The 144179-nt window shown below is 38.5% G+C and overlaps 3 protein-coding genes and 1 pseudogene across 11 annotated transcripts; 1 reads left to right on the forward strand and 3 right to left on the reverse strand.

The window, feature by feature from the left end:
* Nucleotides 1-43112: 43112 nt before the first annotated feature.
* On the reverse strand, nt 43113-97709 carry TNFSF13B (TNF superfamily member 13b). Its single transcript, XM_053564115.1, has 7 exons — nt 97664-97709; nt 88685-89229; nt 88503-88590; nt 66358-66414; nt 48720-48832; nt 48481-48631; nt 43113-44767 (listed from the first exon to the last, which is right to left on the reverse strand). Exons 1-7 carry the CDS (start codon nt 97707-97709, stop codon nt 44655-44657), a joined length of 1113 nt encoding a protein of 370 aa, XP_053420090.1. The 3' UTR covers nt 43113-44654.
* Nucleotides 70344-74007, reverse strand: LOC128566577 (serine-rich coiled-coil domain-containing protein 2-like; annotated as a pseudogene).
* A 7401-nt stretch (nt 97710-105110) lies between the features above and the next one.
* On the reverse strand, nt 105111-120448 carry ABHD13 (abhydrolase domain containing 13). The gene is made up of 2 exons (XM_053563466.1): nt 120187-120448; nt 105111-106823 (listed from the first exon to the last, which is right to left on the reverse strand). The coding sequence occupies exon 2, from the start codon at nt 106801-106803 to the stop codon at nt 105790-105792; it is 1014 nt and encodes a 337-aa protein (XP_053419441.1). The 5' UTR covers nt 106804-106823; nt 120187-120448; the 3' UTR covers nt 105111-105789.
* Nucleotides 120449-120497: 49 nt separating this feature from the next.
* On the forward strand, nt 120498-131030 carry LIG4 (DNA ligase 4). Of its 9 annotated transcripts, XM_053563456.1 has the most exons (4): nt 120498-120632; nt 121378-121547; nt 123010-123825; nt 127158-131030. In XM_053563456.1, exons 3-4 carry the CDS (start codon nt 123437-123439, stop codon nt 129925-129927), a joined length of 3159 nt encoding a protein of 1052 aa, XP_053419431.1. In that variant the 5' UTR covers nt 120498-120632; nt 121378-121547; nt 123010-123436; the 3' UTR covers nt 129928-131030. The 9 variants fall into 9 exon arrangements, with proteins under 9 accessions (XP_053419431.1, XP_053419435.1, XP_053419432.1 ...); XM_053563460.1 differs by lacking the exons at nt 120498-120632; nt 121378-121547 and adding an exon at nt 125270-125341 and having other exon boundaries at nt 123640-123761; XM_053563457.1 differs by lacking the exons at nt 120498-120632; nt 121378-121547 and adding an exon at nt 125270-125341 and having other exon boundaries at nt 123712-124246.
* Nucleotides 131031-144179: the final 13149 nt, after the last annotated feature.

The following is a 144179-nucleotide window of genomic DNA, read 5'->3' on the forward strand; positions in this document are numbered from 1 at the left end:
ACCTTCCTAATTTTGTCTATTTTTAGTAAAGACAGGCAGTGTCTTGCTCTTGCTCAGGCTGATTGTGAACTCCTGACCTGAAGCAATCCTCCTGCCTCAGCCTCCCAGAAAGTTGGGATTACAGGCATGAGCCACCCACTGCACTGAGCTGCACAAGTATTAATTCTTAAAAATTGAAATGTCTTTATTTTGAACTTTTGATGTTAAACCACAGAAATAATAATTTCTCTGCCCTCTTAGCTGCTTGGTCACTCCAGCAATCAGTGTACCACATTTTTGTAATACTTTCTTTTTAGTCAACTGAGTTTTACCTGCATGGAGTTCCTCATTTTTCCTACAGCTTTTTATTACTCTTTACCTATATATTCCTTATTGTGCTTAAATAACATAATATGCATCACTGATTTTTTACATGATACTAGACATTTTACTTATTTTGAAATTTTAAAGGTACTACATGGGTTTTCTGCTTTTATGTCACATTCACAAGAAACACAAAAATGCCCAAATGGGATTTTTGTTTAGAAAACCCAAAGGCCAAAACAGCATTTAAGAACTAAAAAACATAGTATTGCGTGGTATACATATACCACAATGTATTAATTCATTCATGGGTTGATGGGCACTTGAGCTTCTTCCATGACTTGCCAATTATGAATTGAGCTGCAATGAACAATCTGGTACAAATATCTTTTTGCAAAGTGATTTTTGTTCTTTTGGATATATACCTAGTAGAGGAATTGCAGCCTTAAAAAAAGATGGAGACTTTACCTCTTTTATGTTTACATGGATGGAGCTGGAAAATATTCTTCTTAGTAAAGCATCTCAAGAATGGAAGAAAAAGTATTCAATGTACTCAGTACTTTTATGAAACCAATCTATAATTACTCACACTTTCCTATGAAAGACAGATTACAACATAGCCCAGGATGAAGGAGAGAAGGAGAGGGGGATGGGAGAGGAGGAGGGAGGTTTGATAGAGGGAGGGTAAACGATGGGACCACACCTATGAAGCATATTATAAGGGTACAAGTCAAATCTACCAAGTATAAAACATAAATGTCTTAACACAATAATTAAGTAAATGAGGTGAAAGCTATATTAATTACTTTGATGTAAGCATTCCAAATTGTATAAAAAAATCAACACACTGTACCCCACAAATGCATAAATGTATTCATGATCTATGTGTATATGACTTAATAAAAGGAAAAAAAGAACTAAAAAAAATACAGCTTTAAAAATTCACGTTGTTTTATATCATTAAAACAACATGCAAATCCTCACAGTTTAAATTTGTGATACTGTCCAATCTTTATTATCTCACCTTGAACTATCATTTAAATTTATATGCATCTATATGTATATATATTCACTTAAAGTTGTCCAGTGATCATTGTAGCAATATCCAGCAAATTCACTTGCCTTTGCTTTTGCTATTACTTTTCAATTTTATGCCTATATATTATTTGAAAGTTCTTATCTCATCTGTAAATTGCATTCATCACAACTAACTGCATTTTCTTTTAGCAATAATAAATATATGATTATATTTTAACAAAGAAATCTCAGTATATAAAATACATAAGGAGACATTCATCAATTTACATACAAAATACTTTATTTGAGATGAATATTGACAATAAATCTTAGGACATTAACAATATATCTTAGGATATTAATAATTAAGACATTATATATTATTAATTTCCTAAGATATGTGATGTTTAAAAATCTTAAGATACAAGATATTAGCAATAATTCCAAATGGCATGCTATTATGATAATTGTAAGACCCAACTACAACTTCTCACAATCATTGATTACTGATAATTTCAGGGATGTCAGATATACCAATGATGAATAGCAGATGTTAGTTAAATATGCATGTGTGTAAAAAATATATGTATATAGAGGTCTTCAAAAAGTTCAGAGAGAATACATATTATGAAAAAACTGTGCATGTATTTGAAAAAATTCTTGCCCCAAATCAACTCATACTTACTTGTTATAACATGTCTGAAAAAGATCTAGTTTGAGACACTGAGAAGAACAAGGCACAGTCTGAAAAGAGCCCCTGTCAGCAATAAGAATTTTGCTAAAATTGAAGCAAGAACAAATGTCAAATTTCTGAAGCTAAGAGAGAAGACTGGTGAAATCATTAGTGCTTTCTGAAAAGTTTACAGAGAACATGCCCCCCAAATCAGCAGTTTGCAAGTGGATGATTCATTTTAAGAAAGGACAAGGTGATGAAGATGAAGCCCACAGCAGCAGACTGTCCATATCAATTTGCAAGGGAAAAAATTCATCATGTTCATGCCCTAATTTAAAAGGACTGAGAATTAACAGTCTACACCATAGACATCTCAACTGGTCCAGCTTACACAATTCTGACTGAACAATTAAAGTTGAGAAAACTTTCCACTTGGTAGTGCCAGCATTATTGTGCCAGGATCTAGGGCAGAAAAGAGCAGAGTCTTTGATGAAAATTTTAAACAGGTAGGATCAATATCCTGAAACATTTCTTTGAAGTATTGTAACAGGAAATGGAATATGGTGCTACCAGTGTGATAAAGCTGCACCCTCTTGGGCAGCGCCTGTGGCTCAAAGGACTAGGGCACCAGCCCCATATGCCAGAGGTGTTGGGTTTAAACCCAGCCCCGGCCAAAAAATGCAAAAAAAAAAAGCCACACCCTCTCAAAACCTACACTGAAAACAAGGCACACTCAAAGTGATGACCTAAGAGGTGGACGTGTCCAGTCAAAGCCAAAGTGAACCAGTGAAGAGAAAAGATTGTAGCAACATTTTGGGGAGATGCTTATGACATTTTGCTTGTTGACTTTTTAGAAGGGTGAAAAAGTAACAAGATCTGCTTTTGATGAAAGGGTTTTGAGAAAATTAGTCAATGCTATGTCTATATATGATGTTATATGTGCATCTGTCATACATTCAATATGTTAATTTTATGTTTTAATATACATAAGTATTTAATTTTAAAACTGAACATTTTCATTGACAGAATTACTACTGACTGACCACTTCATTCCTGCCTACCTCAACCATTCACCCCTCTACACAGTGAAAACTTGGATTCTACAGCTCTTTAATGCATGTATTCAGATCCTAGGTCACACTCCCACTGAGCCAGGTGATCTATGATGGATATTGAGTGGCAGCTGCTCCCAGGGGTGGGACCTGGAATTTCTCCAGCTTCTCAGTTACTACCACATACCTATTAGAATCCCAAAGCTCTTCTGGGTTGGCCAAGCCTCTGTACCAATCCCTGCCCCTTTACCTATTCTGATGAGGCTTTATAAAAAATCTTACGAATTCTCATAAAGGCGGGAAGCAAGATGGCAGACTAGAAGGATCTTTTGGCTGACCTCTCTTAATATGATTGGGAAAAAAGGAGAAGGCAGCCATACATTCAGTGGGGACCTTATCTGGAGTCATGACTCTGGGAGGACAGTGAGGTGGTAGTCTACAAGAGATAGCAGATGATCTGAAGCTGTGGTCTGACTCAATAGGCAAGTGACTTGGTGGTGGGGGGGGGATGCTGGCCCCCCACACAGAGGTATGGGGATGGAAGGAAGCCCCACAGTTTCCATCAGTTTTTGGTTCCACAGTTTTTGGTTCTTGGGGAAAGCTGCACATTGAATGGAAAGCTTAGAAGAGTGCCCAAACTTAAATATACAGCAACTGGATTTTATACCAGGTAGAGTGGATTTATTGTTAGTTTAGTGGCTGGTGAGATAGCCATACAGGGGAGGTCCTCTGCCAGGGCACCACGATTGTGAGAAGGTCATGAGGGTGGGCCTCTCAGAAAGGTCTTAAAGCATAGCCATCTCTGTTCTGCCTGCCTTGACTGAAACTCCAGAGGTCAGCTGGCTCTCCTAGTATGGAGTGCAGCTGAGTGGCTCCTGCATCCCACAGAAACTGTTGTCAGGATGTATGAGAACTGCCTCCAAAGGATTCAGGAGAGCTTTGGGATCCCAAAACAGTGGGAACTGAATGCTGAGAAAATAATCACAATCACTGAGGACAACTAAGGTAGGAATCAGGACCATACAGGTTGCTGGCTATGTTCTCCATCTCATAAAGAAACCACAGCACCACCTGGTGTCCCAGCAATATGTTGCGACATATATATTCCTATATTCTTATTAAAGTTGATCCCTTTCTCTCTCTCTTTTTCACAATATATATATATATTTTTTTTCCTCTGTGTGTGTGTGTGTGTGTGTGTATATATATATATAATTTTTTAAGTGTTTTTTTTCTTTTCTATGTTGGTGAGGTTGCAGCTGTGTTTGGCTATTTGAACTTTAATTGTTTTGTTTTGTTGTGTTTTGCTTTTGCTAATTTGAATTCTTCCATTTTTACTTACATCAAGAGCAAAGGCTCCCGTATTTTTGATTATGGTATTTCAGCCTCATTTATTCTCTTTCTCTATTTTATTCTTCTTTTTCTTTCTCATTTTCGATATATACTTTTCCACTTCTTATCTTTCCTGCAGAAATTGCTCATACAACAGCTAAGATATCCCCTCCTTTATTTGGTCTTTCTTCTTTCTTTCTTTTTTTCTCTTCACTGTCTCTCCTTTACTTGATACAACTATATTTTTAATCTTTATTCTTATTTTATTATTATTATTATTTATTCTTTTTTCTCTGAGTGATAGGGTGGCACAGCATTGGTCTGGCTGGGAGGTCACAGCAGTACACTGCCTCAAGAAGGCCAAGAGATCATTGTCCAGGGAGTTCTTCTACCTTGGGCCTTGGAAAGACAGTATTGGCAAGTCCACACTGCAGAATTTTTCTTTTTATCTTTCCTTTTTATTTATTATTTATTTTTCTTTCTGTGTTTTTTTTTTTCTCTTTTATTTCTCTTCCTGTATTTGCCAGAGGTAGAGTCTGGCTTTGCTCAGGATGATAAGGAGCTCCTGATTTTGAGAAACCAACCAGCCCAGCCCCCTAAAACCCTTGAGTTGCAAACATGGAATTAGCACTGTTACAATCAATACTATTTTCTATCACTTGCACTCTCTCTTCCTATCCTCCTTCTATCCTGTTCTTAAATTCATTTCTTTTATCCTCTTCTTTTTTTTTATTTACTTTTTCTCTTTTCCTATTTTTTCTTCTTCCTTTCTCTTCCTTGTTTCTTCCTGCTCACACCCTACCCTTCTCTTCCTTTTGGCCTTCTAACAAGAGGTCACTTCTACACCTAAGCTCTGAGACAAGGTAACTTAAAACAAAGGAGGAAGTGAGGGGAAAAAAGGAAGACAAAGAGTTAAAGAAGAAGAAAGCATACTTGAGGAGAAAGAACTAAAAGAAAAGTTCAGGCAACATGGAAAACCAAAACAAAACAACTCCTCCAAGGTACCATAAGGCAGCTACTACAGAGGACTCCATCTATAAAAAATTAATTGATTTGACCAAAAGGGAATTTAAAATATGGATGATAAAGACAAGAAAGGGAATGGATGAGAAAATGGAAAGACAAAACCAAAAGATGGATGAAAGATAGGTAGGTAGAATATAGAAAGAATATGGAAGAGCTTAAAAAAATCAGGGAGACAATCAGGGAATATAAGGAGACAATCAGGAAATGTAAAGATGCAGTAGAAAGTATCAGAAATAGATAAGACCATGGAGAAGAAAGAACCTCAGAGCTAGAGGATAAAGTTCTTGAGTCAAACCAGGTAGTTAGAGACACAGAAAAGAAGAGAGAGAAAGCAGAACAGTCGCCTAAAGAACTACAAGACTTCATGAAGCATTCAAACATAAGAATAATAGGGATTCCTGAGGGAAAGAAGATTGTACCAAAGAAATGGAAGCCCTGCTGGAGACTATCATATATGAAAACTTCCCAAGTTTTACTGAAAATTCTGACACAATACTTTTAGGAGGATATTGAACCCTGGGTCATCTCATCCCAAACAGATCTTCTCCAAGCCACACTGTAATGAACCTGTCAAAAGCTGAACCAAAAGAGAAAATTCTGCAAGCAGTCAGGAGTAAGTGCCAACTGACTTGCAGAGCCAGAGTTATTAGAGTGACAGCAGACTTTTCAACTTAAACTTTCAAAGCAAAAAGGGAATGATCATCCACCTTCAATATTCTAAAGCAAAATAATTTTTGGCCCAGAATTCAGTATCCTGATAAACTATGCTTCAAAATTGGTAGAAAAATCAAATATTTTACTAATATGAAAACACTGAGGAAGTTCACCACAAGTCCAGCTTTACAGGAAATACTCAGATCTATTCTCAACTCTGACCATCACAATGGACCACAAGCAAAGTAAACAACCAGAAGCTAAAGGTCAAAACAGCTTTCACAATGGCACAACAGGTAAAACTAGACAATGGACTTTCACAAAATAAGATGAATAGAATTCCATCACACTACCAATTCTCTAAATAAATGTTAATGGTTTAAATTCCCCACTGAAGAGGTAAGCAAATGGAAATCAGAAGAAAGGAAGGGCTACAATCTTGTTTTCACACACAAATAGATTTAAAGCAACTAAAGTAAAGAAAGACAAAGATGGACACTTCCTATTGGTCAAGGGAATAATGCAACAAGAACACATTTCAATTTTAAATATTTATCACCCAACTTCAATGCTTCTAGATTTATGAAACAGACACTGATGGGTCTGAGCAGTATAATGTTCCATAACACCATAATTGCCAGAAACTTTAACACCCCTCTGATAGAACTGGACAGATCCTCTAAACAGAAATTAAACAAAGATGAAAGGACTTAAATGTGACCCTAGAACAAATGACATTAATAGACATATACAGAACACACCATCCCAAAGCCAATGAATATACATTTTTCTTGTCAGCTCATGGAACATACTCCAGAACAGATCATATCCTAAGATACATATCAAACTTCGACAAAATTAAAAGAATAGAAATTACACCTAATATCTTCTCAGAAAACAAGACAATAAAGGTAGAACTCAACTCCAGCAAAAACATTCATCCCCATCCCCACAAAAAAGGCATAAACATTTAACAACCTGAACCTAGTTGGGTCCAGGAAGAGATAAAAAAAGGAAATTGTTAAATTCCTCAAACATAATATCAATGAAGACACAAATTACCAAAACCTGTGGGACACTACAAAAGGAGTCTTCAGAGGGAAATTTATTGCATTAGATGCCTGCATCAAAAAACAGAGAGAGAGCATATCAACAAACTTATGAACCATCTTATGGAATTCGAAAAAGAACAATCTAATCCCACACCCAGGAGAAGAGAAGAAATAGTCAAAATTAAATCAGAGATTAATGAAATTGAAAACAAAAAAATAATTCAGAAAATTAACAAAGCAAAAAGTTTGTTCCTTGAAAAAAATAAATAAAATCTATAAACCTTTGGCCAGATTAACTAGAAACACAAAAGTCAAATCTCTAATAACCTCAATCAGAAATGATAAAGGGGAGATAATAAGTGATGCCACAGAGGTAAAAGAGATCATCTTTGAGTACTACAAGAAACTCTATGCCCAGAAATTTGACAACATGGAGAAAATGAATCAATACCTAGAATCACAGCCTCTCCCTAGATTTAACCAAGAAGAAATAGATCTCTTGAACACACAAATGTCAAGAACTGAGATCAAGGAAACAATAAAAAATCTCCCAACAAAAAATGCCCTGGTCCAGATGGCTTCACACCAGAATTCTGTCAGACTTTCAAAGAAGAGCTTATACCCATATTGCAGAAATTATTGCAAACAATTGAGAAGGAAGAAACCCTCCCCAACATGTTCTGCAAAAGGAAAACTAAAAAGGAGAATTTCAGACCAATTTCACTAATGAGTATAGATACACAAATTCTTGACAAAATCCTAGCCAATAGATTATAGCTACACATTAAAAAAATTATATATCATGATCAAGTAGGTTTCATCCCAGGGATGCAAGTCTGGTTTAATATACGCAAGTCCATAAATGTAATGTACATGTATATTAACAAATGGAAGATCATATCTTGCTCATGGTTGGGAAGAATCAACATTGTTAAAATGTCTATACTTCCCAAAGCAATCTACAGATTCAATGTAATCTCCATTAAAATACCAACATCATACTTTGAAGATTTGAAAAAAATTATTCTTCATTTTGTATGGAACCAGAAAAATATCTGTATAACTAAGGCAAATCTTAGTAATAAAAACAAAGCCAGGGGTATCACCCGACAAGATTTTAGGCTATATTACAAGTCCACAGTGATCAAAATAGCATGGTATTGGCACAAAAATAGACACATAAACATTTGGAACTCAATAGAAAACCATGATATGAAACTAACATCTTCCAGCCACCTGATCTTTGAAAAACCAAACAGGAACATATACTGGGGAAAAGAATTTCTATTCAATAAATGGTGTTGGGAGAACTGGATAACTACGTATAGAAAACTGAAACTGGACCCATATCTTTCACCACTTACAAAAATTGATTGAAGATGGATGAAAGATTTTAATCTAAGGCATGAAACAATAAAAATCCTTTAAGAAAATGTGGGGAAAACACTTGAAGACATCAGCCTGGGGAAAGATTTTATGAAGAGGACTTTCATTGCAATTGCAACAACAACAAAAATAAATAAATGGAACTTAATTAAACTGAAAAGCTTCTGTATAGGAAGGAGACAACAACCAAAGCAAACAGACAACCTTCTGAATGGGAAATGATATTTGCATGTTATGAATCGGAGAAAGGCTTGATAACTAGGGGATCTCTAGAGAACTCAATTTGTTTTTTTTTTTTTTTTTTTTGAGGCAGAGTCTCACTTTTTTGCCCTTAGTAGAGTGCTATGGCGTCACAGCTCACAGCAACCTCAAACTCTTGAACTCATGCTATCCTCTTGCCTCAGTTATTTTTAATTTTTTCACTCTTGCTCAGGCTGGTCTTGAACTCCTGAGCACAAGCAGTCCACCTGCCTCAACCTCCCAGAATGCTAGAATTACAGGCGTGAACCACTGTGCCCAGCCTAGAGAGCTCAAATTAATCAACACAAAAAGAGACAATAATCCCATAGATTACTGGGCAAGAGACATGAATAGAACCTTCTCTAAGGAAGACAGAAAAATGGCTAACAAACATGAAAAAATGTTCATCATCCCTAATCATCAGAGAAATGCCAATCAAAACCACCCTGAGATATCACCTAACCCCAGTAAGATTAGCCAATATCACAAAGTCCCAACACTGCAGATGCTGGCATGGATTTGGAGAGAGGGGAATAATTTTGCTCTGTTGGTGGGACTGCAAACTCATACAGCCTCTTTGGAAAGAAACATGGAGAATCCTCAAAGATCTCAAATTAGATCTCCCAATTGACCCCACAGTCCCACTACTAGGCATCTACCAAGAAGAAAAAAAAATCATTTTATCATAAGGACATTTGCACTAGATTGTTTATTACAGTTCAATTTACAATCGCCAGGACATGGAAACAACCTGAATACCTATCAATTTAGGAATGTATGAACATATTTTGGTACGTACACAGCATGGAATACTATTCAGCCATAAAAGATGTTGACTTCACATCTTTTGCAATATCCTGGATGGAGTTGAAATACATTCTTCTTAGTAAAGTATCACAAGAATGAAAAAGCAATTATCCAATGTACTCAGTACTAATATGAAGCCAGTAGATGATCCAATGCATGCCCAAATAGGAGAAAAACTCATTTCAAGTTTAGGAAGGGGCATTGCAGGAAGGGGTGGGGGATGGGAATAGGCACATGGTGGGAAGGGGGTTGGCACACCTTTTGTGTGTGGGACATAACCACAAGACAAACTCTACCTAACACAATCAATATTTTGACCTGGTTGCTTGTACCCTCACATCAACCTGAAATAAATTTACTTAAAATTTAAAAAAAAGGTAAGGATGACAGAAGGGCATACTTCGTAAGGCTCTTGTGAGTACAAATGAGTTGGCACATATAACAGGTGTATAATACAGACAAGCAGGTGGCAGATAAAACCTAAACACTGACCTTTCTCCATATTTAGTACCACATTTATATAAAAATAAACAGTAGGATAGTGGGTGAAAAAAAATCTTACTAATTCTCTGGTTGATGTTACTGAGTTTCATAGCTTTACTGCCTGTTTGTCCATTATCCCAGACTTATATCTGTCGCTGAGACTTTCCCCCAAATTCCAGAAATCATATGTCCCACATTTGGAATCATACTGGCACCAAAAACTTAGAGCCAAAAGTTAATTTCTCTATCCTCACCCACACGACCACATCCCACGTGGTCTAACCCATCTCAGGTAACAGCATCTCTGTTCTCTTGAGTCTTTTCTCTCTCCTACACCCTCCCTCCTTATGGCATCATGTCATCTCGTCTTCATGGACAACTGTCTGGTCAGCCAAGGCCACCTTTAACCCTTAAGCAATGTTCTGATGTTCTCTGTCCCCGCTTCTGCCACAGCCGCTCTGTAGCATGTTGTCAATACAGCAGTTAGTACAAACCTGTTACAACATTAAGTCTTATCTCGTCCCTCCTCTTTGTGACACTGAAGAAGAGAGTCCACCTAAGATGAAGGGCCAGAACCCTCACTATGTCCTACATGCTCCCAGGGCCTGACCTCATCTCCTCCTACCGTCCCTGTCACCCTCTCCACTGCAGGTACCCTGGCCTCTTCCCAGCTCCCCAGACGTGCCAGCCACCCTGCACTCCTGCACTTCCTGTGTACAGCTCCCTTCTGCTCTCCCTCCCGTTGGCCACAGGAACAGTTCCCTCATTTTCTTCTGTTTTAACACAAAAGTCACCCCTCTGGGAAGTTTTCTCTGGCCATGCTACCTCTCTCCTGCTCTGAGATTTCATCCGCCCACTCCTTCCCTTGCTCATATTTTCTCCCAAGCACTTACCATTGTTATGTGAACTGTGTTCTGTTTACTCAGGTTATTTACTGTCTGTCTCCTTCACTGAGTAATAAGCTCCCGATTTTTGTTTGTTCATTTCTTACTGCATCTCCCAAAACTAGAACAAGACTTCACGCATAAGAGCCTGTCAATGAAAATCTGTTTCACAATCCCACACAGCCTTTAAGGATGAGGCTTTGAGGGTTGTGGTCTGGGCAGCAAGTCATAGGGTTGGGGTTTTGTACACACAACAGCCAAACGCCATGTTAAGGGATAAATTCCATTAAATAAATGGATCAAGACATAAAGTGCACCCTTATATTTGACTCGCTTCACGTGACCCTAATTCAACAGCCTCTGGAGACATGTCTTCGTTGTGATCTGTTTATACATTAAACGCATCTGCAGCAAAACATTGTATGGGTTTGTCTCGTGTGAATTTAGAGTCATCTTCTTATCAACAACAGTTGATATTATTTTCTAGTCACAGAAGCAGAAACACTACCTTCTCTCACGTAGAGGCTGGATATACAAAGGGTGCCAATAAAAAATACACCCATTTTAAGAAAGGAAGAAACTGTATTAAATTTGTAATACTCAAGTCACATGCGGCTTCTGCATTACAAGAGGTGCTCAAACACGACTTGTATTAATCTTTTGTTATTGGTATATGTTAAGACTTACAATTTTAATACAGTTCTTTTCTTTCTTAAAATGTGTATACCTTTTTGTGGCACCCTCTGTATACACATACATCGAAAGTTCTGATGACTAACATGGCATCATTTTAAAATAAAAAGTACCATGAAGTTCCTTACTATGGAAAACCCTAAGCCATACCTGCTCCTCAGATGGCTCCTATGAGCACTGTACTTCCTGTTGCTCAGGACCCGACTAATCACCCTCTCTGGAAGGATATTATCATCCATCTGATCCTTGCTCTGATTTTATCTGAAACAAAGGAACAGAATATAAATGTATGGGGAAGCAAAATAGCACTACAGAAATTTCTCCTTAGCTGCTGATTGCACAAAAGTGAACAGCCAGATTAATATTTAAGGACTACTAACCCAGTTCCATTCTGCAGAGGCAGACTCTACCTCCTTGAATTTGATGAAGAGAGGGTCCATGTCTTCCTGGTCTTTGAATGCCGTAAGTCTGACATGTGTCCTGCAGGTGCTCAGGAATGGTCACTGATGGACTGAGACACGGGCAGCTTTTAGAATAAACTATTGCATCTCATTTCCTACTTGATATTTTAAACAAAAGCTGATGTATGCCCAAGTAAACCCATGAGAACAAAGCAAGGGAGAAGCCCTCACCAGTATATCTGTCGGCTCACTTACAATTTTTCATCCCAGAGCCACGTTGTTAGTTGATCTGTCAATGTGACCAGACTGAGGAGGAGGAACGCTGAATCCACCTTCCTGTCATTCCTTCTGCTCAGGCTTCAACTCAGGGATCCTTTAATCAGCTAGGCCCCGACAGGACATTTTTTACTACCCTATTTTCTATATACTGAATTTAAAAATGTGTCAGATACTTCCAACAATTTGTCTTCTTTGACATTATGTAGTTTTGAACATTTGCATACATCACTTTGAACATAAGTGCCTCACTCAGCTGAGAGGCCTCTCAGAGTCACCAGTGAGAGGTTAAAGGCTGTGCTTCCACCTGAAATATACTGGCTGTCAGAGGATTAATTGAGGAAAATGTGCACTTGGCAAGGACTTTGAGTTATCTTCGCAGTCTAACGAATTCCAGAAAGAAAATGATGTTCTTTCTTCTATGGTAGCCATAGAATTTCAGATTCTTTGAAACACAAGAAGGAAACTTGGCCTATTTAAATAAAGAATTCTATTCCCACAGGGCCAGAGGAAAAACTGCGATAGGAGGCTAAAGATCTTCTTTTGGCAACACTGTGCCAAAATCTCCAGAGAAAAAAATCGCAGTTTCCCTCAGCAAGCAGTCACAGTGCACAACTGTTACCTCATGAAAAATAGAACCTAGACTCTACACTCTGTGGGAAGCGCTTCTCGTCCCATGGTCTCTCACAGTGGAAGCTGCTGGTGTTGATGGTTGTTCTTTATTTTCCTTCCAGCCTTTTCTTCTCTGGCTTAGATATTCACAGTGACGTCTGGATTTATGTCCAATCCAACAAAGTAAAAAATTACACCTTCTGGGGGCAAGACATGATTGCAAGAGGGACTTTACCTAACAAATGCAATCAGTGTAACCTGGCTTATTGTACCCTCAATGAATCCCCAACAATAAAAAAAAACTATTAATACCATGAGAATAAAATGACAATATTAAACACTAATAATATGCAAAGCTTTCTGTAAAATGGTTTATTTAATTATATAGTTTCAATATTGCCTCGCAAGGTTTGTACATTTTCACGTTAAAATCTTTAATCACCTCAGCCTCTCTGCGTGCTGATCTAGTTCTTTCCCTTCCAAACACATCTCTCCTTTTCCGTACAGCGTCTAACTCTGTTGATGACGGCCAGCCAAGGCTTAGATCATCACAGAACGTTTTAAAGAAACAGCTACCAATTTTGTGAGATTATTCCAAGAACAATCCCAAAAGAAACCAAGAATTCTTTTCTCTTTTGTTTAACATAACACTAACATTTCACAATGAGATTTGTATCCTTTGGGTTAAATGCCATCCTTACCACAAGAACTTTATTTATGATGTAAAACATAAACTTTGAGAGATCTAAGAACACTGTATGTCGGGGGGGGGGAGTATGATGGAGGAGACTACTGCTTATTTAGTGATTTTATTATTTTCTAGGTAACATTTCCATCAATTCTTATTCAATGTCTGGGACAGCCCATTTTATAGGTAAGTGCACCAACGTTTAGAAAATTTAAGTAACTTGTCCTAAATAACCATCTAGTGACTATCTGGTCAGTAAGGGTACAAGAAAAAATATCATAATGCATCTTCACCCTCTTCACATCAAAATGACAGGTCAAGTCATTCTAATTGAATGGATCATATTGAATTAATTAAGATTATAGGCACAAAGGCAATTTGTAGTAAAGAAAAAATGCATTACCAAAATGGCTCTTGCTTTTCATTTAAACTAGATGCTGGGTCCTCCTCAGGGGAAAAAACATGCTCTGTGGGAAGAGCGTATATTTTGGAGTTGCATATACTTGAGTTAAATTACACATTTTTCACTTCCTAGGTACATGACTTTGAGAAAATTAATCTTCCTGAAATCTCAGGGTCCTACTTGTAAGGATGGTTGTGAAAATAAGGTAATTCAAGAATGAAGACTAAAATGAGGATAAATATTTCTTTTATATTTAAATACTGACTTAATAAACCCATGTAAAAATAATATATACAATCAGAGTAGAAACTGTAGTAATAGAAAATCTAAGAGTCGGGACAGGCACCACTTCCCAGGTCTTCCAAGTAAAGGTAGAGGTTGCAAAACAGAAAATAGTAATCCTCCTGTAACATAAGGACATCTCTTTCCACTTTCTCTCAGGTTTGTCTATTTTGTATTTTTATAGAGACATCTTGCATTAAACAGTTTGAATGGACTTTAAACCTACTCTAGTCTTTGTTTTTGAAAAGATTTACACCTCAGCCACCCTGTCAGACAAGGATCAGTCTGTGTGCCCCAGAGGGGCCGCTGCTTTAAACAAACAGCAGCTGGAACAATGCCATTTGGTGCCACCACCTGCTGACACAAGCCCCCTCTTATGGTTGGGGACACTCTGGGTTGAGTTTTCAGCCACAGATCTTTGGTTTCCTTATGTGAGTCCTCAGCTGAGAGTGGAGGGCCCACATCAGCTTCCCATACAGACACACCAAACTAATGACCTCTGGTGCCAGAAACTGAGAAAGGGCAAGGCCACATGTACAAGGGACCCCAGGGCAGAGCACAGACTGCGTGCATCTCATCACTGTCACTGCAGAGCAGAGAGACAGGAACGTGAGGCCAGTGATGTCCTGGTGGTGGCCGTGGCCGTGGCTGAGCGTGGCTCCGGGCAGAGTGAAGGAAGACGCAGGCCCAGCCGGACTCCAGACTGCACCGCCTCCTTGATTGCCGCTCCTCCCCATTCTCAGGGGCTCTGGCCTTGCCCTTCTGGCCTCTCCAGACTGCTGTCCTACCTACCTGCATTACGTAACCATTTTATTACCTACAGCAAATCCCTCAGATTTCTGTCAACTTTTTCCATAAAATATGTGTATCTTTGTCTTTCTTCTGCTTAATAGGAGAAACTGACTCCCGATTTTTCCTACAGGATTTAATTTACACTCCTTAGGTGACGTGTAAAGACTTTCCCAGTCTAAAAGCCATTTCATCAGCCACTGCCACACCCCCTCTGCCACAGGCGCACAGACACATGGGGCTGCTGACAGGGCACTCAGCTCCCGCCTGAGGCCTTAGACATTCTCTTTCATGCAAGACCTTTGTTTGGTAAGCCAACCTTTTGCTATGAATTAAAATACCATTTTGTCCAGTATCTTACCTCAGATACATGGGGCTCTGTTTCTGGGTTCTGTTTGGTTGAAACTATTTGCTTTACTAGTTGGTCAAAGTAATCGATTTATGGATCCCAATGCTATATTTAGTTGCCTCCAGTGGCTTTGTGGTATTTGCTGATATCTGCTGTCTTTTAGAAAGGCTGTGTTTAATATGAATTATCAGATTATTCCATCTGATTCTAAATTGAATACATTCTGTTGGAATTGTAAATGTAATTTGGTTAAATTTGCATATTAAAACTGAGAGAATTGACTACCGAGGTATGGGTAATGCCTTTCATTTTGACTAGCTCTCTGAAAATGTCAGGTACTTTTGCTTTGTACATTTGCCTTATTAATTCTTTTCCAAAAGGGGGCATGACAAATCATAGTAGCCATTTTGTATACCTAAAGCTATTTTTATAACTTTTGAGAGCCATGAAAAAAAAAATGTTTAAAAAGAAATCATGGTGAGGAATTTCTTGGTAGCTAAGGTCATGGCAGTGACTTGAATTATTATACATACTCCAGACCACTGTGTAGACCACCACCAAGAATAGATATAACCACACAAAGACACATCTTCAGCAAAACCACATAATGAAAAAGACAACTCATTCCACAAGAGTAACATGACAGAGCTGAAACCAATCACAACTGTCACATCAATTTTTTCAATTTGGCTCAGAATGAAAGAGCCATCCAGGCGCCACTCACAAGACACACAGAAAACAAAGTGAGTCAGAAAGGCGGGGTCAAGGGGCACGCAAAACACACAGGGCAGATGAGATCAGTGGGAAGGTTGGGTGGTGACCCTGAGAGCAGACATCATGGAATCTGAGTCAGAAACATTCAGGGAAACAAATTAACACTAAATCATTTTACACATTTCATATTAATATTTAAGATGTATTATTCTTCTCAGTAAAGTATCACAAGAATGGAAAAGCAAATATCCGATGTACTCTATACTAATATGAAGCCAGTAGATCATCTAATTCACACAGAAGAGAAAACTCATTTCAACTCAAGTTAGGGGGAGGGATAGTGAGGGAGGGGGAAGAAGGGGGGCTGGAGGGCTCCCACTGAATGGGCACAAGGTAAGCGTACATGGCACACCTTTTGGGTATGGGACATAACTACAAGAGGGACTCTACCTGACAAATTCAAATATTGTGACTTGGTTGTTTGTACCCTCACATTAACCTAAAGTTAAAAGAAAAGAAAGATATAAAGTGTATGAAGATTTTTGCACCGAGGAACACATCAACTCATTCATGAGGCAGACAGGATGAGATGAGTGACAGATATAAGCACACTCTCTGTGCAAGAGATATCAGGGAGACAAAAAATAATGAAGAGTATTATAGACTTCAAGTGCAATTTTAGACAAGTCTTCCCTTAACTGTACAAACTCATGTTCATGTATATATGGATAGTGTGTGTGTGTAATATATATACGTGTATGTATAAAATGACTAGGAATGAGGGACTGTTCTAAAAGGAAAGGGAAGCACTCCACAGTAGTAGGACCAGGTCAGAAGAGGACAGAGCCAACTGAAAGAGCCACCAATGGCCAAAGGTGGAAAACTTTGAGCCATAAGAGTATTGGTTTATGACTCTAAATATAAATATCCATGGATCTATATGATATAAATAAATGTTTGCATAAAATTACAAATATGGGAGAAGAGACAAAACTCGCAAGCAGAAGAATTTAAAATAATTTATTTAAATATTCCACCCTCAAGGAGGTGAAGCCTAACTCCCACTGCTTAGGTGCTGGCTGCTCTTGGTGCCATCTTTCCTGAAGATCAAGGTCAACATCAACAGTCATAAGTCATGTTCGTGATACACGCACTCAATAGGATGCGATAAACATTCTACCTTGCCTGTGGAGTCTTCCTCCCTTTAGCCCATAGCCCCACTCTTATCAGACAAGTCCCAACAGAGGCCATCTCACAAAACACCTGAGCAGCGCTCCTCAAAATGTCAAAGCCACGACATCCAAGCAAACTCTCAGGAACAGCCAAGAGGAACCTAAGAAGACAGACCACCTGATGCAATGTGGTGCCATGGATGGGTCCTGAGAACAGGAAAAGGACCACAGGTACAAACCCAGGGAATCTGAGTAAAGTATGAGCTATTGTTCATATCAATGTATTTATACAGTTTTGTTTATTGTAACATGCTAGGAAGCCTCTGAAAACTCTGCAGTCTCCTCTCGTTGTTTTTCTTGTAAATCTAAAACTTCTGAAAAACCAATTTGACTAAAAAGGAAAACAGCACAGTGAGTTTGAGCTCAAGGGTAATTGAAACTTTTGTGAACAGTTCAGATTCCAAAGTGGTGATTCCCATTTCCCACTAAGGTATTTCACAAGATTTGTTGCTGGCAAAGTATGCACAGGTTTTGTTTCCTTTTGATTCATAAGAAATGAGTTTGGAGGAATAGTTTGAAACACTTCCCTAAGAGCAAAGCAGGTAATTCTTCACTTACTTAGAAAGGCTGGCCTCATGTGAGGTTGTGTCCTAAATAAACATTTTGTTATTGTTGGTGTGTGCAGATTTATGATCACTGAGAGCTGGGGAGTAATTTGGTGATTTAAAAGACAGCAAGATGGTAAGTCATTTTTATTGGCATTTAATACTTAATTGTGCAATGAATGGATTTTATAGCAAAGCATTAAAATAAAGTGCCATCCATCTAACTGCATAGAGGGAACACTTCAATTGACAGAATGAAAAGACATTTTCATGCTGCAGCTGCCTTTTCTCTCTTCTCTTCAGAGCCAAGCTATTGAAGGAAGTGAGACCCACTCAGTGTCCACATTCCCTTACCTTCTTCAGGATCCTTGATGCACAGCAATCAGCCTTATGCTCCTGCAGGATTAAGCCTGCTCTCAGCAAAGCAGCCATGACCATCTAATTGCTGAAATGTGTTGAGAAATGTTTATTCTCATCTTATTCAATCTTGTTGTAGCATGGTACACATGTGACCAAACCCAAAGATGGAAGTGATGATCAGGACATGCAGTAAGGCTGTTTCCACTCTAGTTTACCATGGAACTAGTAAATAAGCTATGCAGAAGATGTCAATGAGGCCAAGAATTTGGGTGGGCAGGACGCCTTCAGGGAGGCATGCAGGGATGTCCACTGTCAGTGCAGCCTGTGTGATCCAGGACAGCTGAAACTGCAGCTATGGGTTTTCCATTATAGGTTGGGAGAAGGAATACCATGGCCCCCTCACCCTGTGAGTTACACACCTCCCCTCATTACTTCCCTCGGAGACACCACACCAAGGGCTCTCATTCCTATCAGCCCAGCCTTCCCACACACTCTTCCCCTTCCTCTCCACCAATGCCAGAGTCCAGCCCTCCTCACTAACTTTCTTGTCTCATCTCTTATCCTGACAAACCATCTAGTGCTGTGATTCCAATGTAATCTTCCAAGTAATAATATCACTTTCTCATTCCAAAGCAATCACCTGTTTAAGTCTCACTGCCTCCATAATGTATGTTAAACTCCTTAATGTATCATAGGAGGGTATGATGTATAAAATAGGCCTTATCTTCTGCAGGCAGATTTAAGACCACCTGTTACCCCACACCCTCCCTTCCTCATCCCAACATGTAATTCCTTTCATAGAGTCTCACAGCATTCTACTGGAAATTACTTTGCATAGTGAAATGTAAAAATAGAAAACTGTAGGTGTTCGACATTCATTAGAGATTTTAACTTAAAAACGATTGAAAGAATCATTGGTTGAATTAATTTAATATCTCTTGTAAACTTATAGAATTTTAGATATTATTTGATAAGCACAACCTCAGTGATAGTATTTCTCAAGGCCAACAATATGTTGCATATTGTACCATTCATTAGGATAAGACCAAAAAAAGTAAGACTCCTGACCTTAAAAGAGCTGAAAACAGTCTTACTGGACAGACTGACACATAAATAACTAATTTCAGAACAAAATCATGAAATAACAGTCATCATACAAATATATAACACTCACTGAACACTTATGGTGAACTACACTGGAAGTTATTATACATAGAGGGTGCCAAAAATGTATACACATTAAGAAAGGAGAAAACTATATTAAAATTATGATAATCAGTATATACTGATAGAAAAAAATGAATGCAAGTCATATCGAGCATCTGCTATAATTGCAGAAGTCAAATATGACTTAGGTAGTACACATTTAACACAGTTTGTTTTTCCTTTCTTAAAATGTGTACACCTCTTTTTGGCATTTTTTGTATTTTACAACATTTTATCTTCATAATGATTTTGTATATGTATACACATACACAAGGGCTGTCTGTAAAGTACACAGTCATGTAATATAAAAAATAGGCATGTCCATGGCTGAATACTTTCCAGACTGCATATATAGATATATTTATTAGCTCCATTTTATTGATATGGTAACTAGACTTAGCCCACGTAAATTTCCCAAGTCGTGCAGCCAGAAAATGGAGGGTCTGTGTTTAATCTCAAGTTTGGCTGACTCCACAGCTTGCATTTGGAACAGAAGAATTTGCAGCATACAGCAGAAACTGACTTCATAGTTATACTTTGTAAATACTGCCAAAGGGATACACGCTGAAAAAGGGAACAACACTTTTTTTCTTTTTAATGGATATAAAATTTGTGCTAAGTCTGATTAGTTGAAGTTGTAATAGACAGTGCTGTACATAGTATTTCCTTCATAAACAGGAATATTGTTGGCTGTTTCCATATTCTCCCTTGTATTTACAGGGGCTGGAAGTTGGAAAACTACATTTCCCAGCTTGCCAGCAGGGTCATTAACATGAGGCAGTCACTTGAGTGTGGGAAGCAAGAAGACAAGTACCCTCAGCAGCCGGCAGAGGCTGAGCTCCAGCAGCAGGGCTGTGGGCTCCCGCTGATGCTTCCAAGGATGTTTCTGCAGCTGACCTCACATGTTCCTGCAATTCCTGCATTCTTGACCTCCTGAAGTAGCAGACGTTTCCTTTCATATTCGCTCTCTCAGGCATTCTAACGGTTTTTTGTAATCCCAATTTGCTATAATGTAGTGAATCCTCTCAACCTGTAGCACTTTGAGTGATTTCTGTTTTCCTGGGGAAACTCTCCCTGAACTCAGTATTAGTTTGCTAGATCTGCCCTGACAAAGTACGGGCAGCCTAACAACAGAATCTTAGTTATTTCAAACTTTCAGAGCCCAGAAATCCAAGATGCGTGTGTCAAGGACCCTTCCCAGGACTCTGAGGAGAGGCGTCTCGTGCCTTCCTTCTGCTTTGCAGGCAGCTGTCCCCTCGTGAACACGGCAGTGCCCACGTGAACACGGCAGTCCCCACATGCACACAGCTGTCCACTGTGCATCGCGGCTCAGTCCTCCTGTTTTATGAGGACATCAGTCATAGTGGATTAGGATCCGTGCTAATGGTCTCCCGTGAGCCTGATTACTTCTGAAATGACCCCATCCTCAGATAACATCACATTCTGAGCTACTGGAGTAAGGACTTGACCATATCTTCTTGGGAGAGACAAAATTCAACCCATAAAAAGACTTAAAGCAACAGTGACTCATGCAAGACACTAATTAATTCTTTCTCCTGTAATCCATAGATAATATTTCCACAGCTGGCTTTCTGCTCAGCAATACTCTGAGGGAGGCAACCTCTTGTTTTTTCTGCTGAACATGGTTGTTGTTCCAAATTCACCCCCTAGATCGAAACAATTACCCCAGCACCTGCCATGAATATATTCCAGCTACTAGGAAGGGGTAAGAGAAACAAACAAACAAAAAAAATAGCAAAGAACATAAGCACGCTGTCTCTTACAGAAATTCCCCCAAATCTGCTTGCAGCATTTTTGATTATATTCTATTACCCAATTACTCATAGCTATACCAAATAGCCATATCCAGCTTTGGGGTGAGATGCTGAGCGTCGTAATCTCCTGAGACTCAACCTGGAAAACACTTCCGATGCTATGAAAGAGGAAAATGGAGGTGGACTAGCAAAATACACCATCCTGAAAATACTACAAAATTATTGGCTGTAGTTCCTGCTTCTAGATCGGAAGTAATAACAAAAAGACTTGAGATGCTACTTAGAGGTCGATGGAAAAACTGCCTATTTTGTGCCTGACATCGAAACCCGATTGTTATTTCTGAAAGCGAAATTTCTTATCAAACATCTGCACATACAGCGTCGGGATTGAAAATGTTGTCAAAAGGAGGCTCAGAGGCTTTTATAAGAATCAATAGAAAAGGAAAGAAAAGGTTTTATTCACAAAGAGCTTGGGGGAGTCAGACGTCACACAGACGGGCTCAGCAAACCTGATAACAACCGGTACCTTCAGTGGTTACAGATCACCATGTTCTCTGTGGAAAAAGCAATTTCTCAAGCAGTTTCCATACCAGTGACGTTCCTGAGTGAACTCAGACATCAATACATAAAAAATAAAGAACAGCATTTTTTGTGATGAAGTCCATTTGTATGTGAAATAGTCAAGGTTATGTTATTTCAGAACCAATGAAGGGCCATATGGTATTTTTGTAAGTCACTTATCTCAAGGTTCAAAGTATTTCCCCTGAATATCATGTTACTTAAAGTTCTTAGTCATCTCCAAAGCCAGACAAAGTCGGGTTTTGTTTCTATAGCATTGAGGAAAAACACAAGTCCCTTTCTATATGCTTCCCTTGTCCCTTTTCTCTCCTTGGCAACAGGACAAGATATAAACAAACAAACAACAAACAACCTGATCTTTGCTTTAGAGATTTGGAAGCTCACGTGTTCCTTCTTCGGCCTTTAACATAACATATTAACACATCAGTATCATACACCCCCCTCCTCTTCTTGGTTTCCAAAATTGTCAGCGCCCACATGTTATCCCCAGTTCTGCCACAATCCATCACCTCACACCCTTCCCTGCTGCTCCTTGGAAGGAACAGATGCCTCAGGAGAGAGAAGAATCTGGGCCCCAGCCGAGGACTGTCCACAAACACAGGACACATAAGCATGAGGTTAGACTCAGTCATAACGAGATTCTCAACATCTAATTTTAAAGAGAGAATTTATAAATTATATGAGTGCTTGGGATGACAGTGTTTGCAGTTCCTGAGAAAACCGTTATGTTCTGAGTCATGTAGGACGCTGTGCCCCATCTAGTGGAGACTGTAAGGAAGGAAGAAAACAGCCTTTTGTGTTTGAGTTTTCCCATCAGAATGGGATTGAAGCCAAATTTCCCCATGCGTTCAACTGCTCTCTGTTATAAATTAAGCCATACAGGAAAGTGCATTAATTTTTTAAACAATGAAAATATGAGCCAGTGAAGCTTAAGGCTTATGCTTGACAAAACTATTTCTTCTATAATTTTTAAAGGTCATTGTAACTCACAATTAGTTTAAATTAATAGCCACACCCCTTTTGTTGTGCCCCTTCCCTATACTCGGAAGAGAGTAACTTTGGTAAAATTTTCTAATGCTGGCGGTGAGGTGTGGGGTCAGTAACCTTTCACTATCACAGCTGTTCCGGTTAAGCAGCCCGTTGCTTGTTTAGGTGTGACCAATGGCTTGTGCTTTTCAACCGGCCACAAGATGGGGGAAAGCCTTGCACTTTGTAAATTGTTTTTCAATCCTGTTTCTTAAAATCTGTAAGCAAATGACTAATAAATCCCCCAAAGAAAATGAAAAAGAAATAATGAAAAAGAGCCCTTTAAGATTACTTCAATTAATTGGTCGTAGTTACATAAAGACCCAGGTTAAGAAATGGAATATAATTAGGCTGCAAGCAATTTAGCCAAAGTAATTTGGCTTTACAGCAGTTGAACCTGGACTAGGTGTAGTATAAAAACCTAATTGAAAATAAACATTCTTCAAATGGCATTTTTTTAATAGTATGGTGCTTGTTAAAATGATTTCTTAAAATATTTACGTGCTGGTAAAAATTTGGAGAAAGAGATTTCTAATTTATTCTTTATTATTTTTTAAATATATATTCATTTATTACTGCTTTTTTTCCCCTTTGCAATGACAAAAATGTGGAAATGCTCAGATGCCCAAACACTTGGAATGATTAATCTCTGGGTGTTTTTCTGATGGGAGGAGGAGATTTTATTTTTCTACTTCAATCTATTAAGAATATAGTAAAATAAATTTTGTAAAGCATGGAAAAGAAATTGAAGATATTGGAAAAGACGTGAAAATTTCATGAAATTATTCAAAGACAGAAAAAGTTAACTAACGCCAGTGAAGTGCCACAAGAGTCTTTATGCAAAGAATAATGTGTGTTATTATTTTGACTAAAATATCCTGGGACCCAGGTTACACTTGGCTAAACAGTATTGATCATATCACCTGTGGGCCCCTGGGGGTGCAACTGAGAGCCCTCAGGCCTCGGCTGCCCAGCACAGCCTGATTGGCAGGGCAGGTTAGCAGTTGCTAGGAGGAGCTACTGGGTTGATACTCAGCCAGAGATGAGAGGGTTCATTTCCTCACCCACCAAAAAATAAATTGTGTTTCTATAAACAAACAAATAAAAAATTCTCAGAGTGAATCTTGTGAACTGCATGATAGAAAAAATAACACAGAAGTTCGCCAAGCTTTAGCCGAGGAAATAAAATTTAAAACAAAAATTGCAAAAAAAAAAATCTCTTCCAACCCCAAGTCTTCTCCACATAGTACAGAAAAACAAACCAGTTTTATCTTATCTTCAAATAAGCGTTGAACAAACAAGAATGTGATGAAGATTACAGTAATCCACCAGGCACACAGCCACGGGGTGCCCAGCCTCCGAGAAACAGTAACCGGTCCTCAAGTGAGAGGCTTGACAGCAGCATTTATTACGCATGACTCATCCTAACTAAACCTGGTAATCGGGGAGACCATGGTGTTAGTTAATTGGCTTTACAAGGAGGAACAGTGAGCTTTTGCTGTCTTTCTGGCAGGAAGCGGTTTACAGCCCCAGAGCAAAGTGCCTGCCCCAGTTAGGCCCTGCGGCTCCCAGGGGGCTGAGGGAGGGCGTCCCTATTTCCCTGATGTTTACATTTCAAAGAGATGGCTCCTGGGTCCTGACTGTGCAACTAGAAAGGTTAGCTTTTGAAAACAAATTAATATATGATTCTAAAAGAGAAAGTACTTACAAATTTTTTAAGGAAAGTGCTCTAAGAAAAAGTGAGGAAGGAAAAGGGCTGTCTTTTCTCTCATGTGACAGAGACAAGGAAGGCTCTTGTTTTCACTCTATCTGCTTTACACCTTCCTTTATGGCTGGTCCTCAGGCAGGGCCTCCGCTTCCCTCAGCTTTGGGCTGTTTTCCCGAGGTGGACCAGGGTCCTCCCCTGAAAGCTGGCCTCTGTTATCCTACCCTTCACTGGGTATTTTCGGCTGTCTCCTCCCTCCCCTTCCTCAGTAACTCTGGAAACAAGCTGTCAGCAGGCTACAAAATCTGAAGGGCTTTAAAATCATTGTTCTTGCACGATTTCCCGTGATTATGTCCTTACGTTGTCTGTGACTTCTCTGTGTACTTCAGTGAGGACAGAACGGTGGGTGCGTCAGTTCACAACTGAGGGGTTCCCGGCAAAACCAGAACTGCTCCCGGCTCAAAGCTGAGATGGAGCTGAGAGACCAAGCATGACTCGGCCAAGGGCGGCTTGGCGAGGTAGATGAAGTTCTTAGCGGCCATCTGCACGGGCGCCCCCCTCACTCCTGGGAGGACCAGGAGACCCTGGGTGTCAGGACACCTTCATGTCTTCCCCAGAGTGACTCAGAGCTCTCACTTTGTGTCATCCGGTGTTCAGATGGGAACAAACCAAGCTCTGCAATACAGCCCTCGTGGGTGTTCACACACCCATGTCGCATTAGTGATGTCACCATTGTCCCCCAGGCAGAGGGTGGGGGTCACAGTCAGCTAAGGGAAGGTGGGTCAGCCAAAACAGGTCTAAAGCAGTCTCTGGAGACATCTCTTGTGCCCAGTAGCTATTGTTTGACACCTGCTGCTTAACAATTCTATTGAGCCCTCCACCCTCGCATGGCACAGTGCTCCTCTGTGTGGGGGAAACCTGCATTTTTCCCTCACAAGTGATAGTAATCTGCAGATGGAAAAAACCCGGAACAAACCCCAGGGTGGGCAACTGAAAGACCTTCTCAGGATTTCTTACTCCAAAGGGTTATGGCAACTCCTTTGAATGACTTGACCTATTTCTGGACTGGAAGATTATCAATGAGCAGAAGAGATGTTGCAAATAGTACTGCATGGAAAAAATGGCCAGTGTTCCTACAAATAGTCACACACTTCACGTGCCAGCTCTGCTCCACTAACTGCATGAACCTAGCTAAGTGAGTGGGTTAACCTCCTACCATGGTGTCAGAGGTCTAAACCTCTGGTTGACCCTGTGGCCAAAAAGGTCAAAAAATTGGTATATCCTACCTTCAGAACATTTTGAATTTGCACCTGAGTAAACATTTCACAAACTGTTTATTGACATACCTAAAAGGACAGAGAACTGGCTGTAGGTCTGTTGGTAAAATGCAATACTGTCCTTACAGCACACCTTCTGGAGACAGCTGGGATGCTGGTGAACAGCAACTTCTGATACAGACACCAAAAAGGACCTAACAGTAATTGTGATTCATCAATTTATCTCAGTTTCCAGAGGATGTGTGTCTGTCTCAGAAAAAGTTTAATTAATTAGGCAATGAGATAATTGATCACATTTGCTAATCCAAGATACTGAAGGTATCTTCAAAATCTAAGAGCAAAGCGTTAATGTTTTCCTGAAGAAGGATGCTGCTTATAAATAAATAGAAAAAAAAACCTATGTAAAGAAACATAGTTTCACAAATTTTGAATTCACCAAAAACCTATGATGAAAATCTAAAAACTAAATAAATAAGCAAAATAAAAAGACAAATTGGTAGGCTTTTTTCCCCTTTTAAGCTGCTTGTTTAAAGAAGGATAAATGATTAAATCTGTTTATAATGGCTGAACCTGCAAAATGGACGAGATAATCAATTGTATTTAAGTCAGACACTTCTGATGCTCACTTGTTCTCTGATTCTTTTCTATTTAGGACATATTTACATGCGGTCACATTTGTTTTAGATGTGTGGAGTGGTGACTGTCAGTATTTACATTAAATTGTGTTATTGGGTTTGACCAGCAAGCTCGATTTCCTGGGCAGCAGTTCTGATCTTTGTCCAGACATTGTCCTAAGCTTGTGTGTTCGGGGTCAGTCAGAGCTGTGGGATGTAGACTTTGAACATCCATTCTTAGGCTGTTTCCATGGAGGATTTTCTCCTCTTTTCAATAGCCCTGTTTTATCGGCTCTTTTCTGTTTTCTCAGATCAGAATGACTCTAGAGTTCTCCACGTGAGCCCTACAGCCTCACATCTCCCCTTCCCCAGCAAGTCTGCTCTTCCTGGGGAGCTGCCTGCCCTCTTCACCTTCCACGACCCCCTGGAGTTGCTTTTGCAAATATCCAGAATTTATAGTTATTTTCTTCTGGAGTTTCATCTGGTAGAGACTTAGGCCATTTTTATAGAATCTTAGTAGGGATTGTAAGAGAAATTTCTCAACTTTCATTCTAACAGGCGCAAATCTCCTTACTACAAATTTCCCAAGAAGATGACACATGCTCTGTAGATGTGGCAGAGTGCATACATATGCCCTGATCTTCTTAATTAAAACTTGTGGACAGTTATATTACTGTGTTGGTTAGCATTTTTCTGTGACATTGAAATCCAAGAAGAAGGATGGCAGATAGAATTGTTATTATTAAATTTTTACGGGCATGATATTAGAAAATAAATAATATATTTTAGACTGAGATCACAATCTCCCACAAAGACTATCCATAAAGAATGAAAATAAAATCACCTTTGCATCAAATTCTTAGTATATGAATCATAACTTATCTGGAGCTGTTTTTAGTGACTAAGCTCACTGACAATGAGCACTATTAAACCGCTGTGCTGACACCATCAAGGCTGTTCGCAGGAACAATATGGAGTACTGAACAAACACTTTGTGGCCATTTCAATTCTCTCTATTTACCTGAGTTATAAAAAACAGTTTACCCCTGTAGATCAGCCCTTAGTGCATGATGAGAAAGCCCCCATCTGTTTACAAACTGACCTCGTCTACAGAGAAAAATTGATATAGGGCAAGAGAGTGGAACTTCCACAGCTTTGCAGAGTTTCTCAAGTTAAGAGTTTCTGAGGACCTTCATTCCTTTAATAAGGAATTTCTCAATCAAGAAACAAAAACTGATACTTTTTATGAGCAAAATACTATACTAAACAATGGGGATTTTAACAATAAAAGAAGGAATAAAATAGAAATAGCCTTTTCTCTGGTCAGCACCCAGCTGGTGACAGAGGCAGACGTTGTGATATAGACGCTTGCAAACCACCTGAGTGCCTTGTCTTGGGAGCTCACGTCAGTCCTGTCCTGTGCTAATATCCCTGTTTCACAGATCAGGAAACTGAGACCCAGGGAGGCTAAGAACACACCCATGATGCTCACGGCAAATGAATGCAGCTGGGACTCAAGCCCGTTCCTTGGACTCTAGGGCCCTGCTGCTGTCAGGATACCATTCTGCTTCTCAGAACCTGTCATAAATATGTCTAATATGTAAAAGTGAAGCTCTGGGCCATTTTGGATGAAGGCTTAAGCAATTCCAAATGAGATCTGCAAAACCTTCATGGCAAAGAAAGTGATGCCCTAGGCAAGCAGAAATACTTGTATCCAGTTGTAATTAACCAAAACAAGATACAGGTGATTCTACCCCAGCTGCCATTTTTCAACACATATACCCGCTTCTGCACAACTACAGGTGCATAGCTTGTAAGTTCAGAGAAAAGTGTCTGTGGGTGAAGATTCATAGAAGGATTCTTGTATTTGAAGAGTAAACTGTGTCTGGTCCTTAAAATACTAAATGTAACCTAGATTGTCACATTGTTTGGTCAGGTGTATTAATCCAAAAGAAAACTAATGACTCCAAAACACAAAATAAATAGGAATAGCACAATCACTAAAATTACACTATTTCTAGATGTTAGGACTATAATTATTAAAATACTCCCTTTTCATAGTATGTTATAAATACAGTTCACAGTTTGGATAAATCCATTTACTACCATTCCAGTCCAAACAAAAGAAAGTGACATTCACTGAGGTCATCTCTCGGGCTCAGGGCCTATTAATCTTAATCCATCATTAAACCCAGAAGCTAATTAGAAAGAAAAAGAAAAGGTGATGGAGGGGCATTCTCTCCCATGAATTAAAGCAGTTAGTTTAGGAAACAATGTGGAGGTTATGACAATTTAGGCTTGAATGGAACTTTGTATCCAAAAAATTCAAAGAGACTTAAAAGTATTCAACTAAAAAAAAAATATTTTGTCACCAAAGGGCAGAAAATGAGGCTCTGGAAGCTGACTGCTTTCCAACGTGGCCTGCTGGCGCACAGCAGGAGAGGAAGGGAGTTTAGGAGGAGGGGCAGAGGGGCTTGGAGAAGAAGTGGGGAGGCCCAACCCACCATTCCACTATTTCTATAGCTCATCTGAATGGTACTGCAAATAGCTCATTAAATCCTTTATTAAAGGTGATCTCATTTCTTGTCTTTATTAAACTGTTTAAAAAATAGAATCTCTATGGCCTTTATCAAAGATGGCCCCTGGGACTCCAGGTCTCCACGCTGACCCGGAGGGAGAAGGTGATTGAAGACAGGCAGAGGAAAGGGAGGCCTCTCTCCCTCATGGCACCAGGCTTCACATTCTAAGGACCAGGAGGGGAGGAATTACATCATCTCTTACCAGTCTAAACCTGGGGACCTGACACACAGCAGGCATTCAGTAGTGGACACATGAACTCCAGCCGGATGTCATGTCATGCTGTAATTTGCTGGTGTTTTCTGGAGGCCAAGAGCCACTCGGTTGTGACATGTGGCTTGAGGACAGAGGGATGGCTCAGGTGGGAGGTCCTGGCACCTGGAGGAAAGGTGGAGCGTGAGAGAGGAGAAGGGACCCGCTGCCAGCAATAGGAGCTGGGGGAGCACAGCAGCCTGCTCCTGGACAGAGCTCCGAGTGCAGATTTCTGTGGGGAAGAAGGAGCCGCAGAAGCACGAGTTAGCCCTGAGTCCAGCATGTTCTGTGTAATCGGTAAACTCATCTCTCACCTTACAAAGAAAATAAAGTCTCTCCATCATAATATTCCTTTTTCTTCTCTGCCCTTGCTTAGTGAGTCATCTCTCTTTAGATCAGCTGTTCCCAACTTGCACACACAGAGAAAAGGCCTTGTGCAGACCCGGAGAAGGCGGCCATCTTCAAGCCGAGGAAAGAAGCCTCGGGAAAAACAGACCTGGCCAATTCCCTGGACTCAGGTCTCTCCAGGGCCGGAAGGAAGTAGATCTCTTAGATCGTAAGCCAGTGGATCTGTGGCAGCCTTCTCAGACTGGTCTGTGATCACACAGCACGGCATGAACAGAACACACAAAACAGCTCATGTCAACAGAGGCGATCACAGAAACCAGGTCTGACAGCTGGAAAAGCTTTTATTCCTTCCTTTTGAAATTATTATGAGTGTGGTCATTAATTTTAAGAATTGCTGATTCCCCTGAGAGAGGGTTCACAAAGCCAGTTTGTCTGCATATCACAGATCAAACTTTTTGCAGTCAGAGTAGCGTCAGGTTTTCCCACATTTCTCCTGATGCGTATAAATAACAGTAAGCGGGGAAAGACAGCTGGAAATCACCTGTCTTTCCAAAGAGGGGAGAAGGGAGGCCATGATGATCATGTGAGGAAGACGTGATTCAGACCACCAGGAATTGGGGACCTTCTTCGTCTCTCCATCCCCAGCTCAGCCTGGCTGTTCTAATAATAATCTAATGAGTAGTTAAAGAATTAGATTAACTGGTCCTAGGGGTTAAATGTCAGAGCAGACTGTGAAACTTGGGGGACCAACATCGAGATGCCCTGAGCAGATGCATCCAAGCTGACCACAGACACTTCTGCCCCGTTTGCTCATCTTGTGTCCAGTCATATGTTCATTAGATAAACATCTCTTTGCCTCCCGACCCACCACCCTTTCCTGTAGTCTGTCAATCCGGAAATACACTTTCCATTTTAAATAAATCACAGCTGCAGCACAACAAAAATTAATAGACTCCAATATGGGTGCCCAAAAGTGTTTAGTATACTACAATGGATGAAAATGGGAAGTGGGAAAGCACATTTAGAATTAGGAGCTGTCTGCTTCATTTGAACAGGTTACATATTTATCTCATAACTCTCATTTATTTTGAAGACAAATATAATAAGAATTTACATTTGCCTAGCATTTAACAGTTTTTAAACACTCCACAGACAGCATTTTTTGATCTCTAGTTCTGTTAGGAAAGAACAAGATTTGTGGGTGAGAAAACTCAAGGGGAGAACTAAAATGTGACAACTATCCCAAGGCCACCCAGTAAGCTCTGAACCCAGGGGCTGGACACAGATTCCTGGACAAGACCAGGTAATCGAATGAAGGAAAGTGCAACTTATTTAGACCTTCCTTTACCTGTTTGCTGTTTTTCCTCCTATAAGAGCAAGAGTTCTCAGGATGCCTAGGTACAAGCTCAAGGCGAAATAGGGTAACCAAGGCATTAAGCTCTCTAATATACCAAATTCATTGTATAAGTGGCAGCCCTCCACATATAAAGTGTCATTAATTATCTTTTTTTTTTTTTTTAACTGGAGAATATGTGTGTGGGTGCACATAAGTATGAGTACTTTTTTTTCTGCCAGAATTAGTGCTAGGAAGGCACAAATTTTGGCAGGAAAAACAAAAAAAAAAAGAAAGTTATTAAGTATGTGATAGTGAGACTCAGAGGGCCAAACGCGGAGAAACTGCTCTGCCAAGCAGAAGGGCAGCAATTTCCCCCGATCCCTGCAGACGAGGGGAGTGAGAAGAGAAGAGAGAGAAAGTGAGGAGAGAAGGCAGGGACGGGCAGGCCGCATGCCTGTAGACGTGGCTGTCATCTGTGATGCCGAGAATCCTCACGCTCCTCCAAATGCTCAGGAAAAAACTACAAAAAGTCACCAAATGCTTAGGAAGAGTGGATTCAAAATCAAACTTGTGAATGGGACCTGGACCTGTATCCAGGGTGCTACAGGAGGAGACGGAGCCTTACGACAAGAACAGGATCAAAAGGAAGCACGGCAGACACAGGAGTCGGGGAAAGCGAGGCAGCCTCTGAGAGGCAGGGAGGCAACAGATGGCGGGCAGATGATGGATTGGTTGGTGGACAGATGGAAGGTAAGATGAATAGATGGTAGGCAGACAGACAGATAGATTAATGGTTACCACTACATGAGTGATAGATGTAAGTGAAATTAATACGTATCTAAAAATAGTTAAGAAGAAAATGCTGAACATTATTAAAGGCTTCAGAATTCAAAGTAGGGAGGCCTGAAAGAAGCCAACTGAATTTGATAGTTTGATAGTTATAGTGTGTTGGGACTCTCAGGGAGAGCATTTTGTGGGAGGTTGGCACAGTTGGGAATACACACGATGTTTCCTATGTACCTTTTCTTCTGTAAATGTCTTTCATTCAGTCATTATAAAATAGTACAGCTCTCCCTGGAACATTTCCAGGCCAATAGCTGATCCTACGATCTTGCTCCTGAAGGGTCATTTTCTTTTTTACAAAGTAAAAGGCTAAAATTTCTTTTATTTGAAAGTGAAAACAGATTTTTTTATATGATCTTTTAGGAAACCATCCTATTATTCAGTGACATGGAAAAATCACCAGCTGTTGGTCTGAATCTAACCTTTCAAAGGCGGAATTTGACTTGACAGTGTTTAAAATCTACTCTCAAGCATTAGCATTGCTAGATCATAACCTTTCTTTTCTTTATTTCTAAGCAACCATTAGTGTCCAGAGTCACACAAGTGGAAAGTGGAGAATCATCACTGGTCTCAAATGAGCTCAAGTAGTGGGTGACGCAAAGTCATTCAGGGCCTATTACCAGGGTGGCAGAGCAGAAAGCTTAACAAACTCAGCACACAGATGTTCAGGTTTTGCATCCGAGACACACTGCATGTTAGTTTTAGGGACCTTCAGGAAGACATATAACTTCTCCAGGGCACGACTTCCTTATCTATAAAGTAGAGTTAACGCAACCTACTAGCACCTGCAGCCCAGAGTTGTTGCAAACATCAAATTAGATTTAACAGAGTAAAAAGACAAGTCACGGACAAAAAGAAAATACATACAAAACTCACATCTTATAAAACATGTGTATCCAAAATATACAAAGAACTCTTAAAGTTCAATAATAATAAAACAAATAACCCAATTAAAAAGTGGGTGAAAGATCTAAGTAGACACCTCACCAAAGAAGATACATAAATGGCAAAAAAAAAAAAGCATATGTAAGATGCTCAACGTTATATGTCTTAGGGAATTGGAAATTAAAACAACAAGAAAATATCTCTCTCCACTCACTGAATGACCAAAATCTGAAATAGTGACAGCAGAAAATGCCGGCGTGGTTGTGGAGCAATAGGAACCTCGCTTCATTGCTTCTGGGAATGCACATGGATACAGCTGTTTTAGAAGACAGGTCGGTGGGTTTTTACAGAGCTACGTGTAGTCTGACCATATGATCTGGCAATTGTGATACTCTATGAAATACCAGTCCAAATAAATCAAAAACTCACATCCACACACAAAAAATACATCTGAGTGTTTACAGCAGCTTTATCACTGCTAAAAGTTACAAGCAACCAAGACGTCCTTCGGTAGGTAAGCAGATAAACTGTGGTCCATCCACACAATGAAATGTGATTCAGCCATGAGAGGAAATGAGGCACCAAACTGTGAAAAAACCCGGAGAACATCAAATGCACATGGTCAGCAGAAGATCCACTCTGAAAAGGCCACATGTTGTATAATTCCAACCACAGTTCTTCCAAAAGCAAAACCACAGGGCTGGTGAAATACCCATGGCAGCCATGGGTTCAGGTAGGGAGGGGTAGGGAATGAATTGACGGGGCTTGGGGGATATTTAGACAAGTGAAAATATTCCATATTGTACTGTAATGGTGGACAGGTGACTTTATCCATTTGTCAAAACTCAGAATTGTACAACACAGAATAAACCCTAATGTAAACCATGGTTTAATAATAACATTAACATTCATCAGTGAACATCAGAAATTTTTATTAATTTTAACCAATGTACCACACTAAAACGTGATGGTTTTAAAAGGAGAACTCTGGGGTAAAAAAACAAGAGTTTTTCTGCTCAATTTTTCTATACACCAAAACTTCTCTAACATGTAAACCCTATTAATTCTCAAAAATTAAAATAGACAATAGGCGCAATTGTTTTAGAGCAGTGACTGTTAAGCACATAGTTTAAAAACTTAAACAGGAGTAGGCTCACATGTGCTGCTAGAGGGATGTGTCGGGATCTGTCACTGAAATGAAAGGGATGGGGCAGTTGTGCGTTTTATGCATTTGTCAACAATATGGGATGTTTGGGGTTGAAGTTAAGAAAGAATTCATAATTTGGAAATGGATTAGGAAGTCATGATACTGAAGAACCAGAAAAACCTGCTGTGTCGGGCGTGTCTTCACTGCTCCTTCTTTTTTGCTCTGGAAGGCACAGGTGTCCCGTCTGCAACTTGTCACTTTTGACCTCTGGGTGTAGAAATATCTGTAAGGAGGAGGCAGGGGCGTTGCCAAAGCTTTAAAACGTGGTACTCCTTAAAGGGAGCAGCTACCAGCTATGCGCAAGCCTGAGAGACTAGATTTGGGGTTTAGGATTGGACTAAGTGTTCAGTCAAATACTTCTGAAGACCAGAGATTAAAAAATGAGAAGAATCTTTCTGAATGTGATCTGTCATTCACTAAAAGCTTATGGGAAGAGATTCTTGAAAAGACTAAACCAGTTTGGGGGGGGGGGCCGTCCTTCCCTCCCCCTCCCCCTCCCCCTCGACAGCAGCTTCCTCATTTCTGTCCTTTGTCTTCAGTTGGGGGATTATGAGCACATCCCAGCTCTCAGGTGTGTAACGGATTCGGTCCAGCTGAACCGGAGCCCAGTATCCCATCAGACGCGAACCAAGCAGAAACTTTCATTAGGTGTGAATGTGGTTTGGGGAAACCCTGAAAGTGCCTGCTTTGTGTTTTAGTATTGATCTATCAGTGGTTCTCAACCTTCCTAATGCCACATTACTAAAAAGGGGTCGCGACCCACAGGTTGAGAACCGCATTCTAGCTCATGGTTTGTGTAATGTTTGGTGTTTTCTCTGGGAATAACCCAGACTGTACACATGAGCCGTTCACGTGCTGCCCTCTAGTGGCGCTGCGCTGTACAACCAGCTAAAGGAGGGAACAGGTACTTTGCTTAACTAGGACATTTTGTGGGTTTTACTTCCAAATTAATGCAGCATTAATTAATGCTAGAGACTAGAGAAAACAGACTAGAGAAAAAAAATCTGAAATTAAAAGTGATCTCTTGGGAATATGGCAAGAAGTACTGGATTTTCCAAACAGCACCTGGCCAAGTGATCACGTACCCTGATTGGAGGTGATGAGCCGGACACTTCACCTCCAAGAGGCTTAAAGCACCAGACAGGCCCAGACCCAGGGCGCGCCACACAGCTCCTGGACAACGCTCCTTCAAACTGTCACCGCCATGAAAAACAGCGGGAAAAGGTCACAAAGGACGTTGAGGTGCCACGTGGACTAAACTCGATGGAACAGGCCGGATTGGATTCTGGAACAGGCAACGTGAGTTAGTGGAAAAACTAATAAAATAAAAATAAAGCAGAGATTTTGGTTAATTGCAATGCACCATTGTTAGCTGCTTCGTTGTAACAAATATAATGTAAGTTGTGTGTTAACGACAGAGGAATTGGGTAGGGAGTTTAGAAACTCTACATGCAGGGGTCCTGGCAGTGTGATTGTATTTGTTCCTGTTTTGTTTTTTTACTTCAAAATACGATATGGGCAGTGTGCATAGGAATTTGTTCATAGTTTTTTTTTTTTTTAAACTATAGTCTGGCCCTCTAACGGTCTGAGAGACAGTGAATTGGCCCCCTGTTTAAAAAGTTTAAGGATGCCTGCTTCCCGTAGTTTTCTGTAAGTCTAAATCTATCCTAAAGTGAAAAAAGATGTTTAAAAATTCTCTCAAAATGTGTTTCACAATTTTTCACACACAAGTCTCTTATTTTCTTTAATTTTTTTTTACATTTTCCTCTAAATACTCCCTTCCCAGGAAGGATTCTAATTTCAGGTTCCTTGTGTTTTTAAAGTAAAATTTTAACTTCCTGCACAACTTTATAAATGTACTAACATCACTGAATTGTACATTTTACATATAGGTAAATTTTATAGTAAGCATATTGTACCCTAGGAAAATTTTTGAAAAAAGAAAAAAAATCTATGAGTTCTGCCCATTGATTCTAATTTTACACCCAGTCATATTATAACACTTTAAATATTGAAAATATTTCCTTCCTTCTTCCTTCTTTCTTCCTTCCTTTCTTCTCTCCCTCCCTTACTACCTTCTTCCTCTTTTTTTTTTTTTGACTTCTTTGAGGGGAAGTTGTAAAGAAATTGTCACATTCTTTACATTTTATTATTCCACAGTTTCCATATTTTTCACTATGAGGAAATTATCTCTGTGACATGTCCCCAAAGCTGGAAACATTTCTACACATGTAACCTATTGTGCATGCAACATATCAATTGGCCCTAAATCCAAAACCTTATTTCAGTTCCCACTATGGTTTGCAAGAAAAAAAATATCATTCCTCCTTGACAACACAATGCTAGAAATTGGAGTGGAACGTGTAGGGTCAAAGTCAGAACGTGTACTTGCTACGTTATTTTTTAAGTAAGAATCTGGATCAAATTTACATTGAAAAATAAATGGAAAGGAGGAAACCTAGTTCCCATGTTTTAAAATCATCTCTTTAAGTGTTTATCCATCGTCTGTATTCTATCCATCTATTGTCAAAGACTATTTGACAGAAAGCCTGTGGCTCTAATCTCAAACATGCACCTGCTTTTCTTCCATATAATCAATAAGACACTCTGTTCATTGTCATCTTATAACTAAAACTTTCTTCCCATCTTAAATCATTAAGATTATTTAATCTTAATTACGGCGTCATTGCCATGATCTGTAGTTTCGATATGTGGACAAAACTATCATAAATTGTTTAAAGTTTTTGGGTCTGGACTACTTTCACAATTCCTTAAATTGTAAAAATAATGGCAACAGTCTACTGAAAGCACAGGTGAGGTGTGTGTGGAGAGGCGTTGGTGAGGGCTGTGCGAGTTCCCAGGACAGCTCGGAGACACGGCTCAGCACAGGTGTGGTGCAGGGACGGGATGCTGAGCGGGCAGACCCCGTGGAGGCAGCAGCAGCCTTCCCTCATTTACCGCCGCATCATCTGCGTTTGCTGAGGCAGAGTGGGAGGGAAACACAGCAGGTGCTCCACGTTTGCTGACTGCCCTTCTGCAGATGAATCCTCCACTGTGACATGCTGAGAAACCACACATTTGCAAAGGGTAAACCATCAGGCGTTTTCCCGGACCTACCACTGCAGGACAGCTGCAACTCGACTTAGGTCCATAAATCAACATCCTCGAACCTTCTCGAACTCAGGGCTCACCTCTCACCTCCTCCTCACGCATCCATGCGGTGACCAGGGGTTACACAGAACTTCCTTTACGGGAGATTTCCTGGAGTGTGGTGAGAAGGCTCTGAGCGCACAGACTGCGTCCTAGTTCTCTACGGAACACAGATTTCAGACCCTGGCACAGGGGGGCTGCTCTGAAGGCGTCCACTTCGAAACTAGATCACCACTCCCAGGTGACAGGGGACTCCTCATTCAGTGGGTTTTTGTTTTAGAAACGTCAAACTTACTTTGTGGTTTTTAGACAGAGTTGTGGCATGTAGACAGAGCTGTTTGTTTTCCTTCTCATTTGTGCTGCTGGGCAGAGGGAGAGTCATTCTGGGACCTGATGGACGGACCAGAGTGGTGTCCTGAATTCCGGGCAGGATTCTAGTTTCTACTTTTCTTTTTCTCTCTCTCTTCTTCTTTCCTTCCTTCTGTCTCTCAATATATCTTAAAACAAACAAACAAGCAAAGCAGATATTCCTTGTTTTCCTGCCAACGTAGCTTGTAGATATCTTGCTAAACTGAAACCAGACAGGGTACTTCTGTTTCCTCCCTTTGAATTCCAACTCTGATTCCTCTTGTTATGTCTGTGTGTGTGGGGACAGGCATGTGTATCTTTTAAGCACAAGTATTTGTCGCTGTAATATGCACAGCACTATTCTAAGTGTTTTTACATGTGTAGTTACTTTTCATTAACTCCACAAATTTAGTGTTGTCATGTCCCCGTAGCTCCAATTATAAAACTAATAAATGAACGAGGACTCATATGCGATGGCTTCAGCTCAAGTCTTCACTTTCTTAACTATCATTTTCTCCTTCTTTCCAATGTTTTCAGAACGAACCACTTTCAAATTTTCAGGTCTCAGCACAAAGTGAAGATCCAGAGACCTTTGTTCAAGACGATCAAGAATTTCAAGGGGGCAAGAGGCATGCATTAAACTGAGCACAGAGCCTTTCTGAGTGGGGACCTGGGTGCAGGTGGCATGCTGAGAGGACAGTCTACCTTCAACTTTCCTTCTTAATTGTACATCGTGTGTGCATGTGCGTGCGCGTGTGTGTGTGTGTACGTGTGCACCTGGCTCCAGTGGAGTTAAGACAGTATCAGACCTAAGACAGGGTGAATTCCATCCTGCAGGGTCTGAACCTGCAGAGTGTCTTGTTCATCCATCTGGGCAGGGGCAGATCCAGCGGTCTCAGGAGAGAAGGTATGTAATCTGGCCAGTCCCCAAGGGTAGTGAGACCAGAGTTCAGATAAGCAGCAGCTGATATGCAAGACAAAGTCGAGGTTACTTGACAGGGAAGAAGAACACAGCAATCCCACCATGTTCCTGGAAGGGAGGAGAACTGGGAATAATAACAATCACATTTTCGCCCCGAGGCACCATCAGAGGGCTGGCGGGTGTCTCCAGGTGAAGCTGCTGATCCCCAGAGGACTTGCTCTCCGGTGCCGTCTCCCTGCCCCTCTATCAAGCCTCTCTGCTTGCTGACCCCCAAATCTCCCCAGTGAGGCTGGGCTCTTGCCTTTCTCGCACACCTTCTGAAAGAAGATAGCTTGTTTTACACTCAAAATGCATCCAGAACCCCACCACGTCTGGCTGCAAACCCCTGTGGCCCCGGCTGAAGGCTGCTCTCTGATGAGGCTGTGGGTCAGCGACACACAGTTACTTTCCCATCTGGGCTCTTGCTGACCCACACAAAGCTACTTCCCACCCCTTTCCCTGCCCCCTCCCCACCTTCTTTCACATGATCTAAAAGCTCAGCACAACCTCCCTTACACTTTTTCTTTTAACTTGCTTGGGTTTTTACTCTTTGTGGTGGTTTCCTTCTGATCACTCTCACTGTCCCCTCATCTCATAGACTCCTGAGCACTGATGTCCCCAGCATTTCCTTCCTTCGCTCCTGCACTGGACCTGACCCCATCACCTCACACAGGTTTATGTTCTTCCCACCCGTTTAGAGGACATCTCCACTTTGACATCTACCATGCAACAAAATTTTACTATGTTCAAAATGGGACTCCTGTGTCCCTCCTCCCCTCTCCTGGTCCTCCTCGCCTCGGGACGGGTGCGTTGGCCAACCTTGGAGTCACCTCCACGCCTGGCTTTGCCTCTCCCTGCCCTCACGCTGAGAGCAGCAATGACTGGGCCTACCCTTTTATGCCCCCATACTATGACCATTTTCAACACGCTCATTGTCCCCACCTGTGTTAGATTTGGGGGGGCTGCCATAACAGAGTATCAGGAACTGAGTGGTTTAAACAGCCAGCATTCATCACTATTTTGGAGTGTGGGCGTCTGAGATCGTGGCAGGGAAGGGTCTGTGTTCTCTGGGGTCTCTGGGACAATCTTTCCTCACTTGGCGGTTTGCTGCTATTGCCGATTCTTCCCCTGGAGTGCTTCTCTCGGATCTCTGCCTGCAGGTCCCCAGGGCCACCTTCCTGCCCGCATGAGTCCCTGTCTCTCCTCTTCCAATGAAGCAGTCATGAGATTAGGGGCCCAACCAACGTCACTCAACTCACATCTTAACTGAATCTGCAAAGATCTTACTTCCAAACAAGGTCAACTTACCGGCAGCAGGGGTTTGGGACTAGAGCATGTTATTTTGGGGAGATACAGTTCAACACCCTGCACACAATTCAGCCACGCCAGCCCAGGCCCCACGGTTTCCCCCTGCATTGACCAGATGAGGCTACCTCTCTGCTCAGAATCTTCCTGTGGCTCCTGAGACTACAAGCCGTCCCCTCAGAGGGCCCTCCCCAGCCCCCTTTTCTAACCTCGCCCCTGCCACCTTCCCCAGGAGCACTGAGCTACAGGCAGCCGGGGCCCACCTCGCGCCAAGCACACCTGAAAGATCTTATTTTCCACTCTCGCTCAGTCTTCCCAGGGAATCCTGCCTTGCTGTCCCTTCTTCAGTGAAGCCTGCAGGCACCTGTAGCCTTGAGGTTGACGGACTTTCTGTTATAAGAGTTGGGTTCTGATCTTGGCTTCGCATTTAAGGCAAAAGGTTGGGTAAATTAAGCAACCTCTCAGCTTCCTCATTTACGAAGTAAGGATTTTAACAGTGACTTAATGTTAAGGAATTATTTAAAGTTAAAGTAAGTTAACACCTAAAGAGTCTCTCACACAACCTAAGTACTTAATAAACATCAGTGATGACTATTACAGCATTCAGCCCACCTCCCTCCAGTACGGCCTCCTGGGCCTTTACTGCCCGGGCTGCACACGCTGGACAGTGTCTGTCACCATATCACAGACCCAAGCAATTATCAGAAAAATGGCCTAGTATATAGAAGATATTCAGTAAATAATATTTGGATAAATACTAAGATATTTAAGCCCTTCAGTAGAACGTAGAAATGGTAATGGTTGTCCAGGGATAATTGTCTTGGTTGTTATAGTTTTTTGGATTAAAGAAGTTTTTTTTTTTTTTATTCCCAGTTCTCTGAAAATGTTTAACATAAAGAAATATTAAATAGTACATGTTTTCCATGTCTACTAAGGTGAGCATATGATTTTTCCCTTTATTATTTCACTACAGTCAATTTCATCTTTTACTAATGTATGTATAATTTTGTATATTTGGATAAAAGTGAACTCTGTTATTATGCATTAACTTTTTATATATCTCTGGATTCAATTTGCTATCATATTCTAATTAAAATGTTTATATATACATAAGCTTGTGAGACTGGCTTATAATTTTTATTTCTAGTTATGCCTTCAGGATATTTTGGTCTCAGTAGTACAGAAGAAAATGTAAGTTGAACTTTGGAATAGTTTCTCTTTTTTGTTCTTTAAAAAAGGGAATAGTCTATCCTTTGTATTTGGCTATGTAGGCCCAACTCTTTCTTCCTGTGTAGATAGCAAATTACTAGTAGTTCAGTATCTCTAATGGATATTTTAAAACATTTATTATCGTCTATTTCATGCTGATCAGTGTTAGCAATGTATATTTTTCTAGGAATTTGTCTCTTGCCAAATTTTTGAAAGTTCACTGGAACTTTAAACGCTATTCATTTTATCCTGTGCCGTTTATCTCCGTAGCGTCTGTGACTTTGTCACCATTTTCAATCCTAATATTTGTATCTTGCTCTTCAGTATTGCATTTTGTCAAAACTTTCTCATATTTATTTGTCTGTAAGAAATGATTTGGGGGCCTTTTTGATCTTCTTGTTTTTTATCTTCCTTTTTCTAATTTCTCCATTTTTGTTCTTAACCTTAATTGTTTTCTTAAACCTTTGGCTTAGGTTGTTTTATTTATTTTTATCTTGATTTTGCTTTTGTCTTTTTTTTTTCTTGCTATTGGTGCTTAGCTCCTAATTTTCAGCCATTCTTCTTCTCAAATATAAGCATTTTATGAATGCATGAATGAATTATGGTGTATGTCTACTGTGGAATAGTATGCAGCCATAAAAAAGGACACTTTACATCTCTTATGTTTACCTGGATGGAGCTGGAACATATTATTTTTAGTAAAGTATCTCAAGAATGAAAAAAAATGTATCCAATGTACTCAATATTATTATGAAACAAACATATAAACACTTACACATTCATACGCATGATAAAACACAAAGAAAGAAAGAGGGGAGGGGTTGGGGAGGGGAAGCAAGGGTGGAGGGCAAAGGGAGGAAGGGTATTTGGTGGGATCTCACCTAATGTGCACCGATGCAAGGGTACAATTCAAAACAACTAAGAATATATTATACAGGTCTTACCACAAGAAAGTAAGTAAGTGCGGTGACCTTATGTTAATCAGTTTGGTTTAAACATTTCACATTGTATATTAAATCATCACATTCTACCCCATAAATGTATACAGTTAGGATTTAATAGAAATTAAGTAAAATAAATAAATAAACATAAGCATTTAAGTTCACAAATTCCATGTAAGAACTGATTTTTCTACACCCCAAGATTAGTTATGCAATATTATCTAGTTTTTAACATTTTCTAATTTCTGTGGGCTTTTTTTTTTTTTATTGTTGGGGATTCATTGAGGGTACAATAAGCCAGGTTACACTGATTGCATTTGTTAGGTAAAGTCCCTCTTACAATCATGTCTTGCCCCCAGAAGGTGTGGCACGCACCAATCTTTTTCCATTTTAATTTCCAAGTATATATTTTTATTACTTTTTAAATACTGATTTCAATTACGAAAGAGTGTTATAGAGACACTATAATTGATATGAACCCAACTACTTAAAATTTTGTGAATCTTATGATTTAACACGTGGTCAATGTTCATAAAATTTGTACACTAGTTCTTTTATTGATGTTACTGTCCTGATTTTGATCTCTGTATTGTACGATGCTAATGTTTAGAGAATATAAGGAATTTCTTTGTACATTTATTTTCCTATATTTTTTAAAAGTCTGAAATTATTTCAAAATGGAAAGTCAAAAAGTTTTAAAAACATGTAATGCCATTAACTCAAAGGTGGAGAATTTCCTCCCTTCTCCCAGATCTATACTTCTGTTGTTTTTTCTTTCTTCACTATCACATAATCTCAGATGATGGGGATTAATAATAGGCAAAATTCTCCTTTGCACCTACAAATCACATAAGAGTGGGAGGCCAGGTGCTAGATATGATAAGAGATTGTTGACAACAAGATTGCGCTCAGCGATCCGTTCATGGTCATCACCAGACGCTTGTCCTAATGGTATTTTACCACCTCAGAATCAGCTTTTAAGGAGAAGAACATTTGGTTTGCTAAGCTTTTCTTGATGATTGGTGTACACACACACAATATTATACCAAAAACTTCATTAATTATAATCTATTACTATAAATACAACTTTAAAGTTAATATAACCAATGTCTTCTAAATCATTCAAAATTAGATAAGAATGTGAACAGATCCTTTTTCAAACATGGAGAACACATTTCCAAATACTCTATTGTAATAACCTAACATGTATTAATTTATAATGTTTCATTTCATTTTTAAAGTGACAATCATATACAGAGAAATAATGGTGGGTGGGAGTTCTCAGAGAAACTCAGACAACGAGGCAAAAGGCACTGAATCGTTTATTTGGCAATCCAAGTCAGCAGCAATTTTTCTCTAGAAAAATTACTAACCGCCCATCTTAGTATCAAAACTTATACCCCACCTACAGCATCTTCTTTTTTATACCATTGTAGAACAAAATAAATCACAAAATATATTTTACGTTTAACCAATTAGTAAAAATTATGGATGCTGGATATTTGAATAAAGTTTTGTTTTTTCACACATACATTTTTAAATGATTTTTTCTTGAAAAAAATGTATCTTAAAAACATTTTAATGCAGATGGGAAAATTAATATAGGCTATTGTGTATATTTTTCCATCTGCTATTTAATGAAGTAAACGAAAGATGTAAACTGCTTAATGAAGTAAACTGTTTAAACAAATGACGTAACAAGACAAGCAAAACCAAGGACACAGGTGTTCCAAAGGAAACCTATTACAGCATTCTCAAGTACAAGTCACTGCACAGGAAAACTAGGATGGTGTCTTCTGAGATATCATAATCTTTATCAGAACCACCTGGCAAGTGACATACTTCAGCATGCCAAGGATTTTAATTAAACCTTAATTTCTACAAAGCTAATAACAGGAATATTTTTTAAAGGCCTGGATATGTGAACTATAATAGCAGCAGTTTGAAATAGAAGAACAAGAAATAAGGGGAAATTACATTAAATTATCATAAATGTATTCACTAACTCATGAACTTCTTTTGGAGATTTTATTTCTATATAAGAACAATTATAGTTATTTTTCAATTAATGCTTTCAGTGCATAAATTAGAATTGCCCTACGTTAAAACTTTCTGAATTGAAATTAACTATAAAAAATGCATGTAAGCATAGACAAATGAGGAAATTCCTTCCTATGAAAACTATCTGGGTGATGCATTATATTAGATATAAAAATTGCAAACTTGAAATAACCAAAAAAGACTTAGGCAGTTCCATGTCTGCTATTTTCAGTCTAATTGTTTAATATTTAAATGTTTACTTTTTTATGTATCTAATTCAAAATTTCTAGAGTTTTGATTTTTTGCTTTTGGTAACATTAACTGATAAGGGGGGTGTTGTAGTTAACGTCAAAACAGAAGATACATCTAGAGATTTCCAATAATTATCTTAAGGTCCTTACAGATGTGGGCACTTGTTTCATAGTAAATAATGGAATACCACTTTTGTTGTTTATTTATTTATTTATTCATTTTTTTTTGGAATACCACTTTTGAAGAAGTCTGTACCGCTTCCTCCGAGACAAGAAGTGTGACTAACTAGTTCAAATGGAATTATAGTGAAAAGTCTTCCTAATTCTATCTTTCCTGAAGTGGACTCTATTTCTTGTAATTCACATGACACTCTTTGGCTGTGGTTGTCTGTTAAATTTCCTGTTTTGGACTACTTTCAGCAAACCAAAACAAACAGCTCACAGAAAAGGCTATGGTAACTACTTTTTTTTGTCTTGTTTTTTGGTATTTCCACTTAAATGCTTTCTGCTTAGAGGTACAGAGGGAGGGAGGAAATTAACTACAGACATGGTGTTTGTTAAGTAGGTCACAGCAGTTTCAATGCACCAAAAAACGTGCCATCTCCATCCCGGGATATCTGTGCATTCTCCCGTGGTATTGCAAGTTGAAGTTCATCTCCTTCTTCCAGCTTTGCAATGCCTGGGAAAAAATAATTTATAAGAATTTTAAGTGGTTGTACTATGGAAAAAGGAAAAAAAAGAACCTTAAATAAAGCTATTTTATTTCAGAAAAAAATGCGGACATAAGCATTCACACTTCAGAATACACCAATGGACTTCTAAACCAGTGACAATTTTATTAGCCTAAAAAAAAAAAAAGAAGAGATAAGTATATTTATTGCTTACTGTATATAAAATAGAGCTTCAAAAAACCCCTCAAATATCTAACTTGAAAGAAAAGGTAAAATGCAATCAGTGTAACCTAATTCTTGGTTTCCTCAATGAATCCCAAACAATTAAAAAAAAAAAAAGTTAGGTAAATCACAGCACATCCCTGTGATGAAATATTACATAGTTCAAGGTATGTTTCTCCTAATTTTCTTAACAAGGGAAAGTTTTTGTAATAATGTTAAATTAAAATGTAAAAAATTACACACATACATATATACTGAATAGTCCTACTTATATTTTTAAATTTGTATATAAAAAGTTTAAATATTAAAAAGTACCTCACCTACTGTGCATATCGCAAGGGTACATGTCAAATATATTAAGAGTAGAGTATAAATGTCTTAACACAACGATTAACTAAGTGAGGTGAAGGCTATGTCAACCAGTTTGATGTAAGCATTCCAAATTGAATATAAAATCAGCACATTGTACCCCATAAATGCAATAATGTACACAGTTATGATCTAATCAAAAAAATTAAAAAATAAAAAAAGCAAGACATCATTTAATAACATAGTACATTCATTACCAGTGTTTTCCTCTGGAGTCCAGACCGCAGTTTGATTCATCATTTACTTTACTTTGTAGATTACCATCTATATTTTGTGTCCTGGGATGGTCATATTTGACTTTATAATCAAAAGCAGCAATGTAATTATAACTTTAAAAATGACCACTAAATCTGTGTGTGCTTGATTTACAGTGATGAATGTATCTGTGAGTCAGGATTACAAACTACAGTTCAGGCCTATCCCCGTCATGCTGGGTCATTCTTGACCCTACTTCAAAGAAAAATATAAAGAAGAATAAAGGGGAGGAGTAAGGGAAGGAGAAGAAATAAAGAAATTAATGAACAAAATAGCCAGGTCTGAATTGTCAATGTTTAGTCAATGACTAACAATTTAAAAAGTATTTGCCTTATTTCACTAACCCACAGGGAAAGTGTCCTTACATCGACACATCTATGTTAATGTCTGTTCTATCCTAAAGCCCACAGTACCCAGATGTACTCGAGCAGCAGCCAGAGTTTATGTACTCAATACATACCGTGTCCCAGACACCCTCTAGACAATCATAGAGCTTTGACAAGGATGACGAAAGCTCCCATGCCCAGTAGGGTGTTCTATTGGAATGGACCGAAACAGACCATAAAAAAAGAGACGTCTTTTTAGGTGTCGTTAAGGGTAATGTGTGCACTCCCTAGAACTGGCAAAGCATTTGAGGACCACCTTAAGCAATTAAAATAAAAAAATATTTGGTATATTAGCTGGGTGAGGTGTCAGGCACCTGTAGTCCCAGCTACTCAGGAGGCTGAGGCATGAGGATTACTTGTGTCCAAGAGTTGGATTGAGGTTGCCATGAGCTATGACACCACCGCACTCTAGCCTGGGGCAACAGAGTGAGGCTCTGTCTCAAAAAAAAAAAAAAAGATTGTATTTATTTATTGAATAGATTTATCATTATCATAGAGAGCAAAAATGACCTAATATTTTGACAAAGGCTATAGATCACAGAGCAAAAAGTAATACTAACTCCAAAAATTAAGTGAGTCTGAACAACTATAGATTTCATTTAAAATGCTGACACTAAATGATTGGCTAGTTCAACTCTTCCAGATTATAGCCATCAGCTATAACTTTTTCTAGAATATGATGAACATACTTTGTTAATAAAATAATGAATAAGATTCCTCTTTGTGTATAAAAGTGGTTCATTTATATTATGTTGGACTTAAGTTGGCCTTTTAAATTTTTCTCAGTTAATATGGAAACAGGTTATACACTTATACACTAACATGTAGTTTTTAACAGCTCTGAAAAATTTGCTTCAGATTTAAATTTCAAAGGTTAAACTCCCAATGAACAGCTATCATACACAACACTAAGCTATTAGTAATGAGAAATAAGTCAAGTTTATTATTCTTTAAAAAGGTGCCCAAGAAATCTGGCAGGGTAATAGGAAGTAAAAGTGAGAACAACAGATGATTAACCAGTATTTAAGAAGACTTTTTGGTGAAATTCTAAGTATCAATGAATATAAATAAATAACAGATTGAATAGCCTTTTTAAATATTTTGCAACACCAAATTACTAGTCAGCAGTGAGTGCAGGGAAACATTTCTTTATGAAAATTAGGAAATTTCGCCTTCACAAACTTCCTCATTGCCCCATTAAGATGTTTGTGGCTGCAGACCCAGAGTGACATCATCTCTATTATTTCAATCTCCTTTCGTTTCTAAGTGATTTATTGGACATTTGTGTAAACACTTTTGAAATGTGTAACAGTCCTTCAAATTGTACAGCTGGTGCTCAGTCCTGCCTTCCACACTGTCATGGTGGTAAGTGCCCTGAAGACATTCCCCAGGGCTCGGAACAGATTTTACAAAATCAGCAGAGAAATGTTTTTTTTGTAGAGACAGAGTCTCCCTTTATCGCCCTCGGTAGAGTGCCGTGGCGTCACACAGCTCACAGCAACCTCCAACTCCTGGGCTTAAGCGATTCTCTTGCCTCAGCCTCCCGAGTAGCTGGGACTACAGGCGCCCGCCACAACGCCCGGCTATTTTTTTGTTGCAGTTTGGCCGGGGCCGGGCTTGAACCCACCACCCTCGGTATATGAGGCCGGCGCCTTACCGACTGAGCCACAGGCGCCGCCCATCAGCAGAGAAATGTTAAGTATGTTTAAGGTGCATATAATTTTTTTAATTAGCCTAAACTAGCTTGAAATCAGCCCTAAAAATAAAACAAAGGAAACGCTGGCAATTCAGCTGAAGCAGCCCCCAAATTCCCAAGGCCTGCCCTGTTTTTTCATCTGCGCCTCTCAAAGTTGGTGTCTGGTGTCCATTCCCACCATCTGTCCCCTGTGTTAACCTGAGGGAGCAGCTGGGGTACCTTTCCCTGCGAGCCTGGCCACGGGCATGTCCTCCACAGCATGTAAAGAAGAGTTTTGGTGCCTCACACTGTGGAACAAAATCATCTGGTTTAAACCAAGTTCTGAAACTTAACTGCTGTGCAGCCTGCAGCCACTTATGCTGCCTCTCTGTTTCAGATTCCAGTTCTCTCAAACGGGAAAGGAGCGAACATACACAAAATGCAGGAAGGAGAACCCGGCAAGTGGGAGCACTCAGTGCTTGTGAGATGTTGATATTAAGGGTCCAAGAAAATACGTTAGAATCGCTGTCAATGTAGAATGCTACAAAGTCACTGGCCTGTCTAAAGATATGCAAAAATGGTAGCACAAAATACTATGTCTCAATTAAAATGGACTAGTTTATTATTCAAGACAAAAATCATGCAGTATCTTGAGATCTTGAGAAATATCTTTCTATCTGCACTTTGGGGAGCTGTCCTTTTCTCTTTCTTTCTTTCTTTTCTTTCTTTTTTTTTTTTTTTGGCATTGTGCTGCTCAGATTTCTTATCAAACTATCTTCATTCCACAGTAAGCAGGTCTGAGTATCTTATTTACCAGCTGAGTAACAGGAATTATTGGGTAGATTTTCAGGCATATTTTGAATACATCGGAATAAAGTCACCAGACTCAATTCATCCCCAAAGACATGGACTTTTTTCCTCTGTATTAGATGTCCCATGGCAAAGGTGTTATCGGTGTATAAAACCTGAGAAACAAACCAAAAATCTTTATCAGACATGAGCACAAAATGGGAGGCTTTGGACAGAGAAAGCAGAATCACGGTTTGAACCTACCTGGCCATATATAAAGAAGTAGCCAGTTTCTTTGACCAATATTTTATTCTCTCTTTCTTCCAGGGCACTTCCTCTTTTAAAGCTGAGAAGCCAAGGAACAAATGTGTAAGCTCCTGCAGGGAAGAGAAGCGCTGATGAGAGAAAAACCCACGGAAAACAGTTTTCACATCCACTGAGCTGCTAAAATACTGTATACGTGAAACTTAGAAGGGAGTTTCACCTTTAAAAAAATAATTAAAAAATGAGACAAATTCTGTAGTCCCAGCTACTTGGGAGGATGAGGCAAGAAAATCACTTAAGCCCAAGAGTTTGAAGTTGCAGTGACCTATGATGCCACGGCACTCTACCCAGGGCGACACATCGAAATTCTGTATCAAAAAAAAAAAGACAAATTACAATACTACATTGGCTTCTTAGACGCCACTCAAATATTAACCTGAGCGACTAGCAGAGACAGGGGCTTGAGAGCAAACACTTTATAGGAAGGTCTGGGCTTCTCTTTACAGTTCTGTTTCAGCTATTTCGTAAGAAAGGCTGGTCTGGATGGGAGAGTAATGGAGCAAAGAGAAGATAAAATTCTCTGAATGGTGCACTCCTGGTTGCAGAGAGGACAGAGGAAGTATGAAAATACCTTAGCCAAGGGCACTTGAGGTGGCAAGTCTCCCAGCCCCAACGCAGACTGATGTGGGAGCAGAGCCTGAGGAAGGCAGCAGAAGGTGACTAATAACATCCCAAGGTCTCTGTAATAACAGTCTGTGATTCCCGGTTACACGTTTTCTGTTCAGTTCATGGATAATTCTCCTGCATTATTTCTCAACTATCTCTTGGGGAGTAACAGGTGAGTTCCTGTGCTGAAGGGTAGGATGAAAGGGGCAGAGAAAACAACAACCACAGAGCGACTAGGCAAGAGGGACCTGGTCACTGAGCCAGGATTACGTGCGGGTGCTTGTGGGTGTCGATACCCAGGGAGTAGAAATAGCCTCTCCTGTGAACTCCTGCTGGAGTCCCCTGTGTGTGCGATGTAAATATCAGAGTCCAGGGTGAGCCCTAAGACTAGGGGCTGGGAAACTTGGGGAGTAGGAATAAAATGATAAGTGACTAGAAGATGAGGGAAATGGTCATATAGAATAGAATAATAAACTAAAGCTATGGTGTTTGTCTAAAATTATATTAAAGACAATTGGTAATGGTGGGCCACACATATCTCCAAATTTCATCCTCGTTATAACAAAAAGGGAAACAAAATCAATTAAGAGTCCAAAAGAGACAATGTGCCAGAAACTCAAGGAAAGAATAACTTTTCCTAGAACTGAGATTAAGCAAAACTTTCTCCTGTGGATTTCCGCAGGGAGCACGCTGTGATATGGGAGCTGACGGTGTTCTCACATCCCAGAAGTTTGACTGTCCAGTGTATGGGTCTCCTGCAGAGTGTGTCCAAGAAATTGGATCATATTTGAACTTTTTCGATATAAAATTCTTTTTAAATTTTCTTTTTTAATCTGACAGATAAACTTGTATGTACATATAGCATGATATTTTGAAATATATATGCATTGTGGAATGGCTAACTCAGGCTAATTATCATATATATACCCCCACATAGCTGTCATTTTGGGGTGAAGATACTTAATACCTACTTTCTTAGCATTTTCAAGAATATAAGACATTATTATTAACTGTAGTCACCATATTGTATAACAGATCTGTTAAACTCAGTTCTTCTGTCTAACTGAAATCCTGTCGTCTTTGACCAACATCTCCCCAGCTCTCTCCATCACCACCTCCCTAGCCCCTGGTAACCACCAGTCTCTTGCTCTCTTTTCTTTTCAAGACAGAGTCTCAAACTGTCACCCTGGATAGTGCCATGGCGTCATAGCTCACAGCAACCTCCAACTCTTGAGCTCAAGTGATCCTCTTGCTTCAGTTTTTCTGTTTTTAGTAGAGACGGGGTCTCACCTTTTGTTCAGGCTGGTCTCAAACTCATGAGCTCAAGCAATCCACCCGTCAGCTTCCCAGAGTACTAGGATTACAGGCATGAGCCACCGTGCCTGGCCACCACCATTCTCTTTACTTCTACAAGTTAACCTGCAGCTTTTTTTTCAGATTTCACTCATGAGTGAAATCATGCAGTATCTGTTTTTCTGTGCCTGGCTTATTCCACTTGACATAATGCCCTTCAAGTTCATCCATGTTGTTGTAAATGATAGCATTTCTTTTTTTATAGCTGAATCATATCCCACTGTGTATAATACACATTTTCCTTCTCTATTCATCTGTCAATGGACTTTTAGACTGATTCACTATCTTGGCTACTTTGAATAGTGCTGCCGTAAGCATTGAAGTACAGATACCTTATCTGGGGCCAGACCACCCTGGATGCGTCTGATGTTGGCTGATCTCAGAAGCTCATAGGGTTGCCCTGGCTAGCTCTTGGGTGAGAAGATCTTCAGTTCCTTTTGTACATACTGAATAGTGGGATTGCTGGGTCATATTGTATTTTATTTTTACTTTTTCCTCTTTTTTTATTTTGGCAGCTACAGGTGTACACCTTGAGTTCCATTGTGTGTGTTTTTTAAGTCTGGGCTTTCAGTGCACCCACCACCTGAATAGTGGGCATTGTACCCCACAGGGAATCTTTTCATCCCTTACCCCCTTACTTTAATTTTTTTGAGGAAATTCCATGCTATTTTCTCTAAAAGCTGTACTAATTTCAATTACAACTCCAAATAAGATCTGGAGAGGAGAAGACAAGATATGAACCTCAATTTCTGTGTATTTCTAAGGATTTAAATGCCCTAATTGATAAGACAAATTATACTGGAAATTCAAGTTAAAATGAACAGTTCCCTTTGACAGCCCTTTAAGTTCACATCACCACAGACAGAGGTAGGAAAATTGCCATGGAGAGAGGGAGAAAGGAAAGGGGGCGGAGTGACGTGTAAAGAGATCTCAGGGTCTTGTCGGCAAACACTCCTGTGTGGCCCTGCTCAATCCCAGGAGCCACCTTCTTCCCTGGCTCTCCTGGAGAGTGAATGTGCCCCTGACATGGGGCCAGTCTGGTCACTAACCTGCTTTCCCCAAAGAAGGGCTCTAAGGAACATTTTCCTTAAATAAAAACCCAAGTACCATACTGGATAATAATACCACATGAACAACAACAACAACAAAGACCTCATTACAAGTAACAAAGGCAAAATCATCCTCACCTATCTTCATGTGATATAATTTCAGTAAAAAGATTATACACAGTAATAAAACAGTGGAATAAAATAAAATAAAATAGTTTTTAATTTTGTTTAAATGGTATCATGGACTCAAACTACATTTTTAGAGTGCTGAGAAAATGAGGGAGAATTGATATAATGATTGTCATTATTGTAAAATACTAACTGTTGACTTTGGAGGTAAGTGCTTCCATGGCTTAGTGATAATCATTTACTACTTAGAACAGAGTTGTATAAAATAATAATAATAATAATAATACACATTTTAGATTCTGACCTCTGGGAGCTGAAAGGCTGTTGTGTTTGGTTCCTTGCTACTTTTCAGGGCTTGGCATGATGACTGGCCCAGAGCAGACATGTGACAAATACTTTTAAAATTAACTAACTCAAGCATAGACATAAAATAATTTGACATAACCATGTACTATGACAATTAATCACAAGTATTTAGTAGGTTTTTAAAAAATAATTTTACTACGGTTACTGAAATTCTGGGAAAGGAAATCCCGTGTATACTCTTCAAGTAAAACACAATCAAGCCTGCTTATTTATATTCTAGCAAGACAGTTTAATTCACTAAAATTTTTGCAACAATTCAAATTGATTTCTTTCTTTCTTTTTTTTCTTTTCTTTTCTTATTTTATTTTCATTTTTTTTTTTTTTTTTTGCAGTTTCTGGCTAGGGCTGGGTTTGAACCCACCACCTCTGGCATATGGGTCAGCACCCTACTCCTTTGAGCTACGGTGCCACCCTCAAATTGATTTCTTACTTCTTTCCATTGTATTTATGTCTATAAAATTAATGACTCAGTTCTTACTAAATTCCACTGTTGTATTTTAGCAAAGACAGAAAACCAAGTAGCTCTTAGGTCTGTATCATAGAACGTGTTGGGTAGTCTTCCTACTTTTTCTACATGTTGGAACAGGTTGAGTAATATAGGTACTAGTTCCTCTTTAAAGGTTTGTTAGAATTCTGATGTGAAGCCATCTGGTCCGGGTTTTTCTTTTTAGGAAGATTTAGTATGGTTGATGCTATTTCAGAACTTGATAAGGGCCTGTTAACATTTCCAGTTGATTCTGGCTAAGTCTTGGAAGGTGACCTGCTTCCAAGTATTGGACAATTTCCTTTTCATATTTCTGAGAATAAATTTTCTTGTAATATTCATTAAGGATTTTTTGAATTCCTGAGGAGTCTGTTGTTATTTCGTCTTCGTTGTTTCTGATTGATGAGATTAGAGATTTTACTCTTTTTTTTCCTGGTTAGGTTAGCCAAAGGTTTATCTATTTTATTGACCTTTTCAAAAAACCAACTTTTTGATTTATTTATCTGTTGTATAATTCTTTTGTTTTCAATTTCATTTAATTCTGCTCTAATTTTTGTTATTTCTTTTCTTTTACTGGGTTTGGGGTTGGAATGTTCTTCCTTTTCCAGTTGCTAGAGATGTCCCATTAAGTTGTTAACTTCCTCTCTTTCTGTTCTCTTGAGGAAGGCTTGCAGTGCTATAAATTTCCTTCTTAGGACTGCCTTTGCGGTATCCCAGAGGTTCTGATAATTCATGTCTTCATTGTCGTTTTGTTACAAAAATTTGGCAATTTCCTTCTTGATCTCATCTTTGACCCAGCTATCATTCAGCATAAGGTTATTTAACTTCCATGTTTTTGTATGAGTATGCAGATTCCTGTTGTTACTCAGCTCAAGTTTTATTCCATGGTGGTCCGAGAAGATGCAAGGAATAATTTCTATTCCTTTAAATTTACTGAGGTTAGACTTGTGACCTAAGATGTGATCAATTTTGGAGTACGTTTCCGTGGGCTGATGAGAAGTATGTGTATTCAGTTTTGATGGGATGAAATGTTCTGTAGACGTCTGCTAAATCCAAATGTTGGATGGTTAGATTTAAATCCAAAATTTCTTTGTTCAGCTTCTTATTGGAGGATCTATCCAACACTGCCAAAGGAGTGTTGAAATCTCCAACTATCATGGAGCTGGAGGAAATCAAGTTGCTCATGTCTGTTAGAGTTTCTCTTATAAATTGAGGTGCATTCTGGTTGGGTGCATAGATATTAATAATTGAAATCTCATCATATTGAATATTACACTTAACAAACATGAAGTGACCATTCTTATCCTTCCTTACTTTTGTTGGTTTAAAGCCTATTGTGTCTACAAATAGAATTGCAACACCTGCTTTTTTTCTGATTATCATTTGCCTGAAATATGGATAACCATCCTTTCACCCTGAGTCTACATTTATCTTTTAAGGTAAGATATGACTCTTGTATGCAGCAAATATCTGGCCTGAGTTTTTGTATCCAGTCAGCTAACCTGTGCCTCTTTAGAGGACAGTTGAAGCTGTTCACATTAATGGAGAATATTGATAAGTCTGGTAAAATTTTGGGTATCTAGTTTTTCAAAAGTCCAGTGGACATTTTTCATCCTTTCACCACTGTGGAAGTTGGAGTTTGATCAAAAGTTTCTGAGTGAGTTTACTTTTGTAGTAGAGGATTGGGCTGGTCATTACAGAGGATAGGTCTAAGAATACCCTGAAGAACTGGTATGGTTATGGCAAATTTCTTCAACATATGAATGTCATTAAAGTATTTAATTTCTCCACCATAAATGAAACTCAGTTTAGCTGAATACAGGATCCGGAGTTGAAAGTTATTTTGCTTTAGGAGATTAAAAGTCAATGATCACCCTCTTCTGTCTTGAAAAGTTTCAGCAGAGAAATCTGCAGTCATTCTAATATTCTTCCCTTTGTAGGTAATGGATTTCTTCCGTCTGGCTGCTTTGAGAATTTTCTGCTTCATATTAACTTTAGTGAAGTTAATTATAATATGCCTGGGGAATGTCTTATTCAGATTGAATCGTGCTGGGGTTCTGAAACTGTCTGCTATCTGAATTTCATAACCTCTTGGCATGTCTGGAAAATTCTCTTTCATAATTTCACGTAGAAGGGCCTCTGTGCCTTGTGAGGCCACTTCATCACTTTCGGGGATTCCAATGAGGCGTATATTAGCCTTCTTCAAATTATCCCAGAGCTCTCTGAGAGAATGATCTGTTTTTGCTCTCCATTTCTCTTCCTCTTAAATTTCTAATTCCGACTTTTGAATTGCTCCTTGAATTTCTAATTCCAAATTTTCCTCCATTCTATTAATCTTATTTGTAATCCAAATTCTGAATTCGATTTCTGACATCTCGGCCAGCTGTTTATGAATGGGATATTCAGTTACATCTGCCATATCTCTCCTTGGTGGGGTTGATCTATTCTGGTTATTCATGTTAGCAGAGTTTTTCCACTGTTCCTGTTTCTTCCTGATTGAGTCTTAGAAGGTTGTGAGTTTTGCAGGAATTCATTGTCACAGAATGTAGTATTCACTTTGAAACTGTTACATGTAATCATCAGGGAAATACAGATCAAAACCACAAGAGTTATCACTTAACTCCTGTATTAATGGCTTTAATCAAAAATATCCCCAAACAACAAATGCTGGGTAGATGTGAAGGGGAAAGAAAGACTTATACAGTGTTGGCAGGACTGAAAATTTGTACAACCTCTATGGAAAGTCATCTTGAGATGCCTCAAAGAACTGAAAGTAGACCTACCATTTGATCCAGAAAAAAAAATTTTTTTTTTTTTTTTGCAGTTTTTGTCTGGGGCTGGGTTTGAACCCACCACCTCCAGTATATGGAGCCAGTGCCCTACTCCTTTGAGCCACAGGTGCCGCCCTGACCCAGAAATTCTATGAGTGGGTATTTACCCAAAGGAAAAGAGTCATTTTATCAAGAAGACATGTACACTTGAATATCTATTGCAGCACAAATCATGACTGCAAAGATGTGGAACCAAGCCAAATGCCCATCAATACATGAATGGATTAATAAAATGTGGTATATGTATATCACAGAGTATGTCTCAGTCATTAAACAAACAAACAAAAAACAGTGAACTAATACCTTTTGCAACAACCTTGATGGAAATGGATACCATACTTCTTAATGATATTTCACAAGAATGGAAAAGCAAACACAACGTATACTCACTATTAGAATAAATTGGAAGTAATCAATCAACACCTATGTGTACATTTGGTAGTAAAACTTAATGGAAAGCAAGCAGGTAGGAGAGGGCAAGAGGTGAGGTATAAATCAGGTACAATACACACTACATGGGGGAAGGGCACACTTATAACTTTGACTAAAATTGTACAAAAGCAATTCATGTGACCAAAACATTTGAACTCCCATAATATTCTGAAATTTTGAATAAATAAATGAAAAAATAAAGTCCTTGGGGAAAAAATGACCAATATCCCAATAGAAAGATGGAAAGAATAAGAACAGATTGCTCATAGAATATTTGATACATTTTCATCTCATTAGTTGACATAGCCCTTCTGGCATTTTCTTAGTTACTTTGCCAAGACATTTGCATTCTACATTTGTCAACTAATGAGATGAAAATGTGTCAAGTATTCTATGAACCAAGTGTATGGTGCCCCATGATCATATTGATGTACACAGCTATGATTTAATAAATAAATAAATAAAATAAAAAGTTTGAGGACCCCTGGAAAAAAAAATAAATACTTCCAGATGTTCGTGTATAAATCTAGCCTCAATAAAGCTATTCAATATATATATATATATATATAAAAGAACAGATTGCTCACAGATTCCTTATTTTTGTATAAGAGAAAATGGAAAGAATATAAAGACAAGATTACTAATATTTCTTAAAAAATAAAAAAAGATGGCCCAGGCTCAGCTCTTGTAGCTCAGTGGCTAGGGCGCAAGCCATGTACACCAGAGCTGGTGAGTTTGAATCCAGCCCAGGCCTGCCAAGCAACAATGACAACTACAACCAAAAAATAGCTGGGCATTGTGGCAGGTGAGAGAATTGCTTATGCCCAAGAGTTTGAGATTGCTGGGAGCTATGACATCACAGCACTCTACCCAGAGTGACAGCTTGAGACTCTGTCTTAAAAAAAAAAAAAAAGATGGCCCAATCATTTTATATTAAAAGATAAAAAGCTAGGCTGGGGAGTCACAGCATTTGTCTGGTTCAAGGAGGCCATGAGCTCATGCATTAGGGTATCCTTCTAGCTTTGGCCTTTGGAAAGACAGGTCACCACTGACACATACTGCTGATTTTTTTTTTTTTCTATGTTTGGTAGAAGTGGAGCCTTGCTTTTTACCAGGCTGGTAAGGAGCTCCTGACCTCAAGGGACCTACCCAGCCTGGTCCTCCCAAAGATATAGAGTTGCAGGTGTGGATCAAACTACACTGCCAAACACCATCATGTCTCTAGTCACTCTTTCGCTCTTTCTTTCCTTCTTCTCTCCTTTTCTTCAATTCTTTCCTTTCACACCCCCTTCTTTATTTCTCTCATTTTTTCTTTGCTTTCTCTCTTCTTGCTCTTTACCCTAATCTTCCTTATGGCATTATACCAAAAGGCTACTTCAATATCTAAGCTCAGAGACAAAATAATTTAAAGAAAAGAAGATAGAAAGAGGGAAAACTAGAGGAAGGAAGTGAACAAGAAAACACAAATGAGGAAGAAGCAACAGAAAAATTCTGGCAACATGGAAAACGAGAACAGCAAATGCCTCTCCCCCAAAGGATCATGAGGTAGCTACCACAGAGGATTCCACCTGTAACAAATTAATGAAAATGACAGAAAGGGAATTTAAAATGTGGATGGCAAAAACAATAAAGGGAATTGACAAGAAAATGAAAAATAATCAAAAGGAAATCCAAAAACAGACCTCCAAAATTGATGAAAGGTATGAAGAACATACAAAGGAGATAGCAGAACATAAGGAGTTGAAGAAGTCAATCAGGGAACTTAAAGATGCAGTAGAAATCATCAATAACAGATTAGACCATGGAGAAGACAGAATCTCAGAGATAGAGGACAAAGCTCTTGAGCTAACCCAGGAAGTTACAGAGGCAGAAAAGAAGAGAGAGAAAGGAGAACATTTGCTCAGAGAATTATAAACTTCACAAAGCATTCAAACATTTGAATTACAGACATCCCTGAAGGAGAAAAGGAATGTCCCAAAGGAATGGAAGCTTTATGGAAGATATCATAAATTAAAATTTCTCAGGTATCATTAAAGATTCGAAAACTCCTTTTAGAGGGATATCAAATCCCGGACTATCTCTACACAAACAGAGCATCCCCAAGAATGTTCATTACATGGTAATGAACCTGTCCACAGTGAAGATGAAAGAGAAAATTCTGCAAGCAGCCAGGAATAAGTGCTAATTGACCTACTGGGGCAGTTCTATCTGGGTGCTAGTGGATTTTTCAGCTAAAACTTTCCAACCCAGAAGAGCATGATCATCTATCTATAACCTTCTTAAATAAACCAATTTTCAGTGCAGAATTGTATATCCTGCTAAACTAAGCTTCAAAATCAATGGAGAAATATTTTACTGATATGCAAACAGTGAGGAAATTTGCCACAAGACAAGCTTTACATAAAACACTTAGATCTATTCTCCACATTGACCATCATAATGGACCACCAGCTAACTAAACACCCAGAAACTAAAGGACAAAACCTAGTTTCCACAATGACTCAAAATATAAAACTAAGCATTGAACTTTCACAAAAATAAGATGAATAGAACTCTACTAACTTATCAATTCTCTCAATAAATGTTAACAGCTTTAATTCCCCACTCAAGAGACACAGACTAACCAATTGGATAAAAAAAGCACAAGCCATCTATACGATCTCCAGGAACCACATCTAACCTTGAAAGACAAAACAAGACTCATGGTGAAGGGCTGGAAAACAATATTTCATGCTAATGGTAATCAGAAGAAAGGAGGGGTTGCAATCTTATTTTCAGATACAAGTGGATTTGAAGAAACTAAAGTTAAGAAAGACAAAGATGGTCACTTCAGACTGGTCAAAGGAACAATACAACAAGAGAACATTTAATTATAAATATTTATGCATCCAACTTAAATGCCCCCAGATTTATAAAACCGACCTTGATTGGTCAGATCAATATCCTCTAATACCATAGGTGTGATATCCTACAGCACCATAATAGCTGAGGATTTTAACATCTCTTCAACAGAACTGGACAGATACTCTAAAGAGAAACTAAACAAAGATACTAGAGACTTAAATGTGACCTTAGAACACTTATGCTTAATAGACATATACAGAGCACACTATCCCAAAGCTAAGGAATATACATTCTTCTCATAAGCCCATGGACCATTCTCCAAAATAGATCATATCCTAGGACACAAACAAACTCAACAAAATTAAAAGAATAAAAATTATACCTTGTATCTTCTCAGACCACAAGGCAATAAAGGTGGAACTCAACTCCAACAAAAATTTTCATCTCCACAGATAGGCATGGAAATTAAACAATCTTATGCTGAATGGTAGAGGGTCAAGGAAGAGATATAGGAGGAAATGATTAAATTCCTTGAACATAACAACAATGAAGCTACAAGTTACCAAAGCCTGTAGGATATTGCAACAGCAGTACTAAGAGGGAAATTTATCACATTAAATGTCTATATCCAAAAAGCAGAAAGAGAGCATATGAACAACCTAATGAATCATTTCAAGGAAATAGAAAAAGAAAAAAAATCCAATCCCAAACATGGCAGAAGAAAAACAATGACGAAAAATTAAATCAGAAGTAAATGAAATTGAGAACAAAAGAATCATTCAGAAAATTAATGAAACAAAAAGTTGGTTCTTTGAAAAGATAAATAAAATCAGTAAAGCTTACATATTAACTAGAAACAGAAAAGTAAAATCTCTAATAATCACAATCAGAAATGGAAAAGGGGAAATAACAAATGTCACAGAGGTACAACAGATTATCTCTGACTACTACAAGAAACTCTACACCCCAAAATTTGACAACATGCAGAAAATAGATCAATACCTGGGATCATACCATCTCCCTAGACTTAACCAGGAAGAAATAGATCTTTTGAACAGACCAATATCAAGCACTGAGATCATGGAAATAATTTATATTCCAACAACAACAAAAAAAGCACTGGACCAGATGGCTTCACACCAGAATTCCATCAAAACTTCAAAGAAGAGTTATATGCATATTGCAAAAATTATTCCAAAACATTGAGAAAGAAGGAACCTTCCCCAACATGCTCTATGAAGCAAACATCACCCTGATCCCAAACCAGGAAAGGACCCAACTAAACAGGAAGACTATAGACTAATTTCACTAATGAATATTTATGTGAAAGTACTCAATAAAACATTAGCCAATAGATTACAGCCACACATTAAACAAATTATACAACATGATCAAGTAGGCTTCATCCCAGTAATTCAAGGCCAGTTTAACATAAGCAAATCCATAAATGTAATTCAGCATATCAATAGAAGAAAACATTAATACATTCCTTTTGGAAAGATGTTTGGAGAACACTTAGAGATCTAAAAATAGATCTGCCATTCAATCCTATAATTCTGCTACTAGGTATATACCCAGAAGACCAAAAATCACATTATAACCAAGATATTTGTACCAGAATGTTATTGCAGCCCAATTCATAATTGCTAAGTCATGGGAAAAGCCCAAGTGCCCTTTGATCCATGAATGGATTAATAAATTGTGGTATATGTACACCATGGAATATTATGCAGCCTTAAAGAAAGATGGAGACTTTACCTCTTTCATGTTTACATGGATGGAGCTGGAACATATTCTTCTTAGTAAAGTATCTCAAGAATGGAAGAAAAAGTATCCAATGTATTCAGCCCTACTATGAAACTAATTTATGGCTTTCATATGAAAGCTATAACCCAGTTATAACCTAAGAATGGGGAAAGGGGGAGAGGGAATGAGGATGGGTGGAGGGAGGGTGATTGGTGGAATTATACCTGAAGTGCATCTTACAAGGGTACATGTGAAACTTAGTAAATGTAGAATATAAATGTCTTAACACAATAACTAAGAAAATGCCAGGAAGGCTATGTTAACCAGTGTGATGAAAATGTGTCAAATGGTCTATAAAACCAGTGTATGGTGCCCCATGATCGCATTAATGTACAGAGCTATGATTTAATAAAAAAAAAAATCAAGAAAACAAAAGCCATATGATCCTCTCAATAGATGCATAAACAGCATTTGATAAAATTCAGTATCCTTTTTTAACAAGAACACTGAAGAAAATAGACATAGGCATCCCATTTCTTAAACTGATTGAAGCCTCTACCACCGACCCATAGCTAATATCTTACTGAATGGAGTAAAACCATTCCTTTTTCCACTTAAAACTGGAATCAGACAAGGATGTCCTCTATCATCACTAGTATTCAACATAGTTTTGGAAGTTCTAGCCAATGCAATCAGGCAAGAGAAAGACATAAAGAGAATCCAAATGGGGGAAGAGGAGGTCAAACTCTCACTCTTTCCTGATGATATGATCTTATATGTAGAGAAACCCAGAGATTCAACCATAAGACTCCTGGAAGTGATCAAGAAATACAGTAATGCCCCAGGGTATAAAATCAATTTCCACAAACCGTAGCCTTTGTATACACTAATAACAGCCAAGTTGAGAAGAAAATCAAGGACACAATTCCCTTAAAAGTAGCTCCAAAGAAAATGAAATACCTATGAATATACCCCAAAAGAAGTGAACAATCTTGTCAAAGAGAATTATGAAAACCCAAGGAGAAAAAAATAGCAGAAGACATTAACGAATGGAAGAACAAGCCATGCTCTTGGCTGAGAAGAATCAACCTTGTTAAAATATCTGTACTTCCCAAAGCAACTTAAATATTCAGTGCAATCCCCATTAAAATGCCAACATTATACTTTGAACAACTAGAAAAAATAGTTCTTCATTTCATATAGAACCAGAAAAAACCTGTATGGCCATGGCAAATTTTAGTAATAAAAACAAAGCCAGACACATCACCCTACCGGACTTCAGGCTATATTACAAGTCCATAGTGATCAAGAGAGCATGGTATTGGCACAAAAACAGAGGCAGAGACATATGGGAACAAATAGAAAACCAAGAGATGAAACAAGTCTCTTATAACCATCTGATCTTTGACAAACCAAATAAAACCATACAGTGGGGGAAATATTCCCCATTCAGTAAATGGTGCAGGGGAAACTGGATAACCACATGTCAAAGACTGAAATTGGACCAGCACCTTTCGCCACTTACAAAAATTGACTGAAGATAGATAGAAGATTTAAATCTAAAACATGAAACAATAAAAAGAAAGAAAGTGAAAGTGTGGATAAAACTCTTGAGGATGTCAGCATGGAGAAAGATTTTATGAAAAAGACTTCAGGGACAATTGAAACAACAACAAATATAAACAAATGAGACTTAAACTGAAAAGGTTTTGTACAGGTAAGGACACAACTATTAAAGCAAATAGCCAACCTTCAGAACGGGAAAAGATATTTGCATGTTATGAATCGGACAAAGGCTTGACAACTAGGATTTCTGGAGAAGTCAAATTAATCAACAAAAGAAGAGCTAGCAATCCCATACGTCATACTGGTCAAGAGGCATGGATAGAACCTTCTCTGAGGAAAACAAACGAATGGCTGACAAATACTTGAAAAAATGCTCAGCATCCCTAATCATCAGAGAAATGCACATCAAAACCACCCTGAGATATCACCAAACCCCAGGAAGATCACACAGTTCCAAAGTTGTAGATGTCGGTGCGGATGTGGAGAGAGGGGAACACCTTTACACTGTTGGTGGGACTGCAAACTCATACAGCTTGGGAGAAGTTGAAAGAAATATGGGGAATCCTCAAAGAACTTACATTAGACCTCCCATTTGATCCCACAATCCCATTACTAGGTGTCTACCCAGAAGGAAAAAACATCATTTTATCATAAAGATATTTGCACCAGAATTGTTTAGCATGACTCAATTTACAATTGCCAAGATGTGGAAACAACCCAAACGCCCCATCAACCCAGGAATTGGTCAACAAACTGTGGCATATGTGTATCATGGAATACTATATGATTTAAGAAAAGATGATGACTTTACATCTTTTGTATTAACCTGGATGGGGTTGAAACACATTCTTAGTAAAGCATCATAAGAATGGGAAAGCAATATCTAATGAACACAATACCAATATAAAGTCAGGAGATGAACTAATACATACCCACATAGGAGAAAAACTCAATTCAATTCAAGTTTTGGGGAGGAAGTCTGAGAGAGGGGGGTGAGGGGATGAGGGGAGGGGATTGGTTTGCTTCTACTTAATAGGCACAATGCAAGGGTATATGGCACACTTTTGGGGTATAGAACACAACTACAAGAGAGACCCTACCTACCAAATGCAAATATTGTAACCTAGTTGTTTGTACCCTCACATTAAACTGTAATAATAAATGAATAAGTAAATAAATAAATAAAATTACATAACTAAAAAAAAAAGAAAGCTAATTAAGAGGTACTGCTTTTCATGTAATATTCTTTTATTGCTGGTGACAGTTTGATGTTTTATAATCTCTATATAACCACTTGGCAATAATTGTAAAAATTCAAACTCTACCCCCCACACATGCTGACATATGAGGAATTATGAATGTATGCCTTTATTTTTTGAAACACTGTCATTGCAAAAGATTGTCACCACGAAGTTTCTTGGTAGGTGACTGATTAAATAAACTATATTCACACAGTGCAATACTATACAACTTTTTAAAATAATGAGGAACTCCTGTGCAGACATCAAAATACAACATACACTGTTAAAGAAAGCAGGTCATAATCTTGTTTTCAAATCTTATGTATTTCAAGTATGGTATGTTAGCTTTAGTTTAAGAAAGGGGGAAATGAGAACTACATTGTAATATGTTTGTGTTTACATAGAATCCTGAATTCTACATAAGAAACTTGAATGTGGTAGGAGTGATTGGGGTGGGAAGGGGGCAGGAGTTTTCAATCCGCACTTTTTGTGCTTTTTTAATTTGTTTGCAACATGTAAATGTACTACATATACAAAAGTTAAAATTAAAAAAAAAAACAAACCAACAGGAAAGACCTGAGTCCATACCCTAACAGGTTCCTGTTGCCTTTTACTATTGATATTTTGTATAGCTCACGGTTGCCCTCACTGCCTGGTCAAAAACACAGGGCAGAGCAATGATGGAAATTCCAAATATCAGATGAACATAGCCCCTCTCCCATGAACCTCCATCCTCTGAAACATGTATCATGATTCAGTTCAGGACCTAGCACTACATATCATGCAACAAGATGATAATTTATTTTATAGTATAATGTGCCAATATATTATCATCTTCCACAAAAGGCTCCTTATAGACTTGTGTACGTAAAAGTGTTTTATTCAGTACAACCTTTCTTATCAAAATGAAATCTACCACTTCCTCCCTGCTAAAATGTCTGTGCACATTAATATTTCTGTACTACTCAAGAGGTTCTCCTGCATTGCAAGGCCAACTCGTATCTCCCAACCGTGCCAGCAGTGCAGGTCAGCCCCTGTGCCTCAGTGGGAAGCAGTGACCACTCCTGGGAGAGCCCAACACACTGTACAGCTGGGCACTCATAGCAGCTGAGAATAGCAGCTGCATCATTTTGTGTGATTTTACAGCATTTTACTTTTTGCCAGATGCATAAAATAAATCTTATATTTAGTCCTTAAGAGCTTCTTCTGGATTTATTTTATTTCTGAGGAAATAGTTTGCTTCCTATTAAATGTTGCAATCATGATTTTTGGAAGATGCAGAGCAATAAATAACAATTGATTTTTGAATAGTTCGGTATGTGTTCATTTAGGGTAGTCACAGAGAAAAATACAGATGCAAATAGCACTCCAGGGAAACATTACCGAGGCATTTGCCTCATCATCTGTGATTTGCTTGACTCATTCCTGATAGCCTAACTTAACCTCTTGACACCCTTGAACTCCTTTGTGTGGGTCATGACCCCAAATTCCCCCATCCCTGCCTGCTCTGCTGTTCCCCTCCACAGCATTTCATTGCACTTTCTACACTTTGCTCGTTCATTTGAAGGTGTTTTTTTTGTTTTCTCCTCATGAAAAGGTAAGTTTCATCAAAATAGGAAAAGGTGCAGATGATCCCAGACTTGTGATGGTTTGATTGCCAAATTTTTGACTTTATGGTGGTGTGAAAGCCACACACACTCAGGAGAAGCTGTACTATAGCACAATGTTTGAAACATTGCATGAGACCATCAATGCTGTATTATAAAGTAGGCCTTGTGTCAGATGATTTGGGCCAGCTAATAAAGTGTGCTGTGCACATTGAGGCTATGCCGGGATTGGCTGTGATGCTCAGAAGGTTAGGCCTATCAATGCATGTTCAACCTAGGTGATGTTTTCAGTGTAGGATGAGGAGCACCTGGACATGTTTTATTTTCTGCTATCCAGTGCTCACGCAGCATTTGAGATATTGCATGTTAATTAATACATGTAAAATAAATAAATGAATGTCTGAGTGAAAGAATGAATGGTTCTTTTCTAGTACATTTTGTTCACCAGTTATCTTCAATAAACAGCTATAGAGAAACATTTCCCAAAATAGTATTTTGCTATCAGGAATATGTTGAGACATGCTGGAGTGGCATAGTCACATGAACTTGTGAAAACTTGGTGAAATGAAGTTTTTAACAGTGTCTTTTAGAGGTGGACGTCTCAGATTAACACTTGGTTAATGGGCCTCGTGACTGTGATTTTGTGTTTCCAAATTTATTTGACAGGCAAAGTCATATTTCACGGGCCATTTCTCTGGATGAGTAGTCTGGGTGATATATTTGGGAAATGGCCTTAAAAGTTTATTCTCCATGAGCCTGGTTTCAGGTCATTATTACAGAAAATGCTGTTTGTCTATAATTAAAGCTATGAAGAAAGCATCAAATAACTGAAAACTTTAAAACATTCTACCTCTGTAAGTAAATGGTAAATTATGAATCATTAATTTGACATTGGCTAGTTAGCAAAATAATCATTTTTTATGATCTGTTCACAGTTTCCTCTTCACCCTGTTATGATTTTTACAACTGAAAAATAACAGGAGAATTAATATTTGTGAAGATGGTCTTCAATTATTCTAGAAAATAAAATGATTTCTAAAGAAAAAAATTAAGTTTGATTTAGAATTGATTTTATTTTGTTGCATGCCAATTATTCAAAATGTCTAAATATTAGTGCTTATACGGTCATTCTGATTATTAAATTATTACTTTACTCTGAATATTTATTCCTTTGTTATTTTGAATAAATTTGTTGTGTTACACTAATGTTTTGTGAGGCAGTTGACTGGAGATGCAGTTCAAACGCCATCTTTAGAAATGAAGCTTCAGACATTTGAAGCTGAAAAAGTTCTAACTAGACAAAGTGTTGGGGCTGTTTCAATACCTTTCTGTATAGTGGGTGTGTCACCATCTGCAATCAGTTGCAAGCAGTCTTGAGTGGCTGAAAAACAAAAATATATCATTTTATGTACTTAAGTAAAAATAGGAAAGGAACTAGATGACAGAAAACACAAAACTACCAACCCATTCATCCAGAAACACTAAATCAATCTGACTTTTACCATTGCTTGTGTGGTATTATTCTGAAGTTGATTTGCCCATTGATTTTATATATATGCTTAAAATTCATGCATGTTAGAAAACATGTGCTGTTGAATATAGTAAGCATATCATCTGTACCTTTCTTTTTTATTTAGTAATTCCCACATGGAAGGGATTTGAGGAAATCATCTTTTTCCTACCAATGACGTGTGCTAGTGTTATGAACTGCTTTGCCTGCCTGCTACAAGGTTTCCATTTTGGTGACATGATTGCTACTCAGAAATCTTATTTATTTTTTTTTTTAGTGGAATAACGTTTATTTGATGTGTGATATGTCATCTTATTTAAAACTAGTTTGATTTCTTAAGTTAGGTCTTACACTATGAGGAAAGTTATTAATTTGTCAAATCATGAGATTGCTATATTAAGAATGTTCTCGACATTTGTTTTTAGATAATATATTAGTATACTTTTTTTATTGTTGGGGATTCATTGGGGGTATGAGATGTGTCTCAGTGTGTGACTCCTCTGTACATTTTAACCTAATTTGTTTTGCAACAAATCAGAGCATTAAAAGCTCTATGTGGCAGTATAGAAAACAAGTTTTACCATTTGATATTCAAGTCTACCAAATGCATGAAACAGTTAAACTTACAGATCATTTTAAAACAATTTATTATTTTAAAAAATCTAACTTTTTAGCTGAGTGTTGTGGTGGGCGCCTGTAGTCCCAGCTACTCAGGAGGCTGAGGCAAGAGAATCGCCTAAGCCCAGGAGTTGGAAGTTGCTGTGAGCTGTGTGAGGCCACGGCACTCTACCTAGGGCGATAAGGTGAGACTCTGTCTCTACCAAAAAAAAAAAAATCTAACTTTAAATAATGACTTAATGCTACTGAAAATATTACCCTTAACACTACCAAAAGTGAAAATAATTGCTGACATTTCTTGAGCAGATGTCAATACAGGCAGTGTACTGAGGCTGAACACACACACTGCCCCCTTGTCCCCACAAGAATCCTAAATATTGGGTGTTGGAAACTAAGGCTTAGCAAATGTAGTTTGTCCAGGACCTCAGGGACAGGATGTGACAAGACCGGATTTTAAACCCTGCTTACTTCACTCTGGAGCCAAAGTCAGGCTTTCTGTTAAAATATTTTGGACCAGTGAGGGAAAGAGAGATAGAATATCTCTTTAAAATAAAATGGGAGACACCCATGAAACAGTTTAATTCATAAAGCTATTCAATTCACATGACCTACTACATATTACATGTGGAATATGCCAGGGAGTATTCAAGGGGAATCAATAGCAATTGTATTAAACAGAAATGCTTTAAGATAAAAGCAAATTAAATACACTTTCTGTTGAATCCATTGTGGGGGGTGGGAGGGAGGTTGTAAATATCTGTGAAAAACATGGAACACCAATCTAAACTTGCATGTTTTAAAAGTTTACGTACAAATCCTTTATAGGCATAAAGCTTTCCTGGCAGAATTTTTAATGTTCATCTGGTCATTTTGATCGGAGCAGAGCATTTTGGTCTACTCTGCATATTTTTTTTTACTGATCTTCTAAAACAAATTCAGCCCTGCTTATGCCCCGGGGGAGATAATGACCATGGGCGCAGCTACTATGGGATACCCTCTCCCACTAGGAGAAAGGAAAAAACATCATAACAGGAAGAGTCACTGTGGGTGAGGACAGCCTGAAAACAAGGAATTGCAAAGCAGCCAAAGCACAAATGGCACAGTACCTACAGCAGCCATGTTAAACCTATTTTAAAAGTGTTCCTATTTCCCTCACAAATCCTTCTTAATTAATTACTATTCACAAGACACCATGTTATGTGAGAAATACAAGGGTCAATCTGAGCATTAAAAGCTCTAATCCAAGGAGGTAATGGTTATGTGAACCAGTTTGATTTAAGCCTTCCACATTGTATACCAAATGATCACATTGTACCCCATAAAGGTATACAGTTATGATCTAATAAAAATTAAATTTAAAAAATAATCTTTTCTCCATGTCAAGAGAGGGAAGGAGGTTGATGAGTCAAATTACTTCCAAACTTTACATCTTTCCTTTTTTGCTTATATGTATATTATAAAGATTAAATGAGGTAATGCATGAGAAATACTTAGCACTATCTATGGTATATATGTAGTATAGACATGGTAAGTCTTGGCTATTATTAGTAGTTGTAGTAGTGTTAACCTAATGAAAGGCTGCTGTGAGAGCATGTGGCCCAAGTAAAGCTGGTAATGGCCAAAGAAATACTAGAATACACGACTTCCTATTTCAAATAACCCTTTCCCTGACTGTTCTTCCCAATAGTTCAGTAGGAGAATATTATGGTTTGAATGTTTGTATCTCCCCAAATTCATATGCTCAGACCTAATCCCCAAGGTTAACAGTATTAGGAGGTAGGGCTTTGGGTTATGAGAGCAGAGCCCTCAGCATGGGATCTGTATGGCCCCCAGAGAGCCAGTGTGCCCTTTCTGCCACGTGAGAACATAGCAAGAAGTTACCACCTATGAACCAGGAAGCAGGTCCTTACCAGACACATCTTGGTCTTGGACTTTACAGCCCCCTGAACTATGAGAAACAAATTTTTATTTATAAGCCACCCAGTCTATGGTGTTTTGTTATAACAGCCTGAATGGACTAAACCAGAGACTTAAATATTCCATTTAGTCAGAAAAAGGTTTACCTAATGAGTGATGACTTGACACTACCCAACTGATAGGAAAATTCTGCAGCCCAATTAAACCCTAGTCACAACCTACACATTGAAAAGCAATGGCCTGTTCTACCTTGTAGTAGCAGAAATCCAACCTTCAGAAGAAAATGAGCTTTGGAGAGAAAAGTTTATTTCAAAAACTGCTCTTGAGAGGAGAAAATGGAATATCAAATTCACAGTTCAGTAACAGTGTTTAGATTACACTCACTGAAGCTCATACTAGTCATCCATTGGTCTATTCCATAATTTCTGAATATATATACATATATATATTTCTGATGATGATATACTATGTGTAAAACACTGATAATCTTACTAAAATACCTCATTGCATCATAAGAAAATTTACTCATAAGAATAAGCTTTATGTAAAATATTTCTAAAAACAAAATATTATACTGATGTTAAAAATAGTTTTCAAAAATAAAAATTCCTAAAATAAGAATAAGGGCAAAAATAATTTTCTATTGGTCAATATTTGATATGCTAAAATTCAACAATTCACAACTAGACTAGCATTTAAGTATTTTCTTTTCTTTTCTTTTTTTTTTCCATTAAAAGCCTAATCTCCTTTATTCATCACAAAGCTTTTGCATAGACCTTTTAAATACACAAACACTGGCCAGAACTCTGCTTACCAGACCATCATCTTCCATTATCACTGCATCTTTAAAATAGTAGCCATATTCTACTATGGAGACAGGAGGGACAGTGAAAAGAGGTGAAGTTCTAACAACCACAATAAACACAGACCTTAACAGGACTAAACCAGCAAAGCACATGTCTTGCCTGCTAAGTAGAATATTATGCATTTTCTAATCTGCAGACAGATGGATGACATGATTAGAGCCTATGGCAGGCCTTTTTAATGGGTCAGCAAACTTTTATGTTTACCTGAGACAAGTATGTTCAAATGGCATGTACTTCAACCAGGATATAAAATGGAAGAGCCAAACTAGTAGAAGCTTCCACATTTTAATTTTAAGATTTGCAGGCTTTTCATGGAACCTCCACCTTTGTAGCAAACTGCACATAAAGCTATTACAGAATAGTTTTTTAAAAACCAATTGGTAGGTGATGGCTACATACTTAATGTACCTTTGGTTTAGGAAGACGAGAATATCGATTAGAGGCCAAACAGTCTCCAGAATGCAAACTGCCATTCGAAGTCTGCATTTCTTTTCATTGTGTTAGTGGCCTTGGGATACTTGTCTTGGCCTGGAAGCTTTGAGGCTCGAGTTGGGGGCTGCTTATTTGTTTTTGTTTGAAAGAGCCTGAAGGAAGACGGAGCTTCGTTGCTTTCAGATTTGGATTATTTGCAAGATTTGTTTGACTAGATATTGGCTGAAGTTTTGTCGAATTACATGTTGTGACTATCGGTGACTTCTTACAAGTGGGAGTCCTACTTGGAGATGATTCAGAAACTGGAGGAGGTACCAAAGAATTCAAGATGGATGGCTTTTTTTTTTTTTTTATTGTTGGGGATTCATTGAGGGTACAATAAGCCAGTTACACTGATTGCAATTGTTAGGTAAAGTCCCTCTTGCAATCATGTCTTGCCCCCATAAAGTGTGACACACACTAAGGCCCCACCCTCCTCCCTCCATCCCTCTTTCTGCTTCCCCCCCATAAACTTAATTGTCATTAATTGTCCTCATATCAAGATTGAGTACATAGGATTCATGCTTCTCCATTTTTGTGATGCTTTACTAAGAATAATGTCTTCCACTTCCATCCAGGTTAATACGAAGGATGTAAAGTCTCCATTTTTTTTAATAGCTGAATAGTATTCCATGGTATACATATACCACAGCTTGTTAATCCATTCCTGGGTTGGTGGGCATTTAGTCTGTTTCCACATTTTGGCAATGGTAAATTGAGCTGCAATAAACAGTCTAGTACAAGTGTCCTTATGATAAAAGGATTTTTTTCCTTCTGGGTAGATGCCCAGTAATGGGATTGCAGGATCGAATGGGAGGTCTAGGTTGAGTGCTTTGAGGTTGGATGGCTTTAAAAGCTGCAAGGACTTGGGCTGAGATGAATAGCCCACTGGCAGAGACTGATTTCTTCCAACTCTCTTAACCTGGTCCACTGTACTTGACTGCGAAGGTGTCTGAAGGGAAGTAGGTACAAACTGCATGTCATTTATTTGATTATTTGCCAAATGATAAGGCTCTTGAGCACCCACAGTCATGTTCAAGTTCCTTCAGAACATGTACTTTTAGCCATATCCATCGAGAATTTTGGGCTTAACGAAAATGGCTGGTCTTCTAAACCATAATTGCTTTCTTCTTGCAAGCCGTGTTTCTTCTTTCGTCCATAAGAGCAATGCCCTGACGCACGCCCTGGGTTGTGCATTCACTGTGGGCCTCGATAGGTTGCGGCTTTATTAGTTTTCCCAGGATAGTCTGTGGGTCTGGGAAGGCTGCCGGAAGGCTGTAGTACTTGAAGAGGAATTCTTCTCCAGGGTGTTTGGGTATATTTATCAGCACGCCTGTATTTTTCCTCTTTAGATTTTTGGTAGTGTTATACTGAGTTGCAAGCTGATGTTCTAATAGTTTAATCCTTTCATCTTTTCTCTTTATTTCTTCTTTAAGTTGTTTTATTTCATTTAATAAATCTTCATTCTTATATATTTGGTCACCATCTTCTGGTTCTGGACTAGGATGGCAATGATAGTTGAACATCATGCAATAAACCACTTCCATCATGTTGATGCAAGAGACGTTTCAGTTTGAGTAACTGAGTTTTTACAGCAGTGCAATCCTGTGTCAGAGGGTCATCTCATCCAGTATCACTGTATTTTCTGGTACATCTACAAACATCTTCTGAGCTTAGAAAAAAGGGGTCCCTCCATAGCTTTCAAAATGACCCATGGGAGATTCTCCATATGGAGAGCCTCTACTCAAGTCACTTTTTCCACAGTGATGATAGTGATCGGGATGGCTGAGGTGGTAATGTTCCTGTCCACTCCACCTCTGGGGTGGCCTTTTCCAAAATCCTTCCTGGGACTGCCGAACATTTCTGTCTGGTTGGTCAAAGTGGTTCATTTTGTCACACTCCACATTTTCAAGATGTGTATCCTCAGGCAGATCCACATCAAGCATAAGGTCATCATCTTCAAGGTCACATGATTCAAGATTATTCAGAATATCTATGCTGTTCATTTCAGAAGACTCATAGCTCCCGACCAGATGGACATTTCCAATAGGTTCCAAGCCCTCTTCATCCCACATGTATATTCCATCAGAACTATCAGAGGGAGAGAGTTGAAGCGAAGAACTAGTCTGTGTCTGGTTATTCCCAGAAGGATGTTTCATACATTCACTCCTGTCAGAGACCCTTATATCAATCCATTCATTGGTTTTACTGAAGGATTTTTCATTTTCCTTGGAAACATCAAATAGATCCTGTGGTGGTACATTTTCATGTTTTTCTTCTTTGAGAGAAATTTCTTCTGGAGTTATTCTTGTTCTGTTGGAGTCTTCTATGTCTATAAAATCATCACTAAAGTCTTTGTGACAAAGACGACAAAGAAATGTCATCCACATCATCACTCAGGTACCTAATTTTAGCATCATGTTTCACTGTCTGGTCATTTTCTGTTCTAAAATTCTCATTTTCAATTAGTTCTTGGTCCTTATTAGTAGCTTTGTCCTTAGCCAAAACTGTAGCATCTTCCTCTATACATGTATCAGCAGGTGAATTTTTATTTCCATCAACTGTGATAGTCCCAGAAAATGGAGGTCGGTTGGATTTCAAGAGAGAAGGATGAACCATTCTGTAACCTAAAGTGGAAGTTACACCTGGGCCATTTGGTAAAGCCAGCTTCTTTCCACCAGCAGCATAAGGCCTATTAAATCTATACCCCAAATGTTCATTCCCATTGAGTACTTCTGACTGTCGGGAATTTCTTGTTAGCATGCTTGACCGTAGAGGCACTCTAATGGATAGCTGTTGGTTCTGATAAGGCTTTGTTATGTCTACAGCTCTATTAAAGGAATGTGATCTGGTTATAGATGAAGGTGGAAGGAATGAATTCGGAATGGAATGTGAAAAACTTTGTGGCCTTACCATTTTTCCGCAACTAATAGATTTAATATTGTCTGGGGATTGTGCTAAGCTTTCTCCAGAACTGCTTCTGGTGGCACTGGAGTTTGCTCTGGGCTGTTGCATGCCACCAGCTGATCGGTTTCCATAAAATCCATTCAATTGCGATTTTGGAGCACTGACTGAAGAATATGAAGTCCTTCCTAATAACGTGCCTTTGGTGAATTTACCCAAATTAGATGGTCCAGAAAAAGACTTTTGGTTTAACTCTTCTCTTGATGACACAAACATAGTGGATGGCTTTGCTAACTTTGATGTGAGTAAAGAAACACTTTTCAAACCCCCCTTTATCCCATTTTTATCAAACATTCCTTGAGTAGAAGCATATTTATCATGTGAATTCTGAGTATTGCTGGGCTCTTTAGCACCTTGTGCACGAAGTTGGTATTTATTTGTTTTTCTCCAATTAAATGAATGGGATGATGGACAATCAGAGCCATTATTTTTGATGTAACTTTTGACATTACTATTCTTGGAAATTCCTAATAAATTAACAGGTGTCCCATTTGGCATTGATTGCAATGTACTTCTGACAGATTTTGTTCCATACTCTGGCAACTTGGAACCCCAAAATGTCTTGATTTGTGTTTTTTCTTCCATGAGCTATAGGGTACATTTGTTCTTAAAACTGGACAGAATCGTGAGGAGGTCTCGTTGCCTCCTCGGCCTCGGCCCGCTGCGGGTCACCCACAGACTTACAGGCGGGAGGACTGAAGGTGAGGCGAGGGCGCCGCCCGTCACATCCCTGCCTGACCCACAGCCCGACCCGCTGCAGCCAGCATCGCGTCCGCGCCCTGAGGAAGCGCGGGACTCCAAAGCCGCAGGGCCCCCTCCCTCCACCAGCCCGCCTGGACACATTTAAGTATTTTCTATGTGGCAAACTTATTTCCAGTTTGAAAAGCCACCTGTTGAAGTGTAATATCTAAATGCCATTTAATCAGAAAAAGGGATCTGATTAGAGAATTAGTTTAGAGAATTGCTAATCTCTGTTGTATTTTTTTTTTTTTTTTTTTGCTGTAACTGAACCCTTTCATACTGGAACGTGGTTTATTATATATTATCTTAACAAGCTAAATAATGCAATACCATAAATAATGCAATTCCTACGGATCATGTGTGGTTCCCACAAAAAACATCACACACAGACCTTTTCGCATTAGACCTGCCCTGTCCACGGGACCCACACCTGCTAACGTCACCCACCCATTCAAGAAGCTTCTCCCAGCTCTTCAGTCTGGGTGAAATGTACTTTCTCTCATCTCTTTGATATTTCTTCTGAAATCTTATGTGCCGAACCAAGTTTTTAAAGAGGAGAATTCCTTGAAGCCAACACCTCTTATTTCTGCATACATTATCAGTTAGCAATTGTAAGTCATGAAAATTTAGATGCTTGATTTTTCTTAAACTAGCTTTGAAAAAAATCAGTGGCATGAAAAACCAAACCATGGAAAAAACTTAAAGACCTAAATATTGACCTAAAAGTCAACATAGATTTATGAAGAAATTAGGAAAGCAAAGTATTGTATAAATATTTCCACTGAACAGGAATACAAGAATTTAGCAGTAGAAAGTAGAAAGAATTTAGCAGCACATTTTATTTGATCAACAACCAGCAGATTGACTTATGAAAGCAATAAAAGTTGAGAGTTTAAGAAGAAGAATTCCTAGACAGCTAGAGTGAGAGGTATATATTTGGCCTACTAGAAAAAATGTTTTAAAAATACAAATTCTCAGTCTCAGGAATGGTCTGCTTGACATACGTTGTGCTAGAGAAAGATCACCTATATGTGGATACGTGCAGAAAGCTGCCAAGAAGGGAAAATAACAGCAAAGGTCTCCATTATTGACTGGTGAACGATGTGAGATGAAGATGGCCTGGTCTCAAATGCAGTTACATAGATGGAGCATCCAAGATAAACTGTGAAGAAGAATTAAAAAGTGTTGACCAAGGCTTGTGTGTGTTTCAAAGACAATTAAAATTAATAATAAAAACTAGCTTTTAATTCCGAGAAATTCAAAAAGATGGCAGCACTATAATGGCCCAGAGAAAGTAAGAAAGGGGGATTGTTTTTTACTTTCATAAACAGTAACAGAAAGAAGTCAATGGAATATAAATAATACAAGTAGATAGAATAGAAAAAATATATATAGCTGATAGGAGTAATAAAAAAGATTGGAGATGATTTACTGTGTACTTCTATGTGTGTGAGCACCAGCACATAGAGAGAGTCTTAAGCATTAATTGGTCCATGTCCAACAATTCAGTTATGTCATATGCCTAAAGCAATGCAGGAAATGTAAAATAGTTAACTTTGGCTTTTCCTCATAGGCACAAAGAGTGAAAAAATAAAATCATCTTTACTTAATGTTGCTCCAATTTACTATTGGTCAAATATTTTAATTTAAAATTATTAATTTAATACTGGAGTCATCGTATTGTGTTTTGCCAAGACTTCATTGATTTATTTGAGAATAGTTCAGTGTACTAATAATATATACTTAGAAATGATTTGAATGTTCCTATGGTAAAGAAAAAATAAATATTCAAGGTGCTGGCTGTTTCAATTACCCTGATTTGACTATACAAATGTTGTCAAATTATCACATGTACCCTGAAAATATGTACAGCGAATAGTTATCAATAACAATAAATAAAATAATTTTGGAAGCCATGTAAAAGAACTAAATAAGTAAAATAAATTAAAAATTTTAAAAATCGCACATCCTCAGAAAGCACTGAATAGCATGAACTTGCCTGGGAAGGACAACAGTGACTTCACGATACTACACTCAGACCAACATGGTGTCAAGGAAGGTAAAGCCCAAAATAGAAATACATTTGAATGACTGTATAAAGTTACCCATAAATTGCACACCAGCATCTACATCTTCAACTTCCCCTTGATATTTCTATTGGGTGCCATAATAATATTTCAAATTCAACATGCCTCACATCCAGTTCCTCAGGTACACTCACCTCCTCTCTCTGCTTTCTTAATGGGTCCATATCTACCCTCTGAGGGGCCTAAGATGCAAACTGCCTGCTTCCTCTCTCCTCCATCTTGGAATTCAACTAATAATTGAGTTCACATGGTTTTAATTTTCCACTTTTGTTCTCTTAAGATTCCATCTTGTATTCATTTCATTCACTTAATCTACGCCAACTGCTGTGCTAAGGATAGCAAACAAAAGTAGAAATAATTCCTTCCACCATGGAGTTTCCAATCCAGTGGAAGAAACAGTCACTACTCTGTATCACACTAACAGATGTAAAGGTACAACTGCAAGGAAGATACAGTGCCCAAGCCAGGTATTTGATCCAATCAAGATGGCTTTCCTGGAGGGTAACATTTGAATAAAAATCAGAAGGAAAAGGACTGATAGGAATGTCCCAGACAAAATTAACAGCACACGAATATAGACAAAGGATGATGTTGAGAGGGACAGAGAGACAGAGAGAGAGAGAATGATAAGAACTAAAGTTCAGGTCTTTACCCTCCCCATACTTGACAATCACATTAGTCTACCAGGTTGTATCTCTCTTCAATTCCTAGTCCATCATTTGCATTTCCTCTGAATTATCTTTCTCAACCCAAATTTGATTTTGTCTTTCTAATGTTTATAATTCCCTCAGTGTGTCTTCTTGACATGCAAACCACATCCTCCACACCCTTGCCCAGCCCACCCTCACAGTCCTGCTGCAGTCCTACCCCCAGCCCCATGTTATACTTAAAGGTCCCTCAGAATGAGAGCTCACGTTTCATGCTTCCATGACTGTGTATCCGCTGTTCCCTCTGACCAAATATTCTTTACCTTTCTATCTGAAGAAATTCTATACATCTTTCAAGACTCAGATCAAATAGGAACTTTCTCCAAAGATTCTGCTAAATATTTGATTCCACTACACTTTGCATTGAAATATGTTTTACTGTACATATAATTGTTTCTTTAACTGTTTCTCTCCCTAGACTATGAGTTCCTAGACTGATATTAGTGACCATTATTTACAAACTTTCGGTGTCTAAAGAATACAAAAAAAAAAAAAAAAATCCATGGAACAATGCAGGGAAGAAAACAGACATAAAAACAGCAATCAAATTTTCCAAATAATTCTTGAAAACCCAATCATTAAATCCAATTCCTGAAAACCCAATCATAAAACCCAATTTGATACACGTGAAATCAAATTAATTCTTTAGGGAGAAGAGGTTTTATAAAATAAAACAAAACAGTTTCCATGATTTCTGGACTCTTTAACAATTAAACTTCAAGCCCTCATTTATATAGTAAATTTTTTCTATAACAAAATCCTTAATAAATTTTTGACTCTTTATCCATATAAGTGTAAAACAACATATTTTAAAAGTACATGAGAGTGCACTATTTCCCTAAAACATCGTATCTCCAATCCACAGAGGCTGCTCCAGGCCTGGCTGTACTCAGACTTCCCAGCGGCCTCCAGGTGCTGTCAAGAAGCAGTTCCCAGCACTCTGCCCAGCTACCCACCTCAAACAGACTGAACACAAAGGGGGCAGGGGCAGGGAGGCCTGAGCTTGCAAGAACTCTGAAACAGATCAGTACTTGCACCCCCCTGCCAATTTAGAAGAGAAAGGGGTTAATGTAAAGGTGGCTTTTCTTGAATTTCTTTTATTTCCTGTTTCTTCGCCGTTCCCATAACCAGAGGTTTCTGCCCTCTTGCCCAAGTCTGCTCCATCATCAAAGCCACATCACCTCTTTGGACCACACAATCTCTCAGCGCTCTTGCCACTGAGACATTCTACAATGCCATAATATGGTGTCCTTCTCAAAGACTCATCACCCAGGGCCCTGCCAGAACTAAATAATTTTTCTCAAACCTGGTGTCTTACTTAAAAATTAAGCAAGCAAATCTTCTACCATTGAAAAAGCCCAGAATTTATAGTTAGTAAATAATGAATTGAAACTTTAGCTTTCCTATCAATTATCATGAGTTTGACAAAACTCAATTTTGAAATATTTTTTAATCTGTATAAATGGGAATAATGATATCTATTCATAGGATAAGTATTGTAAAAATCAGCTCAAACCATAATTGAGATGTGCTTTGGGAATTGTAAAAAACTTACTTTTCTGTAATTTTATTATGATTTTAAATTTTGCATCAACTTGTTTTAATTTCTCCCCAATTAAATATTTAGCTTACTGAAGGAAGGAAATGACTCTCTGGGTTTCAATTTTCTCATCTAAAACAAAGAACAATGCCCAGCTACAAAGGTTCTTAAAGGGGAAATGATAACACATTACAGAGCCTAGGACAGAGTTTGCACAGGGAACATACTTAGTAGCTGTCAGACTATCCCTCCTCTCCCCTACCTGCCTGTATTCTGGAGTGCCTGCCTCAGGCATTTACACTGTCAGACTCTCCCTCCTCTGCCCTACCTGCCTGTATTCTGGAGTGCCTGCCTTAGGCATTTACACTGACAGACTCTCCCTCCTCTGCCCTACCTGCCTGTATTCTGGAGTGCCTGCCTCAGGCATTTACACTGACAGACTTTCCCTCCTCTGCCCTACCTGCCTGTATTCTGGAGTGCCTGCCTCAGGCATTTACACTGACAGACTCTCCCTCCTCTCCCCTACCTGCCTGTATTCTGGAGTGCCTGCCTCAGGCATTTACACTGTCAGACTCCCTCTCCTCTCCCCTACCTGCCTGTATTCTGGAGTGCCTGTCTCAGGCATTTACACTGTCAGACTCTCCCTCCTCTCCCCTACCTGCCTGTATTCTGGAGTGCCTGCCTCAGGCATTTACACTGACAGACTCTCTCTCCTCTCCCCTACCAGCCGGCATTCTGGAGTGCCTGCCTCAGGCATTTACACTGACAGACTCTCTCTCCTCTCCCCTACCAGCCGGCATTCTGGAGTGCCTGTCTCAGGCATTTACACTGACAGACTCTCTCTCCTCTCCCCTACCTGCCTGTATTCTGGAGTGCCTGCCTCAGGCATTTACACTGTCAGACTCTCCCTCCTCTCCCCTACCAGCCGGCATTCTGGAGTGCCTGCCTCAGGCATTTATGGTCAGTGAGTGATGAGTCTGTTGGGAGGTAAACTTATTTCTTTTCTTTCTCTAAGTCTTCAGAAATGGAAATATTGTTTTAAAGAAAATGTCACCACATGTCTCTTGCCCATTGATATATGGGATTGTTGGCTTTTTTCATGTGGATTAATTTGAGATCTCTATAGATCCTAGTTATCAAGCTTTTGTCTGATTGAAAATATGCAAATATCCTTTCCCATTGTGTAGGTTGTCTCTTTGCTTTGGTTATTGTCTCCTTAGCTGTACAGAAGCTTTTCAGTTTAATGAAGTCCCATTTGTTTATTTTTGTTGTTGTTGCAATTGCCATGGCAGTCTTCTTCATGAAGTCTTTCCCCAGGCCAATATCTTCCAGTGTTTTTCCTATGCTTTCTTGGAGGATTTTTATTGTTTCATGCCTTAAATTTAAGTCCTTTATCCATCTTGAATCAGGTATATGTATACCATGGAATACTATTCAGCCATTAAAAAAAATGGAGACTTTACATCCGTCGTATTAACCTGGATGGACGTGGAAGACATTATTCTTAGTAAAGCATCACAAGAATGGAGAAGCATGAATCCTATGTACTCAATTTTGATATGAGGACAATTAATGACAATTATGGTTGTGTGGGGGGGAACAGAAAGAGGGAAGGTGGGAGGGGGGTGGGGCCTTGGTGTGTGTCACACTTTATGGGGGCAAGACATGATTGCAAGAGGGACTTTACCTAACAATTGCAATCAGTGTAACCTGGCTTATTGTACCCTCAATGAATCCCCAACAATAAAAAAAAAAAGTTAAAAAAAAAAAAAAAGAAAGAAAATGTCACCACAACAAAATGCAGCTGCTCAATGCAAGTTATTAGGAGTTCGACCTATAGAGAATAAGTAACACAGGCAGTGGGGGATGCCTATAGTCCCAGCTACTGGAAAAGCTGAGGTAGGAGCATCTCTTGTGCCTAGAAGTCCCAGCCCCACCTAGTCATCATAGCAAGATACAGTTCAAATAAATAAATAAAACATTAAAACTAATGCCATCCACTCATATGGAACAGTTAGTAAAGACATTTCCCCAAGCATGATGAATATATTTCAAAAATGTCTACCTGTGTCTGCAAAGCTAAAAATTAGAAAGTTGAGATATAAGGAATTACTAAGTTTTCAAACAGAAGGCAGAAGGCTTAGCTTGGCCTCCCTATTTGCAATATTGATAGAAAGGCATCTCTTCCCCTTTCTCATCCTTCACGACCCTAATACTCAGAATGCTACCCTAACTCGTCCAGTTTTCAACATATTTACCCTTTTCCAGTGTTACAATATACTCATTAACTGTGTCTCTCCAGCTCACTCTCCAGCAAACTCTGAAAGAGTTTGCAGAAGAGATGCATTATCACATTTGGCCACATTTGGACTCTTGGCTCTTCTGTTTCCCAAAACGTTAAGCTTAACAAGAAAAAGATTCAAAGATTTGGTTGTCAATTCACTGTCTTCAATTTTAAACACTTTTTCAGAAATTGAACAGAAGCCAGTTCTTGCAACACAAAAAAAGAAAAGAAAAGAAAAGAAAAAGAAATGCTGAGAGAAAGTCAAAGATCATCACCCCAGCAGCTTGCTGATTCTGTTCTGGGAAGGGACACACCCTTGTTGGCTAAGAGGCTCAAGTTAGCCTCATTTTGAAGGAGCTGGTTGGTCCAGTTCTACATTTCAGGCTTTCAATGCTCATATTACAGCCTTGTAAATCAGCCACACCAGACACACCGACGAGGCAAAGGTTGGACATTATAGACCACCAGACACTTCATCTTCCCTTGCAAAGGAATTGGACTACAGGTTTTAAGCAAGAAGACTGAAAAATATTATTGCTATTTCTATTTTTAACAATTAAAAAGGTTTATCTTAGAGAAATGCTTAAGTTGCAACATCAGGGATTACTTCATGTGCAACACATTCAAAATTCCAATCCATGTTAAAGAAATGCTAGATGCAATGTGGTATCCCAGACGGATCCTGAAACCCAGAAAGGATATTCGTAGAAAAATTCCAACAGAGTCTGGGTTTAACTAACAGCTATGTCTCAGTGCTGCTTTCTTCTTTGTGAGGCTGGGTAGGGGTGTGTGCCAAATCTCTGCACTGCCTGCATCTTTTCTGCGGTTCCAAAACAATTCCAAACTAAAAGTTTATTATAAATTAAAAGAAAAGTAATTTAAAGTAGATTGGTGAAAATCTTACAATTATTATTTGGAAGATGAAATATGGATAATTTTTTTACTCTTGTTTTATATTTTTTGATTTCTTCATATTTATACCACTATTTTACTATTATAATTGAGAATATTATACAAATACAAATAATTTGGTCTTTTCACAATATAAATCACATACATTTCTAATAGTTTTAAAATGTCCTATTAAAAGCAAGGGAGAAAATACAAAGGTCATCTGATTTTTTGTTTTGTTTTGTTTTTTTTGCCAGGGCTGGGTTTGAACACGCCACCTCTGGCATATGGGACCGGCGCCCTACTCCTTGAGCCACAGGCGCCACCCAAAGGTCATCTGATTTTAATAGGGGACTGCTTCTGTTCAGTAGTGCCCCATGTAAAAGAATTCACTTTCTGACAGGCCCTAAGGATGCTTATTTTTAGGTTCTTATTATGAATAAAATTACAGTTAGGTGAGTGTTGAAAAGGTAGATTCAGCAATCCCCATTAAAATACCAAAATCTACTTTCAAGATTTGGAAAAAATGATTCTTTATCGCGTTTGAAACCAGACAAAGCCCCATATAGCCAAGGCAATTTTTAGTAAAAAAACAAAGCTGAGGGCATCACCCTACCAGACTTTAGGCTACATTACAAGTCCAAAGTTAACAAAACAGCATTGTATTGGCACAGAAATAGAGACGTTGACATTTGGAACTGAATAGAATACCATGAGATGAAACCAACATCTTTTTGCCACCTGATCTTTGATAAACCAAACAAGAACATGCACTAGGGAAAAGAATCCCTATTTAATAGATACTGTTGGGAGAACTGGAAAATCACATGTAAGAAACAGAAACGGAACCCACATCTCTCGCTTCTTATAAAAATTGATTCAAGATGAATAAAAGATTTAAATCTAAGGCATGACACAATAAAAATTCTTGAAGAAAGTGTGGGGAAAACACTTGAATGTGTTGGCCTAGGGAAAGATTTTGTGAAGAAGACTTCTATGACAATTGCAACAACAATAAAAATTAACAAATGCCATTTAATTAAACTGAAAGGCTTCTGTACAGCGAAGAAGACAACAGTTAAAGCAAGTAGACAACCTTCAGAATGGCAAAGGATATTTGCATGTTATGAAAAAGACAAAGATTTGATATGTAGGATCTTCAGAGACCTCAAATTAACCAACAAAAGAAAAGCTAACAATCCCATATATCACTGGGCAAGAGACATGAATAGAATCTTCTCTAAGGACTAAGGAAGACAGAAAAATGGCTACTAAACATGTGAAAAAATGCTCATTGTCCCCAATCATCAGAGAAATGCAATCAAAACCACTCTGAGATATTGCCTAACTCCAGTAAGATTAGCCCACATCACAAAGTTCCAAATTTGCAAATGCTGGTGTGGATGTGGAGAGAGGGGAACACTTTTACCCTGTTGGTGAGATTGCAAACTCATACAGCCTCTTTGAAAAGAGTACGGAGAATCCTCAAAGATCTCAGATTAGATCTCCCATTTGACCCCATACTCCCACTACTAAGTATCTACCCATAAGTAAAAAATTCATCTTATCATAAAGACATTTGCACTAGATTATTTATCACAGCTCAATTCACAATTGCCAACATGTGGGAACAACCTAAATGCCCATCAGCCCATGAATGGATTAACAAGCTGTGGTATATGTATTCTATGGAGTACTATTCAGCCACTAAAAAAGATGAGACTTTACATCTTTTGTATTAAGTTTTTGTATTTGGATGGGGTTGAACACACTCTTCTTTGTAAAGTATCACAGAAATGGAAATGTAATTATCCAATGTACCCAATGCGTATATGAAGCCAGTGGATGTTCTAATGCATGTCACATAGGAGAAATGAATATCATTTCAATTCACGGTGGGGAGATGACTAAGGAGAGAGGGGGACAGAGAGGAGGTTGGGGTGATCTCATTGAATGGGCAAGGGGTGGGGGTGTTTAGCACACCTTTATGTGTGGGACATAACCACAAGAGGGACTCTACCTGCTACAATCAAATATTTTGGCCTGGTTGTTTATACCCTCACGTTAACCTCAAATAAATTTGCTTTAAAAAAAAAAAAAGAAAGAAAGAAAGAAAAGAAAAAGAAAATGTAGATCATCATGATTCAATTTGTAAAGAAATTGTATCATGTGATATTTTCAAAGCCATGGTGCTTCAATGACTTTTTGTTTTTTCCACTGTGGACATTTTCAAACACACTTATGGTCTTTAAAGTGCTTTTTTGGCTAATATAAGCTAGTTGGCAATTTGTTGATCCTGGATTTCCCCACATTTCTGTTTATTGTATTACAGTCAAATACTATCTCATGAAACGAATTAAGTTTCACAGGATTTTAATCTGAAACACAAAATAATTGAGGAAAAAACTGGAGCCAAAGCACGGACTTGTAATCAAGTAAAAGTAGTGTTTACTCCTGGGATGACTGGAAGGAAAGGATCACTGCGGGGCACAGGTCTGATGACAGTGCTGTGTTTTCAGCTGCTGTTTGTGTGAAGTGTAAATAAAAACATGTGGTTCTAAGATATACGTAGACAATAAGTGAGAACATAAATTAACACTTTGAAAGTAAAAAGGACAACCTAAGGTTTTGAGGCTTACTGAAAATAAATCATAACAATTAGAATGGAAACAGAAGTCAAAGAAAAAAGTATAAGGTTCATTTTAGCTTCATTGAAGCTTTCTTAATTCCAAAAAAGATCATACTAAAAGGAAAACATTGCGTTTCACATGACTTTCTTGGGTACATAAAGATCAATTTCAAATACTGCTACACAAAATAAGGTTTCCCTCCACTAACAAATAGTATATAGAACAACATGCAAGACAATTTCATTGACAAGAAATAGCAACCCTTACCTGTCACTAAGATTCTTATCTTCAAATCTTCCATCTTGGATTTAGGAATGTTATCAATCATTTAATAGGTTTTATACACACTCACGTACACTAAATATCTAAACATTTGCAACTGACTCTTAAACAACATAGGGGTTGTGGGGCTGACCCCAACAGAGTCAAAAATTTATACATAACTTTTGACACTCTAGAAATTTAACTACTAATAGACTACTATTACCAAAAGCCTTACTAGTAATATAAACAGTTAACACTTTTTATATGTTATATATATTATACATTGTATTCTTACAATAATGTAGGCTAGAGAAAATAAGATGTTATTTAAAAAATCATAGGTAGTAAAGAAAATACAGTAACTATTCATTAGTAGGAGTGGATTGTCACAGAGGTCTTCCTTCTTGCCATCTTCACCCTGAGTAGGTGAGGAGGAGGATGAAGAGAAAGGGCTGGTCTTGCTATCTCAGGAGCAGCAGAGTTGGAAGAAAATCCACTTAAAAGTGGACCCACATAGTTCAGACTGCATTGAGCAAGCGTCACCTGTAATGTCATGACTTTTCTCTGCTACTTGAGGGCACTTCTAGTATCCCCAGGGGCACTTCAAATGGGTCTCAGGGTATTATTCAAGGTTTTTACTATTGCATTAAAGACAATGAAGAATACTCGAGATTCATGAGAAATCACTTTTTTCTGCAATACACAATTTACAGGGAGACAACTCACACAAAGACGATTAGCACCACACAGCGTTAAGTGGATAAAACATCTGCGCTGACTACACCAGCAACAGGACGTGTCTATGAAATTATTGCACTAGTACAGTACGTACTACCATAAACTTTGTGAAGTTATGATTCAAAACTGCCTCCTTATGTTTGTTTACAATCCTCTCCACTGTGAATGGAGCCATGCGTGATCTCTAAGTGTTATATGAGTACATTGTGAAATTTTAAAGTCTCATAATAGACTTATGTATATTGTTGATAGTAAAATAAATAACTAGTATCTACATATATTTCATGGATTTGTGGCATATGTTTCTCAAATTTTTTGATACTTTGAAGGTACATAGTTCTTCCTTGAGCTTTTTTAAATTGTCACAAATATCAAAAAATTTCTCTACTATATTTAGTCAAATATAATAGAATATCTATAGGAAAAGATTATTGCTGTTAAATCTGTGCTGTTCAAGGCTCAACTGTATGGTACACACACATGTATCTACACGCACATTATTTAAAAGGTTTATAAAACAGTCTAAGTCAAAGCATGAAAATGAAAATGTGTGTGACGGCACACATCTGGATAAATTTTTATTCAGTTTGTTAGAATTTTCTGTTATTCTCCAAACTTTCTACAAATTGAAAAATATTCAGTGAAAGATTTTCATCAGGATACAAACTCTGAATACCATAAAAGCACAAGTAAGTAACAATATTAATAGAGGATCTATTGGGAAACTGTGACTCAAGAAGTTATTTCTTACTCTATGAATCTTCTCAAATGTGCTTTAATGAGTCTATATCCTCTTTACAATGGTAGAGTTAAGGTTTGTTTTTTAAACTAACATTTAGAAGTGGAAATACTAGCAGAGGAGATTAAAGAAGATTGAGGAATCCAGACCCTTTAATGAATTTCAGTAGGTACTGAAATTCATTAAAATACAAAAATAGTTAAAATAGTTTTTATATCAGATAAGCAGAATAAATAATGAAAAACACAGAGAACCTAAAATAGATTCAACTATATATGAGGAACTTAACATAATGCAGTAAGATTTCCAAAACAAAGGATTTAATAAGAATTACTTAATATATTTGGTTGAGATAGCAGTTTTGAAGAAAAAAAGAGAGAGAGAGAGAAAGGGGAAAGTTAAAACCAAAATGAGAGATTCACTGAAATAAACACCAGAAGAATTAAAGTGTTAAAAGCATACATGAAACTACGCTAAACTATGAAAAAGCCGAAGTTGCAAGGAAGAGAGTAGCCTACTTAAGGATGGTGAGCAAATACATATTTAACTTCAATGTGTTAGAGAATGAGAGAGGAAAAGATTATCACAATACATACAGATAGAAGCAAAACTTCTGTACCAGTAAAAGAAGCACAACACTGAAAATATTTACATCAAAGTTTTGATAAATACATCTAATTAAAAGAGTTTGTTTCCAAAGTTCTAAAAAGATTCATGCAGAAAATAAGGAAAGTTAAAAATAAAAATTAGCATAACTTAAAACTAGAAGTAATCAAAATATGCAGAAAAACGATAATTCTTATGAATAAAAACAGGCAAAACATTAAGCATAAGATATGGTTTTATAACTACTAAACTGGCCAAAATAAAAATTTTTTTTTTTTTTTTTGCAGTTTTTGGCTGGCACTGGGCTTGAACCTGCCACCTCCAGCATATGGGGCCTGCGTCCTACTCCCTTGAGCCACAGGCGCCTCCCCCAAAATAAATTTTTAAAGACCAAGCGCTATAGTAAGAATGCTGAGAACTAGCACTCTGCACGTGTGACGGCTCACATCTGGAACTCATTTTGAATACCATAGGGTAGCAAGAGGGCTATAGATGTTCATTCGCTCTAGCTCAGAAATTTCACCTTATAGATTTTAAATTGAATACAGAATTTCTCAAATGAAAGAGTTCTGCTCAAAAACTTTACATGCTCTATTACAACAAAAAAATGGGAAGAACCATGGAAGGTAGCAAATGAATGCAGATATAGGAGAATTACTTCAAATAGGAAAAGTGTTTATTGTGTGATAAGTGAAAACAGTATTATTTTCAATTATGTATAAAATGTAGATGATAAAATGCAAACTACAAATGTAAGTGATGTGTCAAAGTAATATAAATGTGATGAATTCCTAATTTAAAAAATGTTTAAATTCAATGGTTTCTGATAACTGGCACAAAGATATGCTAACTAGGCACTCACAGTTATGGTTTTATAAAATAAGGAAGAATTTTTTTCCTGAATAAGGCAAAAAAATAAGTTTACAGTCAGGGTACCCTGCTTTGCACACACGTGTGCATCTGTGTAGTGGAAGGGCAGCTGGCCTGTCTCTGTGTCTCTCAGGCACGTGTATTAATAAATGCAGGTGTTCTCCGGGCCTCATAGAGTCACCCGAAGATTAAATAAGAGTATGTGTGAAAATACCTACACTGCTCCATAACCACCTGCTACATTCCAGGTGCTTCAATAATGTTCTTTCAATAAAAAAGGAAAATAATACCAAGGACCTGTAATATAATGTTAATAAATGTAATATAAATATTACCTCTTCATATTTGAAACGAAAGAACCAGCACTCACTGTTTTGGTAGAGCCTGCTAACTTTAAAATTCTGTGGGACATGTGCATTGGGTAGAAAAGCAGAAATTGCTAATGGACTTGCAAGAAGAAAAGCCTGACGCCAAAGAGCGTGTGTGTGGGAGGGAGGGAGTGTGTGTGCAAAATGTTCTTTTTTAAAAGAAACAAAATCAAAGTCCCCAGCGGATCTTTTTGTCTTCGCAGGTGACTGCGCCCACCCTCGTGGAATATCTGTCTTCAACCAACGTTCTCCCAGCCAGGTAGACAGAGTCTGAGGCTGCAGCCACCTGCCTGCGCTGTTGGGTGTTTCTGGAGGGATGAATGATGCTTTGCACACTAGAGTGCCCTATATTTGAGGGAAAAAACACGTGCCCCGTGCTCCTTCTGTACACTTAATGCACCAATACTTACTCGCCACAGATAGAAACTTCTACCCACGCGATCTGCTCATTGGAGCACAAGGCCCTCTGTGTGTCCTGGGGCATCTGTCTGGGGCTTTGCTATAAAGCCCCGTTTGGCTTGGAAGACGCATCTCCTAATCTCTCTTCAAGAGAGTCACGGAGGTAACCAACCTCTGGCTCCCCCAAACTGGGTGTTATTGTCTGCACCGGTGAGCAGGGTCACCCCGACTCTGAAAAGCTTTAGTGACCAGGACATACCTGCTTCTTCGGGGCCCTGAAGGGCGCGCTTACTCCTGTTGCTGCGACCGGGGCTTCTGTCCCCTGGAGCCGGCGGGGTGAAGATCTCCTGTGAAGGGAAAGAGCCCTGGTTATTGGGAAGGCAGCAGAGCCGGGAGGTGCAGGCACATCTGGGCCTGAGGCTGCAGCCGCTGCGAACTCACTTTCAGTCCCTGGGTGACAGCCCTGGGCGCCCCCGCAGCATGCTCGGGAGGGGCCAGCAGCTGCTCAGCTTGGTGGCCCCGCAGTTCTGCCCGCAGGCTGGCCAGGTCAGCTCGCAGGGTGGCCACCTGATAGAAAGCCACCAGGGCGAGGCCGCAGGACAGCAGCGCCAGCAGCGAGGTGGCGGCCAGCAGCTGTCCATCCTGGGAGGCTTGCCCAGAGGGGCTTCCCTTCTGGTGAAAAACGCACTCCTTGGGTTTCATTTTTTCTCCTTTCCAGAGTCCAGAAGAAGGGCGTGACTGCTGCCTGTGCGTGGAGTCATCCACTTCACTCCTCGAGCTTTGAAGGCTGGGGCCTGTAGAATCAGTGACCACAGGGCCTGGACCATTTCCTGTGGTCTGCGTCTCTCGGTGTCCTGTCTTCCCTGCGGGGCACAGCCGGGCTCGCCCCCTCAGGAGAGTTCTCCCGAACCCTCTTCGTTCTTCCCTGCTGCATCTCTGCCCTGACTCCACAGGAGGTTCACTGGCGCTTGCCCTTCTAAGGATTGCTCAATCCCTGTTCCTCATTTCACTTTCAGTTTTTGTAAGAATTTTAAGGCCATCTCCAAACACTCATGCTCAAGTAGCTTCAAGGCTCGGTAAATCTACAGAGGAAGCTTAGAGTTTGGAAGGGTGCTCTGGAGAGGCAGCTTGTGAGATACCCACACGTTTTGGGAGCTCAGGCCTGAGCACTGTGAGAGGGCTGTGTCCACTTGGGGCCATGTGCCTTTATAAGGAAGAGGGAAAAAGTCATTAAAAGCTCCTACTGCTGTAATAAAAATAACGAATGTGAAGGTCAGATAAGCTAAGTGCTCTAGCACTGAATTGCACTTGGCCGGGGAGTGATTTATTGACATTCTTCAAGTACAAAATAAAATAAAGTGTCCTTAAAGGTGACGTGGAGGTCCACTGGGGATTATTCTTGTTATCTTAACAGTGCAGTAAAAAGAATGTGACTAAATTTAGAGACATATTTAGATTAGCTATCAGGCCAGTTCTTGATATATGGGTGACTACATTTTTAAGGAGAACATGCATGAACTTTTTGCTCTGATATGCACTGCTAGGGCGTCAATTGGGGGCTGGTCTGGAGGAATCTGGTCTCACCTGGGCTGCTCTGACCTCTGCAGCTGCAAGTCCCTGCTCAGTTCAATACTCTTTTGAGGAGAATCAGTCTTATCTGCAGCTTCAAATGCCCCACTGCTACCATGAAGTATTCTAGAGTAGCTTATCTACGTCACATTCACTGACTGTGCCCAGTCTGACGGGGGTGTGTACCCACCGACCTTAACCAACCTCAGCCAGTTACTTTCCAATCTCTTTGTTGCTGGATTGGTGCGGCTGCAAGGACTATTCCACCATGTCATCCAACCTTGCCTTGATGCTGGTTCCTGGACATTTGCCGATTTCTGGATTATTTTCCCCCAGCACCTAAATATTGATTCCTCTTCAACAAATGTTACTTGAGCACTTTTCAACCCCAGGGTGGTCACCACTCCCCTATATGCTGAGACCAAAGGGCATTAACTCTATCTCCCTCTTCATTTCAATGCAATCTTAAGAAAGAAAGTGACAGATATAATGAATGCAGAGATAGCTCTAAAGGCAGGCTTCCAGGGTGTAAAGCCTCTGTTCCTCACCCTCTTTAGGCAAAGTACATAGCTGCTGCGATTCACTTTCCTCAACTCTGAAATGGGATGAAGACAGCGACCGTCCCTGAGATATGCAGCGAGGCCCCGGAGAACGTGCAAAGAAACACATCTAGCACGCTGCCTTTTATTCACTCATCACAAAGTAGGAATGAGATACTTTTCATATTATAAACAAGGCTGCGATTCACCTTTTACACAAGCATCTTTGTACCTGTTGGGGCTGGCACACCCTCACGTTTGCCAGGTGTCTCCCAGTCCCCCTCTAATGAGCTCCTGTTCCCTCAGTGTCTCACCACCAAACAGTTTCATCAGACTTATTTGTTGTATCCATTGCGACAGTTATTTTTTGTTACTATCTTGGTCCCCCCAGTCAGCTATTTTCTAATTTCTCAGGTGGAGTTCTTCCACGAGTATGTTTGAAAACACACACTATGTGTGCCCCAGTCCTTGCTCCAGGTCAGTCAGGGACATATGCTGAACAGCCATGCAATAAGAAATGACATTGGTTTGGGGACTGTATCAAGCCCTTCTTGCTGAAAGTAATTGCAGTTCACTCAGATTATTGGTGTGTGTCTGCGTAGATGAACTAAATATGTGTAGAAACCAAAGGCTTTGAGGCACTGCTGGAAACCAGCTACACTCTGCTCCCACTTGGGCTGCCCTGGAGTCGCTACGTATCTACGTGAGTTAACAGTTTTCCACTTCTGAGGGTCACTGCTCTCTATATTCTTCAGTAAAAATTCCAAAGACGGGGGATGATTTCTGTGCACTAGGGAATTACCTCTTCCTGCGCTGCCCTCATGCCCAACCACCTCAAGAGAGAGTCACTGGCCAGCCTGTGTTCAGACCATTTTAAAACAACCGAGCGTGTTCAGACCATTTTAAAACAACCGAGCGGTGCTGGTTGAAGCAGTGGGCAGTGCTGTGCCCAAGAGGAGACAGTGCTGCGTCCATGAAAGGCAGCCAGGTGACTTCCCCCCGACCCAGCCCTGGGCAAGCAGACGTTGCAATCTGCATGTTCTCTGCAGGGAGCAGGCAACTGTGTTTTCTCTAAACACAGGTAGAAAACTAAGTGTTTCATGTCCTTAAATTTCTTATCAGATAAACAAAGGGAAGTTATTACTCCATTAATCAAGGACCTGTTTCCTGTAGAGGAAATGGTTTGACAATAATTTAACTGAAATTCTGTTAAACAAAAAGCATATTCATAGTCATTGAATAACATACCTCACCACAGGTTTATTCAGGGAGAAAAAGTTACTGCATCTGAGCCTCAGATTGTATAGCAAGCTTGTATGTCCAGTGGTTACTGTGAGCATTTTGCTACTTTTTACACCCTTCTTTTTCTCAACTCAATAGTAAAGCATTCTTCTGTTATACAAGTATACCAAATTTAACATACAAATTGGGATATGTGGTTGTGATTGTCCAAATTGTCCCAACCACTCAGAAGTGGGCAGATGGGATCGAAAAGAACATAATTTATGAGTTTATCCAAGGGATAGAAACAGAGCCGAAAATAAACATTCACTCTTTGACCAAGTTCTTATGTTGACAACGTGAAAAATGTTTTAAAAATTGGATAAATTTCTGGTTAAATAGTACTGTGAAGAATCAGAGGTTTGATGGATTTCCCCGATACTTCCTTCTTTGAGAAAACAAATGTCTTTCATAAGAAGCTGGACCACTTGAACACGGAGAAAACAGCTTTTCTAGACATGGGGATGCACTTAAAAATACACAGGTGTCTAGTAAAACTGCACCCTACAGGGCTCAGGATGTGGAAGATAGTTTGATAAACACAACTCTAACATTTCAAACAAAAAATGTTTTCTGATAGAAAAAATATGGTATGTGTAGTCAGTTGTTATTATAGTAAGTTATATTGAAATAAATTGAAAGACTAAATGTTAATCACTCTGTATAATTATTTTTTAATTTTCTAAACTTTTATTTGACACATGATTATAGATACTAACAGGTGCAGTGTGATATTAATTAGCATGTCCATCATCTCAGATACTTATGACTGCTATGTGTTGAGAACATTTAAAATCCCTTTCTCTAGCTATTTTGAAATATACAATGTATTACTGTTAGCGATACTCAACCCGCTGTGCAATGTAACACCAGGCCTTTTTCCTCTACCTGTAACTTTGGACACATGACCACCGTCTTCCCATCCTCCTTTCCCCAGCCTCTGGTAACCCCCACTCTATTCTCTATGCCCATGAGATCAACTATTTTAGATTTCGTGTGTGTGTGAGCACACACAGCATTTGTCTTTCCGTGCCTGGCTTATTTCACTTAACATAACGTCCTCTAGGCTTATCCGAGTGGCTGCAAATGACAGCATTTCCTTCTCTCCACAGCTGGCTGAGTAGTATTCCATCGTGTTACACCCTATGTTTTAATCCATTCATATGTTGTTTAGACACGTAGGTTGACCTCGTATCTTGGCTAACATGAATAGTGCCGCCATGAACACGGGCATGTGGGTATCGCTTTGACTTCATGTCCTTTGGATTTACCCCATATACTCTGTGTAATTTAACCACGAAGTAAAGATACGTCATTCAAAAATAGACAATTCTGGTCATTTCTTAGACAAAAGTATAAGGTGAGTGAATGGACGTGCCGATTTCTATTTCCTCATAGTTATATTAAAAAGAGAATTGTGCATGTACTTATGGGAGCTTACTTTTTGTCACTGTTAGGGAATAAAAATCCACTTGTAGAAGAACTCAAATTCAAGAGTTATATATATCAGATTTATTTTATCTCCTCAGTTTGTTGTGTGATTGCTTTCAGATTTAATGTTCTTAAGTTACAGCATTTTAAGTGTGTGTTTTTAAGAAATTTCTGTTTATTTCAATGCTACTTTCAATTAGACTGTAATAAAACAATCCTTCTTTTTCTGAGCCAAACTGCAGTAGAGCCTAGAAGTCACTGGATGGTAGTGAGAGGCCTCTGGCTCTAATTGTCCCTAGGCAGAAAAAACCAACATAAGGTTTATTTTCTTCAAAGTAAAAATTTCCATTACTGTATTTGAGACCCAAATCTCAGTGGTTCTTGGGTTGAACGAGTGTGCAGAAATCTGCGGGTAGTGGCCACCGTTAGCCTCACATGACTGTGCCCAGTTTCCTGGACCTCTGGGAACTCACGTAGGAATTAGATGTTTAGAGTTCATCTTTGCTGTCCCTCAGGCTTGGGGACCATCAAGGATCACAGTAAACAAAAGCCTACCCCAAATGCCTCACCATGGATAGGAAGTTTCCTGCTCGCATGTGGCTCGTAGTATAGAGATGACTTTACAGATCGGTAAGGGGGTGCAAGGTGAGAACTGGGATAAGGCCCTAAAAACTCCAGGCCTGGCTGAAAGTAACACTCCCTTGTTTGCGTCTCTGTAATTGCTACTGTGGAGTTACACAGCTGGCGGGTGTAAAGATTCTTAACTGTCTTCATAGATAACATCACCTTTCGAACCTTGAAGGTAGTTTCTGAGATGCATCCAGGCCTCGCCTTCCAAGGTAAGGGTTCTCTCACCCAGACCAGTGGCCCAACCTCAGGAACTGTCTCAACTGGAATTGTGACCCCAGGAACTGAAGCATGATTTCCACGCCCCTGTAATTTTGCCCCAAACCTACCCAGTTAGGAAACCTAATTGCCTAATTCTTTCCCCACCAAAGTATCCTTAAAAACCCTGTTTCCCAATTCTCTGGGAGTCAGATTTGAGAAGCTCTTCCTATCTCCCTGGTCATTCAGTTTAAAATATGTAAAACAGCTGTAGCTGTGAGATAACAGATTATGCTTTTGGTTAAGATCCTGGAAATACAAAACTAAAGACTTCTTCTCCATTTTTTTTTATTATGAAGTCTGATTACTTAAGCAGAAATATAATTTTATGTGAAAGTTTATAAGAAGTATAGTTCAGACATTCATAAAACATGTCTAATAGAGGAGTCAGTAAGAATTCACATTGTACTTACTGTTAATTACTTCTGAATATACTAAACTTAAAACTTACTAATTTTTGTCTGTTTTAAATATACAGCCTCCCAAAGGTGTGAAAGCGAGAGGGGTCTGACGAGAGAGAAATTACCTACTGTGCAGATTGTGCACTATTTGGATAATGGTAACACGGAAAAGTTAGAGCTCACCACTAAACAGTATATCCCTGTAACAAAACTATACTTGTACCCCCTAAATATTTTGAAAGAAAAAAACAGAAAAAAGTATGTATGTATATAAGCCTCTCTGTTCTACCACTAGCATAAAAAAAAAGAAGGGGTGATTTCCAGAATCTCAACCAAAAGCAAAATCTCATGGCTTACAGCTGTTTACATATTTTAAACTGAATAATGAGGTTTCAACAGTTTCCAAATTTAAACACAATCCAAACTCGTCTTGACATTTCCACACTCAGGATAAGCAATCACGATGCAGTGAAAAATTTATGTAAAAATCTCATTGTCACTTATCAACAACCAATGCCAGCAATAATTAGCCAAGGGTACCACATCTGTCAAATAATATATTAAGTATAAACTAAAATCTGCCAGCAACCACTAAAATCCCTTGACATTTCATAATATTATTTTTCAGTATAAATATGCATTTATACTATCTTTTCTAATTATTTAATTATCTTTAGCTGTGCTCTTTGTTTTGGGGGTTTTTTTATATATGGATTGGATTACCATACATGCTTACTCGCTTTCATGGTGAATAACTTCTTACAGTATTTCTTGTGAAATGCATCTGCGAGCAAAAAGTTCTGCTATTGTTTCTAGGAACATTTTATTTCACCTTCATTCCTGAAAGAGTTTTGCTGAAGGCAAGCATCTTATTTGACAGCCCTCTTTTAGCACTGTTACTATGTAAAGCCATTGCCCTCTGTCCTCCACCAGATTAGTCAGCTCTTAATCTCATTAGGATTCTCTTATACACAATGAGTTATTATTCCCTGGCTGCTTTTAAGATTTTCTCTCTTTCAGCATTTTTCCTATGATGTTTTTCCCTATGCTTTCTCCTATGATGTTTGTAGGGTAACTTTTTGCTTTATCCTGCTTCAATTTCCCTGGTCTCGGAAATGTAGGTTGCTATTTTTCAATGAGAAGTTTTCAGCAATTACTTCTTTGGATATTTTCCCCTCTCCCTTCTTGTCTCTCTTTCTGCTACTGTTGGTGCAGTGCTCTGAGGCTCTGTTCATTTTTCTTCTTTCTTTTTTTCTCTGTGTATTTCAGATTACATAGTTTCTATTAATCTACCTTCAAGCTTGCTAACATCTTCTCCTGCCAGTTTGAGTCTACCTAACAGTGGCCTGTAGAGTGAATTTTTTATTTCAGCTATTACAAATTTCAACTCCACAATTTCTATTTAGTTCATTTTTAAAAAAAATTTCTATCTCTTTCGATACTCATTTAGAGACGAGCTATTTTTTAAAAAGAAATTATCTATTCCATAGCCACCTTCCAAGTCTTTTACTGTGCTCCAAGTTCTGACTGTTGGATAAATCCAGTAGAAGGTCGCTCAGGTACACTGGGGCAGACTTTGCATATTTTAGTCTAAACAGTGTAAATACTGATATTTTCCTTGAAAAGTCTATTTTTATTCTTCCATGCAATACACACACACATACATGTTGTTTTATTGTAACTCGAGTAACAAATATATTATAAAACCATTTAAAAAATACTATCCATAAACTGTCTTAAGACAAATTTTAATATAGAGTTTATTTTTACTATTTGAGTATAGTCATTTTGCGTGTATGATTCAAGTCAAAGAAGACAAGTACATCAGCATATATGACAGTGTTATTATTAAAATCAGGTCTATAAACCCAAGTTAGAGGCAACACAGTTGACAATGCCTATACTGACGTTGCAATCGGCGTATGAGCTGCTTGCTGATGTTAATGTTTAACTAAGAAGTTAACTAGGGGTTGTATAGTTCTTCCATAACTGGGTCCCTACCATTTAAACTGATCCAAGACAAATATATTTCAATGTTGCTGACACACTGTCTTCTAATCCACATGACTAGAGAATAAGTAGTGGAAACAATGGCTGAATTTACGTTTATCCATAATGTACATAAATATAATTATGAGCATTCTCATTCAAAGTGAATTCATATAACTTTAAGAAAACAGCCTGTAATTTTGATCAACATTACAGGAGTCTACAGTGAGTTTAAATTTCTACACACTCAGAGTCAGAGGAAACCTGTGCTGAGAGCACCACTGACACCAACCGAGTGAGCAAATCCTCAGTTTGCACATAAGGAGGCCAAGGCCCTGGGAGATAAAATATCATCCCGAGATTACGAAACTTTTTAAATTGTAGAAGAATTGCATTCAATAGCAGTGGAATCATGTTTATGAGCCGATTGAATAAAAGGAGACTTTTTAGGAGGAAGCAGAGACATTTGATGGAAACAAAACACACTGCCACCTTTACAGGCAAAAAAGAAATGTTTTGTATAACTTGACTTCAAATTGTTGACTGCATTACTGTACTGAAGATCCTAAGAGATGGATGAAAATACTTATAGAGGTTTTCTAGGGACTGAATATTCGACCCCTCCAAACATCATGTTGAAGTCAGACCCCTCATGTTGGAAGCGGGTCCGGGAGGGAAGTGTTTGGGTGCTGCCGGCGGATCCCTCAGGAACGGCCTGGCGCCGTCCTCCTGGTACAGAGTGAGTTCTCAGTCTGTCAGTTCCCTTGGTGGTTGTTAAAAGCAGCCTGGCCCCTCCTTCCTCTCCTTGGCTTGTCTCTGTCCTATGGTGTGATCTCTGCACACATTGGCTCCCCTTCTACCTTCTGCCATGAGTGGACACTCCCGAAGTCCTCACCAGAGGGACGTGCTTTCCCTCTGCTGCATGTACGCCCTACAGAACCGTGAGTCCCACAAACTCTCTACTTTATAGATTAGCCACTCACTCAAGTACTCCTTTACAGCAACACAAAATGGGCTACGAGAGGCTCCTTCACCCACCACATGTTCTATTTAAATTTCTAATTTTATATGTGAAACAACAGAGATTAGATTGTAGGCTCTGTAATTTCAGAGTCCCTTTGGTTTGTAAAGTAGACTTGTCATTTTAGAAGCTAATTCTAATCTAATCTGATATTGTGGTTGTCTTTCCTTTATTAACCTGGGAAGCAGAGCACCTTTGATAAAAGAGACCAGAGCCATTCCAATGAAAGGATTGGCATGACCTTACTGGAGTGACATAGGCCTAGGCTTACTCCAAAATGCTAAGATGGTATGGCTTTTCCTACCATGCTCCTCACTTCCTTCTGAGTCCTCAGCAGAAGCACCATTCATGTCCAAATTTCTACCAAAAGCCTCTTCAAAGCAATCCCAAAATTCTCCCAGCCATTATTCACTATCCAATTCCAAAGCCGTTTCCACAGTTTTTCGTATTTGTTACAGCAACAGCCTATTTTCATCTATCAAATATGAAAGCTGTAATAAATTACCACAATCTTCAAATATTAAAAAATAGAAATTCATTTTCTGACAGTTCTGGAGGTCACAAGTCTGAGATCCAGCGCTGGAGGACCATCCTCCCTCCAGAGTCTCTTGGGGAGAACTTCCTTGCTTCTTCTGGTGGCTGCTGGTGGTCCTTGGCGTCCTTGTGTGTGGTCTCACCTTTAGTGTTCACCTCCACACACCCGTCTCTTTCCAGTGTCTGCCAAGCCTTCCTCGCCTCTCTTATGACACCTGTGATCAGATTAAGAACCTACCCGGATAACCCAGGCTCATCTTCCCAAGGTCAGATCCTTCATTTAATCATATCTGCAAAATCCCTCTTTCCTTATGAAGTAACATGATTACCTTTGAAGGCAGTGATTTCTTCCAGTGGGGCCACAGCGGCCTCGTGTGCCTCGAGAAGACCTTAGGTGTGCCCCTCCACCCCAATTTTCAAAGATCATTAATTATTTTTGAAAGAAGTTCAAAGCACATTAAGTATATTCTTCTTTTTACTCATTTTTTAAATCAACATAATGTAAGCGTGCCACACAAATTTAACTATAGGTTCAAGTGTGCATGAGATAAAAAAGGTTGAAAAACACTGTTCTAAGGGAACAGATACCAGAGGTTAGAGCCTGCTAACTTTGGATCCATTATCCAACCAATACAGAAACTAAAGAGACTTCTTAACTAAATGCAACATGTGGTTTGAAACTGAATCCTTTTACTATTAAAAATATTATTGGAATAATTGGAAAGACTAGAAAGGGATCTAAGAACTCAATGGTGGTAAATCATCCATTAATTTCTACATTTTCATGGTTGCATTATTGACATGTAGAAGAAGGTAGCAAATAAGAAAGGGGAGAGGGGACAGACTGAGGGACTGCCAGTGTCTCAGAGGAAGAAGTGAGGGGCTCACGTAGAAAAAGAAATTCACCAAAATGCTGCAGGACGGGGAAATGCCCATGATCAGCAGCGGGCTGCTGTGAGCCCTTTGCGCCCTGAGCCTCACTCTCCTCCTTTCGTAGTATTCTTACTCCTGTACTTTTCTTGCTTCTGTCTCTCACAGGTGCTAAGAGCACACTGTGCTAAAGCAGTCTTCTTTTGAGCAATTGTTCAAGTAGTTTTGCCCTCAGGCTTTTATCTCTTCCAATTTTATTCCTGTAAATAAGAATTAAAGTACAATCCCACCAACAGTGCACCAGTGTTGCCCTCTCTCTGCACCCCTGCCAGCACCTGCAGCTTTGGGACTTTGTGATGTGGGCTATTCTCGCTGGTTTTAGGTGGTATCTGAAAGTGGTTTGAATTGCAATTTGCTGATGATTAGGGATGATGAGCATTTTTTCATGTGTTTGTTGGCCATTAGTCTATATTCTTGGGAAAAGTTCTGTTCACATCACTTGCCTATTGATTGATGGGGTGTTCTCCCTTTCCTGGTTGATTTACTTGAGTTCTTTGTGTGTTCAGGTCACTAGCCCTTTGTCTGATTGGTAATGTGTGAGTATCTTCTCCCGTTCTGAAGGTTGTCTGTTCACTTTGCTGATTGTGTCCTTGGCTGTGCAGCAACTTTTTAAGTTGATCAAATCCCATTTATTTTTATTGTTGCTGCAGAGTACAGCTTTTTGGAAAGAAGTATGGAGAACCCGCATTTGATCCTATAATGCCATTACTAGTATCAACCCAGAAGAAAATAAAAAATGATTTTACCATAAGAACATTTGCACTGGAGTGTTTTTAGCCCCTCAATGCACACTTGCAAAGACGTGGAAACAACCCAAGAGCCCATCAACCCATGGCTGGATTAAGGAACTGTGGTATGTGTATAACATGAACCAGTATTTGGCCATTAAAAAAGATGGAGACTTTGCATCTTTTGTAAATACCTGGATGGATTTGGAGAACATTCTCCTAAGTAACTCAAGAATTGAAAAGCAAGCATCCCCGGTACTCAGTGCTAAATTGAAAATAGTAGATCAACGATTACAAGCCTACACAATTCAGTTCAGGAAGGCAGGAGGATGGGAGGGAGCATGGTAAGTTCCCACCTATCAGGTACAATGTAGGGGTGTCTGGCACACTTCCTGGGTGAAGGACTCAACTACCACTCAGATTTTGCACTTCACCTTACAAACACAAATAATGTAACCTAATCATATGCACTCTCATATTAACCCATAATAAAAAAATTAAGTGCAATGAATTATTCAATGTTTTCTTGAATTTAAGGCTCCGAGCAACAAATATTATTCTAGTAAGTAATATAAATTGTGTTATTAGAACACAAACGGTTTACATTTTAGATTAGCTACTCCCCCTAGAAAATGAAACATAAATAAGTTATGCAATGTACATAACCAAATAGGACGTGAAATTAGCATATACAAAAGTTTAACTTCTTCCCCTCTCCTATAAAAACAGAGGCTTCTGTTTTTCTTCTTTCAATGAAAAAACAAAAATACAAAACATTATTAGCCATCAACCCCAACTGCTTTGTATTCTACTGAACAAAATAAGTCGTGTAAAGTTCCCTTTCATAATTAATTATAAAAATGACTTTTAATTATATGATTGTGTTTAAATTATAATTATCATGTATACTGGGTTATGAGCCCTATGATCACTTGAACTTTAATACCTACATTAGCAGTTCTCAACCTGTGGGTCACGACCCGCGGCATTAGGAAGGTTGAGAACCACTGACCTGGATTAACTTTACACCACATACTGTGGCCTTTACAGGTGACACAGAAACACAAAGACTATTCAAAGGTCTAGAGCTTTCTGCTCCTGCAGACTCTGGAGTGCAAAGGTATTTACATACATTTCCATCAGTATCATCACATGGTGAAGTATTTACTCCACCATACCACAGATTGTTTTCATTCATTAAAGGTTTATTAAATACTATGTGTCCAAGGCACTGGTCTCTCTAGATGATTGTGCTATCTTTATAAAATCTATAATCTAGTGGGTGAAACTATACACTTGGTTTCTGTAACTCAAGATGTAAATAACTAAGAGTCAGGATATACAAATAACAGATAACAGTAATAGACTGGGAGGGATGGACAACTTTAAAAACATTAAGTATTGGTTCTCTTCCATTTCCAGGTCCATTTTTGAGTGAGGATTACATTTGTTTACTGTCTTACTACACTTGGGTTGCTATAACAAATTCCAGGGTCTTAAACAGAGGCTCAAATGACAGAAAGTCATTTCTCCCATTTCTAGGAGGGAGAAAGTCCAAGCTGGAGTTGCCAGCAGTCTGGTGTCTGGGGAGGGTGCTCTCCCCGGTGTGCGGACAGCTTCTCCTGCATCCTCATGTGGCACAGAGACGTGGGATAGCTCCCTTCCTTCCCTTCTAGGGAACTACATACTTGTGAGAAATCTTATGTGCCAGCCAATCTGAACATGGAAAGATGGGCTCCCATAGTGACTGTTCCATCTCCACTTTCAGAGGTTGAGTTGAGGTTATCACACACTTCCTATTATCCAAGTCATGCTGACACAACTCAAGCAGGCAAGTTTCTCACGAAGGAGAGCATACTATAGACCTCTGCACACTGAGTATCAGGCCACTCAAATACAAATGAGAAGAAAAATAATAGTACTTTCAAATAACTTTTTGAAAAGGTACTGATCTGAAGGCAATATGAATGGTTAAAATCCATTCATTCCTGACTCATTTAACTAAAGAAATGCATTGGGGCCTTGGTGGTTCATATATAAAAAAACTTTTAATACTAGCATAGATTAAATGTATGTAGGAGGATAACATCGCTGGGCAAAGTAAACATAAACCTAACTTGTACTTTTTATCCACGCCATTATTAGAATGATATTAATTCCTGTGAAATTTCAGGAATTTTATTTAACCATTAAAGAAATTTTAATATCCTACCATAACATTTAGATTAACAAAAATATTTTAAAAAAAAAGACTGAATACAAACTATCTTAAGACATTAATCAAACTTTTAATGTACCAATTTATTGCATATGTCAGTACAGAAAAATAGAAAGTATATTTTAAAATAAATTTATTGTAAAAAACCAAATGTAAATGTTTGCTTGCCATAGTTAGCACACAATGTATGGTAACATTCAAATTTTCTTATAAAATTTCATTACTGCTTCAAATAAAAGATGGCAAATAACAAAAAAATATGATTTACATTATGAAACTGGATTAACTTATTTTATCTGGAACATACCTCAATGTTGAAAATAACTTAAATTTTCTGCATATGCTGTACTGACAGAAATTGTTATAAATTATGTTAAACACACACTCACCTGTTACACATATATGGCACTTTTTGTAAAAAAGTGTCTCACACATAGTCTTACTTTTCAACTACATTTTAAAGACACAAAATATAAATGGAGGTATATTTGCGCCATCTGGCAAGACTGTGTTGCCTAATACTAGGATGACTGGATTTATTTTGCCGTACAAATAAATATATTATTTCTAATAAGCTGAGATGACATGCAGATATGGTCGGTAATAAGAACAAACAGAAGTGTATTTTCTACCCTAGCCATTTAAAAAATAGATGCCTGTGCTCTGTCATTTCCATCTTTTCCTGAGTAATATGCGAATACATAAATTTAAGTGGATAATCCAAAAGTGTTATATATGACAAATTTTTCCTTTCACAGTTTTTAAAAATATAATTATCAAACATAATAGGGAAAGGGGAGAGTGGAAAGATCAGTGAGAGATACCAGCATCCCAATCATGATCCAAATTAAAAAGTGACTTCTGTGACATCCCTTCCTCAGGAGGGAGGCGTCTCCCAAATATAAACTATTCTTCAGCTGTCTGAGCTTACAAATAATTTGTATAAAATCAAATATGGCCTTCACTCTGAAGTTGCCCCAAACCTATTCTCCCTAAGCTACATCTTACAAAAACAAGAACACGTAAACATGAGATGGCATGGGTTTTCAGCAAGGTATCACTCCAGTGACATGTTGCCAAAGCTGTGATTTGCGTCAATCAAGTGTCTACAGTTCATCATCGATGAAAGCTGCCTTGCAGTAACAAAATTCACAACACCATCTTTATGAAAATAACAATTTTACAGTCAAAAACATATTTGTAAAAACACAGGGTAGTTGCAATGTCAGGTACCCCGCCACTTCGTTGAAAATGCTTTGCTTTCAAATGCTTTGTTTTGCACTGAGTTTCCTTTTTACCGACCTCATAAGTTAATTATATCCCATATCTAAATGTAAGAACTGAGTCTCATTTTACTTTCCAATTATTTCTATCCTGACACAAATTATTCCTTCTTTCATTTTGCAATATTCTTTATATAATGCTATGATTTTTTTTTACCAGTTTGCTCCCCCACACCCCAATAATCCCCTTTAAAATAATGAATATTGGATTTTACTCTAAATGAACTATATCTTGCCATATTTAAGATCATTCTGGAATCTCCAAATTTACAGTAGCTTATTAACTTAAAATTCGTTTATAAACTCCTATAGCTGCCCTTACATAAATGAACCAAAAATTAGTACACAAGATATACACATACGTTTCCATTCCCACAAGTAATCAGAGTTAAAAATGAAGAAGTGACTCTTGAGAAAGTCGCGTTTTACCAAGACCAACAGCTTAGGCCACAAAATCAGAGATATTTAAAAAAATGAATGCCATGGGCTTCATGGACTCTGATTAATAAGAGTTTGTTTTCCAGCCTCTTCCCATTGAAGGAAATACAGAAACTAGTATAGAAAGATGAACTCCAAGACTAGACACAGCTTCTGCCCTTATGGCGGAAAGGCTCCTTAACTTACAAAGACAGTGAGGGTAGGAGTGGGTACACAAGTACCTGACAATCTCTGAGCTCCTGGCTTAAAAGAAAAAAAAAAAAAAAATCATTTACAAACCTGGAGTATCTCAAAAAAAAAAAAAGGCCGCATAAAAGCAAAATGCTAATGAAGAGCTTTTATACCTCATCTGCATATTTACAACTAAAGGTGACAAATTCCTCCCTAGTGTAGCAGACTAAATAATTACATGAAAATCTAAGAAAGTACTTTGTAAACTTTAAAAAATGATACAAGTATAAGGTATACTGTGTAATCTCATGTCTAAATATAATTATGTTGTATTTTCTTTTTAATATATTAATATTTAAAACAGTCACTCTACATAGCAAGGGACAGACAAGATGAAAAGTCGCTTTTACTGGCGGTAAATTTTCACATACAAAATACACCTTCCATGATAGGAGTTCCCAACTCATTTAAAAAGCAAGACTTTTTACAATTAATAATTTATAGAAAAACATTCTTTAGAAATCATACTTGCTATAATTTATTTTCTCTAAGTACTGGCATAAAGTGAATCATAAGAATGTTATTTGGCAAAAGAAATTCTAGCCCTATCTCCATGGAAAGAGTTTTAAATTAAGGTCAAGATTATTGACCCTTTTATTTCTCTGCTTTAGTTGCTTGCAGAAAGCTGATAAATATACCTAACATATTCAAAATATTATATGTTAAAGCTGACATATTAATATACAGAGCTAAATTACATCTAATTTTTGAGGCGTGCTTAAAACAACTTGACACAATTATACCTCATAGCTTATATTTTTAGTAAGGTAAATCCTGCAAGTTTCAAGGGGCTTTCTGATTCTAAGTAAGATTTTTCTTACTCTTATATGTCTAAATACTACTTCCCACCTATGGCCATTTACTGATAAATATGGTAAGAGATTCTGTGTTAGAAAGCTCCAGAATTCCTATATTCCCACATGTAAAATTTTTTAAATAAATAAATAAGATTCCCTAAAACTGTATTCTGATGTGAGAGTTCTATTTCACAGTAACTAAAACATTAAATCGAGAACATAAGGTGTTTTTTTGTTTGTTTGTTTTTGTAACTTTATTGTCAAAAGTCCAGTACCTGTTATCTTGCCTTTGTTGGGTTACTGGGGCATAAAAATCAAATGTAAGAATTTTTATAAAATAGTATGTACACCCATGTAATGGCAAGACTTCCTAATTTAATTCTTAAGCAGTTCTAATTTTCACTATGACTGCTATTGGTGGTTCAGCTGTAGACTTACAAAACTGACAGAAGCTAAGATTCTCCTTGCCACCAAAATCACGAACGTTAAAAAGTTCCAATATGCACATCAAAGCCGTAGTAAAATGTTAAATTTCTGTTTCTGCGTGCAGTGATCCTGACAGTACCTAACAAAAACATGGTACGTTTATATTGAAAACAGGGTCGCATTTATTTGTAAGAAAAAGCTGGATCTCAGCATTTTCCAGAGCAAAACTCAACGGCAACCTGCACATAGGCCTCCATTTCACTTCTCGCCAAAAGCAAAGTAAGAGTTTACATAAAAATAGAAATAACTCAGGTAATCATATACATCAGTATATGACCAGTGCTATTTACATTTAAAATGCTGCATTGCATAATTCAAGGAATAAAATACCATCATGCATTTCATTTTAACTGTAAGTTTAAAAATGCAGTTACAGAACTAAGTTTGTTTACCATGATTGTCCCAATATTTACTTAAGAAACAATACCCAAAGGTTTCTTGTTTACATATCTCCTTCCACACTCAACTATTAATCTGCATAACACAGATTATATCACTTTAACAACAGGAAACTTTTGAATAACCTCTATTATATTGACATATTAAACTAAAGATACGAATACATAATCACATTGAAAGTTTCGATGAAAATGTATGAAATAATCCCAAGAATTATAGTTCTTTAAATGTAAAAAACTATTTGGATCATCATAAAGGAGCACAAAGTCCTTTCAAAGTTTAATGTCACTCTTCAGACAAGTACAGACACAACACACTTCTAAAAGAAACATTCTTTATCATTTTGCACAAATTAAAACAGAATGCATTAATCAAAAAGGGAAACATTATATAATTGTTACATTAGATGAAGTTTTTGCCATTTCTTCAGGAGAATGACTCTTTATTACTTCTTTGATGAACTGTTCAAGTGCAGTGAAATAGCCTTGGCACTGCCATGTATCATTGTGAGTCCCATCTGGAAAAATGGCTAATCTCTTAGTCCGAGATGGGGAGAGTTCATAAAGTTGCTTCATCATGACTGGTGGAATTAATTGGTCAGAGAGTCCAGAGATGAAAAGAGAAGGCATTCTGCACTGACAGATTTTTCTGTAGGACAAAAATTTATTTTTGTAGCACCATAAAGGAAGGTAACGCATTGGAAAGAATGAAAATAAAGTGCTGGCCATATGTGGTATGCTTAAAAATGTGTTTTCCACCATAATGGCTGAAATCCTATGTGAATTTTCAGAAGCCAGATGAATAGCCACTGCTCCACCCAAGGAACGACCAAAAAGAAAAATTTTTGTCTTATCAAGGTCAGGTCTGGTCATCACATAGTCTAACACAGCTTCAGAATCTAGGTAGAGCCCTTCTTCACTTGCTTCTCCTTCACTTTTTCCATATCCTCGATAATCAACCAGCAACAGGTTAACTTTGAGGTTAACCAACATAAGCAATGCGTTTGGTAACCTGTGACCTATGTTGCCCGCATTCCCATGAAAATAAATTATAGTTGGGGAATAGGGTGAATTGTCTCCAGTGTATCGTATCAAAATAAGATTTAGACGCACTCCATCTTTGGTTCTGATGAAAATGTTTTCATGTGGAATGCCAGTGGGCATAGGAACATAAAGGCGTGAAGAGGATGGCTGTTCTGGAAAATAAAGCAGTACATCCTGGAATTTATACAGAATACCTGCTATTGATATGAATATTAACAAAAGTAAGATAATGCCTCCATACAGATGAAAAGTCACTATCAAGGGTAGAAGAGAAATACGGCACAGAGCCCAAGACCAGGACACCAAAGCTATCAGCCATCTTTCCACAAAGGCCCACAGCATCCAGGACTTTTCCATTGTAGCTCTCTGTAAGTACCCTAGAAAGAGAAAGGGAGAGGAAATATCAATAATTTAACACGTATCTATTATTTTTAAAGACTCATGATGCAATGAACTATAATACTAGGCCATTCCATTATTAAATGTGTTAATAGTTTTAATCGCTCCACAAAACTGGTTGCTATAATCCCTTATCTCTTCTGTTCTCAGTAGTCTCCTTTCTACCACATCCCTGCACAAATACTCATCAAATTATATTCATCTTTTAAAAAGTGCTATTGATAGGCTTATCAAAGATCAAATGACAGTAAGTGTCTGGGTTCATCTCATGGTTCTCTATTCTGTTCCATACATCTACCTCTCTGTTTTTGTGCCAGTACCATGCTGTTTTGATCACTACAGATTGATAGTATAGTCTGAGGTCTGGTAGTGTGATTCCTCCTAATTTGTTTTTATTTCTGAGTAATGTCTTGGCTATTCAGGTTTTTTCTGATTCTATATCAAACTAAGTACTATTTTTTTCCAGATCTTTAAAGTATGACAGTGGTGCTTTAATAGTAGGGATCACATTAAATTTGTATATTGCTTTGGGTAGTATGAACACTATTTAACAAATGGTGCTGGATGAATTGGCTGGTGACTTGTAGAAGACTAAAAGTGGACCCACACCTTTCAGCATTAACAAAAACTGACTCTCACTGGATAAAAGATTTAAATGGAAGACTTGAAACTATAAAGATTTTTGCAGAGAATGCAGGAGAAACTTGAAGAAATTGGCCTGGGAGAATACTTTATGAAGAGGACTCCCTGAAGGCAACTGAAGCAACACCAAAAATACATTACTTGGATCTAATAAAACTACAAAACTTCTGTGCAGCCAAGAACACAGTAAGTAAAGCAAGCAGACAGCCCTCAGAATGGGAGGAGATACTTGCAGGTCATGGTTCGGACAAATGTTTGATAACTAGAATCCACAGGGAACTCAAACTTATTAATAAGAAAAGAACAAATGATATCATTTCATTGTGGGCAAGAGACTTGAACAGAAGCTTCTCTGAAGAAGACAGGCGCATGGCCTACAGACATGAAAAAATGCTCATCCTCTTTAATCATCAGAGAAATGCAAATCAAAGTCACTTTGAGATATCAAGTAACTCCAGTAAGATTAGCCCATATAATGAAATCCCAAAACCACAAATGTTGGCATGGCTATAAAGAGAAGGGAACACTTCTGCACTGCTGTTGAGAATGCAAACTAATACTTCTGGAAAGACTGGAGAATCCTTAGGGAACTAAAAGTAGGCCTGCCATTTGATCCTGCAATTCCTCTACTAGGTATATACCCAGATGACCAAAAATCACTTTACAGCAAAGACATTTGCACCAGAATGTTTATTGCAGCCCAATTCATAATTGCCAAGTCATGGAAGCAGCCCAAGTGCCCATCGACCCAGGAATGGATTAACAAATTGTGGTCTATGTATACCATGGAATATTACGCAGCCATAAAAAAGATGGAGACTTTCATCTCTTCTATGTTTACATGGATGGAGCTGGAACATATTCTTCTTAGTAAAGTATCTCAAGAATGGAAAAAAAAATATCCAATGTACTCAATACTATTGTGAAACCAATATTTAATCACTCACACTTTCATATGAAAGATAAAACACAATTATAGCCCAGAAAGAAGGGGAAAAAAAGAGGATGAAGGGAGGGGAAGGTGGTGAACGGGTGGAGGGAGGGTATCGGTAGGCCCTCACCTACTGTGCATATTGCAAGGGTACATGTCAAATATATTAAGAGTAGAGTATAAAAGTCTAAACACAACAATTAAATAAGTGAGGTGAATGTTATGTTAACCAGTTTGATGTAAACATTCCAAATTGTATATAAAATCAGCACACTGTACCTCATAAATGCAGTGATGTACAGTTATGATCCAATAAAAAAATAAAAAATGCTTATTTAATGCCAAGTGCTATAATTCATGTGTTCTCACTGATTTGAAAGAAAAGTAAGTTGGTGCTATATTCCCAGATTTTTAAAGAAGGAAAAAGGGGCACAGTCTGTCTCCCTTGCTATCATCACAGCACCTAAGCAAAAGAGCTGGGAGGGGCAGACAAACAGGGTTCCACACCTCATGCCACACCTGATGTTAAGCTATATACATCTAGGGTAAATTTCATTAAACAAGTATTTAACAATTCTAACCTGGCAAAAGCAATATAATTTATGGTCAGCTTTCTGAAAATTTCAGCTGTAGGAAATATAACTAAACAAATGAGAGTAAGAAACAATAAAAAATTTCCCCATCTACCTGGAGGTTTTCATAGCTAAATTTAAACAATTTACTTAAATTAACCACTAGATTCTATTACTGTATTTTTTTTTAAGTTTAATGATTTGTCTTTCACATCTGATTAAAAATAAATTTCGGGTTGCTAGTATTGTGAGATACGCAGTATCTTTTACATAATCTTTATAGATTATTGATTATTGATAAGGCAATAGGAGTAAGTGTGACATAAATGGACAGAAATTCTCTGAGAATCAGAGACAAATGAAAACGAAGTGAGTCACTGGAGAAAAAAATTCTTTAAAGAATATTAAAAAAATATAACTGATATAAAGAAAATAAGGAAGAAAAACTATTAAAAGGTATTTTTCTGTTACCAAAAGATTTACACATGTTCTCTTAAAAAAGCAAAAGGACACAGAGGTGGGAGGAGCACTTGAAGCTGGGAGTTCCAGACCAGCCTGACAACACAGCACCCTACCAAAAAAATAAAAATAAAAAAGCAGGGCTACAGTCCTAACTATTCACAAAGCTGAGGCAGAAGGATAGTTTGAGCCCAGGAGCTGGAAACTGCAGTACACTATAATGGTGCCACTGCACTCTACCTTGCTGACAGGGGGAGACCTTGCCTTTTAAAGGAGAGAGAGAAAAAAAAGGAAAAGAACTGAGCTATGTCATAATCATATGTACTGTTCATCTCCTTATGCACATTTACCAAATTTTAAAAATGCTAAATTTTCTTTTACTCACAAAATTATTATAAAGTTATTCTTTAACAAATAAATGCTAATGACTGATTTTAAAATAATTTATTCTATGCCACAAACTATTAATGCAGCATTTCATTATATATCAAATTAAACTTAAACACCACAAAATCATAAAAGCTAGTTAAATTAGACTGGTCAGACAATAATTTGAATAATTTCATAAATTTTATTTTCATTATTATTTCACTAAACATAGACTTTCATATTTGAATTCTTATTCAAATGAATTTTTTGAACAAAAACCAACATAGCTTTCTTTTTGGTTTCCCAGAAATCAACACTGCCACCCAGTGGTAGCAAATCTTATTACTGAGCCCCACCTGCAATCCAGAGAGGAGCATGTCAGGAAGGTAAAATCAAAATCCATGGCCAACCACCACAACACACAATACCTGAAAACGGCAGGTGTAAACCAGCTCAAAATTACATTAAAAGAAGTTATAGTATAGAATCTAAATAACATGCCTATTACACTGAATTATTTTATTGTTTTATGATTTACCATAGTTATCTGTCATCAGCTTAAATTAGGCAGGGCTAATTTATATTCTTCCTTTGTGGCAGATAAATCTCAACAACCAATCTGGTCATTTAAACTTTTCATCTAATGTTTAGTTAACTTTACAATATCTGATTGATTTTAGACTGTACCCTGATGTTGGGCCAGAGAAATCTGAAAACACACTGGCATTAACACTACGTATCAAAATAAAATAATTTTAGTTTTTCTTAAAATTAGGATTAACAAGATGTATACATACAAAGGGTGTATATATATCTCAGAGCACTGTAACATTTGGTAAATAAGATACTACTTACGATACTTAGTGAAAAATATAAAAATTTTACTGTTTTTTTTCATAGCCAACCCAATTATTTATGACAGAGGTTTCAGAGGTAAGTAAGCCAAACATCATTTATTTGATGAATAGGAAAGAACACATTAAATTCCATCACCCTGAAAGTCTTTTCTGAATCACATAATTCCTGAATAACATTGTATGTAGGTTACTATGAAAGTTTTGAGACAAACTATGTCCTGGTGCCTTATTTTACCTCCAAGAAACACAGCAGACAGCGTCCTTTCTGATTCTTCTGTGCCAGTTTCCACTTGCTCAGCTTATTAAGTGTTGTTGGGAGGGTGTAATTGTTTCTGTCTGTGTAAATTTTGCATTTTTGGTTTTTGCGTATCTCAAAATGTTCATAATGACCCATGTATTTATCACCTTGGATTCCAGTCTGAGTTTCTTTTGCAGTATAAGGCTGGTCAGTAATATCAAGTGAGATTCATAGTAATAACATATAGATTTAAATGCTATCGTTATGTTAACTTTGACTATGTGAGCAGTATTTCTGGTTCCATGATGACTTTCTTAACTGTGTTCTGTTCAAATTAGCTTTAAAAAAAAAAAAAAAAAAACTATTGTAACACCAGATAAAATACTAAGTTCCAAATACATGAATAAAGCATATATATAAATTTGCCTTATACTGACATCTGTATAAATTTATACAGTTAAAATTGACCTATGAAAAGTTCTTTTTGTTTTAGGAGCCTCTAATGTCTACTTTCAGCAAACAATACTGAATTTAAAACTATGAGACTATTTTTCACTACTATACCCACTAATGGGAAGTACAGCTCTTTACACGGATTCAAGACTAAAAATGCTTTAATAACATATCTGAATTATTAAGTTTCCAAGAATACAAAAGTAGTCTGAGCAGTGGCACTTATGTTTACATTAGAAAAACTAGTATATTTGTTTGAGTTTATTACCAGTTATGAACAGTAAGAAATAAACCTGTAGTTTTCCACAAAACATTCCTGAAAAGTCACTGTGATTATTGTGATAAAGAAGCATAATCTTACAATGGATTGTGAGATTCTATGGAAGTCAGAATAAAAATCAATTCATTTTGAGTAACATCAAATAGAAGTCAATTTTAAGGACAGCTGAATAATAACTGTTCTGGGTTGTGTGTCTCCTTTAATATATTCTTATATAGTGGTGGTTTCAAATGAGAAGTCTGCTCACAGAATGATTTTTTCCTAACCCAACTCACCAAAAACTTGTTCCCTGAATCTTATCTCTACCTTAAAGATGCTCTTAGAGGAACTGAGACAAGTGAGCAATATTGAGAAGGATTTTTTATTTACTAAATTTGCTAAAACTATCAGCAAAACATAACCATCCCGAGCTATCTGCCAGACTCAGACATTAAAATGAACACTGACACTAACAAAGTCAACTGCACGGGTCCTACAGGCAGAATTATGCGAGTTTTCCATTTATTTTGTCTATAAATTAGTGTGAGTAAAGGATTAACAAAACCTTTCTCCTTCTCTATATAAAAAATGACCTCTCCTTAACCTTCTAGGATTGTTTCCCTGGAAACGTGAAAAAGGTGGGATATCAGCTGTTTCCAAGCAACATTGTTTGTAGTAAAAATGATTTCTATTGGTGAATTACATCTGGACCAAGAGGCTAGTAGGCAGGGCGATTTATACCCAATGGGCAGTGTAAAGGGGGGCTTGTCTGAATGGGATATGGCTTCTAATTGGCTTGCCCTTTGCTGGGTTCCAGATGCGATGCCAATGTGCTATTACAAAAGACGGTGTGTCCTACAAAGCATGAAAGAGCTCCCTCCCACATACGTGTCACCTTTTCTCTAGACCTGAGCTATCTATCACCTGGGAACAATATACTTTGACAGTGACATGCTGGGTTTTCCATCTCGTGTTTTTCAACAAAGCTGTATGGTCTGTTATGGTCTAGTGGGTCTTGTGAGTAGGAATGCCCACCTGACCCCAAGAACACAGCCGCTGGTCATACAGAATGAGTAAGGCAAGTAAGTAAATACATCCTATGTGGCAAGACATATATGAAATGTGTCATCAGAAGAGATAGAGTATTTGTCAGTTTCCTTTGCACATGAAATGCATTTGCTGATATCATCTTAGCGCCACAAACAATCTGGAGAAATAATGAGTTTAATATACTGAACAGTTACAGTTTATACTAATTAGAAGGGTTGTTTAGTGGGAGAGAATGTGAGACCTGACCTGTGTACAACAGAAACACAGTCGACTAATAACCTGTCATCTTCTTGTTTTACATCATCACTGCATATTTTCAACCTTATGCCTACATTTTAAATGAATACCTCATCTGCGCATTTCTCAATTCTGCCTTGGCCATGACATCAGATCTGATCTCACATGTCAAAAATACCTAAAAACCCATCGTTATGTGGCTTAACAGCCTCCTGTAGCTGCTAAATCACTTCCAAGCTGAGAATTTGATGAGTTTTCATAATGATCTTTCATTAAAGCTCACAAATCCAGTGGCTCTTTCTCAATACATACTGCGATCCCACCACCAAAGTGGCATTCACCACTAACTCCTCCAGCTCACAGCATACTCAAATTGCTCCACCCTATCCCCCCAAAGTCGGCATTTCTCAAGGTCTCATCCACTGTCTCTTACATTACTGTGTTCCTCCCCTCAGGGACTTCACTATGTGCTCAGCTCCTATCACATCTGTGTGTGAATCATTCCCAATCTACATTCTACTCTGCATCTACAAATCCCCATTTACCTGGTCTTCAAGGACCTGATGCTTCATTAACATCTCAAACTTACCCAAAATTACACTCATCCTCCTACTAACCCAACATTTTATACACTTTGTTAATTATCAACAAAGCAGCATATGAAAACAAATGCACTTTTTAAAAAACATGGGTTGGGTGGTGCCTATGGCTCATGAGTAAAGTGCCAGCCCCACATACTGAGGGTGATGGGTTCAAACCCAGCCCCAGCCAAACTACAACAAAAGCAAAAAAAATAGCCGGGCGTTGTGGCGAGCACCTGTAGTCCCAGTTACTCGGGAGGCTGAGGCAAGAGAATCGCCTAAGCCCAAGAGCTGGAGACTGCTGTGAGCTGTGACACCACAGCACTCTACCGAGGGTGACAAAGTGAGACTCTGTCACTATTAAATAAAAATAAAAAACATGGATTTTTGAAGCCCAAAATTCAATATGTAGATTAAAATTTAATTAGTTATTATAGCATCAAAATAGTTATTAATTATGTATTACAGTATAAAAATCATGTACCTTATAACATGTACTGGTCTTGTATTTAAATGAAAAACTCAACCTTAGGAATAATTTTTGTGCTTTCTTTCTAAATGAGGTGGTCTGAGGTGTCACATTGACATTAGTGAGCATGTCTCAAGAATAATCTACTGAAAGAAGAATTAATCTTTATTATAATGTACTATATAGACAAACTAGATATAATTCAGACTGCTTTCCTTTTAAAAGAATAGTTTTTAAGTATCAGCGACATCTTTCTATGTAAGAATTCTAACCATATGATGGAATTTAACACATAGGGTAATGATCATCTTGGGAATTTCATGGTCCTAATTAACTGGGAATAGTCACCTTTAGTGTTCTGTATGTCTTCTGTCTTTAAACTTAAGTCCATTACAGGTAAAGAATAACCAATTTAAGATTAAAGATAAAAACGATGTAAGCATGCGAAATGTCTGAGACCACCTTGCGGCAGCAGGATTAGCTGGATGAGTCAGCTGAGTGAGTGTTGGCCATGCTCACCTCATCTCTACTGATCACCTAGGGTGCTCCCTCTTCTATGTACTTGGAGGATCACAAATGTTTTGTTTTTAAGTAAAAATATTTAATTAACTTTTATAAACTACTGCTTTAGAAAAAATAGAGATCAATATCAAGGTACACCCACCCTAATGATATGAGTCCTCGGAATACCACTGCAAGGCCCCAGGGAATTGGTAAAACCCAGTGTGGACTCCTGAAGCATCCCCTAGTTGATTTTCCAGACCCTTCCCAAGGAAATGGTCACTAGATGCTGACACATCCTACTACATTAAGGTAAAACACAATGCTACAAATAATTTGTACCTGTGTGTGAGTCACAGTGCTTATGTACTGTCAACAATTTTAAAATCATAAATGATTTTAAACAACAGCCCTTGTTCTCAAGTAGATCATGATCTAATCAGTAGCCCTGATGCAACACATGAGCTACTCAGAAGACACACAGGGACATAAACAGCTGGACACGTCTAACATGAGTCCATTTAATTACCCAGGAGAAAAAGACAAGCCAGAGAAGGATCACCACTGTCCTCAAACATGGCCAAAGAATATTAAAACCTGACAATAACTCTGTCCTTCATAACATAATTTTTTAATCTCTTAATTTCATTAGGCACGATTCCTTACGGAAACCAAGTAGAAACGTATGCAAATGTTTAAAAAACAGGACAAAGCACAACTCCAGGGGTAAAAATCTCTTACTTGCCATTAAAGAGCTGTCTGTGCCACTTGCTAATAATTTTCCTTACTTCACTTAGCACAAATTTTCACAGGACCTGGAAGTATTCAGCATAATCCAAATAAATAGTTGGGAAGGACAGTGTAGAGAAATTAGAACAATTAAACTGGAGAACTTTAAGGGCCCATAGAAAGACATCAGGAAGATTCTGGTATCTTTCTATGCCAGTGATTCTCAAAAGGCGGTTACAGATTCCTGGGGTGACCAAGACCCTCTAATGAAGTCCATGAGATCAATATTATACTTATAATAAGTTATTTACTTTTTCACCATTTGACATTTGCACTAACGGTGCACAAGCAATGATGGACAAAATTGCTTGTGTCTTCCCAAGAATCAAGGCAATGATGCCAGGTGTGCTGAGGTCATTGTATTCTTTATCACCATGAACTCAAGTAAAAGAGGGGGCAAAAACCGGTTTTATTTAAGAATGCCACTAAAGCAGTAAAACTTATTAATTATAACTCAACCAATGAGTACCCATTTTTTTCACATATGTGACCAGAGTGTGACCAATGGGAAGTACACATAAAGTACTTGCACTGTATATTGAAACACAGCAGAATTGTGAGGTTTTTTTTTTTCTTGGTGACATTTTTATTTAAAAAGACATCAAACTATAGTGTGTTGTAGACTATTTTTAGAAAATGAAGTTGCCAATAGTGTACCAACTATTAAAGACTTTTCAGATGATACTGTGGTGGTGATATTAACATGTATCAGCATTTGGAAAAACTTCATGTAAAATAAACTAATAGATTTTAATGTAACAGAGAAAAAAATTCTTTGAGACATAGGTTACACGTGGCATGAGGTAAAGTGACTTTTAAGGAACTACCACTGCTGAGCGCTAGAGTAATACCATGGAATAGGAAACATAGACAAATATATCTATGCTCCTCCCTTTATAACTACAAATGTCAATGAGCCTGATTTTCTTCATGTTTCACTAAAAGAGCCCAAACACAAACACATATAGGAATTGCCTGTCTTCTATTAAGCAGACATTAGAGATATTTTTCAAAAATGTAAAAAAAGTCATATTCCTATTTTTCTGTAATTATAGTTGTTTCACAAAAAATTATATTTATGCTAATAGGTAATGCACTTATTACTGGTTATTTTTAAACAAATTATGTATTTTATAAATTCCCAGTTTTATTTAATTTCTAACACAATAAATACGTATATAATCCAAATATACAAAAAACTCTCTGGAGCACCTCAAAAATTTTTTACAATGTACAGGAAGCTGGGAACTGGGCCTTGTGACCGTAATCCCAGCCATGTGGGAGACTGAGGAGGGACAATCATTTGAGCCCAGGAGTTAGCAGCTACAGAGAGCCAATGAGCTCAATGCAGCCTGAAAGAGCAAGATCCTGTGTCTAAAACAAAACAACAATCTGAAGGGATCTGAGACCAAAAAGTCTGAGAACCACTGTTCTATATTGTCTGACTATATAATTTTATTAAATTTTCCCCAGAGACTTGCCTCCTTCAAATTAAGAAAGATGTACATTAATTTAAACCCTTTGTCCATTCTATTATAAATATATTTAAGGATTTTTACCTAGTACTGGTTAATCCAAAACTTAGGTGTAAAGAATAACAACTTGAATATATCAAAAATTAAAACTCAAATTATGGGAATGGATGCATTTTAATTACTGCCCTAATAACCAGGAGAGCAAATTAGACAAACTATTATTCTATCACAGGTAACATTTTCTCACAGATAAATGCCCCACAATTTAAATTTATCACAGATAAATGCCCCACAAATTAAATTCTGATTGTTTTTAATTACAAAAGTGTACTGTACATTGTATATTTGATTTACTGATTCAGTCAATAGCAAATGGTCTTTGAAAACATCAAAAAGTGTTTTCCCTCACAGGTGAATTAAATATGAATTTCCCCAAAACAATTTGGTAAAAGGCCAAACAATTTTAAATACAATTTACAAGTCCTACGCCATAAATGTACTATCATTTTTTTTAAGGTCCTTAAGTCAATTGAAAACTGATAATTTTAGGAACTGCTCACACATTGAAAAAAAAAAAAAAAAAACCCTAAAAGGGACAGGGCAGTATGCAGGCTCAAGTAAAGACCATAAGAAGGACAGAGCTAGTTCACGTGTCACTGCTGACATCCACCGCACAGGAGACAATGAGGACCTGAGGGTGCTCATTTATTACTCCATTTCAAGTAATGCACAACTCAGATTCAGCATTCTCACATCAATGTATCTCCCTTTCTGCTAAGCACTGGGAAGTTAAGAAACCATGCCAGCTGCACAGCTGAAATGGAAACACAAATAGCTGTTCTCAGTGTGCTGGAGACACCACAGAATGAATTATCTATTTCCCTAATGGTTACCCACATGCCATCAATAATGAAAAAGTATGTATTAATAGTCCTATGGGACAAATGAACAGTTAACTGCCTATGGAGACGTTGGATAATAACTGAACAATTCAGAGAACATTTTAAACTGGGATTTAAATCCACATAAGCAGATACCTCAAAAATAATACTTGACAATAACTTAGCATTTTTGTGCTTTCTTCTTCTTGAAGTACGAGAGACTTGGCACAGAGAGTCAACTATGACAGAACTAAATTGACAGAGATTAACATCTCTATGGAATCCACTCACAATTTGTTTTAAGATTATAAGTATCTGAAATGGTTTTAAGAAAATGTGAATAGTGGCATCAGAATTTAGACTGGTAATGAAATTCAGGAATTTTCCAATTTATGAATGGGCAACATTCTAAAACTTTCCCTATAAACCAGATGGATATAACTAATAACTTAATTTCTTGCATAAAACCAATGTTACAGAAGTAGGCTAGCACATATATGCACATAGGTCACGTTCTGCAAATACCACACTTTAGCAAGGGATTTTGGCAGAATGTAATGTTGTAGGAGTTAATACCATGTGAAACAGCAACACAAAATGTAATAATGTATTATGAAGTCTGTCATTTGAGGGAAAAAAATCTCTTAATTAGAATCAGAAGAACTAGAGCCTTTTTTAGGCCTACTCAAATAAGGGTATTTAAGGGCATTAGGCTTTGCTGAGGCAACTAAACCAGATTAAAAAGATTACTGAATCTCTGAACAATAATTAGATTCTAAATTAATGAAAACAAAAAAAAAACAGATTTCCCTGAGATAAGCGACAAAGAGAGAGGAGGTCAAAGAAAAATGTTTGGTCCAACAGTTCCCAGTACCTAACACTAAGTCACATGGTCAGCTCAGAACTTGGTTAGATGGCAAGAGGCATTGAAGAAGAAAGATACTATGCCAGGAGCTACCTGTAGATACAGAAGCTGCTTTGCATTCATCATTCCAAATTAACTGTCAATGGGAGGTAGTTTGGTACCGTGGGAAGTTGACAATGTTTTGGGGCATGGTCGTTCATAGCTAGGCAGATTCTGCCAACTCACTTAACATCTAAAAATATCTCTTTCTTCACATGTAAAAGGAAGATGAAAAACTTAATTGAAATACTGTCCTGATCAAATGTAATAGTGTTAATAAATGCAGCTAGTTCAATGGGACACAATTTAGAGTACTTTATTACCTCTTGGAGCTGAGTAAGTGAAAATGAGTACAAACAGAAGTCCAACTAGTCTTGGATTAAATAATGGATATGATTCACTGAAAGCTACTGGGACCATTTGAACATAAGAAATAACAAAGGCAATTCCTTATTTTTCTGTCAAAACTGAGCACAGGCAGACCTTCCAGAAATATTTCCCTGGTCCCCTACTCCCTACTGCAACCATTCCATGTTCTGTAGTTTGCCCAAACCTAAGTGGGGGCACGTACTATTACATGGTAATTAAACTGTATATTGGCCTGTGAGTTCCTTGATGACAGTGACTTACTTCAACCTACTCAACTCTGTATTTTCAGTAATGCAGCCTATTTTATATAGGCTATTATATGCCTCTATTAACAAATACTGAATTGAGCAGTTGATATTTTAGCTAGGATACAAGATATCCTACCTAAGGAATTCCTATATAGTGGAATAAAAGTTAGTATTTTAGTCAAAGATATGTGATTAACCTAAGCATGCACACAAGTACTAATCCATGCGACACTCCCGCCCCCGAAAACCAGGAGAGGGTCAATGAAAATCAAACATCAAAATTTAAAGCCTATTCTTTCCTCTTTCAATTCAGTTACTGGTACAAAGAAAACATAAGGAAAAGAGTTGTTAAATGAGACTTATTTTTAGCCATGTTATCTTGAGCAGTAACACTACTAATGTATTTTACATGAAATAAATATTAACAAAAACCCACAACAAACTGACTTCAATAGTATGGGGAGCTCTCTTGACGTTTCTCCAAAAACCTAAAACTTCCTGCCTTGGTATTCGCAGATCTAAACCTGTTACTGACGTGAACAGATCAAGACTAGTTTATCCCTCCAATCTTAGTAGGAAAGAGTTTTCTATTGTGGAAGGGTAGGGGCGAGGAGGGCTCAATTTTAAGGATCATACTCTTTTACACATTACTGGAAATACAACCGACGTATGATGTTAAGAGCTTCACTAATGTTCAGGTTCCACTAACAAAATGACAGCAGACGACCCACTGGGAATAAGCGCACTTTAGTTTCCAAACAGGTATGTGGTTTCTGTTTGTTTACCCTGCCCTCGAAGTGACGGAGCAGGGCCAGGGCGGCGGACACCGGCTGTTACCCGGGCAGGTGCTGCGTCCGTGGCCGGCTCCCGCACAGCCCCCGGCGCTCGGCCCCCGCACGCCGCCCCGGGAAGCCGCTCGGGCCCCGCAGCCTTTTCCCGGCCTCCCGCCAGGGCGTCGCGCCCACCGTGAGGAGCCCACGGCTGCCCGCGACCCTCCTCCAAGGCGCGGACCCGGCGCTCGGGCCCCGCGAGCTCCGCGTCTCCGGGCCGCACTTACTCAGACTTGCGGGCAGGCTGCGCAGTCGGCCGCGGGCACGAAACCGGGCGCCGCGCAGCAGCGTCCCCCTGCGCCGCCTCCGTCGCTCCTCATCGTCCTCCTCTCGCTGAGGGGCCGCTGCCGTCGCCACTGTCTAGCCCCGAGCTCCTGTAGCGCGACTCTCAGCTGTCCCACTTCCGGCTCCCGCTCGGGTGTCGCCGGCAAATGCCCCCGCCGGCACCCGCATAACCTACTCTGCGTCTTCCTTCCAGGAGTGGGAACCCTCCCCGAGCTCCCGGGCATGCGCAGAAGCCGTCTGGTCTTCGCGTGACGGTGGCTGGGACGGAAAAGATACCTCGGCGGCTGTGGGAGTCTGGCCTGCGATCTGAAGAGTGCGGCCTGTCACCCTGTTCGGCACCGAGAGGACCTCAGGTTCCGCACCGAGGTGCCAGGAGGAGCTGGATCCGGTGACCTCCGGGGGCCCACTAGATAGTTCTGCCAGACGCAGTTTTTAAGGAAGAAATTGTGTCTGCTTGATAGGGTTGTTGGGGGGACGGGGAGGCAGACGCGTCTCAATGAGTTCCAGGATTTAAAGCGCTTCCAGAGCTATTTTTTCTCTTTTTTACCTCTATCAAGAGTGGACTGTCAGGGTAAGGGCGGATGCAGGATTTTGAGGCCTGAACCTTGTACAATCTGGAGAGTGCTTTTGAAGAGAAAGTATGCAGAATTATCTCATTTTTGCCAGACTTTTAAAAAGTGCAGGACCATGGGAACCCGTTGTTAGGAGCCCTTCCAGGGCCTGGAAGTAGCCACGCAAATGGTCCCTTGGCATTTGGGCTTCATTTGCATCACTGTTAACCGCCTGGTGCTCCAGATTGTACTAAATTGTGTGTTTGCTTACAGATGCCTGCCTCTCCCTCCCTTGGGCATTCCCTATCCCATGGACTCTCTTTTATATAGAGGATGTTTTTTGTTTGTTTTTTAATATATGCACCCTGCTGTGAAGAGTAGTCAGACATGAGCAAGGGAGGGGAGAAGGGAGAGGTTAGTAATCTTGATTGGAACCAGGAGCCAGACCTGTGGTCACTTCAAAGCAAAGCAAGAACTGCTGCAAAAACTCCGGATGGCCCAGCACTGGCGCATGCGCAGGTGCAGGACAGGCGTCACCTCCAGTAACTTTTTCCTCATTATCCTGTAATTATAATAAATTAGCATTGCAGGTTTGACCCCTCCCCCGTGAGGAAAACAAAGGAATTATGGATATGGACTAAGATGGCCAACAGGAAAGGGACCAAATGAGGAAAGGCCTAATAGACAAAGATTGAACAATACAAACACTGACCACCTCTCCTCCCACCGCAGAAAATAAAAGGTTGCTAATGGTAGGTAGTTACATAAGATCTGGTGGATGGCACATGTGTTTAAGAGGCTATTTTGGCTATTTTGGATTGGCGTGCATCAGTCTGGCTTAAGCTCTTATGGGAATGAGCTGATCAAGAGCTTGCAGATAAGTTGTTTGGGGGAGCTGGTTGTTTTGGAGGACTGATTAATGTCCCTGGGACTTTCTGACATGGACAGATAGATAACAAGTTTTTATGGGAACAGAGATGATCAAGACCCTGGAAAATTTCCAAGCAGCAGCTGACACCCCTCAAAAGTTGTGTATAAAATCCAGTACTGCACTCTCCATGATGCCTGAAGTCTAGGATAGGCCCTGCTTGCTGTCCAAGCTGTTAAACATTTCCTTTCTTGCTAAAACATTATTTACTCTTGTTCTCTTCACTTATTTCAGGGAAATCCAAATCCTCCAACCCTCACTGTGCCACCCTAACATGAACACTAACACCTAGATTCCTGGGCAGCAGGTCTTTTGAAGCTTGCCTCTCTCTTCTCCATAGTGTACTTTCTTTTTACATGCAGCCCCTTTTCCAGCTTGCCCTCCCTTTTTTGAGAGTTTGTTTTTGCTTCAGTAAACTTGTCACTATCGCTGGCTTGACCATGTGTGCATCCTTAAGCAAGAACCCTCCCCATCAGTGGCACTGGTAGGAGATGGAGAGCTCCAGGTCAAAACTGGGCACTGGATTCATAGCTTGCCATTGTTGATTACCTAATAAGTGCCAAGAACTAATTAGGCCATTTACAAAAATAAAACAGTAATCACAGCGACTCTGAAAGATATTGTTACTTAATGGAAAAACCCTTGGTTTTCTATGAACCAAGCACCTAAAATACATTTAACATGATAAAATGAAGACTGGACTTTGCATCAATTTGGAGTTTGTCTGGTATTATAATACATGGTTCCTTTCATACCACTAACAGAAAATCCAGTCTCTAACACTGCAGGAGTGTTAGGTAGGGTCCAGGAGGAAAAGGAAATAGGAGTGGCTCAGTAGATTCTGAACATGGTGCAGATGTATACAGACAAGTGGCCCTTTACATGAGTGGCACCTGGAGGTTCTTCTAACATAACACTACTGAGTGCTCCTCTAAGGTAAATTGATAATTAAATTGAACTGTAGGTGAGGATTTAATCAGAAAACAGTATTATATGACTTTACAACACTGCAGATGATTTAAGAGAAATATTCAGGTGAATTAAACATGCAAAGAAAATAACTGAATTTTGCTGGGGGCCCAGAAGGAGCCCTAGGTCCTAGCTCCCCTACAAACTAGCACTGCAAATTATATGTGTCAATTTTGTGAAATGAAATTTTTGTACATTAGACAACTTATAAGGACACTCACAACTCTAAAATTTCTCAGAACCCATTAAAGCAAAATTTCATTTTCACCTTAAATCAACAATGTTTTCCCTAATGTTATTTCTCTCATTCTTTATAGGTAACTTCTTACTGTTCTATGGTGGAAGAAGGTAGACCAAAGCAAAATGTTAGGGGAAACCAACAGCTCCTGGAGCATAAAAACTGAATGTGTTTCCATTGTCCAATCTTGAATATCTAGCACAATTACTACATCATACTAAAAGCTCGATAAAGATTTGTCAAATAACTTTATTTTGAATCCTTGAGAAGAGTCCATCGTTTATTTCTGGACGTACAGCTGCTTATTTCCGTTGTTACAAATTATATATTGTTATGAATTACGTATTATTTAGGTATAAAGAGACACTCAGAACACAGTTACAAAAATGAGAAACCAAACAGCCTCAGTTTTGGAAAAGCCTATTTTTCTATCTAAGTGAAACAGTACACGTTCTGGGTGAGAGGATGTCCTCCTCGCAAAAAATGAGTAGTTACCACTGTTTTTCATGCAGAGAATGAGAACTCTTGACTACTTGCTAAGGGAGGCTCAGGGTCCTTCTATTAAGCCAATGTACAAAATAATCTTAGTCTCGCCCGACAACTTGTCTGTGGGGCAGCCGATTACAAAGAAGCACCTTCTGCAAACTAACGGGAGATGTGCTAAGTCACAACTTGAACCAGGTTCCCTCGAGTCCCGCCTCCTGTCCACTAAGAGCATCGCTGCGCCTGTGCACACCGTTCCCGTGACGTCACGGCCTCCGGGCTCTCGGGTCGCCACTGCGCCTGCGTGCATTCGCGTGACATCAGCGCCCTCCGTGGGGGAGTTTTTGGGTAAGCACTACGCCTGCGCGTCCAGCAGCTGGCGGAACCGGCTTCTGCTAACTCCTGCTTTTTGGTAGGTCTGTGAACTTCAGGTTTGCTGTCAGGTGGGTAATGTGTTGGGCGGCCGGTGAACATCTGTGTGGCGGCAGGTGGAGGTTCCCGCGCTGGCCACTCGCTGCTGCGTTAGAAACATAACCTCTGGATTGAGGGCTTACTATCTAGATCCAGAACCTGGGACGGGGGATGAGGGGACGACAGTTTCTCCCTCTTTTTTTTTTTTGCTGTTTTTGGCCGGGGCTGGGTTTGAACACGCCACCTCCGGCATATGGGGCCAGTGCCCTATTCCTTTGAGTCACAGGCGCCGCCCAGGTTCTCCCTCTTTTTGACCCTTGGAATTGTGTTGCCTGCTCTCCTGGAGTACTTTCTGATTCTGGCGACAACCCCGCGAGAAACTTTCAAGATCCCATTTTACAGAGGAAGCCTCGGGCTCAGAGGTAACAGGGTTTGCCCGGGGCTAGATATTCATTCACTCGGGATACGCTGAGGGCTTAGCGGGTGCGGCGGGGGGTCGGCGTAAACCCCTGCAGATTGCGCCGGAGTATACGAGGGGAATTGAAGTGGAACAGACTGTAGGGAATTACTTTCTCTTTTTACAGTTTGTCTTTCGTTAACTTTTGGGATCCCAGAGCCCTTTTTGCCTTTTGTACCAAAGATTTTTTTTCCGCTTGAGATTCTCCCAACTTGTCACTAAGTGCTGTGGAAGGCGGGCAACTGTAAACCACCGTTTCATAGGGAAGCAACTTGTGAAGGGTTGTGTCAAGTTGACACTTTCTCTTTTTTTCTTGCAAGAAAATAGCACTTAATCATCTTCCATATTCACTGGGTAAAACCTGCTAGTTTTCTTTGTTGTGTCATTTCTGGACAATACATACGGGCAGTAGCTGAGGGGATGATGAGTCATTCATTCTCTTTAAAGCTTTGTTTGCCACTCTTAAAGAGCTTAGTATTATCTACTTAGTATTTTGCAATGTTTGTTTTAAATGTTGCTTGGGTCAGTCAGCAAGCATTATAATACTAAAATTTCAAAGACTTAACTACTGTATTCAGCACCTTATGTAGGTTATCTTATTTCAACCTCATCCCAATTTCTACATAGTTTTAAACCCCATTTTACACTTAAGGAAACTGAAACTTAGAGAAATTAAGTAATTCTCCAGTATTACACAGCTATTAAATGTGGACTCAGGTTAGACTCCAGAACTTTGAGCCCTAACCACAAACTGTCTTATTGCAAATGGAAAGCATCAGTTAAAAACCTCAGGATCCAAAAATCAAATAAAACAAAATTAGCATGTAAAATGCAATGTAAATCCTAATCTTTGACTTTTTATGGAATTGTAATAAGCAAAAACATATGCATATTCATTTTATAGTAATTTTGGAATATTTGCTATCAGTGTAGCCATTTTAGAATATGTGGTTAACCGTGTTATTACCTATATTGTATCGTTCTACAGTAGTTTGAATTTTTGCCTGGGATTTTTTTGAGAGAAACTTTGATTCTGAGACCATATAGAAGCTACAGGAAGGTATGTAGAAACTCTGTACTATATATAGTTAAACATTCAAAACGGTATTTCTTAACATGCTTTATTTTACTTGGGTTATATGTAAATTGTGATATACTGTTACGTACCATAATGTTCCCTGTGTTTTGAGAAGTAGGTCAGTGAACATGTATAACCAGATGGTACAGTCAGTTATGCAAACCAGATTCAGGGAGAGGAAGCAGTTACTGCTTACAACGATAAAAGTCTCAGGAAAGTGCTCTCTTGTCGGTTTATTTCTTGATCTAACATACTCAGAAGTTGGGTTTCCTTTGTTACAAAGTAGATTGAGAAGTGCATCTTTTTTTCTCTGTAGGCCCAAATGGCTATTGTGAACCATTGCCTGTGCAGTCAGAGCTGCTGAATATTTTCAACCAAATTGAATCCCACCAGGCATGTTGGGTGTGTGTAGCCAGCCCGTGGGCTTCCCCAGTGTGCTTTTCCAGGAATCGATTCTGTGTTCAGTAATTCATTCAGCAAACACACCTACCATGTATCTGCTACAAGTAGCACAAATTAAAACCCCATTTCTGGACTCTAGGGACTGACAGTTTAGTATTATAAATGTGGTATCCTATTAGCCATTTGATTGATTTTATTGTATACTAAGTGATAATGTAACTGTGTTGGGTGTGTGTATGTGTTTGTTTTGTTTGCTGGGGTGGGGAATCTTATGGTCTCTGCCATTTAACAGATCTCCCCACTTACAGCTAAGCGTCCCTCACTCTGCTTCCCAGGGTACCAGGAATTATGCCAGGAGAGATCTGAAACCACAAGAGAAAACATAGTTTATATTCCTGGAGTGCATGTTTTACTTGAAGTCTTTTTTAGAAAGGTTATTTGAATGTCATGTAGTTTAAACCATATGAAAAAAATTCTAATATATTATACATTCCAATGGAACTTGTATGATTATTTAAAATTTCAAAGTACTTTCACACTTGTAACCATTTTAGGAAACATTCTATATCCTATTGCAGCAAGGTGCCTATTATTTTCTTCTCTAACTTTAGAGGATACTTTGGCAAAATATCTCAGAACATTTTACTTATGTTTTATTTTGTCAGTGTATTTAGTACTTTATTATGATTAGTTCTCATTACTTTTTTCTTTTCTAAAAAAAATAGAATATATGTAATTTTAAAACAGAAACATACTATATTTGCCCATAGCACAGTGCCTGGCTCATATGTAGGTCACTGAGTTCTTGGGGAATAACTGGCCTGGGAATGTGAACAAAAAGGTGTACTAATAAATTTATATTTATAAAATGGTGAGTAACTATGATAAAATAAATAGGTAAAGTGAGGACTTTACAAGGAACGTGTTGTGAATTGAGTTTTGAACGTTGGCGTGATTTGGCATAGCTAGCAGGGAAAAAGTGGCTTTGCTTGGCTGGAAGGATACTATTTTGTTTCTGGCAGGGCCCTACCTGTGATTGGGATTTCAAACTTCCTAGGAAGTCAGATTTCAATTGCGTGAACAAGTGATTTGTTAAAAACATATTTTAAGAAGTTTGTTTCTGTTGCTATGTGGTAGTTTGGCAGAGAAAGAAGAGACGTTTTCAGTAAAGGACCTAGGAGCTAGTGATAATTTTGATAAGTTCTAATTAGAATTGAAGTAAAATAGTTATTAAATGTAGAGGATGAAAAAGTATGTCATTTATGATACAGATCGATTTTCATTTAGCATCATTAATAAACATGTATTATGATCCAGGTGATCTCTGTAAAGTCTTTACATTGTATATTTAGTTGAATTTTATCCTTTACTTAAAGTTGTTCATTTTTTGCTTTAGCAGTTACACGAGAGGACTCTCCATGGCATCTATGGCTGCCTCACAAACTTCACGTACTGTTGTTGCATCTCATGTTCCTTTTGCAGATTTATGTTCAACTTTAGAACGAATACAGAAAAGTAAAGGACGTGAAGAAAAAATCAGACACTTCAGGGAATTTTTAGATTCTTGGAGAAAATTTCATGATGCCCTTCATAAGAACCAAAAAGATGTGACAGACTCTTTTTACCCGGCAATGAGACTCATTCTTCCTCAGCTAGAAAGAGAGAGAATGGCCTATGGAATCAAGGAAACAATGCTTGCTAAGCTTTATATTGAATTGCTTAATTTGCCCAGAGAAGGAAAAGATGCCCTTAAACTTTTAAATTACAGAACACCCACTGGAACTCATGGAGATGCTGGAGACTTCGCAATGATTGCATACTTTGTGTTGAGGCCACGATGTCCAAAGAAAGGAAGTTTAACTATACAGCAAATAAATGACCTTTTGGACTCGGTTGCCAGCAATAATTCTGCTAAAAGAAAAGACCTAGTAAAGAAGAGTCTTCTTCAACTCATAAGTCAGAGTTCAGCACTTGAGCAAAAGTGGCTTATACGGATGATCTTAAAAGATTTAAAGCTTGGTGTTAGTCAGCAAACTGTATTTTCTGTTTTTCATAATGATGCTGTTGAGTTGCATAATGTCACCACAGACCTGGAAAAAGTCTGTAGGCAACTGCATGATCCTTCTGTAGGACTCAGTGATATTTCCATCACTTTATTTTCTGCTTTTAAACCAATGCTAGCTGCTATCGCAGACATTGACCGCATTGAGAAGGACATGAAACACCAGAGTTTCTACATCGAAACCAAGCTAGATGGAGAGCGTATACAGATGCACAAAGATGGGGCTGTATATGAGTACTTCTCCAGAAATGGGTATAACTATACTGAACAGTTTGGTGCTTCTCCGGATAAAGGTTCTCTTTCCCCATTCATTCATAATGCCTTCAAAACAGATGTACAAATCTGTATTCTTGATGGTGAGATGATGGCCTACAACCCTAACACACAAACTTTTATGCAAAAGGGAATTAAGTTTGATATTAAAAGAATGGTAGAAGATTCTGATCTGCAAACTTGTTACTGTGTTTTTGATGTATTGATGGTTAATAATAAAAAGCTAGCACATGAGACCCTAAGAAAAAGGCATGAGATCCTTTGTAGTATTTTGACCCCAATACCAGGTAGAATAGAAATAGTGCAGAAGACACAAGCTCACAGTAAGAACGAGGTAATTGATGCATTGAATGAAGCAATTGACAAAAGGGAAGAGGGAGTCATGATAAAACATCCTCTGTCCATTTATAAGCCAGACAAAAGAGGTGAAGGGTGGTTAAAAATTAAGCCAGAGTATGTCAGTGGGCTAATGGACGAATTGGACATCTTAATTGTTGGAGGCTATTGGGGAAAAGGGTCACGGGGTGGGATGATGTCTCATTTTTTGTGTGCAGTAGCAGAGAAGCCCCCTCCTGGTGAAAAGCCATCTGTGTTTCATACACTGTCTCGTGTTGGCTCTGGTTACACCATGAAAGAACTGAACGATCTGGGTTTGAAATTGGCCAAACATTGGAAACCTTTTAATAAAAAAGCTCCACCAAGTAGCATTTTATGTGGAACTGAGAAGCCAGAAGTGTACATTGAGCCTTGTAATTCTGTCATTGTTCAGGTTAAGGCAGCAGAGATTGTGCCTAGTGACATGTACAAAACTGGCTACACGTTGCGTTTTCCACGAATTGAAAAGATAAGAGATGACAAGGAGTGGCATGAATGCATGACTGTGGATGACTTACAGCAGCTTAGGGGAAAAGCATCTGGAAAGCTTGCCTCTAAACACTTTTTTGTAGGTGTTGATGATGAACCACAAGAAAAAAAGCGGAAAGCTGCCCCAAAGATAAAGAAAGTCATTGGAGTCATTGAACATTTAAAAGCGCCTAACCTGTCTAATATTAACAAAGTTTCTAATGTATTTGAAGAGTTTGAGTTCTGTGTTATGAGTGGAACAGCCAGCCATCCCAAGCCTGACCTGGAGAATAAAATTGCAGAATTAGGAGGTTATATAGTACAAAATCCAGGTTCAAACACGTACTGTGTTATTGCAGGGTCTGAGAACATCAGGGTGAGGAATATCATTTCTTCAAATGAACATGATGTGGTCAAACCTGCCTGGCTTTTGGAGTGTTTTAAGACCAAAACCTGTGTGCCATGGCAGCCTTGCTTTATGATCCATATGTGTCCTTCCACCAAACAATGTTTTGCCCGTGAATACGACTGCTATGGTGATAGTTATTTTGTGGATACAGATTTAAACCAACTGAAGGAAATATTCTCAGGAATTAAAAGTTCTAATAAGCAGACGCCAGAAGAAATGGCTTCTGTGATTGCTGATTTAGAATTTCGGTATTCCTGGGACCACTCTCCGCTCAGTCTGTTTCGGCGCCACACCATTTATTTGGACTTGTATACCGTTATTAATGACTTGAGTACCAGAACCGAGGGCACAAGATTAGCTATTAAAGCCTTGGAGCTTCGATTTCACGGAGCAAAAGTAGTTTCTTGTTTAGCTGAGGGAGTGTCTCATGTGATCATTGGGGAGGATCATAGTCGTGTTGCGACTTTTAAAGCTTTTAGGAGAAAGTTGAAGGGAAAGTTTAAAATTCTTAAAGAAGATTGGGTAACTGATTCAATAGACAAACATGAACTACAGGAGGAAAATCAATATTTGATTTGAGCTGGTTTTCCTGGTGGAGAAAGTCTCTTGTTTGCCAGGCTCGTTGTAGCAGAGAGTAATGATAAAATACTAAATCGCATTTTATTTTTGACTCTTAAAAATCTATCCCTAAAAAGCATTAGATACAGGAAAACAATTTTAACTTCTAAGTTCGAAAAGGCACTGAATGGCTCACAGTCAAGAAAGAAAAATTTATTTTAGTAGTGTAGTATTTGATGAGTTTTATAACCAAGATGAAATAAACAGTTTAAAGAAGAGGTGTCTGCATAATATCCATATAGAAATCCATAATTTTGACTCAGATATTAAATACATTTAAAAGCATCTAAAGTCATTAAAGGTATTGGCCTTATAAACAGTATCTTCTGAAGTCAAAAAATTTAATAATGGTTTTTATCTAATGAAAGCATTACAAGAATAAAGGACAGAACTTCTATAATTGGACTTGTAGGAATATGTCTTTTTACATCAAGGCTAAAATACCTCTTTTAAATATAAAACGTTGTAAACAATTTTATTTTTTAAGTTTAAGGGCAAACATTAAAACCTTGTCAAAGATGTTCTTCTCTAAATTAAGGAAGATGAATAAGGCTTAATGATCTAGAAACCGAAAATTGAATTGGTTTGATTAAAAATAAATCTTGCAATTTTAACAATAGCCTAGATTTAATTTTTTGTCTGAAATAAACATTTTAAAGTATTTTTATGTGAATTCCTACTCCAGTGTAAACAGCATTCACCAGAGATGATTTTCCTAGCTGTCACCCTGAGTTGGTATCCATGTGGCAGGTGTTCTGTAACTTCCACTGGAGAGAAGTAAATTGCAATGACTTTATAAAATGACTTTTATAATTAGGTTACTTAAAGTTGAAGTGTATAGTATTTATTATGTCTGGATTTATAGTATACTAAACTTTGGAATACAGCTTATATATTTTGGAAAATATGCTTTCATGACCATATTGAAATGTATGGAATTTAATATGCGAGGTACTATGTATAGGTTTTTTGAAAGTAATTAGAAATTTTATCCAAACAGTGGAACAAGTGTATGTGATTTTTGTTGTGCATCTTAACTTAAATAAAATATTTAATATACTATTGCTATTAAAATAATTGCTTATGTTCTGTTACTTTATTTTTTTTTTTAATTTTTTTATTAAATCATAAGTGTATACAATGATATGATTATGGGGCATCATACACTCACTTCATAAACCATTTGACACATTTTTATCCCAGTGGTTAACATAGCCTTTCCGGCGTTATCTCAGTTACTGTGCCAAAACATTTATATTCTACATTTACCAAGTTTCGCAAATACCCCTGTAATATGCACCACAGGTGTGATCCCACCGATCCCCCTCCCTCTACCTACCCCCCCCTTTCCCACTTCCCCCTATTGTTAAGTTGTAGCTGGGTTATAGCTTTCATGTGAGAGTCCCAAATTAGTTTCATAGTAGGGCTGTGTACATTGGGTATTTTTTCTTCTTCCATTCTTGGGATACTTTACTAAGAAGAATATGTTACTTTATTTTAAAACAATTCACAATAGTTACTTCAACAAATAGATTTTATGGTGTCAATACAACTTTCAACTGGTTTGAATCGGGTCTCTTTTTAAGATCCTTTGCATTTCACATTACTGAGTGAGCTTTCTTAAAAATTTTGAATGTAGGGTTGGCGCTTGTAGCTCTGTGGTTAGAGCGCCAGCCACATACACTGGAGCTGGCGGATTCGAACCCAGCCCGGGCCTGCCAAACAACAATGACAACTACAACCAAAAAATAGCTGTGTGTTGTGGCGGGTGCCTGTAGTCCCAACTACTTGGGAGGCTGAGGCAAGAGAATCTCTTAAGCCCAGGAGTTTGAGGGTGCTGTGAGCTGTGACGCCATGGCCCTCTACTGAGAGATAGTGAGACTCTATCTCAAAAAAGATTTCTTTTTGAATGTATATTTTTATGTCTATCGAGAAAAATTATAATATACAGGAAAGTGTGGGGGTGAAGGCCATAATCTTACTACCAAAGATAATAACATTTCCTACTTTACCTTATCAATGGTAAAGAATAAAATAAATACTCAATGCAACAAATATACATAATGAAAACACTAATGCTTAATTTAATCAGCTATTCTCAGTGAATTGTGAGAATATTTACAGGTCACTAAAGTATACCTAATCCTGTTTAACTGCTGACCAGTTTTCCATTGCATGTCCTATAGGGTGTCCAGCTGGCCCACTCTTGTCACTTTGGGGCCATTTTGCCATGCCACCGTCACCTTCTGCTCCCTTCCCAATTCAGCACTGTAGTAAACCTTTTATGTTGTCTGTGCCTACTGGTCCTATTCATTCCTTAGGATACATTCCTAGAAGTGGAAGTACTGTTTCAAAGTTATGTGTTTTTCAGTGACTTTTGATATGAACTGATAAATCCTGGAAAAAACATTTTTTTAAATTCTTCTCATTTTGCAAATCTCTAAATGTTGTAGAGTTCAGTTTCTTAGTGCTGGACCTATTTTCTGTTTTTATTCACACTAAGCCTTCTCATTCTGTTCCAGGCTTTAAATTTACTAATAATTCCTGCATTTCTTTAGCCCTCATTTTATTGCTGAGCTACTTATTATCTATCTGTCTGTATGATGTCTCCACATGAAGTGTAAGGGCCTCTCAAACTTAGTATGTCTATTACTACTATAAAAAGTTTTATTGGCTTGGTGACTGTAGCTCAGGGGTTATGGCGCCAGTCACATACTCTGGGGCTTAGCCTGGGCCTGCTAAACAACAAGGACAACTATAATAAAAAAAAATAGCCAAGCATTGTGGCAGGCATCTGTAGACCCAGCTACTCAGGAGGCTGAGGCAAGAGAATCACTTGAGCCCAGGAGTCTTAGGCTGCTGTGAGCTGTGACACCACATCTTAGGTTGCTGTGAGCTGTGACACCACAGCGCTCTACCAAGAGTGACATAATGAGAGAGACTCTGTCTCAAAAACAAATAAAAAACAAAAAGTTTTATTGTAGAGAAATTACAAATACAAAAAATAATAGCACAATGACCCTGCGTGGGCACATGACCCAGTTTCCACAATTATCAGTGATGGAGGTAATCCTAGATCACGTAATGTCGTCTGCAAATTTTTCATAATAGAACTCTTGGTTTCTCAAACATGGTTTCTTCAGTATTTCCCTCCTTGCTGGTGCATCTAATCACCCTGCTGCTGAGGTGAGGACCACAGTGTCATCCTGGATTCCATCTGTTCTCATACCTTTAATACACAGTGGAACTTGTTAGATAGAGCTTTAGATGCATTCAGAGTATGACTTTTCACACCTTATCAGACACAGATGCCACACCAATAGCATCTATGTCTCCTTACTGGGTTGTTGCAGTGACCTCCACGGCATTCCTCCTGATGCTCTTACTTTATAACTTTCTGTTCTCCAAATCATTTCTATTTTTAAAGATCCAAGTTGGTATTGTGTTACTCCCCTGGTCAAAGCCACTGGATTGTCATCACTCATAACAGCCAAAGACTTGAACATGGCCTGTTGGACTAATGAAGCTTTGGTTAGTTCTCTAACTTTATTCCCACCAGTTACCCCCATTACTTACCAAACTTGAGCCTCACTGAGACCTTTGAACCTCATTCAGGTCTCTCCTTTTATTTACCCCACCGGCACTCTTACCAAGTCTATCTTTTTGCTCTGATTTATTTTTCCTAAGGCATTCTGTTTCCTAACTCTTCATTTCCTACCACTAGAATAGAATAGAATGAAAAAAAAAGTGGTCAACTATGGAATAAATATTTTGAAGCAGACTAAAAAATATACTTTGCTTTTATTCTCCAAGGCTGTGGTTTCTTACCAGGATCTAGGCAAGAAAGATCCTGGCAAGAAATCTAAGAACCCCTCCATCTTCTGTGTCTCTGATGAACTACAATTGTCCTCAAAGACTTCAGTTATCTCTTCAGGCTGATGGCACCTTTTTTGAAAGTCAGGTGGCCATACTAGCTGGCCCATACTGGTACTTTGCCTGGGATCGGAGTGAACAGGGTGCTTTGGACTGTTGGAATCCCGACTTTTGAGGAAATAGGTTGTATTTAACTTAAAATCATCTAATAGGAAATTCTTTCAGCACTAGAACTATTCTGTAAATAGCTACAGTATTCCCTTTCAACTGGTATAATAAATTCTTATTCTCATTTATAATCATTTCAGTAAAAAGGGGAATAAAACAATCCCTCCCCTCAAGGGGCTCACATTGTACTAAAAGATAAAAATAATTGGAATACAAAAGATAAATGTTTCCTAGTTAAAGGAATAAAGGATTGCCCTAGAAAGCCATATGGCATAGGGGAAAGAGTGCAAGGTTTACCGTCAAGTCATCCTGGCTTAGTTTCAGTTTGACTACCAATTTTCTATGTTATTTTGAGCAGTTAAATCTCTTTGAACATTGGTTCCTGAATTTTCAAACAGAAATGACACCTGTCTCAGCAGAATACCTGAGGACAGAATTGTGGTGCACAGGGAAGAGTAAGGCCTGCACTGCTGTCTCTGGGGCCCTTACCCAGATCTTCTCTGATAGGGTTGATTAAACACAGAGAGGTTAATAAGTGAATAGATTCTGGGAAGAGAAGTAGAATTTCATCAAGGCATAGGGTGTGGAAGGATTTTTCAGGTGGAGGGGAAAATTGGGGGAATATTTGGGGAGAATATTACAAGTTATAGGGGAGTTTAAAGACTTTAGCTGACAGTTGGCTGGAAGAGTTAGACTCTGTGTAAAAGACCAGGAGTCAGTGAAAAGGAATGCTTAAGATAAAGGATGTGTTAATTACAGACAAAGTTAGGGACAGACTCAAGAGGTTTGTTGTGTATATTGAGGACCTGCAGGTAATTCTTGCATAGCCTTAAGTCTGTTAGTAAGTCACAGAGGACATCCCTAAGGGGAGGAGGCATGATGAGGCCTGTCTGATCTCCTCCCTAATGGCTAAAAACTCAGTTTTAGGAATTTCCTTGAGCAAGAAGGGGGTTCGGTCAGTCAGTCACTGGGTGGGGGCAGCCTTGAGATTGTATTTTAGTTCACACGATCAATGTACTAAGGTGTGGTTGACATACACAAAGCTGGGCATGTTTAATGTATACAACCTGATGAGTTTTGAGCTAAGCGTATGTCTGTGAGACCACTACAACCGGACCATAAACTTTTCCACACCTCCAACAGTTACTTTTTGCCCCATTATTTATTGATTGATTTCCCCTTAATTGCTATTTAATCATTCACAAATACAAGTGCCTCCTGAATTCTAGGCTCTTTTCTAGTTCTTTGTCAAACAGTAGTTATCAAAGAGGGAAGAAATTTCTGCCTTCATTGAGTTCACATTTTAGTGGGTAAGAAGGAAAAGAGAGTAAGTAATGATCTCTTCTCCTTCTTTAGAGACTGTTTCCCTCAGCACATCAGCAACCGTATGTTTTTTTGTTGATGTATCTTTTCACATGCAACCATTTTGAAGAATTGTCTAAACTTTTAGTTCATTTCTTGCCTTTTCCCTCTTAAAATTATATATATGGTTTTCTAAGATAGTCTTTGAGCTCCCTGTCCCCCACCCTATAAATGTTAAGAGCTTGCTGATGCCTAACACTGCTTCTGCCAAGTGGACAAGATAATCACGCTCTGCAGTGAGGTACAGGGAACATGAAGAGGACCCACCCATCCGGGAAGCTGCAGCAAGCAAATAAACCCTGGTGACGCCCAAAGAGCAGATATCATGGGAGGAACAGATACATCTTTTAATATTTGAAACACTTTGGAGCATAGAAGAAACATGGGAGTCTTCCCAAATCATTTCTTAGGGTTTAGGAATCCTGATATTACCATACCACATAACAAAATAATACAGAATTTGAGCAACCAGAACTTTCATACATTGCTAGTGGGAATGTAAAACAGTGGTGCCTCTTTGAAAAACTGGTAATAGTTAAATTTTACGTCTCTGTGATTCAGCAAATCTACTCCTAGTTACCTGTACAAGAGATCGGAAAAACTGTCTACAGAATGATCAGTACAAGAATGTTTGAAGAAGCTTTGTTGTAACAGCCCCAAACTAGAAACAAGTCAATTGTCTACCAGCAGGAGAATGGATAAATAAGTTATGGTATATTTAGACAATGGAACTCCACAACGACAAAGGCTAACCACAGATGTGCACAGTTCTGTGGATGGATCCCACCACTGAGTGACGGTGGCCAGATCCCAGTGAGCATCATGTTGTATGATTCTATTCCTTGGGAGTAGAAACTTATCTGTGATGATAGACTTTAGACCAGACTTGGCTCTGCAGACAGAGATTAACTCAAAGGGGGCTTTCTAGAGAGATGGATTCATTTTAATCGACAAGTTGTTTACACAGATGTGTACATCTGACCAAGCTTTTAAACTTGCAATTTGCTCCTTTTACTCTGTGTAAATTGTATTTCAATAAATTACTTAAATATATGAATTATATATATATATAACTATTGGTTACACAGTTACCTTAATACAAAACATTTCAATAATGTACTTTTTAATCAATATTGTAAGAAAAAAGCAATAAAATATTTCTAAGTAATGTTTAAGAAATGTGAGGATGAGCCAATATTAAAAATATATATTATGGCATGTAACTGTATTAGTTGATTAAAGTCAGTGATAAGAAGTTGTTATGAAATTCAACAGCCTTCTTTTAAAGAGATAAAAATAAAACTAAGTAGGGTGGTGCCTGTGGCTCAGTGGGTAGGGCGCTGACCCCGTGTACTAAGCCAATATGCCTGGCCCCGGCCAAACTGCAACAAAAAAATAGCCTGGGTTGTGGTGGGCACCTGTAGTCCTAGCTACTTGGGAGGGTGAGGCAAGACAATCACCTAAGCCCAAGAGCTGGAGGTTGCTGTGAGCTGTAACGCCATGGCAGACTACCGAGGGCGACAAAGTGAGATTCTGTCTCTAAAAAATATAAAAATAACAATAAAATAAAACTAAGTAAAATAAAAATAGGAGACTTCTTAAATGTGATAACGCTTTTAAAAAAAGCACCAGTAGATTTGGGGATTTTACAACAATGGTGGCCCTGGCAGGGCAGTTTTTGACGCTCTGCGAGTTCCCCCATAAAACTAAACATAGTAAGTGGCAACCAATAGTCCATAGACAACATTTGCAATAGAAGTAGAATAGGTGATGAGGTTTCCCCCAAAGCCAAACACACAACAGACGAGAACAAATAGGTGAGCTGTTAAGACTTGCGTGGTGTTAGTATTGGTGTGAAGAGTGAAGAACTGTGTAGGTCTCACAGGGACTTCAGAAAAACCAACAAATCCTGTCCAGCAGGTATTTACTGAAAGGCACAGTGGGGAAGACAAAGCAGCCCCTGAAACTGAAACTGGCTTTGTCCAGGCCGGAAGCAGGTGAGTAGCAGAGCCCCAGCTGCATCTGCAGGGGCAGCACAGCCCAGCTCCTGTGAAATCTCAGAACCCAGCCACCATCCATTTCTTCAGGACAGGACTCCATACTAAAGATAAACTGGTGGAAGTGGAATAAAAAGTGAGCAAAATAGAGATGTCAGAGACAAAGGAAATAAAAGGGGACCAGTCCAAACTTAACAAAGCAAATCACCATGGTTTTGAAAAGCAATAGAACTGGGCGTTCTGTGAAACTGGAAAAGATACAGCAAACTACATTCACAGAAGCCAAGTTCACCTAAATATGAGCAACAGGAAAGTATCCGGACTAAATGTACAAATGTATCAATAAGGAAATAATTGGAAGAATAATGTTTTCACAGAAAATGAAATTATACAAAAATGACCCTTAAGCAGAAGAAAACTAATATGTATCTGTAATCTGATATGATTTCAAAACAAGCTACAAGATTGGTAAATATATAAGATGTGAAGGAGTAACATTTTAGATTAGAAAGACTCAGAAATAATCTTATAGAACTCAGGATTTAGATATAAAGAGAAAACATCTATGTGTTGGAAACCCAAACCCAGAGCAGGAGTAATTGATGAGTTTGATGATTACATAAAATATTTAAGTGAGTTTGGTCTCTGTATTGTGACTTCAGGACTATGTCAAGAAGAGGGCTGGGGCATCTTCAGCTGTCTTCATGCTGAGGTCACTCTTCTGTAGTTCTGACCCTGTAAGAGACCACAGAGCCTCCTGGTCCATGGTTGTTTAGTGGTACAGGGAGGTCCTACGTCCTCCTGAACGACCAGCATTTTCAAGTAGGCCTTCCCCTCTCTGAGTCCCTTAGGTCCCTTCCAACTTCAACACTCTGGTGCACCCAAGAGCCATTTACTGGGAGCTGTGAGTTTGTTTATTGGTGCAACTTCTCTCTTCACAGTGAGATCTTGAACTAGGATCAGTGGTAGGGTTGGTAGATGGGCCTGAGTGGGCAGCTTGGTGAAGGAAGTGAGGGAATCACCAGTATGGATCCAGAAGCAGCTTTTCCAAGGCATGGCTTTTCATCTCCATGAAACTTTGCTTTGGATATATAAGATTCTTCTATTCCTTGTAAATAAAGGCATCATTCATAGATTTGTTGTTTTTATTAATGTCTGACATTAATATAAGTATGAACAAGCTACTCCATAAAAAAATGTATCTTCAGGATAAAAACCATCATGCTATTTCCCCCACAATACCATGTACAGACATCAGTCCTGTGGCCTGTGTAAGCCCCATCTTGTAGAGAGACTCTGTACAGATAGGCAGCAGGAACATAATATAGGGATTAAAAGCCAAGCCCCTGGGTGGCACCTGTGGCTCAAAGGAGTAGGGCGCCGGCCCCATATGCCGGAGGTGGTGGGTTCGACCCAGCCCCGGCCAAAAAAAAAAAAAACTGCAAAAAAATAAGCCAAGAGCCAAGCCCTAACGTAACTCTGGCAGAGTGCCATTACTTAAATAATAGTATGTGTTGTTTTTATATCAGTGATAGTATGTTTTCTGTTAAGGGATACTTAAATGAAACAAAATTCACAAATTCCTGAGAACTTAGTTGAAAATTTTTTACTCAGAGTGAATTAATGATGATAAAATAAAGCTCCTAATAGTCATGCTGAAGAATACTGTTTCCTGGATTTTCCTTCTTGCTGATGTATCTGGCAGCCACAGTTAAATGTAACGTGTACTTTTGCAAGAAATAAAAGGAAATCCAATTCAGTGAATAATAAGGTTTTCAATTCTTTAAAAATTTGCATATTATTGTACTTAAGTGCAAAACCCTCATTCAGCACCATGCATGACCTAAATTCATGCTTTATAGAACTCAAGTGAGGAAGGGGCATGCTTCTCCTTATGGCTTCTAAAAGTATTGGAGCAAGAATTTAGGGAGGGGGATGGTGATTCTGAGACTAGAGTCCCAAAAGACAAGTCAGAGTCAATTTGCTAATGTTTTCCTGAATTCCATTCTATAAAATACTTCCTTTCTGCTGGAACGTTGGTATTGGTAATAGCTGTAGACCGTGCTGTGAGTCATGTAATTTAGTGGTGACAACAGGCAATCTAGAATGTGCTGGCCTTAAGATAGAGCATCATTTTTCAACCAGTAGTTTGGGGACCTCAGAAATTATAGAGATGTTTCCATCTAGAGCAGTGGTTCTCAACCTTCCTAATGCCGCGGCCCTTAATACAGTTCCTGTGGGTCGTGACCCATAGGTTGAGAACTGCTGACTAGGAGTAAACCGCTGACTGAGTTAGTAATTGGTTTAATATCGTTGTCTTCTTATATGAACCGGTAAATAAAACAACTAATGTCTCATTTAAAATGGAGAAATTTGAAAGCTGGGCATGGTGGCTCATGCCTATAATCCTAGCTCTCTGGGAGGCTGAGGCAGTTGGATTGCTTGAGCTCAGGAGTTGGAGACCAGACTGAGTAACAGTGAGAGCCTGTCTCTGAAATTAGCCCAGGCATTGTGGTAGTCGCCTGTAGCCCCTGCTACTTGGGAGGCTGAGACAAAAGGATGGCTTGAGCCTAAGAGTTGGAGATTGCTATAAGCTATGACGCCTTGGCACTCTACCTAATGCAACAAAGTAAGAATCCGTCTCAAAAAAGACAAAAAGGAGAAATTTGAAATGCTCTTACTCAGACTGGAAATTAAGTGAACTCTTATGATAGCTGTGTCTGTCAAGTGACCTCGTTACTCATTTACTGAGTCATATGTTCACTCAATTGAGTTAGAATTTTTTTTCTTAGTTATACATGACTTAATTTGTCTCATAATATATCTGTAATAAAAAATGAAAACAAGGTGTATTAACTAAGATACAAGTTAATAGAAAGCAGATACATAGTAATATTATAAAGACTATCAAGATGATTATTACCAGATCAATAACTTGGATTCACCTGATCAAAATTCTTATATATCATATGAAGTGTTTTCTTTTTTCTTTTTTTTCTTCCTTATTGTTAAATCATAGCTGTGTACATTAGTGCAATCAAGGAGTGCAATGTGCTGGTTTCATATACAATCTGAAATATTCTCATCAAACTGTTCAATGTAGCCTTCATGGCATTTCCTTAGTTATTGTATGTAGACATCTGTATTCTGCATTTAGTAAGTTTCGCCTGTACCCATTCTAAGATGCACCGTAGGTGTGGTCCCACCCATTACCCTCCCTCCACCCTAACCTTCCCCCCTCCCCTCCCCTTCCTTGGCCCTTTCCTCATAGTCTTGTGCTATAGTTGGGTTATAGCCTTCATGTGAAAGCTATGATTTAGCTTCATAGTAGGGCTGAGTACATTGGATACTTTTTCTTCCATTCCTGAGATACTTTGCTAAGAAGAATATGTTCCAGCTCCATCCATGTAAACGTGAAAGAGGTAAAGTCTCCATCTTTCTTTAAGGCTGCATAATAATCCATGGTATACATGTACCACAATTTTTTAGTCTATTCGTGGGTTGATGGGCACTTGGGCTTCTTCCATGACTTAGCAATTATGAATTGGGCTGCAATAAACATTCTGGTACAGATGTCTTTGTTATGTTGTTATTTTTGGTCTTCTGGGTATAAACCTAGTAAAGGAATTATAGGATCTAATGGCAGGTCTAATTTTAGGTCTCTAAGTATTCTCTAAACATCCTTCCAGAAGGAACGTATTAGTGTGCATTCCCATCAGCAGTGCAGAAGAGTGCCCTTTTCTCCACATCCACGCCAACATCTCTGGTTTTGGGATTTTGTTATGTGGGCTACTCTTACTGGGGTTAGGTGATATCTCAAAGTAGTTTTGATTTGCATTTCTCTGATGATTAAGGATGATGAGCTTTTTTTCATGTGTTTCTATATCGTGCATCTGTCTTCTTTACAGAAGTTTCTCTTCAAGTCCCTTCACCCTGAGATGGGATCACGTGTTCTTTTCTTGCTAATATGTTTGAGTTCTCTGTGGATTCTGGTTATTAAACTTTTATGGGAGGTATAACCTGCAAATATTTTCTCTGAGGGCTGTCTGCTTGCTTTACTTACTATGCTCTTGGCTGTGCAGAAGCTTTTTAGTTTGATCAGTTCCCAATAGTGTATTTTTGATACTGCTTCAACTGCCTGGGGAATCCTCCTCATAAAATATTCACCCAGGCTGATTCCTTCAAGAGTTTTCCCTGCACTTTCTTCAAGTATCTTTATAGTTTCATGTCTTAAGTTTAAATCTTTAATCCAGTGAGAGTCTATTTTAGTTAAAGGTGAAAGGTGTGGGTCCAGTTTCAATCTTCTACAGGTTGCCAGCCAGTTCACTCAGCACTGTTTGTTAAATAGAGAATCTTTTCCCCCACTGAATGTTTTTAATTGGCTTGTCAAAGATCAAATAATGGTAAGTAGCTGGATTCATCTCTTGGTTCTCTATTCTGTTCCAGACATCTACTTCTCTGTTTTTGTGCCAATACCATGCTGTTTTGATCACTATCGATTTATAGTACAGGCTCAGGTCTGGTAGTGTGATTCCTCCTGCCGTGTTTTTATTGCTGAGGAAGTTTTGGCTATTTGAGGTTTTTTTCTCTGATTCCATATAAAATGAAGTATTATTTTTTTCAAGATCTTTAAAATATGACAATGGAGCTTTAATAGGAATTGCATTAAAATTATATATTGCTTTGGGTAGTATAGACATTTTAACAATGTTGATTCTTCCCAGCCATGAGCATGGTATGTTTTTCCATTTGTTAACATCTTTAGCTATTTCTTTTCTTAAAGTTTCATAGTTCTCTGTGTAGAGATCTTTCATGTCCTTTGTTAGGTATACTCCCAAATATTTCATCTTCTTTGGCACTACTGTGAAAGGAATAGAGTCCTTGACTGTTTTTTTCAGCTTAGTTATTGTTGGTATATATAAAGGCTACAGATTTATGGGTGTTGATTTTGTAGCCTGAGACATTGCTATATTCCTTGAACACTTCTAAAAGTTTTGTAGTAGAATCCCTAGTGTTTTCCAGATATACGATCATATCATCTGCGAAAAGAGTGAACGTTTGATCTCTTCTGACCCTATGTGGATACCCTTGATCATCTTTTCTTCCCTAATTGCAATGGCTAAAATTTCCATTACAGTGTTAAAGAGCAATGGAGACAATGGGCAACCTTGCCTGGTTCCTGATCTAAGTGGAAATGATTTCCATTTAACTCCATTCAATACGATATTGGCTGTGGGTTTGCTGTAGATGGCCTTTATTAGTTTAAGAAATGTCCCTTCTATACCAATTTAAGTGTTCTGATCATGAAGGGATGCTGGATATTATCCAAAGCTTTTTCTGCACCAATTGAAAGAATCATATGGTCCTTATTTTTTAGTTTGTTTATGTGCTGAATTGCATTTATAGATTTACATATATGGAACCAGCCTTGAGACCCTGGGATAAACCCACTTGGTCGTGGTGTATAATTTTTTTGATGTGTTGTTGGATTCTGTTTGTTAGGATCTTATTGAGTATTTTAGCATCAATATTCATTAGTGATATTGGTCTATAATTTTCTTTTCTTGTTGGGTCTTTCCCTGGCTTGGGGATTAAGGTGATGTTTGCTTCACAGAATGTGTTGGGTAATATTCCTTCTTTTTCTATATTTTGGAAGAGGTTTAGTAATGTAGGTACTAGTTCTTCTTTAAAGGTTTGGTATAATTCTGATGTAAAGCCATCTGGTCCTGGGCTTTTCTTTTTAGGGAGATTTTGTATAGTTAATGCTATTTCAGAACTTGATAATAGGACTGTTCAACATTTCCACTTCATTCTGGCTAAGTCTTGGTAGGTGGCATACTTCCAGGTATTGGTCAATTTCTTTCAGATTTTCATATTTCTGAGAGTAGAGTTTCTTGTAGTATTCAGTAAGGATTTTTTGAATTTCTGAGAGGTCTGTTGTTATTTCATCGTTACCATTTCTGATTGATGAAATTAGAGATTTTACTCATTTTTTCCTGGTTAGGTTTATCTATTCTATTGATCTTTTAAAAAAACCAACTTTTGGATTTATTGATCTGTTGTATAATTCTTTTGTTTTCAATTTCATTTAATTCTGCTCTGATTTTGGTTATTTCTTTTTTTCTGCTGGGTTTGGGGTTGGAGTGTTCTTCCTTCTCCAGTTGCTGGAGATGTCCCGTTGAGTTATTAAATTCCTCTCTTTCCGTTCTCTTAAGGAAGGCTTGCAGTGCTATAAATTTCCCTCTTAGGACTGCCTTTGCAGTATCCCAGAGGTTCTGGTAATTCATGTCTTGATTGTTGTTTTGTTCCAAAAATTTGGTGATTACCTTCTTGATATCATCTATAACCCATCTATTCTTCAGCATAAGGTTGTTTAGCTTCCATGTTTTTGTATGGGTATGCAGGTTCCTGTTGTTATTGAGTTCAACTTTTATTCCATGATGGTCTGAGAAGATGCAAGGAATAATTTCTATTTTTTTAAAATTTGGTGAGGTTAGATTTGTAGCCCAGGATGTGGTCAATTTTGGAGTATGTTCTATGGGCTGATGAGAAGAATGCGTATTCAATGTTGTTGGGATGAAATCTTCTGTAGATGTCTGTTAAATCCAGATGTCGAATGGTTAAGTTTAAATCTAAAATTTCTTTCCTTAGCTTCTTTTTGGAGAATCTATCTAGCATTGCTAAAGAGGTGTTAAAATCACCAACTACTGGAGGAAATCAAGTTGCTCATATCTGTTAGAGTTTCTCTTATAAATTGAGGTGTGTTTTGGTTGGGTGCATAAATATTAATAATTGAAATCTCATATTGAGTGT

Source organism: Nycticebus coucang, chromosome 15, assembly GCF_027406575.1.
Source record: "Nycticebus coucang isolate mNycCou1 chromosome 15, mNycCou1.pri, whole genome shotgun sequence".
NCBI classification, from domain to species: Eukaryota; Metazoa; Chordata; class Mammalia; order Primates; family Lorisidae; genus Nycticebus; species Nycticebus coucang.

What these genes read in the sequence shown, in the direction of transcription:
- TNFSF13B (XM_053564115.1), bottom strand. Translation starts at nt 97,709, where the DNA reads ATGAATGGTGCTTCTGCTGAGGACTCAGAAGGAAGTGAGGAGCATG. An exon ending in CTGTCACCCAGGGACTGAAA is followed by an intron (nt 88,591 to 88,684) that starts GTGAGTTCGCAG and finishes TTCCCTTCACAG; the next exon opens with GAGATCTTCACCCCGCCGGC. An exon ending in ACTTCTTTATATATGGCCAG is followed by an intron (nt 48,632 to 48,719) that starts GTAGGTTCAAAC and finishes TTTGTTTCTCAG; the next exon opens with GTTTTATACACCGATAACAC.
- ABHD13 (XM_053563466.1), bottom strand. Translation starts at nt 106,803, where the DNA reads ATGGAAAAGTCCTGGATGCTGTGGGCCTTTGTGGAAAGATGGCTGATA.
- LIG4 (XM_053563456.1), top strand. Translation starts at nt 123,437, where the DNA reads ATGCAGAGAATGAGAACTCTTGACTACTTGCTAAGGGAGGCTCAGGGT. An exon ending in CTGCTAACTCCTGCTTTTTG is followed by an intron (nt 123,826 to 127,157) that starts GTAGGTCTGTGA and finishes TTTTTGCTTTAG; the next exon opens with CAGTTACACGAGAGGACTCT.